The sequence below is a fragment of the Hylobates moloch genome, unplaced genomic scaffold (assembly GCF_009828535.3).
Source record: "Hylobates moloch isolate HMO894 unplaced genomic scaffold, HMol_V3 SCAFFOLD_5, whole genome shotgun sequence".
NCBI classification, from domain to species: Eukaryota; Metazoa; Chordata; class Mammalia; order Primates; family Hylobatidae; genus Hylobates; species Hylobates moloch.
The window spans coordinates 14,469,131-14,613,309 of NW_026652280.1; the positions used below are offsets into that span (position 1 = coordinate 14,469,131).

The following is a 144,179-nucleotide window of genomic DNA, read 5'->3' on the forward strand; positions in this document are numbered from 1 at the left end:
CTCAGAGATGTTTATGCACAATGACGAAAGCCTTACACCTGATATAAGGTGGTCCTTAGATTAAATATCCCTGTGCTAATATAATGATTTAAAGTCATCTACCTAAATTGGAAAGCTGAAACAATTAACAGTACATCATAATATAATACGATATAGTGAATATGTTTAAGTTTGCTCAATATAAATTGTTTCCTATCTCAAAAGCTTCTTAAAGGTAGTAATAATGCATGTAACGTATGTAGCACACCTACTCTCATGTCTGAAACTAGTAGCTCAATAAATGATGAATGAACAAGATCTTCACATCTCACAGACCTGAGATGAACTTCTCAATGGCAGGACATTAAGCATTGTTGAGTGCAGAAAAATTTACAAACAGTATGCTGTGTCTGTGCCTCACTCCAAATGAGTTAAATATTATATGTTAAGTTTATCACATATGGGACACCTCATATTTTTCATTTTGTGACTTTGATTATACTTTTTTCTTTCTGGTTGAAATTATGTATGCCCGTTATCCCACCCATTTTTAGCCAAAACAATTGACTAAGTTTGAAAATCCAGTCTATACCATCTCTTCCAAGAAAAATTTTCTAGTGTTTTTAGATCATTCTCACTGACCTCTGAGGCCAAATTTTACTCTTTTCATTTTAATTATACACTTATCTTAAACTTTTTCTGTGCTAGTTACTTTCGGCACTAAATTATAACTTAAAACGCTCTGGGATTTGGCAGGCTTGGGTTCCAATATTGATCCTCCCCATTAGTAGCTGGCCAAATTAATTTGTCTGACTTCAGTTTTCTCATTCATAACATGCAAGATATGTAGATGTGTACATGAGTGTGTGTGTGTGTGTGTTAAATAAACGCCCATTACAGGCCACTCATTTGTGGGCCTGCGATGTATGAATAGTATGACTCCTGGGCTGCCTCTGCTTAGCAGTTTTACACAGCATGCAGCATGGCACAAACAGCAGGACATTTAATTGAACTTACTGCTTTCCACAGTAGAGACCTAATTATAGCTAAATTCTATCAGAAAAGAAGATGTCCAGTATGCTATATGAAAGTTTTTGAACACAATAATTTTGATCCACTGAAAATTGTTTGTAAGTAGCATGTAAATGGTGTTATAAATGATATGGACATTGTCAGAGCCAGAAGTAATATACACTTTATTTGCAATATTCCAATTTACAAGAGACTTATTTGACATCTCTACTCTAGAGAATGACTTGTGTTAAGGAATACAGCAGGGAAATTAAAGACATCACAAAATATAATGCATGGGGAAATAACGCAGCCTCCACTGGATTATTGAGAAAATGTTAGAAAATGCCAATGGGTAAACAAGAATGCTTTAGATAGAAGCACCTGTGTGTTGTGATACACACAGCTTTGCATTAGACAGTTGGGTTAGTAGCCAGAATTTTACACAACCTTAAAAGAAGTGTTCCTGATGTCAAATTAGAGTATTTGCAGATGCAAAGAGCAAGGAATATCTGAAAATAATAAACTTAATGAAATGTTATCCCATCCCTGAATGGAGTGAGAGAAATGAGGAGATTAAATAAATTGGGCTTACTGGGGGTAGGATAAAAAGGGAAAACACCCACTTGGAAAAGATCAGAACTGGAACACCAAGACGACAAGAATTTGGAGCAGGTCAGATAAGATCATTCTTTTAATTACAGTGTTTTAGAAGTTATCATCAGACGCTCAATAAGAAAAAAAATTGAAATTCTGTTAGACGATTTTATCTAAGAAGTCGATATATATAGAGTTCTGCCTAAATAAACAATATACTTAACTATATTTAACTTTTATTGTAGAATACATACTAAACAATTTGTAACAAATTCTTGTGAATCTTTATAAAGCTCCAAATTGAAGATCTCTTCTGAGGTTCTACATATATGTATGACTATAGACTTGCATATATATATATATATATATATATATACACACACACACATACACTATGTATGAAGTATATATAATACTTCATATTGTTGGATAAAATATGTGCTACCAATACATATATATATATGCAGACAAATTTCCAAACTCTATGCTACACCTATGCTTCAATCCAAATGGGTTAGATATTAAATTATATTATATTATATATTAATATATTAATAGAATAAAATTTTATTAATTTGATATTACTTGTATTAAATTAATTTAAATATTTTTACATTTTATTATATTAAAATACATGTTACCTTATGTATGTATACAATATATATTTTATCCAACAATATGAAATATTTTGGTGTTTAGAATGGGCTGTTTTAAATACTAAATATCACTCAAAAATTTTTTAAATTATAATTCCATGTGAAGATCCCACACTTCATTTTCACACCTTGCCTATATATGGTAAAAGCCTATTGCTAAACAATTATTTTCCAGTTAATGAATAAAAATTATGGCATTCAGGGACAAATAAAAAGATAAGAAATTCTAGTTTTTTTCAACGAGTTTATGAGCTATTCTCAGCTGATAACTATAGTGTTGAAAATCTAGTAGCTTCTCTGTAAGCAATTATTAATTAATTAGTTTCACTCTCTCCCTTGTGCTATCTAAGCTGAAGACATGGCCGAGATTTCAAAGAGTGACAGAAGAGTGACAACACTAGAGATGGCTCATGCCTTCCTTATTTGTTCATTATCTATTGAGAAAATATGTAGGCTGTTCGAATGTATTCGTTTATTTGTTTATTTCTACTCATGCATAGAGTATTTCCTAGGGTCTTGTACAATAAAGGGTAGGCGATGTTGTAAAGATGAAAATACAAGGGGGTTTGGGAAAAGATGATGAAAATTAACACTTTCAATTTAAGAGCTAAGCTATCCAATCAGGAGCTCACAGGTGCTAGAGTGACACCTGCCTCTGTGTGGAGCCAGGCAAAGCGTGACACTGACAAGGACACTTGTGCTTGCTTAGGCTTCTTTTTTGGGAGATTCAATCTGGAAGGCAGAGGTGAGGTAATTTCCGGCAAGGTGAATGTCATATGCAGAGGAATTGATGCATGAGACATTTATGTGAGAAAAAGGTAAATGATTCAGAACTCATAATGTCAGGGAGGGAGGCTGCAATGGACAGAAAAGAATGGCTTGAGGGAGAATATACATAATAAAAAGGAATTACATGTGAGAGGACAGAGACAGGAGCATGTTCTTGCATTAAGTATAAGGTACGTTTACTCAGGGATGGGAGACAATTGACGGAAAGAGGGTGAGGGAGAGAAAAGAGAGTACACATTTGATAAAGCAAAGTGTCAAGAGAAGAGACTGGGCCGACTCTGTTCAGAGACGTTGTCTTTTCTCTGTGGAATAGGAGGTGCTTGAGAGGAGTGATGATGCTGTGGATTATTGGTGTGGGGAATCTCAGGGGAAGTGGACTGCAGGCGACTGCAGGCCAGTCAGAAATTAACAGGTGGGCAGAGACTGGAAGACAGAATAGCCACAAGGATGAAAGGGGGAAAAAGCAGATTTAAAAGGAATCACTGGGGATAAACTGACAGTTTTTGTTACCAATAAGAAGGAGAATAAGCATTAGCGTGGAAGTCTGGGAGTTGCCAAGAACAAAAGAGGAATAAAACTTGAGGAATGAGAGTTTTCCAGTAAAAGTAGTGCTTTATTTTGCATATGTCAGTATACAGGCATTGACTGGTTTAAACCAAAAAATTCATCTGTTTCAGAAATTCAGCCATATTATAATAATTTCATTCAAGTTAAACTGGCTGTCTATATACCTGTAGTGCTGATGTTCTTGGTTACAGAATAGAAACATAACTTAGACCTTAAATAAAAGAGAAAGTAGAGGGGTTTGGGGAAGATGATGAAAATTAACACTTTCAATGTAAGAGCTAAGCTCTCCAATAAAGGAGAAAGAAAGTAGAAACTGCAGATGTAGTTAGCGCCAGTGGTGGAGTCTGTTGAAATAAATCCCAATCCAACAGAAAGAAAAAGAACATTAGAGAAAGATTCAGTGAAATGTGAATAAATTTTGTAGTTTAGCTAAAATAGCATTAGACCAAGGTTTTTTTTTTTAGTTTTAATAATTTTCCATGGTTTTGTTCAGATGTTAACATGTGAAGAAGCTGGCTGAAGGTTGTATGGAAATTTTCTGTACTATTTTTGCAGTTCTTCTGGAAGTCTAAAATTATCTCAAAATAAAATGCTAGAGGGAGAGGGAGGGAGGAACAGAGAGAGAGAGAGGGAGCGATAGATTACATCTAAAAGATAGACTTTAAAAATCATTGAACTCAAACCCATGATATAAAAACCTACATGATATAGCTAACAAGTGTAATGTAAATATAAAAATACAGTAAAATAAGATTTTTATTGAATGTGCAGGTTCTTCCTATTTTGAACATAAGAATTTGTAATTTTTGCCATGGTTTTACTGCTTTATACGGTACTTAAAGTACTAACAGAAGTGATATTTATGATTAAACAGTAAATGGAATCACTTGAAATATAGAATATAATTGAAGACCATGCAGGACTTATATATTCTAATTAAAATCCAATTTAAAAATAAGAGAAAATGATCATTTTCCATTGTTTCAAGAGTCCCAAATGCTTGAAAGTGAAGATGAATAGAATGAAAAATATTGTGCTTTCTGTATGCTTCATGAAGGCTTTTCTTTGTAAGCAATAACAAAAGCATAAAGAAATAAAGTGGAAAGGCCACTGTTAGAATATCAATAGATGAGCGACCATGGTACTAAGCATAGCTATTAATAATCAAAAGCTCTGGAATGTAGTGGTACCATACAGATATTTGAGGAAGTATTATTTAGAGTTCTTTATCATCATGAAGTTAAAATGCAGTTAATTAGTCTGTAATACATTGAACTGTGTCATGGTATGAATAATTTTAATTGTTGTCAAAGTAAAGTATTTCTATTCAAATCTTGCTGTTCACATTGAAATTCAAGTTCAGTAAAAGCTAGAAAGAGAAAGATAAAAATTGATTAAACTACCCAAATGATATTCTCTTTCCCTTTAAAAAGACCATTTATAAATGTCTCAAAATTAATAAACCTAGAGGACAATGTTTAATTGTTTTATACAGTCTACAAAATCAAACTTATTTTGCATAAAATTTATTTTATATATTTTATTGTAAAAATAGTTATTAAGTGTCTATTATATGTCAGAAACTGTTCTTGGCATTTGAGATAAATTAGTGATTATATAAAAGCAGCGTATGTCACAAAGCATATACTCTATTTAATTAGTAATAACTTTTTTGGTTACAATTAACTGAAAATACAACCCAAATTAGCTCAAGCTGAAAAAGTATTTGTTGACTGAAATAATCTCAAAATTCAAGGCATGGGACAAACAACACTTAAGCCTGGACTCCCGTTTCTCTTCATATTTGAGCTCCATGCCTGCCTCTTGGATTTAATCTTAAGCATCAAATAGTATTAAATATGACATACCAAGGCTTTAGTCCCTAAACCATTTCAGATTTACAGTTTATGGATAAAAAGAGAATCTTTTTCCAGAGAACTCAAATTTACAATTGAATTTTGTATTACTAGCTTTGAGGGATCATATGTCAATATTTGAATGATTTATTTTTCTAATAAATGCAAAGCATGAATTAACTTACTTCTGGATTTGGCAGTCCTTGTGATACTGGGAGATGAAGTCGCATTTACAAAAAACACGTGGACTGGATTTTGATGGCCACCAATAGAAAGACACTACAGAAGGAAATTGTAGTACAATTAACATTGTTGTCCCAAAAAACAATGGCTACTATATAATCAATTATTTTCTCCGAAAATAAAATAAGAATTTTATCAAATTCTTCTAGTAATGGAAATGGTTATACAGTATTAGGCAACTATATTGAAATGAAACTTTTGCCCTTTTAGGTAAAGATGAAGAAGAGAGTGAAATATTATAAACTTAAGAATTCATTCATTTACACACATACATACACTTTCTTTCACTTTGGAAATTTAAATTGTTATACAGAAACATTTTCACTACTGAAGATACTTCATAATGTATACAACTCTAGACTTAATGAGTTAAGTTTGGGAATGGGCCCTAAAAGTAAGACTTTTTACAAGGGAATTTGAGAGCACATATTGGCCAGAGACACCACGAGTTTGCTGGTCTCAGAAGTTTCCACTGATTTCAACCATCTTCTGCATACCAGAACAAACTTCAGAAATATTAGATACAGCTGTTGAATTTGTTTTCTTTAAAATTCTGAGCGTCAGTTGCACCCAGCACATCCTTTCGGCTCTGAAGTTATGGAACCCTATCTTTTTCTTTTCTTTCTCTAGCCAAGTTTTAGCTGTTTCTCACCATCTGTCACAGTGATCACTTCCTTCCCTTTCAGCGGTTAATTCTCATATATTTAATTCCCTTTATTAACGCTCATCTATTTGAAAAGCCAAGCAAAGATTCTCTTTGCCTCACTGAACTATAAGTACCACGTAAGAATTATGAATGGAGGAGTTTCTATCGAGAATAATACGTTTTTTAAAAGTTGCAAGAGGATTTCAAGGTAGAGTTATAGGAGATAATCTGAAATAATCATCAACTAAATCAATATAGATCATAAAGTAATATAGAAATGTGACAAAAATAATGTAAAATACAATTATAAGATTGCCTTCTTTCGGGCCAGCTACTTTTTAAAAATCAAATTTAATCTAATTTAATTTAATCAATCCGTTTGTTTATAATTTTTAAAAAGATACTTTTTTCCCCTGAGTGTTTAGTTTTAACTGTTACAGTTTAATACCCTGGAGGGTGTGTAAGTATATGTTTATATTTGTTATCCTTAGGACAGATTCAATTCAATTTTTTTTTTTTTTTTTTTTTTTTTTTTGAGACAGAGTCTTGCTCTGTCCCCCAGGCTGGAGTGTAGTGGTGTGATCTCTGCTCACTGCAACCTCTGCCTCCCGGGTTCAAGTGATTCTGCCTCAGCCTCCTAAGTAGCTGGGATTACAGGGCCGTACCACCAGGCCCAGCTAATTTCTGTATTTTTAGTAAAGCTGGGGTTATACCATGTTGGCCAGGCTGGTCTTGAACTCCTGACCTCAGGTGATGTGTCTGCTTCAGCCTCCTAAAGTGCTGGGATTACAGGTGTCAGCCACCACACCCGGCCAATGAATTTTTTCTGTATATTTTTTTTCTGCATTTAAGGTAAAGGACCACACAGTAAATCAGAAAGATAAAGAACATAAAGAATTTTGATAAATATCTACACATATTTATCATGAAAATTAAGACATATTCAGAAATACTAGGCTTTACCTCATTTAAAACATAAGCTCGAATGTTGAAAAGTTATGATGATACCTTGGAAGTTCCAGAGAAAATTTCAAAGCATAAAAAGTTTAAGTAACATACAGGAGCATGGAAATTCATGCATCCCCTAACATCCTAAGGAAATTACAGTTTTTGTCATCAAATGAAAGAAATGGGATTAATAGGTATTTTATTTATAAAGATTAATAGTCTACCAGATGAAATTGGGGAAAAAATCTTAACGATTAATTTATTTCTTTTTTAGAAACATCTCAACCTTAAACCTTCTTTTGCTTTCACAGGAATTGGAGAAGCCAGTAATTGTAATTTTTAAAAATGAACTGTTTATTATAACCTCTAATACAAGAAATTTTTTTTACTTTGGATCTCTTACCTTAACCTTCATTTACATTCATCCACCTATGTTCTATGTTTATTACATAGAACACTGAAAATAATTTAAGTGCCTTAAAAATCATTTTTTTGCTACAAATATAGAGTGTTGAATTGCATGGATTCTTTCCCCAGAACTAGGGCAATTTGTTTTTAGGTTTGAATTCCTCATGCAAGTTTCCGTACATTTATCATTTTCCCCTTTTAAGTTGAATAAAGAAACACACACACATACACCACACACACACATTTTCTTTTTTTTTAAATTATACTTTAAGTTCTAGGCTACATGTGCACAACGTGCAGGTTTGTTACATATGTATACATGTGCCATGTTGGTGTGCTGCACCCATTAACTCATCATTTACATGTCATTTACATTAGGTATATCTCCTAATGCTTTCCCTCCCCGCTCCTCCCACCCCACGACAGGCCCCGGTGACACACACATTTTCAATTAATTGGAGTTCTCATTAATTATGTTCCATTAATTAAAGTTTTACCATGCTTTAGAATTTGAATGTATATAGTACATTCAAGATAAAAGGAAGAGGTAATTTCCACATGTTTTAACCTAATTGTTAACAAGAAACAATTATCCAGAAAAAAAATGCTCCATCCCTAGAACATACCCTCTCTCACCCAGTCAAAAATACTGAAATAGATTGTGTATTTTTGAGTAGTGAGTGAAATTACTTTAGATAAATACTTGTGTTAATTTTTTATTGCTGCTGTGACAAATTACCACAAGTTTAGTGGCTTGAAAAAACACAAACACACTATCTTACAATTCTGCAGGTCAAAAGTCCAGTAAGAAAAACACTGGGCAAAAACCAAGGCATCAGCAAGGCTGCATTCCCTTCTGGAGATTCTAGGGAAGAACCCATTTTCTTATTTTTTGAGTATTGAGAGCCCACATTTCTTGGCTCATGGCCTCCTTCCTCCAGCCTCAAGCCCTTATCATGTCCCATCACCCTGGCCTCTTCTTCCTCTTGTGAACACCCCTGTGATTGCATTGAGACCGCTCAGAAAATCCAGCATGATCTTTCTATTTGATGGTCATCTGAATTAGTTCCATCTGCAATCTTAATTTCACTTTTCCATATTTACAGGTTCTGGGGATTAAGACGTGGATGTGTCTGAAAGGTCGTTATTCTGATTAGCCACTGTTAATAAAATTGATATTGGCGGAGTGCGGTGGCTCACGCCTGTGATCCCAGCACTTTGGGAGGCCGAGGTGGGTGGATCACGAGGTCAGGAGATCGAGACCATCTTGGCTAACACGGCGAAACCCCATCTCTACTAAAAATACAAAAAAAAAAAAAAAATTAGGTGGGTGTGGTGGCGGGAGCCTGTAGTCCCAGCTACTAGGGAGGCTGAGGCAGGAGAATGGCATGAACCTGGGAGGCGGAGCTTGCAGTAAGCTGAGATAGAGCCACTGCACTCCAGCCTGGGCGACAGAGTGAGACTCCATCTCAAAATAAATAAATAAATAAAATAAAATTGATATCACATACAAAGCACTAGACAGTGCAAACCAATGGAAGTTTTTGAAATGACAGAAGTGTTTTATATCTGTGCGGTCCAATATGAAGTATAAGATTTGTATCTGAGGTTCAAGGGTCCAAAATTATTCTGGTGTCCCTATTTTTCAATTTGTATTCCTCTTCCATTCAAAATTCCTTGACCACGTCATTATTACTCCATTTGCCAACAAGTGTCCTTTATTATCTGATCTGAAATCAGCACCTTAAATGGTTGATGAAAACTTAACTATTACCTGAGGATTTTATTTTAATAGGAATTGTCAAGTCTTAAGGAAACGGCACATTATATAAATTGTAGTATTAACCTTCAGTTTGAAGAGATGTTAGGGGAGGCAGAGGCATAATTCTGCTGATCCTGAAATCACCTCATTTTGGAAACACACTTCATCTATATTTAAAACTAACTCTAGTGTCCTATTCTAATATACTGTTATGGAATTATGTTTATTTACCATATAAACACAAGATAAGAACATTACTATTTATTCACTAAAAAGCCGTTAAATGTAGTAGACAGTCATTGCCAGAAGCAACTATTACAGGGCAATAATATGATAATAAATTACCTAATTTCTAGACTTTACTGTGTGTACATTCATTTAAACACAGACACACACTTATATCACATGCAGACATGTAGTTATTAAACTTTTAAAATTGTATGATACAATCTATACATAAAAAGTCAAAATAAATACATCCATATGGTTGACATTCAACCTAACAGTTATTTAAAAGCCACTTAATGCTAGACCAGAACTGTCCACTGAAAATACAATATAACCTGCATATGCAAATGAAAATGTTTTCATAGACACATGAAAGAGTAAAATAAAATAGGTGAAAAAATTTAAAAATATATTTTATTTGATGCCATATATCAACAATATTATCCTTTCAGTCTATAATCAATAGGAATAAATTGTTTTACCTTTTGCATGCTAAGACTTGAAATTAGGATTTTTATTTTATACTTACAACATCTCTGAATTTAGAGTAGCCATAATTCAAGCACTCAATATAACATGAGGCTCATGGTTATCTTATGAACAGCTCAATGGTAGACAAAGGAAGAATCCAATGGTGGAAGTGAAAATACTATAACTTCAGCTGGTTTGCCTTCTAGTGGAGTAAATTATGTACATATACAACTAAGACACAAAATATAATGTCTTAAGATAAAAATGAGAACCGATATTTTACAAACAAAAGTGATGAAGAAACTAATTCCATAAAGGGGACTATCAATGATTTATAACTTTCTCTTTCATAACATAAAGTTATACTTTTTTTCTACAGGAGACATTTCTTATTTTCTCTAAATATGAAGTCCTCATTGATCATATTCAATTAACAAATAGAGACAGATTGAGAAATGACAGAACTATGGAGTAGTCATAACTGACTCTTTAATCTCAGCTCCTGGAATTACTAGCTGTGTGATTTTGGGTGAATTCCTGAATGTCTCCTTCTCTATATGTCTAGGGTGATTAGATCTACTGCATAGAGTTATTACTGAATTGAATAAAACAATGCACCAGTGTAGTGCCTTTCATATAGTGGGTGTTTGAGAAATGTTAGATGTCTTCTATTCTTTCAAAACATACAGGCATTTTTCAAAAAGTCTATTTTTGTCTTGTTTATTTTATGCCTACACTCAACAAATCTGTGGTTCTAAGTTGGAGCACATTTGTCTTCCAGAGCACTTCTGGTAATATTGGGAGACATCTTTGGCTGTCACCACTGAGGAGAGTCTCCTGGTATTTAGTGGGTAGAGGCCAGGGATATTGCTGAGTACCCCATGGTGCACACAGTAGCATTTCCTACACCCATGCCCCAACGAAGAATTATCTGGAACCAAATGCACATATGACTGAGCTTAAGAAACTCTGCTCTAACTAAACAGCAAATAGAACTTTTTGAGAGTAGCATCTGTGATGGTTAATATTGACTGTCAACTTGATTGGATTGAAGGATGCGGAGTATTGTTCTTGGGTGTGTCTGTGAGGGTGTTGCCAAAGGAGATTAACATTTGAGTCAGTGGACTAGGAAAGGGGGGCCCACCCTCAATCTGAGCAGGCACCATCTACACAGCTGCCAGTGTGACTAGGATAAAAGAAGGCAGGGGAATGTGGAAAGACTAGATTGGCTAAATCTTCTGTCTCCATCTTTCTCCCATACTGGTTGCTACCTGCCCTTGAACATCAGACTCCGAGTTCTACAGCTTTTGGATTCTTGGACTTCCACCAGCGGTTTGCCAGGGACTCTTGGGCCTTCAGCCACAGACTGAAGGTTGCACTATTGGTCACAGACTGAAGGTTGTACTGTCGGCTTCCCTACTTTCGTGGTTTTGGGACTTGGACTGGCTTCCTTGCTCCTCAGCTAGCAGAAGGCCTATTTCGGGACTTCACCTTGTGATTATGTGCATCAATTCTCCTTAATAAACTCCCCTTCACATATACATCTATCTTATTAGTTCTGTCTCTGGAGAACCCTAATACAGCATCTATTATCCATAAACTTGATCATTTTAAAATTATTTTGGAATTAAAAAACCCAGTGCCACACTATTAATTCTATATTTGCAAAAATTTTAATTTTAAACTATTCTGCTTAAATTCTTTTACCAAATACATCTTCACTTGCATTGTCCAATTCTAGATCTCACATTTTATATAGTTTAAATTGATCTCTTCTGGGATTCAGTTCCACATAGGTTTTTTCCATTGTACTCATTTGGATGAGTTACTGATAATGCTTATTATTTTGCTTAAAAATCTCATGCATAAAAAAAAATTTTAACTTTAGCCATAGGATTTTTGTAACTTTTTCTTAAACTTTTCCCAGAGACAAGATGACAAATTCAAAAATGGCAATATTAAGTTCTGAGACATCTCTTATAAGGGAAGATCATATGCAGTAGAGTTTAATGATCCATTACAGTTTTAGCAGCAGCATCACTTACAATCAGTGTTTTAAATATTTCCTTGGATTTTCCTTCTTTTCACCAAGGATCTTCCATTAATAGGAGGCAGAAGAAGATGCCAAGTTGGTGTTTCTAAGGACCTACTCTTCCAACATGATTTAGATTGAGATTGAAATTATCTCTCTATAGATTTATCAAGAAAGTAGGGATAAGTACCGTACACTTATTAAGTCTTAAACACAGTTGAAAGTTTACTTCATTGCTAAATAGCACATTGCTCCTTAAATTAGCTTGCAAGATTAATTTAAAAGCATTATTTGTTGTTGAAATTATGTCAGTTTCTGCCAATTTATTTTTACGGTTGTATAGAGAACACACAGAACAGGACTGGGCTTTCCTTCTGCAAAAACTCAATTTAGTTGTACATTGGTCATGAAGGTAAGCCTGATTATGGCAAAGTGTTCAGAAGCAGAATTCAAACTTTTCTCTGATCACGTCCAAAAAATTACACTAGACAAAGTTAAAGAGGTAAGAAAGACTTTAATCAAAACTAGTGAAATAGGAGGATGAATTCAACTCTGCTGAAACAAAAGGCTGGAAGGATTTTAAGTGCTATGGGGAGTGTAAAAATACTGTAGGGCATAGGGAAGGGAATATGATCAGTGGAATGTGTCACATATACTAAGCTATTCCTGAGATTGCAAACACTTTTCTCTGGGATGAGGCCTTCTGTGTTTGCTAAGTGGAGTTCAAGGCAAGGCTCTTGCCCTCTCACAGAGACTAGGAGAGAGGGGTGTTACCTTCCTTCATGATTGCATTTCAAATGGATGACTCTCTGGTTCTTGTGAAAGATATTCCTGGATTGTAAAACTGTCAAAAGGCTGGGAGAAGATTTACATACATTTCAAAGCAGCAGGGAAAGAGTAAATGCTCTAAGGAAAATGAGGTCAGGGGCCTAAAAGCAGGGAAAAAAGCCTGTCTAAAGTTTAGTAAACTTGAGGGGAACTTTAAGGCCACCTTGGTCACATAGTACATATTCCTTGTGTGAAACTGATTGCAAAAGAATGGCTCTAATTCTTCATCCCTTCATTGATTCATGTCCCCTGTCATGTGATTAGAGCACCTCCCATTGAGAAGTTGAGTCTATTTTCTAACCATTTGAATGTGGGCTAGCCTTGACTTGCTTGGCCAATAGAGTGTCATAAAAGTCCCTGTTTGGTGTCTCAGATTAGGCCTCTGAAGACACTGCTTGATTCTTTTCTCAATCTCTCGCTCTTTCGCTCCACCTTTATGACTGCTTCCACCACAGGAACACAGCCCAGCCAGTCTGCTGGAGGAAAAGAGATAATGTGTACCAGTCCAGGCCCTTCTACCCGTGAGTAGATCTTCCCAACTGATTCCTAGACTTATGAGAAAAATAAAAGTCAATTGTGCAGCAAATGAAGTTTGTAATTGTTATACAAAAATATCTAGGTGATATAGTGTTTGTGTTTCCATCTATTTCTCATCCAAGAGTTTTCAGAATGTATGATGCTCCAACTACTTGATGACACGAAAGCAGAGAAGTCTGTAGTAATCAACATAAACTTTTCAATGCAGGTTAATTCTTCTTGTTTCCATTATTACAGTATTTTTGTTTGCCGTGTAGATAGCAAATACCTATCATGATGGGGCCTTCTGAATTTTTTTTTTCTTCTTCTGCCAAAACAGACTCACATCTAAAACAAACATTCTAGATTGGCTAGTAACTCAAGAATGCCAACAAACCAAAAATTACCTAATCAGAAAACATTTTAGAGAAATGTCATTGCAAACTATTAGATATATAGAGCATATTATATTCATTTTATTACATGGTGTGTAATTATTTATATTTGAAGATGAAGTTGCTTTTATATACACTTAGCTTTCCAAAGCCTCCCGTATCCTTTTACCCAATCTAAATAGTGAAGAAAATAAAATGTTAAGTTATAATCAACAAGTTAATGTGCTCTAATTCTGTTTCTCTTTCTTTCTGAAAAACATACTGAGTGTATAAATAATGAACTAATGTTTTTTAACAAAAAAAACAAAAGGATGTATAATTTCTAATTTTAGAACAAGAATGGCTGAAGTATGTCTTATTTTATAGGCATTAAGAAAAGACTAAACATAAAAGAAAACAGTATGTACTCTTTGAGAATAACAGATCAGTTGATTTTTAATATTCACTTGACAATTACAGGAAATGTCTGGATTACTGTCCAAGCCCTTCCATATATGTGTGACCTTGGGTTATTTCTATTTTCTTTTAAATCATTTTTAATTGCAGATGTTATTTTTCTCTAGGGGCTCAGTATAACAATTTTAACAATTCCATATCCATATCCATTCTTCTTATGGGGTTATTCACTATTCTCTAATCATGTAATTGACTTTTATATGCTGTTAAATGGATGTGAAATAATGGAGTACTAAAACAATTGGTCAAATGCATTTGTCTCTATCTGTAATCTGAATCTCCTGAAAAGCATTTTTTCCATTCTTTAATTACAGACATATAAGACTACCTTCAAGGGTGAAGAATTAGAAAAATGTAAGGACCCTACTGGAACAATGAAAACATGATATCGGAAATGAGAATTTCACTTTAAGCATGGAATTAATTTAAATAAAGGGACATTAAAGTATATCACTGGAACTTAAGTTTTTGATCATTCAGGTGTTTCGCTGTGTAAATCGCCTTCTCTTTACAAGTAAGAGAAGATAGAAGATAAACAAATTTTTATTAAGGTCTTAAAATTCTTGTATATTTTTTCTCCTCCGCCTCCCTTTTCTCCTCCTCTTCTTCTTTTGCTACTTAATTAGATTAAGAACTCTCAAGTGAGACTAAAAACTTGACCCTACACTATCAGACTGGATTTCCTCTATCAAATTTTCTTGTCATTCATTCTAAAAAACAAAACAAAGCACAAATGAATTGTTACTTGCTGATAAGTTATATTGTTACCCATCTAAATGTAAACTTTCATGACTATCAAAAATTGTGAAACTCTATCAGATTAAGACAGATCATCAAGAATGACTGCCATGAGAAATTATGCTGATTAAAGATTGTAATCCTTGTTTATCCCTTCAAATGTATTTACGTTTCACAAGACCACTGAGGTTTTCTGCCTAAAGCTCAGCTTCTGTGTCCCAAATAATAAATAAACAAATAAACACAAATGGTTTATAGATGAACATTACAATTTACTAATTCAATTTTGAGAAAAAAAAATTAAAAATAAGCTTGAAAATAATCAGTTGAAAAAGTATTTCTGACAGTATTAAACTTATTTAAATTGCCTCTCCCAAATATTGATCCCTTTCGTAGTCTCCTATAGGTTCCTAAGGAAATCGTTTTTCCTTTTACCATTACTATTATCAATCAAAGTTAGATATTCACTTCTACTGTTTTCTTGGTATGCTCCAGGAATATATACAGAAGACTTTCCTCTTTTCTAGTGAAGAATACTCACATTTAAAATTCAACATGGGAAGTATTATAATAATGATATACACTGTATGATTCATGTAACAAATGTGTTTAGCATTTAGTATTCAATGTTGAGTACAATTATTTGGATAGATATTTTGCATAAGTCCCATTTAAACATTTCCTTGAGAGCAAGGATTATAATATCTATAGCTATGTGATGTTGAAAGTGTTTTTGATCTGTTTAATTTTTTGAATTTGCAAAATCAGGATGGTAAGGCATCTACATCATTGGGCTGTTGGGTGAATTTAATAATCACTTAGAACACAGACCAGAAAACAGAAGGAGCTGCTAGAGTAATGGTACTATTATTCTGCCTATAAATCCCAGATCATGAGGATGCCTTGTGCCTTACCGATACTGCATGCATTTGGTTAAATGAATAATGATAAATTGTTTCCATTCAAAGAGGCATTACAGCATCCTGTAAAGTGGGCTGAGCTGCACTCAACTGGTTTTGAGCCCAAGCTCCACAAGCCCAAGCTTGCTGTCCCATAAAGAAGTTTTGTTTGCTGTTTTAATGCTCTCAGCTGCAGTGTCTGTATCTGTAAAATGAGGAATATACTAAAACCTGCAGCACCAGATGGTATAAGCTTAGATAATTTTATTAATTTTAAAAAACAGTATAATTATTAATATAAAATACTATACTCATCATATAGAAGTAATTATTATAATGATATTTTTTAGATTTCATAAGTAATTTGGCCCCCTGCTTTTTCGGAATTTGATGCTACATAACATGGAAAAGTAAGATGGCGCTGTTTTTGTTGTTGTTCTTAAATTTCTTATGATGTATTTTTCACTTTCTGTTTTTTAATATGGTAGTAGTAACTGCTGTTGTTTTAAATGTTTAACATTTAACATTTCATAATGTTGTTGTTGCCAAGACAGACAACACTGAAGCTGTATTAGTCCATTTTCACACCACTATAAAGAGTACCTGAGCCTGGGTAATTTATAAAGGGAAGAGGTTTAATTGACTCACAGTTCCGCATGGCTTGGGGGGCCTCAGGAAACTTACAATCGTGGTAGAAGGCAAAGGGGAAGCAAGGCACATCTTCTCATGGCAGCAGGAGAAAAGAGAAAGTGCAGGGGAAACTGCCACTTTTAAAACCATCAGACCTTGTGAGAACTCCCTCACTATCACGTGAACAGCATGGGGGAAACTGCCCCTATAATTCATCACCTCCCACTAGGTTTCTCCCTAGACACACGGGAATTACAATTCAACACGAGATTTGGGTGGGGACACAGAGCCAAACCATATCAAAGGCTTAAACAAAACTGGTATCATAACTAGCCACGACTTGGAAACCAGTAGTGCCTTCCAGAGCCCAGGCAGAATCCTGCTAATTAGACTCTCCTGTCTTCCCATGCTTGCCCCCTTTTTCTTGAAATTTACTGGCTCAGATACCCGAGCACAATTGAGACCTCTGAACATATCTCATCTTTGTTTCTTTCTTTCTATCCCCAACCCATTCCCACAAATTTGTTCTCTCTCCTCAGCCTCCTGCGCATCCCACATAAATATATGAGAGTGCATCTAATTTGCAAATACTATATAGAAAAATATAGAATTTTTTTTTTATTCTTAGAACGCTGAGCACATTTCAACTATGGTCTTAGATGTGGGTTAGGAATGAACTGTACATGGCACTTTACACAACATTTAGAATTTTTAGTATATATATTTTCAATCAATCCCAAAAGGCAGATCTACTGGTCAGAATTTTTATTTATTTTTTTTTATTTTCATAGGTTATTGGGGAACAGGTGGTGTTGGGTTACATGAATCAGTTCTTTAGTGGTGATTTGTGAGATTTTGGTGCACACACCACCCGAACAATATATGCTGTACCCTATTTGTATTCTTTTATCCCTCACCCCCTTCCCACCATTTCCCCTGGAGTCCTCGAAGTCTATTGTGTCATTCTTATGCTTTTGCATCTTCACAGATTAGCTCCCACATACGATCGAGAACATACAATGGTTGGTTTTCCATTCCTGAGTTACTTCATTTGGAATAATAGTCTCCAATCTCATCCAGGTTGCTGCGAATGACATTAATTCATTCCTTTTTATGGTTGACTAGTACTCCATCGGATATATACACCACAGTTTTTTTATCCACTAGTTGATTGATGGGCATTTGGATTGGTTCCACATTTTTGCAATTGAAAATTGTGCTGCTATAAACATGCATGTGCAAGCATCTTTTGTATAATGACTCATTTTTTTCTGGGTGGACACCTGGTAGTGGGATTGCTGGATCAAATGGTGGTTCTTTTACTCCTTTAAGGAATCTCCATACTGTTTTCCACAGCGGTTGTACGGTTGTACTAGTTTACATTCTCATCAGCAGTGTAGAAGTGTTCCCCGCTCATTGTATCCATGCCAACACCGACTTTTTTTTTGATTTTTTGATTATGGCCATACTTGTGGGAGTAAGGTGGTATTGCATTACGGTTTTGATTTGCATTTCCCTGATGATTAGTGATGTTAAGCAGTTTTTCATATGTTTGTTGGCCATTGTGCATCTTCTTTTGAGAATTGTCTATTTATGTCCTTAGCCCACTTTTTGAGAGGATTCTTTGTTTTCTTTCTTGCTGATTTGTTTGAATTCACTATAGATTCTGGATATTAGTCCTTTCTCAAATGTATATATTGTGAAGATTTTCTCCCACACTGTGGTTTGTCTATTTACTCTGCTAACCATTCCTTTTGCCGTGCAAAAGCTTATTTATTTTATTTATTTATTTATTTATTTATTTATTTATTTATTTATTTATTTATTTATTTTAAGAGAGTTTTGCTCTTGTTGCCCAGGCTAGAGTGCAATGGCGTGATCTCGGCTCACTGCAACCTCTGACTCCCAGGTTCAAGTGATTCTCCTGCGTCAGCCTCCGAGTAGCTGGGATTACAGGCATGTGCCACCACGCTCAGGTAAGTTTTATATTTTCAGCAGAGACAGGGTTTCTCCATGTTGGTCAGGCTGGTCTCGAACTCCCAACCTCAGGTGATCCACCCGCCTAGGCCTCCCAAGGTGCTGGGATTACAGGCGTGAGCCATTGCACCCAGCTGCAAAAGTTTTTTAGTTTAATTAAGTCTCAGCTCTTTATCTTTGTTTTTATTTCATTTGTTTTTGGGTTCTTGGTCATAACATTCTTGCCTGAGCCAATGTCTGGAAGGATTTTTCCAATGTTATCTTCTAGAATTTTTATACATTTAGGTCTTAGATTTAAGTCCTTAATCTATCTTGATTTGACTTTTGTATAAGGTGAGAGATGAGGATCAAGTTCATCATATGAATTTTAGAATTTTTTTTTCTCGTTTTGTGAAGAATGATGGTGGTGTTTTGAGAGGAACTGCATTAAACTTGTAGATTTATTTTAGCAGTATGGTCATTTTCACAATATTGATTCTACCCATTCATAAGCAGAGTATGTCTTTCCATTTGTTTGTGTCGTCTATTATTTCTTTCAGCAGTGTTTTTTAGTTTTCCTTGTAGAGTTCTTTCACCTCCTTGGTTAGGTATATTCCTATGTATTTTTTTTGTTTTTTGAAGCTATTGTAAAAATGGTTGAATTCTTGATTTGATTCTCTGCTTGGTTGCTGTTGGAGCTACTGATTTTTGTGCATTAATTTTGTATCTGGAAACTTTGCTGAATTCTTCTATCAGTTCTAAGAGCTTTCTGGAAGAATCTTTAGGGTTTTCTAGGTAAACAATCCTATCATCAGTTAAGCTTGACAAGAGGGATACTAGATCTTCCTGGAGGTGAATATATTTGGTGTTAAAAGCAGGATTTTGTAAAAAAATAAAAAATAAAAACAACAACAACAACTATATTCTATTATCAATAAGTCTGTAATTCATCTATGTAAAAGACAATTTCATTAAGTAAAAAAAAAATTAATTGTATGAGACCCCATGTTTTGTGATGGACACATTTTCTACCAAGAATTCACTTGACTCCTTGTATACTAGTAAAATACATTAGTTGGCTTAAATAAATTGCTTTTCTATCTACAGAATGCCAGGCCAGTGTGATTAATGGAGCACAAAGCTGGGGTAAGTGATAATATTAATGTAAATGCAGTAATCAAATTCATTGATCCCTTCAGCTTCCTACAAATGTAAAATCACAAAATTCTACTCATTCATTACTGTGTCAGTTTCCTTCATTATGAAATTTATCAAGTTTATATTATGGAAAAGCTACAGTTCATCTTCAGCAATACATTATACTACCCATCTCTGTTTGGATAAAAGCTGTGTTTCCCTCCCATGTAACATAAAATAATCAAACACTGTCTCTGTTAAAGGCATTATTTTTCTCTTCTTTATCACCTATAGAATTGGGAAAGTTTTTATATTAACATATTATGAACAGAATCTTTATCATTTGGAATAAAAAGCACAAATCTCCAAAGAAGCTGTGCTATTTAAACAGGATTCTACTGTAACTTGTTAGACTTCCAATATTTGCACTGTCCCCACATTCTTGATGCGATTTACCACAGAAAGTGTATGCCTAGGAAATATTTACATGAGAAAATGTTTATCAGATTTGTTGCAGAGAAGATGGAATCTCATCTCTGTTTTCATTAGCAAAGAGATGTATTGGGAATTAATAGCCTTTAAAATCATAAAATCTTGAAAAATTTGTCCTTCAATTTAAAGTATATTTATAAATTATGATATTATTTTTTTAAACTCATATAAATTATTGGTGCAGTTAAATAGATTTTTCGAAATATTAAGATACTTAGAATTACAAATAAAAGTTGAAAGTTGCTTTAGGTCACCCTCTGCCACCAAGAAGGCTATGAATAACTAATTATTAGATGGAGGGCAAACTATAAACTACAGTTGACCCTTGAACAATGGGGTTGGAGGCACCACTCTGCCATGCAGTAGAAAATCCATATACAGCTTTTGACTCCTCCAAAACTTAAGTGCTAATTGCTTACTTGCATGGTGAAAAAAATTCATTTAACAAATATCAAATTATTGCACATTTTATTGCTTCTGTTGTTTTGTTCTTATACATAATATTTGATGAATATCTTTATAGATAGCTCTTTCAATATATCCATGCCCATTTCTAAGCTGTATTTCTTTTGATATCCACAATTTGCCCTCCAGAAATCTTATCCTAATTTATTCTCAACAGCCTTTTTATCAAAGTACCCATTTTTCCAAATACCTTTGACAATATTCGATATTGAAATTTGTCTGTACATTTTTCCTCCTCTATCTTTTGCAATTTGGAATATCAGGTTAATACTAGAATATATAAATAAATTTGAAACATCATTTTCTGTGCTTCAGATCAGACTAAAAAGGGAAATAATTATCTGTTTCTTTAAGATTTAAAAAGCATTCTGTCATTAAATTAGGAGAGATTGATACAGAAAATAGCATAATATGCAAAACTATTGTTATATTCTGATTTTTATTTGGTAGGTGATCTTTGTTCATTTATATATTCCTAGAAATTTGTTCATTTTTCCAGATTTGAAATTTATTAGTAGAAACTTTGACATCCAAAAGACTTACAACTTTTAACTTTTTCAATATGAGTATATTACTGTTTTAATTTTTCGTAGCATGAAATTCATTTATCTCTTTTTATTGATTTACAATTGACAGAGTTTGGTTTATTTTTATATCAATCTTAAAAAATAGTGCTTGTGTTTCTCTATTAGTCCTTCTGGATTTGCTATTGTTTTTGCAATTAAAATTATAAATTTCCACCAAGTATTACTTTGGTGGGTTTTCCATGTTTTAACACATAGTATTCTAATTAATTTTATCTTTCAAACATTACATAAATTTAGTTTCACAAATATATGAAGGGTGGGCACGGTGGCTCATGCCTGTAATTCCAGCACTTTGAGAGGCCAAGATGGGCAGATCACTGGAGGTGAAGAGTTGGAAACAAGCCTGGCCAACATGGTGAAAACCCATCTCTACCTAAAAATACAAAAATTAGCTGGGCGTAGTAGCACACACCTGTAGTCCCAGCTACACGGGAGGCTGAAACATGAGAATTGCTTGAACCCAGGAGGTGGAGGTGGAGCTGGCAATGAGCTGAGATGGCATCACTGCCCTCCAGCCTGGGTGACAGAGCGAGACTCTGTCTCAAAAAAGAAAAAAAAAAAGTATATAAAAAAATACTGAAAAAACAAATCACCAAGATCCCACAACTCACCAGTACCCTTTAGTAAATACTGTTGAATGAAAATTGAAAGTTTCATCTCAGTTTTGTTCAGAAGCATTTTTCTTAGGCACCGTGTTACTTTTTGGTTTGTTTTCACTTAGTCTCAAGCACAGTAAGACCTATACATATGCAGTATTTGTTTAACAGTGTACCCTAGTAGTTCGGCTACTACAAATAGCTTTCAGTAAATTTGAGGGGGCATTGACAAGCTGCAGTTGTCTTGGCAAAGTAGCCTCCTCTTTTTCCAACATCTTGTTCTGATATAATGCATCTTACTGATTCCTCGAAAAATGTGAATTCTTGTGATGCTCTTACACTGGGGTCCTTTCTGTCTCAGTTCCATATTATACCTTGTACATGGTTTCTATTTTTCCGGAATGCCAATCTACTTACTCTTCTCTTGCATCTGTTTCCTAAGGTTTTCATTCTCTGCATAAATTTAGAAATATTGTTTGTCATGAGATGAGAGATAGAAAGAAGGAGTACATTACTGACGCCTTCACAAAGCAGCCCCTGTGTGGTACTGATACTTAGGTCCTAAACCAAAACATCCTAACTAGTTCTGTGACAGAATAATTCTAAAGATCTAAGTCATCCATTGATATAAGCAGTTACTCTCCTATGTATTCTATACTGTTACTAGCTGTATACTCTTGTTGGTATAATTGAGAAAATAGTCACTCCCATAATTTATTGTATTTAGTGTTTCAAATGAGGAGCATTATTTGAGAAAGGCTGGTGTCAAGAGCATGGAAGTATTCTTAACCTTGTGCTACCAAGGTGGGGAAGCCATGGTTGTAGAGGGACAGCAACACAGAACATAACTTTCTTGGCTTTCTTGTTGCAGAAATCTATCTAGATCTCTGGGTCATAAATCAGACTTTGAGAGAAATGGGAAGTGTCAGCTTATCTTTTTCACTTAAATGTTTATGAAGTAAGTTGGCTTATGTTACAAAGTTGTGCCTATATAGGTTTTCCTCCATTAACTACTTTAAAAACATTTTTAGTGACTATACTATCTGGATTCTGGTTTTAAAATTAATTGTTATTTTTTAAAATTAATTTATTTTTTTGAGAAGGAGTCTCACTCTGTCACCCAGGCTTTATATAGTCTAGTGTTAGAATTTATATATTCTAGTATTAACCTGGCAGCAACGAGTGCAGTGGCGCGATCTCGGCTCACTGCAACCTCCACTTCCCAGGTTCACGCCGTTCTCTTGCCTCAGCCTCCTGAGTAGATGGAACCATAGGCTCCCGCCACCACACCCAGCTAACTTTTTTTTTTTTTTTTTTTTTTTTTGAGATGGAGTCTCGCTCTGTCGCCCAGGCTGGAGTGCAGTGGTGCAATCTCGGCTCACTGCAAGCTCCGCCTCCCAGGTTCACGCCATTCTCCTGCCTCAGCCTCTCTGAGCAGCTGGGACTACAGGCGCCTGCCACCACGCCCGGCTAATTTTTTGTATTTTTAGTAGAGACGGAGTTTCACTGTGGTCTCTATCTCCTGACCTCGTGATCCGCCCGCCTCGGCCTCCCAAAGTGCTGGGATTACAAGCGTGAGCCACCGCGCCCGGCCAACACCTGGCTAACTTGTTGTATTTTAAGTAGAGACTGGGTTTCACCGTGTTAGCCAGGACGGTCTCGATCTCCTGACCTTGTGATCTGCCCACCTTGGTCTCCCAAAGTGCTAGGATTACAGGTGTGAGCCACCGCGCCCAGCCCTAATTGTTATTTTTTCCCAAGCTGTAATTTCCTTCTTTCTTTTTAACCTCTTCTTATATATTTTACATGGAAGTTGGGAAAAACTTAATTCAAAATTACTCTCTATGTATCATTCATTATTGGAACTTATTGCAATTTCTTAAAAGGATGAGAATGCAATACTCTTTTAATTTCTACCATTAATCCATGTTACTCCCAAATGAGAAAAGAGTTTATTACTTGAGATATTTCATTATTTTTAATGTTTCCACTTAATTGACAAAGAAGAAGAAATTATTGTCACCAGTCTGTTGGTAACTTAAGCCTTATCATATTCAGTAGCATATTCTCTTTTCAGAATTGTTAATAAATTATATAATTTATTAACAGTTTTTAACAGAAGCAGCTGTGACCTTTTCATTTTTCCAGATATATTTCTACAAGCAATACATTTTCATATTATAAGTGAGTTTGTTTCCCTTCATATCAAGTTTCATTCCATTTGTTTTTGACCACTTCATCTATATGAAGTCATTTTCAATCTATGTGCAGACAATGTGAGGACACTCTTCTTACATTCTGATGTCAAGATACTAAATTTGGATTAAAGGTCCAGGTCATAACAAGTCAGAAAACATTATGCACTGTAAGTTTCTGGTCTCAGAATCAAATATATTTGCCATAACATCTCTATTCTTGCTACAAATATGTTAAAATACTTTGCACTTTTCTTAATTTAACCTAATCAAGTCACTATTTTGGCACATGTTGTACTCCACGAAAATGTCATGGCATAGCCACTCAGGAATTTCTGAAGTTAAAACAAAAGTGTGATACATGTTCAAAGATAATCCTTTTGCTGTAACTATCTACTTACTAAGAAATAGAGAATCTGTAGTCCTCAAATCATACTGAGTCTTCAAGAACATTTTATTCAGCTGATGGGACAATTATTAAATAGCAATATTATGATTTCTACTTTTGATTTGAAATTAATTTTCAGTTTTAATATTTATCTAAGCAGTCATCTCAATGGCTACAAAATAAGTTTGTGGTCCCATGAAGTATTGTCCATATATTAGTTGTATTTCAATGTGTTTTGTAACTCTCTTTCAATCAAAAAGAACTCTACTAATTTAACACCTGCTATGTGATAATCATCTGGCCTGGTACTGCATGCTGGGAACACAAGATAGAAAAGCTGTTATATTTTTAGTCTCCAATGAGGTCAAGGAGTAATGTGCTAAGTATAATATATGAATGAGTACATCGGCTGTGGAATCAGCTTTAGTTGGTTCCTCACCCAAAGTGAGCACGAGGTTTCATGGGAACTTTAACCCTGCTCATTGATATTAGGGAAGTCTATATAGAATGTTGATACACACACACACACACACGCACACACACATTCTATATATAGAGAACATCTTAACCATTACTAACGAAGTGGACTAGCATTGAGATTTTAAACAAGAAGTGTGGTATTAATTAGCATAGCCCAGTAAAGTATCACTCTCAAGAAATGAGATGAACAGAAAAAGCCAAAAGACACCCAGAGTGGAGTCAGAAGGCAGAGAATAAAAGGCAGCAGTTATCACAAGAAGTGTGAAGGAAGCGAAGCCATTCCACCTGGAGGCTAAGGTTGCACACAGGGCAGGTAGATGTAGGAATATTATAAACAGAGATGGAAGAAGAGATGGCGAAGGACAAGACATCAGTCCTGACAATGAATGTGTCAAATCTGCACGAGTTTCCTATTGCTGCTCTGAGAAATAACCAGAAACATAGTGCCTTAACATGAATCTATTATCTTATAGTTCTGGAGGTCAGAAATCTGCAATGGGTATACAGGGATGCATTCCTTTGGGAGGCACTAGGGGATAGTTTATTTGCTTGCCTTTTCCAACACCTTAAGGTTGCCAACTAGCTGCCGCTGCCATCGTCTTCAAATGCAGCAACATTGGGCCAACCCATCTCATACTGCCAAACCTCTGCTCATACAAAATGTGGTCAAATCAAACTCGAATGTGGCTGAGATGTTTTTGATGGCAATAAAATGCAATAACAGCTACATAAGGTGTATTTACAAGATATGGTGCAGTAAACAAGCATTATTTGCTTTATTTTTTAATATACTCATTTGTTCATTTATTCATTTGACTTCTTACATACCATGCACCATTGCAGATGGCAAAATTAGTTTGCCTTTTTTTTTTTTTTGAGACAGGGCCTTGCGCTGGTCATTCAAGTTGGAGTGCAGTGGTGCAATCACGGATCACTGAAGCCTTGACTCCTGGACTCAAGCAGTCCTGCCACTTCACCCTCCCAAGTAGCTGGGACTACAGGGGCATGCCATCCATTCCTGGATGATTTCTTTTTTTTTTTTTTTTTACGTGGGTGTTTTTGTGTGTCCCTTTGTCTCCCGCGCTGTGTCGCGGTCTCGGCTCACTGCAAGCTCTGCCTCCTGGGTTCACGCCATTCTCCTGCCTCAGCCTCCCGAGTAGCTGGGATTACAGGCGCCCACCACCACGCCCGGCTAATTTTTTGTATTTTTAGTAGAGATGGGGTTTCACCGTGTTAGCCAGGATGGTCTCAATCTCCTGACCTCGTGATCCGCCCGCCTCGGCCTCCCAAAGTGCTGGGATTACAGGCTTGAGCCACCGCGCCCGGCCCATTCCTGGGTGATTTCTACACTTTTTTTTGTGGAGACAGGGTTTCACTATGTTGACCAGACTGGTCTCGAATTCCTGACCTCTGGTGATTCCTCCCACCTCAGCCTCCTAAAATGCTGAGATTATAGGTATGAGCTGCCATGTCTTGCCTTTTATTATTTATTTACTTACTTTGTATGTATGTATGTATGTATGTATTTTTCTTTCTTATGGCTATGTTTTGTTTTTATTTTTTCAGCAAATGATTACTCTAAACCAGGCCATCTGATAGAGATTAGGATAGAGTAATAAACCGATATGTGCTGGTTTTTTTCTATCTTCAGAGTTTTCAACCTATAAAAGAGCCAGACACTGAGATAAACTCTCATAAAAGTGTGAAGAGATGATAAGAGTAGTTAAAATTCATGAAGCCCATAACAAAATGATAATCCAGATTAAGATTAAGGAATAAGAAATGCCTTTTGGGAAAAGTAACATGTAAATTGAAACAGTAAAAATGAGAAGGAGTTATCCAAGCAAATAAATGGAGGAAATAGTATCATAGCACAGGAACCAGAATTCCCATCCAGCCAAGTGTCTCTTTCTCAAGTTAATATATCATCCGTGCTCATGAAGTCAGGGAATCTGACTATCTCTGATTTCTCATGAGTCATTATAATAAGCATCCAATAATATAATTTTAAATCAACAGTATTTTAACAAGATGATGATTTTATCCTTTAAAATAAAAAAATGAAAGAAAATTACATAAGTATATGCTAATCAGCAAACATCATCTTTGCCAAAATGTTCAAAAGAAACCATGAATGCTGTTATTTAACACACACACACACACACACACACACACTCACTCACTATCAGTCTCCACAATGTGAGCATTACTATTTATTTAGTGACTATTAGTTTATTTCCATATGCTTCCCTCATGTGAATAGCCAACTAATTAAATGGAAAAATTTCTGGTTTTTATATATCCTACTTTGAATAGTTTATTTTTTTAAGTATGTAACAAAATGTATTTCTGCCCATATATTTTCAAGTAGGATATTAGAGACATACACCAGGGACATGGCAAGTTCTGTTGCAGGCCACCTCAAAAAAGAAATATTGCAATAAACAAGTAACATGATATTTTTTGTTTCCTAGTGCATATAAATGTTATATTTAAACTATACTGTAGCTTATTATATATGCAAAAGAATATATAAGGCATACACAACATATATACCTTACATTACATTACCTATATACATAAGTTACATACAATGTATGTACCTTATTTCCTGTTTGCCCCGACAAGAATACTCACCCATGGTGCTTGCGACTGCAGCATTTACCCAGAAATAACTTTGCCATGAAATACCTTGCTGTTATTATTATTTTCGCAAAGTTCTAGTATATCGACTTCGGAAACAAAAACATTCTGTTTTTAGTAGTGGCATTTCCATTTACAAAATGTAGTAATTCTTTATCATTAAAAATGTCAAATCCTAGAAAACCAAGCATTTCTATGTGTGATGTTAACAGCATTCTTGAACAATTGCTGGCCGAAGATTAATTTGATGAATCCAATTTTTCTGAAGTAGACGATTCTGATTCAGATAATTCTGACGTTAGTTCTGTGTAGAATTACCTCCCAGAACTGTTTTTATATTTTATTTTCACATTGAAAAAATCAGCCAGATTTGCTTCAGCCTCAAAGAATGTATTTATGTAAAACTAAATGAGCACTGGCAGTGAGCTGTGCTTTTTTCTTTTCTGAATGGAATAAGGGTTAATCAAGAATACTTTATTACTATAATCATGTGAGTCTTCAGTACGTTGTAATTTTTTAGCTGGTGGAGGGCCTTTCCTGATGATGACAGCTGCTGACTAATCAGAGTGGTGGTTGCTAAAGTTTGGAGTGGCTCTGGCAATATTTTAAAACAAGACAACAGTGGAATTTGCTGCATTGATTGTCTCTTTCACGAAAGATTTCTGTGTAGCATGCGATGGTGTTTGATAGCATTTTACCCACAGTGGAGCTTTCAAAATTGGAGACAATCCTCTCAAACCCTACTGATGCTTTATCAACTAAGTTTATGCTATTAATATATACTAAATCCTTTGTTGTCATTTGACTTCCTTCTACATATGAAAGTTCTAGATGGCCTCCTCTTCCAACAGAAGACTGTTTTGTCCGCATTGAAAATCTATTGTTTAGTGTGTCCATCTTCATCAATTATCTTAACTAGATCTTCTGGACAACTTGCTGCTTCCCCTTGCACTTTTATATTATGAAGATGGCTTCTTTCCTCCATCTCATGAACAAACTTCTGCTAGCTTTAAACTTTTTTTCTGCTGCGTCCTAGCCTCTCTGAGTCTTCATAGAATTGAGAGGGCGATGTGCTGGATTAGGCTTTTGCTTAAGAGAATGTTGTGGCTGGTTTGATCTTCTATCCAGACCATTCAAACTTTCTCTGTATCAGAAATGTCTTTATCTCGTTCTTACCTTTGGTGCTTCCACTGAAGTAGCACTTTTAGTTTCCTTGAGACCTTTTCTTTGCATTAACACCTTGGCTAACCAGTGCAAGAGCTCTGGCTTTCATACTACCTCTGCTTTAGACACGTCATTTCCAGCTTTTGATTTAATGTGAAAAGCTTTGAACTCTTCCTTTAATTTGAACTCTCAGAAGCCATTGAAGGTCATTAATTGTCCCAATTTCAATATTATTGTGTCTCAGGGGATAGGAAGGCTCAAGGGGAGGGAGAAACATAAGGGAACAGTCAAATATTGAAGTAATCAGAACACACAACATTAATCAATTAGTTTCACTGTTTTATATGGTCAGTTTATGGGGTCCCAAAACAATGAAAATAACTAACATGAAAAATCACTTATCACAAGTTAACATAATAGATATAATAATAATTAAAAAGTTTGAAACACTATTAGAATTACCAAAATGTGACACAGATACATGAAGTGAACACATACATGAAGTGAACACATACTGTTGGGAAATGGTACAGATAGATGCTCAATGCAGGGTTGCCACAAATCTTCAATTTGTAAAAAACACCGTCTCTGAGAGGTGCAATAAAGCAAAACACAGTAAAACCTGTCCCTTCATTTATTTTGAAAACATTCAACATAGGAGCATATATATGACTTTCAGGTGACATGTTATACGCTATCATTTGGCTACAGAAATTAAAAATTTTACCAGGCAAAATTAGATGTACACTCTAAATTTGAAATCATATTTTTTTTACTAACATGGGTATTTTAATGTGTAATTAAAAGATTTTAAAAATTAAAGATATTTTAAATAATGATTCTAAACAAATATGCTTTATAAATTACAGTTTTCAGAGAGTAAATTATAAATAATTAGTTTTATGAATAATGTGTAACATAACCATTTAACATTAAAAATAAATTTTTGAAGAAATAATACTAACTTTTATGTAAAGAGAAAGCATCAGATGTTTGGTGTTATAAGAAAAATGATACCAATGAGCATTTTGATCTTTTAGTCTCATTCACTGCATGTAAATCAGGAAGAAATAAATTAAGTCTATAATATATAGTGCAATTATGGATCTGACAGAAGGCAGATACATGTTTGGAGTAGCCATTACACCTTTCCAACATTCAGTTTCCCAAAAAGAAGTGAATCCAGTAAACTAAAATTTCCAGAATAGTTACCAAATTAGAGGGATCATGAGTGAAATTTCCTAATAATTTTCAGTTTGCCTTTTCTTCTAAAATACAGAATAATTGAAGAATTAAAATATCTTTAAGACTAAAGGACGATTGTTAGTTGTTTTGGGAATCAAAATCAAGTTATTTGTTTGGAGGTCTCTAGTTTTTCAGCAGACACATTCTAGATTTTATAGATATATAATGTAGTATGTGCATGTGTTTGTAATTATGTAGAGAGAGGACAGAGAGACAGAGAGAAATAGAGAGATTGTTAGAAAAAAACAATAAAAAACAAAAGATAGGTCAACTGATAGAAATCCAAACACTATAATTATTTTCAGCAATTGTGACTAATCTTAAATTACGTTGATTGCATTTGATTGCCCTGATATTTTCTCTAACAAAAATGCCTTGCCATCAATTTTTGTAATATTTGCACATTCAAAGTCTTCTATGAGATTTAAGCCTGTGATTTAGTAGTGCCCTGTTTGTTTTTTTCTGAAATTGCATGAGTGTTTTAGTTCTTATCATAATTGATGAATGGAATTCAGGACAGTTGTATATAACACAATATTTTTCAGTGTCCTGTAGGAACTCCTAATGACCTCTCAACCATTCCTGTATATGAGAAAAAAAATGCTTTATTTAGATGAAATAAACTAGATCTTAATTTTATTCAACAAATAAATACCAAATACTTTTATAGACTTTATTACACATTGGATATTTCCAGAAATTCATTGTGGAGCTGTTCAGAGTTTGGGGAATCAAGGAAGTCAGTAGTAGTTCTGCTTTCTGTATTTGCATCCCAGTTAAAACACACCTGTGTCCACTCAATTGCAATTGTGTATACACCGTGGTTCTACATTTGGAGCAAGCACTTGGCATTTTTTGTTTTTGCTTGTCTAGGAAAGTGTGAGAATTTAATTTTCCTATGGATTTTATTTCTGAATGGGACCACTGAAAAACTGTGTTATAAAAAACACATTTGATCTCTTAGGTCAAGGACCATGGCTATAATTATGTAAATGAAGGGAGAGGAGGTATTACTTTGTATTTAAAAAAATAAGTTTCTTAATATTTATTTTACAATAAGTGAAATTATTCTACAAAATTAAAGACAGTGCTGCTCACATTTTTTGAAAATAAGTGTGTGACCATACAGCTGTTTAATGGCATTTTGTAAATAATTAGTCCTCTGCAATAAAATTAATCCTAACTTACTTTAAAAAAATAAGTGAAAATATCCCTTTGAAATATGATTTAAAAACTCCTTGCCCTTCATAATTCAACATTTTTCTGTTGAAAATTGAAACAAAATATTAAATAATTTTTTATAGTTTTGTGGCAAAAAACTATGTGTTTAACTTAAAGTTTCTTACTTAAGTGATTACTTGATATTCCTAAGCTACTGAAAATGGTTAACAAGAAAATAACTTTAAATGATGACTAGCTGTGTCTAATACCTCAGTTTTCAAGAGTAAATTAGATGAACTATTAGAAACAAAAAAAATGGGTATATGTAAGTGAGATAAATGTTGTAGATAAACTTTTTGTGTAACTTCAGATCTTAAAATTATTTTTGATGCTCATTGAAGATCTGGGTCATGGCCAATAAAGGATTATGATATGGGGAAATAGGTTCTTAAAATTTGTGAAATGTTCTCATCTATAACATGCAAATATCTGATAGTTTGGAATTTCTTGCTTCCTAGGTTTCCAATGAAATTTAAGATTACTAAGAATAAGAATTCTAGTTAATGTATAATTCTATATATAAAATATGCCAAAAAAGATGTATTCTTACTAGGAAAATAAATAATTTTGTCTAATTCAGAAGTTATTTAAAGATTAATTCAAATTATGGACCTGAAAACATTATTTATGAAACAAGACTGAAAGGAATCAGTAAGTACATAAGACAGATCTGAAGAAAGTGATGGATATGAAGATGTATTGGTAAGGAAGATTTTAAAGAAAAAAGAACAATTTTGCATGAGAAAGGACTTGTATAGTGAATTTTTGTCATAAAGTAAAATGATTGGTTATTTGAAGAAGAAGTAGGAGGAGGAGGAGGAAGAAGAAGAAAATAATTTAGGACAAATCAAAGTCTAAGTATGTCATAGGTGGTCTGTGTACATCACATGTAGATCTGTTTATCTTCATGTACATACAGAGAAAATAAAAAGCAGAAAAAATTTAGATAGTAAAATATTCTTTAAAACCTGATAGAAAACTGGAGAAATTTGGCTAATTAACATTACTAAGAATAAGAATTCTAGTTAATATATAATTCTGTATATAAAATATGCCAAAGAAGATATATTCTTATTAAGAAAGAGATTTGTTTAATTAAGGAGTTATTTAAAGTTTAATTCAAATTATGGACTTGAAAATGTTATTTATGAAACAAGAGAGAAAGGAATCAGTTAGTAGGGGAGAGAGAGCTGGAGAAAGTCATGGATATGAGAATGTAATCTAGTAAGGACAGTTATAAAGAAAAGGCAATATTTTTGTATGAGAGAAGATTCATATGGTAGATTTTTGTCCTAAAGTAAAATGACTGGTTATTAAAAAATAAAGAAAATTAAGGACAAAACAAAGTCCAGGCATTTCATAGGTGGTTCGTGTGCATCACACGTAGTTTTTGTTTTTCTGTGCACCTATCCTCATGCACATACAGAGAAAAACAAAGTGGAAAAAGCTTAGATGTAAAATATTATTTAAAACTTGATAGAAAATTGAAAAAATTTGGCTAATTAACGTTGCTCATAGTTAAAGCTCTTAGCCTTGGTGAAGTTAAATTAAGAAATATTGTAAAGAAATTTGTTAGTAGTTTGGCAATTCTTTTTTAATATAGTTCAGCATAAAGCCAGATTTAGCATGAAGGCAAATATCACCTAAATGTTTGCATTGCCTCATACAATATTTGCTATTCTGCATAGTTAGTACTAGCACTAACCTTCTCACTGCTCATGTACCTGAAGTTAATTGTTTAATTGCACAAAATGTATACTAGTATTGGTATTGGTAGATTTAAAAACATTAATTTGTATATCAGGAACAAAATATTTATCATGTGTGTTTTTATTTATTTAATTTATTTAAGGTTCTGGGTAACACTGTAGCCTCCAAAGTAAACTGAGTAGGAGGAAATTTGGAGTTTCGTTTTTTGTTTATTTAATTTTGCTCTTAATTTTCATTCATTTACTCTTTGTTCTACTTTGGGTTTGGCATATACACACACACACACACACACACACAAACACATAAAACCATCGATGCTTTTACATTACTAATGGAAAGCTTTTGTTTGTTTCTATGAATAGTTATTCTATGCATTTCTAGCAATTTATGATTTCCTCTATTTATCTACAGTTCATAAGCTATCTTTGTGAAGCACCCAATAATTGATACAGCACACCAGCCATTAATAATTGGATTGGTTTTGCTTATGTCTGATAATCCAGAGAGCTTTAAGAGATTTAAGATTCCTAGAAAAAATAAATAAAATACTTATTTTAATGAGTTATGAATAGAAATAATGTTTTTATCTTGTTATTTGGAAAAGTAGGTGAGAATAGAAATGTTTAAATCATGCTTGTTTCAAAGGAAATTCAATTCAATGAATACTTTGAAGTGGCTTTAGATCTTTTCCTTTAGGTAATGAAGAAAAACTGATATGAACACAACATTTTAATGTTCAGAAAAGATTGACTTTGTCCTTAAGAAATTATATTGGTTGGTAGTTCTCTAAAATTACTTTAGCTGTATCCACTATTATTAAAATTAAGTGACATTCACTTGGATTATATAGCATTTTTTTAAAAAACTGAGACTGTCTAGTGATTTTTGATCCCAAGCCATTTATTACTGATGGGCCTTCATGCAAGTACTGGAAAACAAAATATGTACAATTTTGAACAGTTTTGAAGATTTTAGTGCTGAAAGTTACCTAATCCGTTGTTAATAGTGTATCTAGCAACCAATCTTGGAAATGTGTGATGATGCTCTTTTAAATAGCTGAAAAAAAAAGTGTTTGTTTTTACTTTGCTCTTTGTTATATAGTATAAAAGGATACTTTTTATTCTCATATTTGATTTCCAAAACTGATATTTACGTTTATCATTTTTGTGAATGATGGAGAGAAAAGTTAATTGTTTTACTTTGATAAGTTTGCCATGAGACCTATTACATCTGTGATAATTTGGTCATATTTCTATCACTAGAAAGCTAGCAACTAGAAATATGTGATGAGTAACCTAATTCCTTCAATACAGGCATGCGAAGTGCTGCAGGCAGTAACTTCTGGACACCAAATCACAATGTTTTAACTTGTGACATGTTAGAGAGAAATTATAGGACTTTCTGCAGTACAAATTTCCTATCAGCTAATCCTTATGCTATTAAGTTAGAGGGCTTTGACTCCTGGGTCTAAAAAAGGCACTAACTTCTGCTAAATCTTGAGCATTGAGACTTGTCAATGCCTCATCTTCAGACCAAGGAGAAGATGACAATCAAAATGAACTGTTTTTGTAAAACACAGGGCCAGAATTTAAATTATTCAATCCCTATAGGCCCAGGGACCTCCACAGAAGAGGCAGACGTGAGATTTTAAGAGCCAATTTTAAGGGATAAAATTAGTAAAATAATAAAAAATTATAAAAGGATATAAAAGGTTTATGGAAATCTTAAATTAGATTTGTTCATAAGGTTTTATTAAAATGAGCTCTAACTTTAATTTGAGATTCTTGAAATTTTGATATGTCTTAGTATATGTTATCAGTAATGATTATGATGTTAAATTATTTTATATCACATAAACAACTACATTTTCTTGTCAACTATGTCTTTCCCTATGGCTGTCCTAAGACTTTTGTCATCCACAATTGTTTTGCTTTCATTCTTCTCAAAAAGCAGCCTATAATCAGCTACAATCCAGGGCTTGCTTCTTCAGGGGAGTTCATGAAATATACTCTCAAATGCAGATTTCTGAAAACCTTGAAGATTATGCCACAGGACTACACAGAAAACTTCCAGGACTCTAGTGGAAAGGCTTACATGTTCATAAAGCTAGATAACCCAATGTGAAGTAGAGCAGGAGTTGATTGCATGAACTATGCCAATGGAGGACAGAAATATATTCATGGCTTTTTTTTTGTTTGACACATTGCTGTTTTTTTATTTTTTTTTCAGAGTCTGGATAACTTTTTTATTTTCTTTTGAGTTATATCTGGCCTTTAACAATTGAGTAGTGAATACTCTTGTAAAAAGAATTTAAGAAATATTCCTCTCCCTCTGCCTAATTTTTCCAGAATTTGTAAATTATTTATGAATATTCTTAATTCATGGCAATGTGATTGTTTGCATAAGTTCAAAAAGAATCTGTCTTCATTTATTATGGGACACAGTTGAACAAAGTGGTCATTTTCCCAGGGCTGTGGCTTAAATGGCCTTGTGAGAGGTTCCAGCCAAGCTAATTTAGGACAGCCTATATGGACAATGATTCTTGCTGTACTTTGTGTGGGTAATCAGGTCAAGTATAGTGGGACTGAAGCTTATTTTACAGATAGGTTGGCCCTACTGTGATTTATCTTTGGTGGAAGTGATGGACTAGAGTAAGATTGTGTTTCAGTACAGAACTATAGTATTAAATTAACTTTTGTTTCCTGGGTGGCCACATCATCACCCATGGTATGCAGCTACCCACAATGCCCCTCCTCAGCATGAAACAGCAAGAGAGATCCATGACCAAATTTCCCAAGATTAAAGAATTGATAAGTAGAAAGTGGGGGACAGAAACTGACCCAGTTGTCCCATAGATCTGATGTTTATAGTTTCTTTTGAATAAACATTGAAGTTGACCCACCCAGTCTTAACATTTAATAAAGTTATATTTATCTTATCTAAGTTCCTTTCTCTGGAAGCCTACCATCAGTTCTCCCAGATAAGAGCAAAGAGCTGAAACTCACCAGATCCTCTCATCAGGACAATTAGATGCTAGATCTCTCACCCATGAAAACAGCCTAAGCAACCACCTGCTTCCTAGTGACCAACTCCTCTTCCTTACCCTTCCCTAATTCTTGCTTTCCTGCATGTAGCGCCATTTCTTCCTTGCTATATAAACCTCTAATTTTAGTTGGTCAGGGTGAAGGATATGAGATTAATCTCCCATTTCCTTGTCTGCAGCACCCAGTTAAAGCATTCCCTGGCAGTACTTGTCTCAGTGATTGACTTTCTCTGTGGTGAGCATCAGGACTTAGTCTGAACCCCCTGTGTTTGGGTAACAAAATTATCAATGATTTCTAAAACATTTATAGGAAACCCAAATAAAGCAGCAAATTATCAATGGATAATTCATTTTAAGAAGGGATGAGGAAATGTTGAATATGAAGCCTGCAGCCACAGACCATCCACAATTTCTGAGGAAAGAAATAATTTTGTTGGTGCTCTAGTTGAAGATCAATAACAGCAGAAACAATACCCAACGCCATAGACATCTCAGCTGTTTCAGATTACACAATTCTGACTAGAAGATTAAAAGTGAGTGAACTTTGCACTCATGGGTGCCAACATGGTTGCATGCACATTAGCTGCAAACAAGAGCAGAGCTTTCAATGGAAAATTAAAACAAGTGGGATCAAGATTCTGAAGCATTTCTTTGAAGAATTGTAACTGGAGATGAAGCAGGGCTTTACCAGTTTGATCTTGAATACAAAGCGCAATCAAAGCAATGGCTACCAAGAGGCATTTTGCTGGTTAACTTTCTGGAGGACAAAAGAACAATATTGAGAGCATGTTGAGAAAGTTAGCCAAAGCTTTAGTGGAAAAATGCCTGAGAAAACTCACAGAGCCTTTCTCCACCACACCAATGCTCCTGCTCATTCCTTTCATCAAACAAGGGTAATTGTGTGAGAGTTCAGATGGGATGTTATTAGTTATCCACCTTAAAGTCCTGATTTGGCACATTCTGACTTCTGTTTGTTTCCTAATCTTAAAAATAATGTAATAGGAACCAATTTTTCTTCAGGGAATAATATATAAAAGTCTGCATTGACATGGTTGCATTAGAAGGTGGACTAAATAGTTTGTCTCATTGCTTACAAAATTGTTTGGAACATAATGGAGCTTAGTTTGATAAATACATTTTATATACCTTTATTTTTATCTTTTAATCTCATTTTCTCCCACAAACTCTTGGAAGTCCATTTGAATTTTCATAGCACTTTGTGGAATGTCAAAAAATGTTGTGTTATGAAATACATAGAGTAGGGAAAGAGGCAAATAAATAATGAAGAAGAAGGGATGAAGCGTAATGTGAAATAAAAATAAAATATGTATACAGAGATTTGAAGGAAATGAAGGTGTGAAGCAAGCAGATATGTGGGAGAAGGGTGTCCTAGGTTGAGAAAAGTGTTAAGTTGAAAGCCTTTAGTCTGGCATACGTCTGGTGTCTGGGCAACCAAGATGTGGCCAGTGCAGCTGGATGGAGGAAGTTGGAGAATAATGCATGGGGTTAAGGGAAATTAGATCCGATGATCCAGGATCTTGTATGCCATAGTGGAGATTTAAGTTTTACTCTATGATAATGGCTAGGCGCTGGTGACTTTGGAGCAAAGTAGTGATGTGCTCACTCATGTTTTTCACTGAAACCTTCTGTCTGCTTTCTTTAGAATAGGCTATGTAAACAAGAGTGATTTTAGACAGTTCTATTAGGTAACACGGGATGAGTGTGGCTTGGAACAACATGAAGGTTGGGAGAAGTGGGGATAGTTATACGTTTTGTACCTATTTATATTACGATTATATTTATTTAACTATTTTTGTCTATTGTACCAGGGGAATTTAAAAGTCTGTTTTCATTCGTCTTTTCAATCACATTCTGTACTGGGACATCTGATTCAATATATGTGACCAATTAATTGTTATTAAATTAAAGTGATTATTTCTAAATAAACACTGATATAGAAGCTGCATAATTATTCAAATTATATGTCCAGTTGTGAAGCATTTTTTGTTTATTTATTATGCACTTAAGTACATGGCTATATAGTAGGATACTAAAAAAAGAAGATTTTGAATCTGTGAAGACTGGAAATTTGTCTTAAATAGTGAAGCACCTGCTTTGTTAAAAATTTCTTATAAAACTTGCTAAAATATAAGGAACATATATGATGTTTATAGTTTCTTTTGAATAAATACTGAAATTGACTCTCAGTCTTAGCACTATTTTAACTTTAATTTATAAAATTATATTTCTTTTTGAGTAGAAAACAGTTATACAGATAATATGGTCCCTTTTACTGAAGCAAACAAGTGGGATCTGTTATGCATCATAAATCATTTTGGGTCTCACAAGTAGTAAGTTGCAGTTTTAGGTGCAGAACCTGGGGCCCTGTATTACTCAGGGTTCTCTTAGAGGGACAGAACTAATAGGAGATATATATATATATACATATCTCTCTCCTACATCTATCTATTCAGATTACACAATTCTGACTAGAAGATTAAAGGTGAGTGAACTTTGCACTCATGAGTGCCAAAATGGTTGCATGCACATTAGCTACAAACAAAAGCAGAGCTTTCAATGAAAATTTAAAATAAGTAGGATCATGATCTATCTATCTATCATCTATCTATCTATCTATCTATCTATCTATCTATCTATCTATCTATCTATATCTATCTATCTATCTATCCATCTATCCATCTATATATATATATATATATTACACACATATAAAGGGGAGTTTATTAAGTATTAACTTACACAATCATAATGTCTCACAATAGGCTGTCTGCAAGCTGAGGAGCAAGGAGAGCCAGTCCGAGTCCCAAAACGGAAGAACCTGGAGTCCAATGTTTGAGGGCAGGAAGCATCCAGTATGAGAGACAGATGTAGGCTGGGAGGCTAGGCCTACCTCGCCTCTTCATGTTTTTCTGCCTGCTTTATATTCTAGCTCCACTGGCAGCTGACTAGATTGTGCCCACAAGATTAAGGATGGGTATGCCTTTCCCACCCCACTTACTCAAATGTCGATCTCTTTTGGCAACACTCTCAGAGACACACCCAGGATCACTAGTTTGTATCTTTCAATCCAATCAAGTTGACACTCACTATTAACCATCACAGACCCCCATCTCATTTCTTTCTGGAACATCTTTCCCTATGAACTTCCTTATCCACTTTTTGTAAAATCGGCTGTGTTGTAAAATAATGAACCTTAAAAGAAAGAACCATTATTCTGTGCATTTAAAAAATGTTTCTCATAGGTACAAAATTTCTATAAGATTGATATCAGATAGACTAATGTTAAACTGTACAAACATTTACTAAGCATTGTTTACTAAATTCCTACTTGAATTATTTTCCTTGATGGAAAAATAAAACTAGTAAAATTAAAACATAGAAAATGACAAGGTATTCCATGTGATGAATATAAAACCATAACAAACTTACACAAATATATTCATGGACAACTATACGTATACAGAAAATAAGCTTACCAAATCCCAATGAATTTAAAAATCATTTAAGCATTATAAATGATGCTTCAATTTAGTACTTTATTTTTTCAGAATATTTTTACATGGGATAACTCATTTAAATCTAAGAATAACCTTGTGATATGAAAATGCATTAATACCTCATAACACAAATAATAAAATTGAGTGTAGGCCCTGAGATATTTTTACCAATACTTGATTTTTAAAACTTTTTTTTGAAAAAACAGCAACTAATAAATTCTAATAAAATTATTTTACAATGCATTTTTCATAATTAAGTGGGTATCTCAAAAAACATAAAAAATAAGTTCAGGGTTAGTTGCATAAACTATGTTTTCTGGTATGATCTTGATTCTGCCTAAAGAAAAGACCACCTCCTAAGAGACAGAGAAAACAAAAAAACCTAAAGAAGCCGCCATACTTGGAGGTTGGTTTGTCTGTAGTCTACAAATTCGTTTTTATATTTTTTAGTACATAAACAAAAGTTTAGTCTATATATATATAGATGAGTGCGCACATATACACGTAGAGAGAGATAATAAATATAAATATATCTATCTCTCTGTCTACCTAATTTCCACAACACTTTATATAATATTTCTGCATTCTAGGTAGAGTAGGTGAAAATGAGCAAATAAGAGCACTTGGGCAGGAAAAAAATATAGTATTTTGTAACATACTGAAATAACATTTTAAAACGTATTCTTCTAATTTTTATATATATGGGATTTTGGAGTGGTTAGGAAACATTAAAAAAACTAGCAGTAAAAGTACTCAAAACAAGTTAGAGCAATCATTTACTCACTAGAATGTGCTAATTAGAGATTTATTATCATGTAAAAAGATTTCACAAATTAAAAGGTTATCACAGAAAAAAAAACACTATGATACTGTTAAATTTCAGAATTGTAATTACCTTTAAATATTCCTTGGCAGAAATACAACTTAATAATACTGTTGTAACTAAAATATACTATAGAAAATACAGATGCTTTCTGATTCAATCCTGTTTTCTTGTTAGTTTATAAATAACATTCATTTATTGCATTTATTTAAATGTGTCTTTAAAAAATAATCCAGGATGTTATTCCTTCTTTACAGAATAAAACAAAAATAAAATCTGTGTTATATCTAAATTTCAGAAATAATATATCAAATTGATAATGATTAAAAATTATGTTGAAAAATCACCAGGTGTTCTTTTGTAATCTGAACAATGATACAGTTGAGAGCAAATTTGATACTATCTTATTTCTGTAAAAAGGCGTTTCTTTGTGACTTTAAAACTGCTACTTCTCTGCTGATGACAGATCTACACAAATCACAGAAGTTGGTACTACATAGTTGGGATAAAACCTTGACAGGGCCCCAGTGAGAAAGCACATCATCAGGCTCCTAATGATGCTAATGTAAACTGCCAAAAGCTGTCACTCTAACAGTTATGACAGGCCCAAAGCAGAGAGCGGGGAATAACGACACATTCTGAAAGCTGACAAAGGAAAACAAATGCCTTATGTATATGGATATAAGAAAGCAAACAGTTGAATCTTCAAAGGGAGATGCCTTTATACCTTGCTATCAAGTAGGCTTGTCTGTGACACTTTGAAGCTAATATGGACAAGATCTATGTTATCTGCAGATCCAGCCTACCTTAGCATGACCATTCAATAAAACCTGAAATGATCGCTGCATGCATTTAGCAAAACACACTCCATCAAACTCAAATGTGAAGTGACAGATCCTGAGAGAATGGAACTTGGATTCCCCTCAGTATAAGATTTTTTAATGCTTCTCCACAGTTTCCTGGATCAATGTAATTCTATATGGAATTTGAAGGAAATGACAGAAGTAATGGTTGCTTTTCGTGAAACAAGAGCTCTCATTTTTCTCCCCTGCTAATGCTGTAGTGTGCATGAGCATATGTTGTACTTGAGGGATTTCATTTGCAGAACTTTCTTTTACATACTTGGGGGAATAATCAGTTAAAGAAAATGTTACTTAAATGAGTCTTTCAAAAATGTGTGTGTGTGTATTCTTGCAGGTGTATAATTATTGACAAAGATATTATGGGTAACTCCAGAATTTTGCTTCAACATCTGCTCCACATGAGTGAAACTAGAGCAGAAAGATTAATTGATTCATTCAGGAGCACACCTGAACCTTGAGTTTAACCTCAGGAGACTAAGTCTCTGATCTATTGCCCAGTCAGTTGAGCCATTCAGAGAACCAAAATAATATATCTTCTGTTGGTATTAGGACAAAAATTATACAATGTCGTAATTCAGGCATCACATGATTATATTTAAATTTGTGACCACTGTATAAGAATCAATGATGCAGTCCTTGTCTAGAAAGGATTTGCATTTGCTAAGTGCATTTTATTTTCAGAAAATGTGCAGGAATAGCATTAACAGAAATCAATCTCCCATGTTTCCTTATAGATAAAAGCACAGGTTATGGAAGTGAAATTTTTTGTACATTTAATTGTTAGTGTGGCTACACCCTGACCAATAGAAATTACTTGTGGGTATAAAAGGATTATTTATTCTTGACACAGTCTTTTCATTTTCTCTTGAGGCTTGTGGCATTGGTGAAAAAGACAACTATGCTTTCAGAGCTCAGCCAAAGCATTCCTTCATTCCACAGAACCCAGTACATGTTAGTGGAAAGTAAAGACTTCCATCATCCTAGTGCGAGCTAGATTTATGCAAGTGACTTTGAAATTAATGAAAATCTCCTAGGCTATCTAGTCCCCTGGGAGGATATGAGAGGAGAGCAGTAGATGGCAATTGGACATTTATCAAGCTTATCTTCCTATTTGCTACTGAATTTCTGTGAGACCTTGGGAACACAAATTACAGGATTCATTTTAGTGATGTTTTTCACTCATTGGGACAGAAGGGTGACAATGTAATATTATAACATGATAAATAATAAAAATTATTTGATGTTAATGCCATAAAGGATATTGGAAGCAGATTCTTAACATACAAAATAAAAAAATGCATGTTATAGAGCATCATATTAATGCAGCAAGAACATCACAACTTTATTCAAAGATGCAAACACTATTCATAATCTACTATTATTATATATAAGTTGCTGTGGCAAATTGAGTTAGTGTGATCAGTTCAACAGCTTTAAAAATATGATATGCACTTGCAGCCATCCAGACTTAATTATTCCCTTTCAAATGACGTTTTCCTGGAGTTCATTTACAAATAATGTTAGGTGTTAGACAGCAGAAGCACACTATATTATTATAATAATACATCTTGACATCTTATTTAGTATATTAAAAAGGTATAAAATATTACAAAATTATTAAAGAGCAGCAGTGAGGAAATGTTATCTGGAAATATAGTAATAATTGAAAGTCAGTGACTTAAATTTCACTTATTTAAAGAATAAAACCTACGTGTAACACTATAATATGCTTATTATAAATAGGCACAAAATTAAAAGAATTATCGGAAGAGAAAATGATCACATATTCTAACTCTCCAGTGATTTCCAAAGTTATTTTTTGGTATAAATCTACTCAGACATTATTTTTTACATGTACCTGTTGAGTTTTTTTCAGTTTCAATCATAAGATGTATAACTTTGTCTATTTTGCCTTCATTAAAATCATACTTTTCAGAAGTAACAAATGACATCTCATATGTTATTTTGAGTATGAGGCATGAACTATATAGAAACAATTTAGGACATGTCATTAATAAATTATTCACCTTAAAAATGAGAACCTACATTTACTTCAAAAACAAAGCTCTAAGCATTTGCAAAATTTGGCTTAGGCAATTACCTCAACCTCTCCTCTCCCAAACTCTACTGATATTACAAGTAGCATGTATGGATTATCTCTCTCTTTCCTTCAGAGGAATCACTGGCAGCTGGTGTATACAATTCCAGCAGACATGCCAGTTTCCTCCTGAAAGAGTAAAGTTTCCTGAACGTGGATCTTTGTCCTGAAACACCCACACAAATACATCCTGAGTTGGTTGGGAGTTTGAAGTATTTTGGACATCATTTAGATATTTTCACTTCTGCTTCTTCCTTCTCTATGAAGTTTTAACACTAGAGATTTATCAAAAGCAATTAAATGCACCATGTTTTTTCTTAGAGGTGTCTTGTCTTCCACATTGCACAGAGATAGATCATGATCTTTTGTCAGCCCAGAGATGTGTCTTTTCCAGGAGTGGTCTAAAAAGAGAGAGAACTCTGTGGTGGTGTACTTTCTCGGGGGATACTATTTATTGGGTGGAGGAGGGGGTGAATTACAAATCTGAGAAACATGATATTCACCATGGCTTTATGCTTCTATCAAACTGCCCCCATTACCTTCATCAGCACCCATCCCCCAACACCACTATCACTCTGGGCACATTCCTCCTTTATTTTTTCGCATTCCTGCCTTCCTTCCACTGCTACCTGTCCTACTGAGCCAACCCTAAACATTTTGTCCTCACAGTTGTTCCTCATCTTTCCCATACAGGGTTCTGTATGACAGAAGGGCTGTTCTGCTTTTTTTGTCAACTGTCTTTTGTAAGCATTTGGATAACAACAGGTATCAAAGAGAGATAAGATGAAGGAAGGAAGGAAGAAGCTAAGCTACTTTTCTTTCTCCCTTGTCTTGCGTGGTGTGTCCAACAATGGACATGTATTTTTCTTGCCTCAAACACCCACAAACAGGCTTCCTGCTTTCAGCTTCTTCCTGGTGACCCTTTGACCAGGCTCTTTGGCTCCAATGCCATTGCCTCTTTGCTTTGTGTTATTATTTTTTTTCTAGGCTATGTATAGTGGTGATAACCTGCTGTTACTAATCTATGTATTTCTCACTAATCTCCAATCATCTTCTTTGCATCTTTTATTGTTTGTTACCTGTTTCCTGTATTAATTTACTTTGATCTCAAGTATTCACAGAGGTGTATGTATGCTGGTATGACACTTACTCTTTTTTTTTTTTTTTTTTTTTGAGACGTTGTCTTGCTCTGTTGCCCAGGCTGGAGTGCAGTGGCACTATCTCGGCTCACTGCAAGCTCCGCCTCTCGGGCTCACGCCATTCTCCTGCCTCAGCCTCCCAAGTAACTGGGACTACAGGCGCCTGCCACCATGCCAGTCTAATTTTTTGTATTCTTAGTAGAGACGGGGTTTCACCGTGTTAGCCAAGATGGTCTCGATCTCCTGATCTTGTGATCCACCCGTCTCGGCCTCCCAAAGTGCTGGGATTACAGGTGTGAGCCACCGCGCCCAGCCGACCCTTACTCTTATGTGTAGAACTTTATCTCAGCAGTGGTTGAAGAAAAATACCTCTCATGATGTGGTTCCAGGAGTGAGCTTATCACCTGTTTGCATATGAACACAATCATGAAGACCCTGCAGTTGGAAAATGGAAGAACTGTAATCTGTGTCATGCAATGACATCAATTTAACCTAAATAATTTTCTATAGATACTTGAAATGAAGGGCTGGTCAAAGTCAAAGGTTTGGAAAATCAAGCTGTTGTTATATTCAACTCTTATGGAAATAAGGATAATTACAGGAAAAAAAGGGGCATGCTGCCCACTTCTGAAGGTAAAGAAGGGCTGACAAAAAAGAGGTTCACTTATGTCTATAAACTTTCAGTTAAAAGCAGGCTTAGGGTATATAACTTTAAAAGAGTTTATTATGTTCCATAGCTTCAGGGCAGATGTGGCTAAGGATCAGAACAAAAATTTAAATCTTCAGAAGCATAAATTACAAGTTGACTGTACAGCAGTATCAGCTAAGCATTACATTAATGCCTTTGTTTAGGGTATGAGTGAAGAAGTACCACAACTCTGAGATTTGACATTTGTGTGCACTTGAGCAGAGCTAACCACCAGAGTTCACCCATTTTTCATAATATTGGCACAAACTCCAACTTCATTGTTAGAAAGGTAGACTTCCCTCAAACAGATATTATTTTATTATGCCACCTGATTCAGTTTGTGCATTCCTAGTCTTTTCAAACCTGCTCCACAATCTCCATCTGCCTTCAAGGTGATAACAGTACTTATTTCCCAATGTGCTCCCAATAGAGAATTAATTCTAGGAGGATACAGTATATATGCCAAAGGAATCAAAAAATGGAATTTATTTTTATCTGTACATATCTGGAAAACAATAATGGTACTAGATTCACAGAGTCATCCAAAAAGAACAAAATTTAATTTTGGATGAAGTCGAATTTACTATAATGTTTAACTAAACTTCATTCTGGATTTAAGTGCTAGAGAAGTTGAAATTTGATCTGTTTGCTAATTTGGCTGTTGAAGCCTAGATTCAAAGCTTGTATTCATGAGGTAAAAAATGCCAGCCCTTCCTCTGTATAATGTAGTGGAAGACATTTGGATTCTAGAGGGAAAGTAATCCTGCAGTAGATCTGGTAAGTGCAATTCTCTCATTTTCCCTCATCAGTGTATCTCCAGAGTGCCCAGAAGACAGTACCTTTACAAAGGAATTGAAAAATGTACGGTGAGAATACCAGTATTTTAAAAGCTCTGTGGCAGCTGTCATCTCTGTGCTCAGGATAATAATGAAATTGAGTTATCGTAAAATTGAGGTCCTTTTTAATAATGGGATTCTGAAGAGTGGGAAACTGGGGTTTAAGTGTGTGAGATAGTCTAACTTCAATTACCATAATAGGTAATCATATTGGAGTGGTCATCAGAATGCTTTGGCACCCAAGGTTTTGTGGTGTTAGTTAAAAGAACTCAAAGTCATAGATGTGCAGCCTACTGATGTATTCATAAATCAGCCTACTTATGTATTAATCAATATAATATGAAAAGATTTGTTTGGTGTTTGGTGTTTGGTGAACAGAAACCCCACTTGTGTCACCACAAGAGGAGTAACAATTTTTCTCCCAGTTCTCAAACACCAAAGTCAATTCATAGACTGGGTTTCTAACTGTCTTAAGTCTTGGCTTTAGCACTGTTAATCCCATATCTTGTGAAACCTTCCAGTCCTAGGCAAATTAGACCATTGGTCACTCCATCACAGATCTGAAGTCCCTTGATTAAAATTCAGCCTGAGTCCCTTGAGGAAGGACACTGCAATTAGAATATATTGAAATCTTTCTTTAGTTTTCCTCCCAAAGAAACTTGTCTTCCGACAAGCAGGCAATGGGAGAAAAGTAACACTCACTCAAAAATTTAAAAATGTTATGCTGACTTTGATTTTATGTGATTTCTAGCAACCTGCAATTCTGCTTTTACTCAAACATCCGAGTAAAGAATTAAAGAGCTCAAGTAATAAATGCAGATTTGCTGCAAAGTCATTCAAGATAAAACCAGTTGGAGTATTCCTAGTCAGCAACCAGCAGACTCTCTGCCCAGAATAGCTCTCTCACCTATGGTGCGAAGTCCAGAAAAATAGGAAAGACCAAGTGAAACCCCATGGAAATAAATGTCTTTATCATTTTATTTAAAAAATGTCGCACTTCTTAGAGAATCATGGTTTTTAAATCTGCCATCAAGATTTGAAAATAGATTTCATTCCTATTACACACACTTTTAATTCACCTGTTTGGTTGTCATAAAAAATCATGTACATGTTGAAAATGATATGGATCATTGAAAATGTAATTAGTGACTCCAACTGCAGCTGCTGCAACAGATATGGTGTTAAACACATGTTTTGCCTTGAATTAAACACATGTCTTGCCTTGAAATACCCCTATTGGCCTGGAAACATATTTTTCCCCATGCCAGTCACCAAGGATGATCTAAGCAGTTTGCCTTCACGTGGGAGAGTTAGTAAATACAATTTCACTATCTTCTCTCAGGGCTAGGTCAACTCTTCTCTTAGTATTAAAGTTAGGTCTCTAGGACTTTGGTCCTGTAGGCATCCCACCGATCATAATTTGCTCAGCCTAACAGTATTCAGATTTTCCCTGGTGAGCAGGTCAGGGAAAGCACCCCAGATGTGCTGGTTAGATGTATATTTGACAAAGGAAGAAAAATATTGCAAAATTCAGGGACTTTCCATTTTAATAAATATGTTGGGGAGAAGATGGTCTGGGGGAATAACAGTATCTCACCACTAAAATGAGAAAAGTTGTCTTATTTTGAACCTATGCTGACAAAACATACAACACTTATGGCTTCTTAGATTGCAGAGGCAACCTATACCATAAAACTTGTGCATCGTCACCATATTATTTTACCAAATAAACTTGGAGGCTTCTGCTAGTTTTGAGTGGAATCTAAAGAGAAGAAAAGGTTCTGCATCAAGTCTAGGATGTTATCAAAAGCCATATTGTATGTTAAGCCTTGGACACACCAGATTTGATGAAGCTCAGAATGTACATGAGTTAATGCAGATCTTGTATCAAACTTCTGAAAAGACACAATGGAAGTTACACAATCATGTTTTACTTTTCAATCAGTTCAAAATTTATTTTCTGATTTGCATATACACATTTGTGTTTAATTCATGGATTATTTGGAAGTATATTAATTAATTTACAAACATATGAGAGTTTTCCAGTTATATTTTTCTTATTGATTTATAACCTAATGCCAGTGGGGGTCAGGGAATATTTTATGCATAATTTTAATAGTTTTCATTTTCTTGATATGTTTTTATGATCCAGCATATTATCTAAACTTGTAAATATTAAATGTGTATTTGAGGAAAATGTGTATTTTGCAATTATTGAGTGCGATTTTTCTGTACAAGTCTTTTAGTGTTAAGTCTGTAAATCTTGTTGCAAATCTTTCAAATCTTATTTTTTATCATTGTAATATGTCTTTATTTCTAGTAATAATTTTTTCTTTGAAATCTACTTACTCCAAAATTAAGTAATTTTGCATAGTTTTGCATAATTAACTACTTATTTATTATAAAACTTTAAAAAATATTATTGTTTTTTGTCCTTGCGATAGTTTACTGAGAATGATGTTTTCCAGTTTCATCCATGTCCCTACAAAGGACATGAACTCATCATTTTTTATGGCTGCATAGTATTCCATGGTATATATGTGCCACATTTTCTTGGGAAATTGAACAATGAGAACTCATGGACACAGGAAGGGGAGCATCACACTCCAGGGACTGTTGTGGGGGGGGGGGAAGGGGGAGGGACAGCATTAGGAGATATACCTAATGCTAAATGATGAGTTAATGGGTGCAGCAAAACAACATGGCACATGGATACATATGTAACAAACCTGCACATTGTGCACATGTACCCTAAAACCTAAAGTATAATAATAAAAAAAAATACTATTGTTTGCATAGTGTATCTTTTTACATTATTTTCTGACAACTTTTCTATATCTTTATATTTAAGGATTTATATCTACTTTTAGATAGCCTTTTTCTTTTTCAATCTGGCAACCTTTTCTTTTTAACAGTAAGATTTAGTCTAATTATGGTTAATATAATTACTGATCTATTTGGGTTTAAACATATTATCTTACTCTGTTTTCTTTTTCTTCACTTCTGCCTCATTCTTTCTTGTATCCATTTTTAACCTTTGGAATTTTTTTTAGGTTATTCTATTTCTTTTTTTTAATGGAGAACTGTCAGTAACTTTATTTATTTTTATTTTATTTATTTTTTATTTATTTTTTTGAGACGGAGTCTCGCTCCGTCACCCAGGCTGGAGTGCAGTGGCGCAATCTCGGCTCACTGCAAGCTCCACCTCCTGGGTTCCCACCATTCTCCTGCCTCAGCCTCTCCGAGTAGCTGGGACTACAGGCGCCCGCCACCACGCCCGGCTAACATTTTTGTATTTTTAGTAGAGACAGGGTTTCACCGTGGCCTCGATCTGCTGACCTCGTGATCCGCCTGCCTCGGCCTCCCAAAGTGCTGGGATTACAAGCGTGAGCCACCACGCCTGGCCAACAGTAACTTTAATATATGTAAATATCTCAATTGGATAATTCAGGCACAAAAATATATTGTAGCTTGGTGCTTATTAAATTTATGTTTTACGCATTTCCATTGCAGGAGTTAATATGTTTCTTGGTTTCTTTTTTTTTATATTATTATACTTTAAGTTTTAGGGTACATGTGCACTATGTGCAGGTTAGTTACATATGTATACATGTGCCGTGTTGGTATGCTGCACCCATTAACTCATCATTTAACGTTAGGTATATTTCCTAATGCTATCCCTCCCCCCTACCCCCACCCCACAACAAGCCCGGGTGTGTGATGTTCCCCTTTCTGTGTCCATGTGTTCTCATTGTTCAATTCCCACCTATGAGTGAGAACATGCGGTGTTTGGTTTTTTGTCCTTGTGATAATTTGCTGAGAATGATGGTTTCCGGCTTCATCCATGTCCCTAAAAACAACATGAACTCATCATTTTTTATGGCTGCATAGTATTCCATGGTGTATATGTGCCACATTTTCTTAATCCAGTCTATCATTGTTGGACATTTGGATTGGTTCCAAGTCTTTGCTATTGTGAATAGTGCCGCAATAAACATACCTGTGCATGTGTCTTTATAGTAGCATGATTTATAATCCTTTGGGTATATACCCAGTAATGGGATTGCTGGGTCAAATGGTATTTCTAGTTCTAGATCCCTGAGGAATCGCCACACTGACTTCCACAATGGTTGAACTAGTTTACAGTCCCACCAACAGTGTAAAAGTGTTCCTATTTCTCCACATCCTCTCCAGCACCTGTTGTTTCCTGACTTTTTAATGATCGCCATTCTAACTGGTGTGAGATGGTATCTCATTGTGGTTTTGATTTGCATTTCTCTGATGGCCAGTGATGATGAGCATTTTTTCATGTGTCTTTTGGCTACATAAATGTCTTCTTTTGAGAAGTGTCTGTTCATATCCTTCACCCACTTTTTGATGGGGTTGTTTGTTTTTTTCTTGTAAATTTTTTGGAGTTCATTGTAGATTCTGGATATTAGCCCTTTGTCAGATGAGTAGGTTGCAAAAATTTTCTCCCATTCTGTAGGTTGCCTATTCACTCTGATGGTAGTTTCTTTTGCTGTGCAGAAGCTCTTTAGTTTAATTAGATCCCATTTGTCAATTTTGGCTTTTGTTGCCATTGCTTTTGGTGTTTTAGACATGAAGTGCTTGCCCATGCCTATGTCCTTAGAGACCTACAAAGAGACTTAGACTCCCACACAATAATAATAGGAGACTTTAACACCCCAGATTATTCTGTTTCTTATCCTCTAATAGCTTGTCAGTAAACACTGTTTTATTTTTTTTTTCAGTGTTACATTAGGGTTTGCAACATAAACTTTTTACTTACTAAAAATCTAATAAGTCATACTTTTATTCTTCTTTAGATAATATAAAATCTTAAAATATTTTTAATCCACCTATTCCTCCTACTTGTTTTGTGATTGTAATCATACGTATTAACTCTATAATACTAAATACATATTTTAAGGTTTGGAAGAAATTAAACAACAGTATTAATTTAGATTTTGCCAGATATTTACCTGTTATTTGGCTTTTTATCTCTTACTGCACCTCTGTGTTTCAATCTGGGACTCCAATTGCACGTGTATTCAAACTGTTAACTCAGCCCCACAGATCTTTCAGGCTGTTTGTCAACATTTTTATCTATGTATCAAATGTGCTACTTTTTCTGATCTTCAAGCTCAATAATCTTTTCTTGTGTGGTATCTAAAATATTTTCGAACTTACCTACTTTCACCTAAACTTCATTATATCTTTCTTCAATTCTGAAATTCTCATTTAATTATCTTATTATAGTTTTCATTATACATTTCTTCAGTTTTTAGTCTAATCTTTTAAATATATCTATATATCTAATTTAAAAGCTCTTTCTCTGTGATGTTTAGCTTACTGAGCTAAGTTGTTCTCAGATTGGTTGCAAAACATTATTTCTGGGTGTAACCACGAGAATGTTTCCAGAATAGATTAACATTTGAGCCAATACACCAGGTAGGAATGATGACCCTCAACAATGTTGGTGGGCGTCCTCCAATCTGTGGCCCATATAGAACAAAAGATACAGGAAGAGAGAATTTGCTTTCTTTGCTTGAGTCTGGACATTAATCTTCTCCTGCCCTCAGACACTGGGCTCCCTGGTTCTTTTGACTGGGACTGGGACTGTATACCACTGGCTTCCTCAGTTCTCAGCCTTTCCATTACAACTAGAGCTATAGGAGCAGATTTCTTGGGCCTCTAGCTTGCAGATGGCAGACTGTGGGACTCTTCAGTCTTTATAGCTAAGTGAGCCAATACCTTGTAGTAAGTATCTATCCATCTGTCTTTGATGTATCTATGTATCTATCTATGTATCTATATGTCTATGTATGTATGTATGTATCTATCTATATCTATGTATCTATCTATTATCTATCTATCTATCATCTGTCTATCTATCATCTATATCCTTTTGGTATTATTTCTCTGGAGAATCCTGAATAACATAGTCTGCTAACTTTTATCTGTATCTCCTATGTGTATGCTTCTTCCTCTTCCTGTCTCTCTCACTCCTCTGTCCTCATTTAATCTTCTTTCCTGGCATATTGGTAATTTTGATTGGATTCTGGACATTGTAGATTAAATATTTTAGAAATACTTCAAAGCTATGGATTTTATTATTCTTCTCCAGATACTTTTCGAAATGCTGATTTTGGAAGGCAATCAAATTGGTGCCAGTTTACCTAATTCAAACAGAGATTGCACTATTTTGGTGTAGTGCTTCAGTCTTTATTAGGACTGAATTATTTTATTTTGTTTTTCCTGCTATTCCAAGGGTATAACTCTTTGGAAGAACCGATTGGTAAATTGAGAAATTTCCTGTGGTATTTAATGGTTCGTGGAGCTTTGGCCCCTCTAGCCTCATAAGACTGCTGGAAGCTCTTCTTGACTGCTGGAAGTTCTTCTCACTACTCAGCCTCTCCACTGTCTTGAGAATTACGAAATTCAGTGACAATTATCATGTTCAGTTCTTTGTACTTCTCTTTTATCTGGGGTCTAGGAGCCTGTAGTCTGTACTGCCCTAGTAATTCTCCAATGTCTTCAAGCAAATACTTTTAATATTTTGTCTAGTTTTTATGGTTGATTTTGTAAGATGTTTAGAACTCAAAAAGTATTTTGCTATTTACCATAAGTAAAATTTATGATTATTCAGATTGAGTCTCTCCTCCTTGTAAAAGAGGTGTAAGTGATTTAACTGTTAAAGGCAGGAAGTTATTTCAGATTAGGTGGGACCATAAAAGTTTGCATGGTAAATTAAAATTGGTAGATGAGTGAGAATGTTGCTGACTAGCAAAACAGATAGATAGTGCCTATTTGGTGACCCTGTTTGCTGTCTCCCTTTTCTTCTCCTTTACTCTGTTTCTTCTAAAGGGAAAGACAAACTTTTCAGCCTGCATTTACTAGACTTCTATGTCTCTTTCATTTGTTTTGGGCGACAAGAGAAATTGAAAAAAGACAGCGAGCTGCAGGAAAGGAGAGTGAGAATGAGAGCATTTCACACCTTCCCTCTTGTTGGTGAGGGGCAACTTCATCAGGGCCAGATCTCTTCCCTGTCATTTTCTGCTGTGCTCTGGGACAGGTGACTCCTCTCTCACTCCTGATAGCCCAGGATGCCAGTGCTTCCTGTGCTTCCTTAATTTCTGGCTTGCCTTTCTATGCACTGGCTATTTTTTCACTTTTTCCATATATCCGACCAGTTCATTGTATTAAAATCCCTTTGTCTTAACTAGAAAAAAATAATAAAGTCAAAAATGGAAGCATTTGAAGTAATTCTGTTGTGCAAAAGAAGGAGTATCCAATTCTTATGAATTTTGACATGGGTTTTCTATGAAAGACTTGCTGCAAGAAGGGAAACACATTTGTAGAAAAATAACTCTGTGTTTTCACGAACTTTCAAAAACATGCTTGCTCTTCTTAAGAAAACAAAGCAACATGCCATGAAGAAGGACAACCTGATTTTGTAAAGATTTAAAAGGATTCAACAAGAGATGAAAAATAAGATCTCTGTATTAAAATCTATGATGGATATAGCAACTATTAGATTAAGTTTTGAAGGAATTTAGAATGATGAGCCAGTATATAAATGAAAGTTTCATTTAGGAAAATAACTTCTTAAAATGGCTCACAGATTGGATTAAAAAATAAATATTAAGTGACTTCAGGTTGATGAGATATTTTTTAAAAATTGACCCATCAAGCATAAATGTAAAATGAAGGTGAAAATTACGTTAGACAAGCATAAATGAAAGAAAACAGTGATTGCAATGTTGATACTGAAGCACAATCAAATAAATTATTAAATAGGGAATTCATTTCATATAGATAATATAAACACTAGGCAAATGTCATAGCACCAAAATACATAAAACATATGATATTATTAGGAAAATAAGATAGATCATAAAGAGTGAGAACAAGATAGTAAGACAGCAAAAAAATGAGAAAGCGAATGAAGAGAACAAGAGGCCAAAAAGTGGTCATATGGTATTTGGTTTGCTACAAAACTTTGAACTAGCTTTCTACAGTTTGAAAATTCATTACATTGTGAAACCTGCTTTTTAAAGAGTTAATGGGTGCAGCACACCAACATGTCACATGGATACATATGTAACAAACCTGCACATTGTGCACATGTACCCTAAAACTTAAAGTATAATAGAAAAGAAGTTGAATATGAAAAAATTTATCCCAGGCTCAACTGCAGATGGTTAAAAAACATATACATGAGACTGATTCAGAAGTAAGCTATGTAAGCTACATAAACAAATTGACTCTTTTTTTTTTTTTGAGGTGAAATCTCACTCTGTCACCCAGGCTTGAGTGCAGTGGCACAATCTAAGCTCACTGCAACCTCTGCCTCTCAGGTTCATGCAATTCTCCTGCCTCAGCCTCCTGAGTAGCTGAGATTACAGGTGAGCACCATCACGCCCCGCTAATTTTTGTATTTTTTGTAGAGATGGGGTTTTGCCATGTTGGCCAGGCTGGTCTCAAACTCCTGACCTCAAGGGATCCACCTGCCTCAGCCTCCCAAAGTGCAGGGATTACAGGCATGAGCCACCATGCCTGGCCAAAAAATGGATTCTTTATGGGACATTCATTTTGTTGATTTAAATTGTGGTAGAAACAGCATGGTTTCAAGGTCAAGGTCTTCTTTATCATGACAGTTCTGTGTGTGGTTCAGGATACTAATTCTGAAAGCTCAGCCTAGAGTCTTTCCTCCTGGACATTCAATGATTTTATGGGTCATGTAATATCCACTCTCACTAGAGTGACTTCTATAATCTTACCAAATAATGCTGACAAATGCAGTATTTTTGATGAGGATTTTCAGACAATCAAAAAGAAAACGGAAACATAAGAATTTGGCTTTCAAGTATTTTTTTAATGTGATAATAATCTGTGCGGTATTACAGAATCGAGCACTGATCATTTTTCAGATATTGATAACTCTATTAATGCAGTTATTGAATCATCACTGGTGGTCACCTGGAATAAAATTTATATTTAGAACAAGACTTTTACAGTTCAATGAATGCCACTATTTCCCATAATAAAAGGCAGAAAGAATATATTTTTTCAGGTGGAAATGTTTTTTTCTAGCTCTGCCTGAGAATTTAAAAATAAAAAAGGCAAGTAGAAATACAACTCGAGGCATTGTCAAAGAACCAGACAGAAACTATGACTACTAAAATATAATATTCTGTGTATTGAAGCCAAAACATTGATGTAGCAGAGGTATTGTAAAAAGATAAATCCTTCAGATATTTGAATTATTACATATAAATTCACAATGTTCCTAGCTCTCATATATAAAATTAGGACAAGAAATGGGTGGCTATAATATTCAAAATTGGAAGAGGGTAGTGAGGAGGGTTAGTTTTTTTCAAGAAGCATAAACCTGTTTATTCCACTGAATGTCCTGTATGGTAAAATCCAATGAGCCAGGTTCAAGACTCTAATGATTTCATCTAAGGTAGGTTACTTTTGCTCTTTGTTTTTGTTTCTGGAAGAAAATACCAAACTTGATTGTGTCTAGCTCCTATTACTTTACTTTGACCCTAGGCTTCTTACTAAACTCCAATTCAGCATAGCCAGATAGTTAAAGCCTGGAGGAGAAGATGTAACATAAAATGCATTTATAAATTAATATTGGTGCAAGTGTGGGGAATATGTGTGACATAGATTGGAAGATGTTATACACTGAAATTCCTGTGATACAGATTTTGAAGTTTTTATACAAGGAAAATAGATTGGTATGGTTTTATCACTATGAAAAATTTATCACAATTTTGAATTCTATAGGATACATAGAATGACTAAAATAAATTCTGTATCTTTACCCGGTTGACTTACTTGATTTTAGGTCCATGTTAAGCTATAATAGATAAAGTTGAAAAACCTGCCTTGGTGTGGTGGCTCATGCCTATAATCCCAGCACTTTGGGAGGCCGAGGCAGGTGGATCACCTGGGGTCAGGAGTTCAAGTCTAGCCTGTCCAACATGATGAAATCCTGTCTCTACAAAAATACAAAAATTAGCCGGGCATGATGGTGGGTGCATGTAATCCCAGCTTCTCGGGAGGCTGAGGTGGGAGAATTGCTTTAACCCGGGAGGCGGAGGTTGCAGTGAGCCAAGATTGCACCACTTCACTTCAGCCTGGGTGACACAGCGAGACTCCATCTAAAAAAAAGAAAAAGAAAACAACAACAACAAAAACAACAGTCTATTGGTATAATCTAGGACAGGAGTCAGAACCTTTTTCTGAAAAGGTAAATGGTAAATATTTTAGGTTTTATAGGCCTTATTACATATTTGATGCACATTCTTCATATTTTTCCTTTAAAAAAACAACTTTTAAAATATAAAATCCATTTTTACTTGGAGTTCAAACAAAAATAGGCTGTAGACTGTGTCATAGTTTTCTAACCTCTTATATACAACAAATAGTAAAACAGTGGAATGAGAATGCTGTAGTGTTTTATTAATCATATGAGTTTACTTACTCACCAAAAGAGTATGTCTCTTGAGCAAGAACAGAAGATAATTAATTCATCAATGAATTAATTTAAAATGTTGGCTAGTGATCATGAGCATCCTCAAAATTTTTAAGTCCCTGTAGCCTCTGTAGTAGGTATGGTAGCCAGCCTCAAAAATAATTCTTAACTCCTGCGATTCACTACACCCTATAAGCTTCTCACAAACTAAATAAAGCTGATCTTTCTAACCAATCAGATATTTCAGAAATGATGATATGTGACTTCTGATGATGAGTTATAAATGACATTGTGACTTTTCCATTGTGATTCTAGAACACTACTTCTGGTAGAGGCCAGCTGCCATGCCATAAAGACATTCAGGCAGCCGATGGAGATACTGACTTGATGTTGAGCTATGGCTTCCTACCATTAACAAGCATTAACCTGACAAGGATGTGAGTGAGCCACCTTGGAAGTCCATCCTCCAGTCCCAGTCAAGTCTTTAGATGACTACAGCCTCAGCTCAGAATCTGAGCATAATATCATGAGAGTCTCAAAGTTAGAACTACTCAGCCAAGCTGCTTCTGAATTCCTAACTCACAAAAACTGTAAGAGATAATACATGTTTGTTCTTTTAAGCCACTATATTTTAAGCTAAGTTTAATCAACAAAATACCAAATTGTTATACAGCAATAGATAACTAACATAGCAGAAGAAAAATTTAGTAATGTATTTAGGATTTTACTGAAGATGTGATTCTAGAGTGTCAGAGAATAGTAGAGACCCTTAGTTTGCAGAGACAAGTAATAGTGACATTGGGGACAAGAAGGTTCAGAGTTAATCAAAATAGATTGTCCCACAAGGATGCTAACGTTGCTGGTTGACCATGAGGAGACTAGAAGTGAAGTACATGGGCAGTGGGAAAAATCACTACAATTTTACACAACTATAACACTGATTCATGATGTTACTGTTGGCTATAGTAAAATAATTTGAATCTAAATATTCTTCTGGAACCCTCGGGCTAAAGAAGTAGACCTCTGCTTCTTTTTAAATGTTAGTGCTATCCCACAGCCCACATCTGACTTCTAAGACATAATTGCCTTTGTAAAATCCTCTACCTTCCTCTAGTGTCCATACAAATAACTAAATTAAGTCACATAATTAAAAACAAGGGAAGATGGGTATGTTAATTTATTTGATTGTAGTAATAATTACACAGTGTATATGTATATCACGCTATTACATTGTATGTCTTGATTATTTTCAAACTTTGTCAATTAAATATTTTAAAATAAAAATAACAAAGACATCAAACCAATTACCTAACCTTTCAATTTATGACAGTGAAAAAGAACAAACAAAACTGAAAACAAGTGGGAGGAAGCAAATGATAAAAATTAGAGTGAAAGTTAATAAAATGTGTAGAAAAACAGTACAGAAAATAAACAAAATCTTGTGTTTTTTTTCAAAGTTTTACAAAATTGACAGAGCTTTAACTAGACTAAGAAATGAAAGACTGAGACAACTAAAATAAGTTATGAAAGAATTTCTATCACTACTAAACTTACAGTGATAAGAAAATTAGATAAAAATACCATGAACAAGTATATATAAACAAACTAACCCGAATGAAAGGTACAAATCCCTAGAAAGACATAAATTGCCAGAACTGACTCAAGAAGAAATAGAAAATTTGCATATACCTATAACAAATAGATTGTTTTAATTCATAATGAAAGCCAAAAAAAAAAAGGTCAGGTCTAAAGAGGTTTTGTTGGTGATTTTAGTAAACATTGAAAGAAGAATTAACACAAACTCTCACAAATTCTTTCAAAATTAGAAGAGAAGGAAACCCTTTCCAACTCATTTAATGCAGCCAGCATTATTTTGTTACTTAAACTAGACAATTATATGACAAGAAAATCAAACTGAAGACTAATATTCTATGTGAATATAGATACAGAAAATCAACAAATACTGTCAAACAAAATCCAGTAACATAAAAAAGGTCTGTACCTAAAGTAAGTTTTGTCCTTAGAATGCAAGTTTAGTTTAACATATAAAAATAAATTTAATATACCATATTAACAAAATAAAAGAGAAAACCCAGAATCATCTAAATACAAATGAAGAAAGCATTTAACAAATCTGCTACCTTTTCATGATCAAAGAAAGTACTCAATAAAGTAGGAATAGAAGAGAACTTCCTCAACCTGATAAAGAGCATCTACTAAAACTTGACAGCTAACAGCATGCTTATTGGTGGAAGAATGGGTACTTTCTCCTTAAGATTAAGAACAAGTCAAGGATGTCTAAGATCAACATTTCTGTTCAACATTGTATTAGACATTCTAGCCACAGCACTAAGGGATAAAAATAAATAAAAGGCATCACAAATGGAAAGAAATAATTAAAATCTTCTCTATTTGAAGATGACATGCTTTTGTATGCAGGTATATAGATAATTCTGAGAAATTCACATATATAAGAATGTTATTAAAACTAATAAATATATTCAACAAGATCAATATAGACAGACCTTCAAGATTAAAAATTGTATTTTTATACACTAATAATCAATAATCTCAAAATTAATCAAGCAATGCCATTTACAGCAACATCCAAAAGAATAAAATATTTAGTCATAAATTTAATAAGAGAAGTTCAAGACTTGTCTACTGAAAGCCACAAAATATTGTCAAAAGAAATTAAAGAGATAAGTAAATCAAAAGATATAATAGTTCATGAATTAAAAGGCTTAACATTATTAAGATGAAAATACTCCCCCCAAAAGATCTACAGAGTCAACAGAATCCCCGTAAAAATCCCCAAATGCCACTTCTACATAAATTTTTGAGGTTGGTCTAGAGCTCATATTAAAATGCAAGGGACCCAGAATTGCTAAAAACAATTTTGAAAGTGTAGATCAAAGTCGGAGGCCTCCCACTTTCCAAAGTAAGACTTACTAAAGAGTACCAAGCAATTAAGAGAGCATGTTTATACATACACATCAATAGAATAGAATTTAGAGTCCACAAATTAACAGTTGTGTTTTTGGTTAATTTGTTTTTGATAAATAGGCTAAATAAATTCAATTGGAAAAATTGATATTTTTAATAAACATTGTCAACTGGATACCTACATGCAAAAGAATGATGTTGAACCTGCAACCCACGCTATATGCAAGTTAACCAGAAATGGATCAAAAATTTAAATATAAGAAAAAAGGAATAAACTTCTTAGAGGAAAATATAGAAATAACTCTTTGTGATGTTGCTTTAGGCAATTGTTTCCTAGATATCACACCATAACACAAGTGACAAAAGAGAAAAACTGATTAATTGGACTTCATGAAAATTTTAACCAGTTTTGTGCTTTAAAATTTACCAACAAAAGTATGAACAGACAATCCACAAATGGAAAAAAAATTCAATTTATATTACTTATAAGGGACTTATATCCAGAATATATAATTTATTCTTACAATTTAATAATAAAAAGACAAATAATCTAATTTTAAAATGGACAAAATATATGAAGACACATTTTTAAAACGATATACAGAGAGACAAGAACATGTGAAAAAACGCTCTCGTGATTCATCATTAATGAAATTAATATTCAACCCCAATGAGAGACAACTTCACACAAACAAGAATGGCTAAAATAAAGACAGAGACAATAGTATGTGTTGGTGAGGATGTGGAGAAATTGGAACATTCATACACTGCTCGTAAAGTGCTAAAATGGCATAGTCATTTTGAAAAACAGGCTATTCCTAAATATGTTAAATATAGAGTTATCAAGCAATCCAGCAATTCCACTTATGTATACACTTGAAAAAATTGAAAATATGTTTACACAAAAACTTGCTATATACTATATATGTTTAGAGACACGTTATTTGTTGCTAGTAACAAAGTAGACAGCTCAAATGCCTATCTAATTAATGAATGAGCAAAATATGATATATCCATACAGTGGAATGTTATTTAACCATAAAAATAACATGTACTAAAGTATGGGTGAACTTTGAAGAAACTATAGTAAATGGAAGAAGCTAGAAAGAAAAGGTCACATATTTCATGATTCTATGTATGTGTCATGTCTAGGATAGGCACATTGATAGAGACAGAAAGCAAAATAGTAGCTACCAGTGGCTGGAGAGAGGAGAAACAGGGAATGGCTGCTAATGGGCACAGGTTTTATTTGTGGGGGTTATAAAAATGCTCTAAAATTAAATAGTAGTTGCACAATGCTGTAAAAGTACCAAAAAAAAAATCACTGAATTGCATATTTTAAAAGAGTGAATTTTATGGTATGTAATTTATACATCAATAAAGCTGTTTTTAAATGACTATAAAAATAGTGTCACAATCTCTTGCCAAGTTTCCATATCTGAATCAGCTTTATGTTGCAATCTGTATATAGATGGAGAGGTCAGATCTTCAGGAAGAAACACTCTTACAATATTTTGCCAAGTGTTTATAAAAAAATAGTTCTCATTTCTTCCAAAGGAATAATTGCTATTTATTTGAGAACTATACAGTCAAGAAAGTGTAAAGCCTAATTATTTTGAGAATTGTTGGGCATATTGTTCAAGTTTACATTAATCTCCGGTGTTCCAAACCTCATCGTGACTCCATATTTGAGTGGGGACATATATAGACATAATAGGAAACAAATGAAATCCTGGCTGCGATGTAGCTCACAGTGAGTCCACTGGACCCATGGAACCACCGCTATTTATTCTTCCAGTTCCTGAAATTACAGTTGAAATGGGATACTAGGTCATTGATAGAATCCCCCAATTAATTAGTTTCTTTACCTATGGGGTAAGAGCTATTGTAATAGAGAAGGGTAAGTGGAAGTCCATGAATTAGGATCTAATACTTAGATGAGTTGGAGGTAATACACAGTCATCTTTCAGGATCCATTTGGCTTTTGTAGGGTCACACTGGTAAATTAAAATGATACATAATGAGAACCACTGGCTCTTTATCTTTTTGTTGTAGGACTAGCACTAATCTGCAATATATTTTTATTTGTTTTTCTGCTGAAAAGAGAGTGAGCATATCTGTTTTAAAGACACTATAGCTAGAATGATGAACACAGCCTTGGTTCATTGCATGTAGCCACTGGTATGGCAAATGCATTCTTTTCCATCTCTGTCAGAATGGAGAATCAAAAAATGTTACCTTCAATGGAAAAAGACATAGAATACATTTTTGGTCTCTTTTCAAAAGTTTGTTCATTCTGCTGCCCCTTGTTATAGTCACAGGGACCTAGACAATGTATTTTGTGGAATATCACTTTGATCCACCATATTGATGACACTATATTAATCAGATTTGTTGAGCAAGTTGGCAGGTGTATGAGGAAACTTCATGAGACAAAGGGTCACCATGCAATGAAAGATAAACCCTATGAAAATTCAGGACATTGTCACAAAATACATTTTTGGAAAAATACTCAGATACTTCAATTGCAAGACTTTTGCAAATTGCAAATACAATTGCAATCACTTACAGCTTCCCCCAGTAAGACAGAAGTACAATGTCTGGTAGGTCTTTTTGGATTACACATACAGCATCCTCCCTTAAGTGTCCTAAAACCTACATGATGACAGCTTACCTACATGGGTTGTTTCCACATTTTGTGAAGCAGAATTAGTAGTAATTTCATCTTTACTGTATAATTTTACTGAACTTGATTCATTTTGGAGTACAAATATGCCTTGGTTAGTTGCAAAATATGCCTCAGGAAGCACTATTATCTAAAGATTGGTAAACATATTTGATCAAGCAATACATTATCACACATAATATTGCACCTGATCAAGGTTTTTTGGTTTTGTTTTGTTTTTATAGCAAAAGAGATGTAACATTAGGCAGGTGACAAGGAGATCCACTGGGGTTGTCACATGCTCAACAACCAGCAGCTGCCAGCCTAGTAATGAAACATGTTCTAATACACAATTGAAGTCCTCACTTGGAGTTCAGTCTGCAATAGTTGTTACAATGTTCATTCTAAACCAATGACTATTATAGAATTCTGTGTCCATAATGAGTAATAAATACATGTGTCTTGGGACACAGTTAAGAAATTTTGCTTTTTATTGTTACAACTTTGGGCTCTGCAGATTTAAAGATTATGGCCCCAGAGGGAAAATACTTTCACTAGGGGACGTAGAACAATTCTCAATAACTACACCTACCACTTACCCACTTCAATATTCTTGTGCTAAGAGATGATTAGACAAATAAGCCAACATCTCGCAATGCTACTTGATCTTGATAATTAGAAGGGGGAAGGTCTGTTGTTATGCAATGAACAGGAAAGAATATTTTGTAGGTTGGTGATATAATTTGATATTTCTTTGTAATATCTCATTTACTTTATTTTAAATGGACAGGACCACTAGCTCCAGCTTGATAAGGGCATGGTGACTTGACTGGTGGATCAGATGCCTTAAAGATGAGGGTCTAAGTTTAAGTAAACTTTATTCCCAGGGATACTAGCCAAGGGTGGGTAGAGTCTAGAATGAGCATCAGAAGATGGGGATAATGAATATTAGTTTCATCTGAAGAGAAAGATACAACATCCCATTAACCTTTCCCTTTAAAGATTCACCAGGAAAAATGCTCACCAGAATCACAGAGGAGCCTGTTCCTGAACTAAGAAGAATAGTTTAGACTATGGTGGATGCTATGTTGTGCCAGTCAGAACCTTCTCCACTTTCCGGACTGACACATTCATTCCTCTATTTTCTGTTAATGTTGTTGGCTGAGAGCTTTTGGCTAAATTTCTCTTTAAGAATTTGTTCATCTGAAAAGTGCTGTAATTCTCAATATCACACCTCTTTCCTTATACAACCCACAACCAATGACTAGTGATGCAGAGTAACGATGGCCCAGTTTCTTTGCTTTGATTTATGACAATATGAAGAATTATTTCAATTCCAGAACTCTCCACAATGTTTGCTGAGGTCCTTTGGCAATTTCTCCTTTTATGCAATGCTGCTTCCTTTAGTGCCAGGTGATCATCCTGTGAGAATTCTCATTAACATTCTTTCATCTCAGAGGCTTGTTCTAAGAGAAACCAATCTTGACAGAGAAAGAAGAGGCTTTTTATCTTAGTCTGATGGTTATACAAGCAACTTTGATGCTTGGCTTCTGTGAGCCAATAAATAAAGTTCATTCATATCAACTGTGGCAGACCAAGACAGACATAACCACCGGCAGGCATTCAGAGGAGAACCTCAGTCACAGCCCTTGGGATTTTAAGGGAAATTGAAAGTAAAAGTAAAAGTAAAATTGTTCTTTTAACAAATAGCTCTTTCAATGCTACGGGGCCGCGGTAGGGACTAAATGCATGTTGACTGCTTATTTGTTTACCACGTGACCTGAACTGCTCATCATAAACTAAATGTGGTTTGATCTGTCTGCCTACAAAATCAAGTGCAAATATTTATAAACTTGATGAGGGGAAAAAAAGGGTTTGGAGAAGTTATCTATAGATGGACTCCTTGGGGTGTGTTCAGAGTGTCAGAATATATATATTTTTTCTATTAGAAGAGACTCATTTTAAGGATTAATTGGAAAAGGTGACCTTTCCATTCAGTGTTCTTTCCCAGTCAGCTCAGCACCTTTTCAGTGGGCTTATATAAAAATAGCCATGAAGGCAGTGATGGATTGTATATATGAGTTTAGCAACTTAAATATGTCTTCACTAAAGCTGATCAGTTTAATATCCAGCTTGATAGCCACTGCTACCTATCTTGAGCACCAACCGACATGAAAGAGTCAATGTTGTTACCCAGGCATTAGATAGCAGACTGGTTTCCCCACAACATGAGTTCACATTAAGTGGGTTTAGTGATGAATTAACAGAAAACATAGCCCATCTTTCACTGCCTTTGAGACATAAATATTAAAGACCAAAAGGGAAACGTCAATAAATTCCAAATTAAAAAAAATTAACAATAATGCAAAATTAGAATATAAAAACATTCTATGCAACATGTGTAAAATGAATAAGAAAACTTTACACAATAAAACAAACAATTTAGTAATTAAAGTTCTTTTCATAATTAAAAAGGACATGCAATATGGAACATATAATATTTATAAAATCACAACAATGAGTAATTTATACACGTAAACTTGTGGAAGAATATAAGACTGAGCTTTGTTACTCCCCCTCCTTCACTATTTATAGCCATGACTGCTTGCAATTTTCCTTTCTCACTGGACTCTGGAATTTATGAAAATTTTCACCTTCTGAATAACAAGTAATTGATAATAAATGGTTTATAAGTTAAGTTTATGTGATGTCTCAAAATGAAATGTAAATTTTTAGTGTTAATTGAATGAATTATTTTAAAACAAAACATAAAGAAAGCCTTCAGCATTCAATTTGAGAAATAAGAGACAGGATGAAAAACTATATATAAGAAAATCAGGATAAATAAAATCATGAATAAATATTTTAAAATCAGTTTATAAAATGTGGAAAATATTTAAATTGATCATTAAATCTAAAAATATAAATATTAAACTAGATGAACTTCTTGCAAGTGAATATAGTTTAGCTTGATGCACTGTATTACTCCATTCTAACACTGCTATGAAGATATATTCAAGATTGAGTAATTTATAAAGAAAAAAGGTTTAATTGACTCATAGTTCCACATGGCTGGGGAGGCCTCAGGAAACTTACAATCATAGCAGAAGGCACCCCTTCACAGGGCAGCAGGAGAGAAAATGAGCGCCAGCAGTGGAAATGCCAGAAGCTTATAAAACCATCAGATCTCATGAGACATCACTCACTATCCTGAGAACAGCATGGGGTAAACCACTCTCATGGTCCAATCACTTCCCACTGAGTCCCTCCTGGGACCTGGAGATTATTGGAACCACAATTCAGGATTATACTTGGGTGGGGACACAGTCAACCCTATCATTCTGCCCCTGGCCACTCCTAAATCTCATGTACTCACTTTTTGAAATACAATCATGCCTTTCCAACAGTCCCTCAAAGTCTTAGCTTATTCCAGCATTAACACAAAAGTCCAAGTCCAAAGTCTCATTTGAGATGAGGAATGTCCCTTCTGCCTATGAGCCTGTAAAATCAAAAGCAAGTTAGTCACTTCCTAGATACAATGGGGGTACAGGCATTGGGTAAATACACTTATCCCAAATGGGATAAATTGGCCAAAATGAAGGGGCTACAGTCCCTATGCAAGTCTGAAATCCAGCGAGGGAATCAAATCATAAAGCTCCAAAATGATCTCCTTTGACTCCATGACTCTGATTCAGGTTAAGCTGATACAAGAAGTGGGCCTTGGGCAGCTCCACCCCTGTGGCTTTGCGGTGTACAGCCCCTCTCCTGGCTGCTTTCCTGGGCTGGTGTTGAGTGTCTATGGCTTTTCCAGGAAGACAGTGCAAGCTGTCTGTGGATTTAAAATTCTGTAGTCTGGAGGACAGCGGCCCTCTTCTCACAGCACCATGTGCCCCAGTGGGGACTCTGTGTGGGGGCTCCCACCCCAAATTTCCCTTCTGCACTGCCCTAGCAGAAGTTCTCCACGAGGGCTCCACCCCTGCAGCAAACTTCTGCCTGGACATCCAGGTGTTTCCATACATCTTCTGAAAATCTAGGCAGAGGTCCCAAATCTCGATTCTTGACTTTTGTGAACCCACATGCTCAACATGACATGGAAGTCACCAAACATTAGGGCTTCCACCCTCTGAAACAATGGCCCAAGCCATGCCTTGGCTCTATTTACCCATGGCTGGAATTGAAGCAGTTGGAACACAGAACACCATGCCCTGAGGCTGCACAGAGAAACAGGGCCCTGGACCCAGTCCACAAAGCCATTTCTTCCTTCTAAGCCTCCAGGCCTGTAATGGAAGGTGCTGCCACGAATGTTTCTGACTTGACTTTGAGACATTTTCCCCATTGTCTTGGTGATTAACATTCATCTCCTCATTACTTATGCAAATTTCTGCAGCTGGCTTGATTTTCTCCCAGAAATTTTTTTCTGTCACATCATCAGGCGTTTCTGTCACATCATCAGACATTTTCCAAACTATTATGCTCTACTTCCTCCTGAACCCTTTGCCACTTAGAATTTTCTTCTGCCAGATATGTAAATCATCTCTCTCAAGTTCAAAGTTCTACAGATCTCTAGGGCAGAGATAAAATGCCACCAGTCTCTTTATTAAAGCATAGCAAGAGTGAACTTTGGTCCAGTTCCCAACAGGTTCCTCATCTCCATCTGAGAGCATCTCAGCCTGGACTTTATTGTCCATATCACTGTCAGCATTTTGCTCAATGCCACTCAACTAGTCTCTAGGAAGTTTCAAATTTTCTGACATTTTTCTGTCTTCTTCTGAGCTCTCCAAATTTTTCAACATCTGCCTGTTACCCAGTTCCAAAGTTGCTTTCACATTTTTTAGATATCCTTACAGCAGTGCCCCAATCTCAGTATCAATGTACTGTATTACTCTGTTCTCATGCTGCTATGAAGAAACAACCAAGACTGGGTAATTTATAAAGAAAATAGGTTAAATTGATTCACGGTTCTGCATGGCTGGGATGGCCTTAGGAAACTCACAATCGTGATGGAATGCACCTCTTCAAAGAGCAGCAGGAGAATGAATGCCAGAAGGGAAAATGTCAAATGTTTTTAAAACCATCAGATCTCATGAGAATTCACTATTGCAAGAAAAGCATGAGAGAAACACCCCCATGATCCAATCACTTCCCACTGGGTACCTCCTATGACACTTGGGGATTATGGGAACTACAATTCAAGATGAGATTTCAGTGGGGACACAGTCAAACCATATCAGGCATCATTAGGTAAAAGAGTTCCACCAATGTCTTTAAGACTAATTTTCTAGAACTTCATCTTGTGCCTGCTTATCTCTATGCCGACTCAGGCATGTGAAATCTCACCAAGTATATATGGGAAATAGATTATTCATACTCAGATTATATTTCCTTCTGGGAATGTAATGTTGAGGATTCACTTCACTCAAACTGCATGGACCAAGACTAACACAAATGTTTCCCATAATGAAAATAAAATGGTAGATATTTCAATTTTCATCAGTTGGTAACATCTGTTCATTCACTTCACCATTTCCACTTTTCCACAAATTCAGTTTCACAAATGTCATTTCATTACTTACTGCAACAACGTTAACATTTGTTAAAAATACATTCAACTCCATTTTGCAAAAAGAAAGATACTTGAACACAGCTATACATCTACTTTGGACTGGAAAAAAAACATGAGTTAAATCTTTCTTATTTCTGAATAGAGTTTAGAACTCAGAAAACATTAAAAATGCAATAGGTTAAAAGCATATGAGTAAAGACATTTTCAAAATGAGCAATGCAAATAGTTTGCCAACATTTCAAAAATGCTCTCCTCTGTAAGCAAAAAAAGAAAAAAGCTTATTCCATCATAATAAACAATCAATGTTCTACACTTAAATAGACAAGGATGAAAAAAGAAAGTAAGCAAAATAAGGATTTTGCTCAAAGTGCCTGAGAGTGTCATCCTAAAGACACTCTAAAATAAAAGGAAACAAGTGTGATACAGGCACACTGTTTGGAGATATACCATTTTAATATGTCTGAAGAATCATGAAAATTGTAAGATGCATTGAACCAGTAATTCTATGGCTAAAATCTATTTTAGATAAAATACTGTATAATAATTTTCATATAAATTCTCATCTGGAGAAATTTACCTAAATGAATTTAAATATAAAATGATCATAAATATTATTTGTAAAATAAAAACATTCAGTCTGTACTCAATAAATTATACTTTATCATGTAGAATAAAAAAACTTTAAATGATATTTTAAATAATCTTTAATAATATATGAAAAGGAACATGAATATAATATGAAAATATGTATATATTTTGTTTCATCGATTTATTGTGCCTATAATTCAAAGAAAAAAATCAACATAAACAGTAGCAAAAAGAAGAGTTAAAAAAACCTTTGACACAAAGATTTGCAGCAATTTTGGAATGATAGGTTTATATAATTTTACTCCCTATATACATTTCTACATTTCCATGTTATCCTCATTAGGCTAGTATTATTTTATAATATATTTATACGTATTTATGTGTGTTCATGTCTATATATGTGTGTTTGTATGTACATATGTTTTATGTCTTAGTTTATTTTTTATAGGCTGCTAACTCTTCATTGTTTATAGGAATAAAGGAATAAAAAAATCCAAAATTTATTTTTTGTTTAAAAATACATGCAGTCACAGAAATGCATTCGTATTTGGAAATCTGAAATTTTTGTTCAGTGCTAATTCCCTCAGGCTCAGCCTACCTTGTCCATGTTTGGATGTATCTAGTGATGTTTTCTTTAGAATATAGTCCTCATTATATTAAAAAAAATCAACAGGGGCTAGGTCTGGATGTTTAAGTACATGTAATGCTTTTCTTTTCAACTAGAGTCATGCGTGGGCTTGTTTTGTTTTGTTTTATGTATAGCAGAGAAATAATGCACACAGTGGAAACAACTGAGAAGATAAATAGCAAGTCAAGTGCAATAACCATTAAGAATTGGTGATTATCATTTATTATAAGGGTTCCTCTCTTAAAAGTGTGCCCTAGAGCATCTGAAAATCACAAATGGCTAAAACTTTGAAATTGATGTCCAATGTAGAGAGAAGTATTGTATTCTTTTTTCTAATACCATGCTCAGATCTTATTCCAGCACTAATCCTTAGGGGTTAATGTCATATACTGACCCTAGAAATCAAGTTATGGTCATGTGGCAGTATTGCTTGGAGGTCTCTAAATTAGTAACAGGTCCTGTATGACAACTTTTTTTCAGTGAAAGTGATTTTGAACACAAGCTGCCATGGCTACAGGCAACTTTTAATTATCCACCAAGGGGGAAAAAAGAGAAAGTATTACAACAAAATATTAATCCTTCCCTAAATTCATAAAAAAAGATACAGGAAATAAACTGCACGAGGGCCAAAAAAAGGAAATGGTGAAAAACTATTGGTTAACTTTGAGCGAAGAGTTTCAGTTTACAATTTACTTATGCGATGCTCCTTTTTCTGATGTCCCTATATGGTACACAATTATTTTTATGAATATATATTTCCATTTTTAATTTTTATGGATACATAATAGTTGCACATATTTATAAGGTACATGAGTCATTTTGATACAGGCATACAGTGCGTAATGATGAAACCTAGATAACTGGTACATCTATCACCTCATTAATCATTTATTTGTGCTGGGAATATTCCAAATATACTCTTCTGGTATTTTGAAATATACAGTAAATTATTGTTAACTGTAGTCTTCTTATTGTGCTACTGAACACTAGAACTTATTCTTCTTTGTAACTTTATTGTTCTACTCATTTACCAACCCCTTTTATCCTCCACTCCCCACTACCCTTTGCAGCCTCTGGTAACCACATTCTACTCCCTACCTCCAACCCCGTGTAACATATGTAAGTGTTTTTGTCCATTCAAACATGGACAAGGTAGGCTGAGCTTACAGAAATTAGCGCTGAACACAAATTTCAAATTTTCAAATATGAATGCATTCCTGTGATTGCATTTACTTTTAAACAAAAAAAATGTATTTTCCATTTATTTATTCCTATAATAGTTAGCAGCCTATAAAAATAAATTAAAACAAAATATATGCACATACAGACATATACAGACATGAACACACACAAATATGTATAAATATATATTATAAAATAATAATAGTCTAATGAAGATAATATGGAAGTGTAGAAATGTATAGAGATAGTTATATGTACTAGAAATTAATACATCCTCGAAATATGTATAATGTTCTTTTGTTGCAATGCTTAACTCTGAAAATGGAATAGTAAACCAAAAGGGACATATGAAGCATAAGGAGACACTAACAGAAAGAAAGACAAAATACTCAGGGGGAAATAGGCTTTTGAGAGGAAAATTTTTGGGGATCTCATATATTACATTGTTTTTTGTTTGTTTGTTTTCTGTTTGTTTGTTTTTGCCTAGAATATGTGATGGAGATTTAGGATGTGGAAGGAAGTTGAAGTGACTATTCAGATAGCTAAGATCAAAGGCTTATTCACTTATGAAGATGTTGTCTTTTGAATAAAATCTCTGAAAATTCATTAAAAAAATTTCAGGGGGTAGAACTCCTTAATATGACTTGTGTTTTAGGCAAAACATTTGTACTGAGTTGTGAAGAATGAATTGAAGCATTCCAGGACAGAGACAAGGTGACAATTAGGAATTTTTCCAATAGTCTCAGTGAAAAATTTGAGAATCAGAACAAAGGAAGTGGCAGCGAGAATATGTAAGGAAGAGAGATAAAATGAAGTAAAATCAAGAGTAAGTGACATTTTACAAGGTATATAATGATAATGAAAATCTTTCTGCCTTAAGTAGTAATAGGATTGATGATAGTATTCCTTTGCCTGTTAATCAAGGTGTTGGGCCTGATCACCCCAACATTCTGGGAAAGCAACCAATTTGGTGGGGAGGTAGTCACTTTAATTTCGGATATGTTGAATTTGAGGTGATTGTAGGACATAGAGATGGAAGTGACCATTGGTACATTAAATATAAAGCTTAGAGTTTAGGGGAAGAGTTAGTGTTTAGGGAAGGGTTAGAGAAATGTAAATACTAGCTTATAGCCAATATCTTCATTTATTCTAGATTTTTCTAACTATGTCAGAAAATATGACCTAGAAAAATATATTAGAAAATAAATAATATAATAGAACACATGGCAGTATTTTAAATAAAGTAATTTTTAGCCATGGGATAGCCATAGAATTTTGGATTTAAGTAAACGAATTTGAGTATCTAAAAGAGGAGCACACTTGTCAAATTCTCACCGTTTCCTGTTGATCTACTGTAAAAGATAGCTGAGTGTTCAGTAACTTTGAATTTTCATTGCAACCTGAGACCTACATAGGATGCAATCTGTGCCCAACTTTGGGAGTTTTTAGTTATATCAAAACACTGACTTGACCGTTGCCGAGTCCTGGATGTTTGACGTTAAACAATGCCTTATTCACTCGAAATTTTCTCTCAGAAATGACTGGATTATGTGATCATTCAGATTCTTTTTAGATCTGACATTTAATCTGTTCTTTTTTTTTCTGGAAACTTATATAACATGAAAGATAAAACTATCATTTCCACTAATTAAAACATTTAGAGTGGTGATATTAAAGTTGTTTGATATTTGGGGAACAAAATGAGAAATAAAATATGCTAATCTATATTACCGGTAATTAAAACTGTGAACAATCAAACTGAGCACTGTTGGCCTCCTGGTATAAATTAACCAAATTGCAGTGTATAAGCAAGGTGGAAATAAGCACTCTCAGGCATATGTCTTCTGATAGCCCTACATGTGCTTAATGGATTTTCTGGATCATTCCATTCAAATAATCTCTGTAAAAGAAACTGAATTCCACACTTTCAAGTGGCAGAAAAGCCAGTGAATATGTGTAAAGGCTGGGAAGGTGAAAACAATATGTTTTCTCTATATAGTAAATAAAATGTAAGTAATACATGGTATCTAGGTGTTTTACTTGAGATACCAACGAGCCTAGTTAGGCTTTTTTGAAACACCAATGGGATCAAGGCCAGTCTACATACACACATATGACTATTATATATTCCAAAAATTTAAGACCTCTGTGGCCACCAAAATGTGCCTTTCTTTTCAGAGCGTCTGGTGAGTGTATAGGTAACAAACACAAACTTACAGGATATAGAAGTTAAAAAAGAGCGAAGGAAGTCATTTCACCACACTAGCAATAAACATGACACCTGCAAGAGAGTAGATTCTAGAATAATGTTAACAGCTAGATGGCTTCTGAATGACTTAGAAAAGAAATTCATGCTCACTACAAGTTCAAGTGGAGTTATTGGCAGACCTTATGATCAGCAGATAATCGTATTACCATATATGGAATGTTTAAGCTTAGGCAAAGTATTTGTTATCGTTCCTAATGATGTAGATTTAGGCAACACAAAGAAATATCAAGCACATATTGTAATAAGTAAGTGGATTAGTGATTGAGTATATTTCTTAATGCTCTTAACAATATTTGAAGTGAACTAATACATTTATGTGAACCAGGAATTGTCTTTTTTAGAAATATGTGGCAAATGTATTTCTATGACATTTTTAGAAATATGTGTTTCTATATTTTAATAATATTTGCTCTAATGTATGTTCATAACCTGATTTATCAACTAAATGAATGATTGGAATGAAAAATGGAAAACATGCGTGTAATTTTTGTGACTATTATTATTCGATACTAACAGCAAGTATTTTATGTGACAAGATTAATATGTGTGTGTAGAATGTGTGTAATCATACCACATTATTTGTTATATGTGCCGGAACATTGATTCAAAACACAATATGAATTAAATGGTGATTAATGTTAGTTCATAATTTTGGATTTTAATGTCTAACCACAAAACAAGGAAGAAATGCATTTTGGATAGGAGAAATGTGTGAGGTTTAAGGGTACATTGGCCGGGCGTGGTGGCTCACGCTTGTAATCCCAGCACTTTGGGAGGCCGAGGTGGGCGGATCACGAGGTCAGGAGATCGAGACCACGGTGAAACCCCGTCTCTACTAAAAATACAAAAAATTAGCCGGGTGTGTTGGCAGGCGCCTGTAGTCCCAGCTACTCGGGAGGCTGAGGCAGGAGAATGGCGTGAACTCGGGAGGCGGAGCTTGCAGTGAGCCGAGATCGCGCCACCGCACTCCAGCCTGGGGCACAGAGCAAGACTCCGTCTCAAAAAAAAAAAAAAAAAAAAATTCGATGATCAAAAATAATCTAGTTGTTTATTTTCAAGGTTCTGGTTCATGATTTGACACTTGTAAATGCCTTAAGCCCTCCTATTTAGCTGTCTTTAAGTTCTTCCATTTTCCCTGTGTCATCAACAAAATCAAGAAATTAAGCTATACATATTTGAGAAATGAATACATGAATGAAATGATGACTAGAAAACACAACGATCACATGTCTAAGTTTTAGATTGACATTGTTCAAATAATTTTCTTATTGTAATAGAAAAATGATGTTTTGAGAAAAATGTACAAGAAACATGTAAAAGGACACACTGTTCCTAAAATAAAATAAAAAGCCTACATAGTTTTCTCTACTATCAAAGACATTGGTTGATCATATCAAATGAACTCAGAGGATCTTTCCCATAGTATGTTCCATGGAACAGAGGATGGGTGGAGCAAATGATAATGTAAATGCTACATTCAGATGCTCCACGTGCTGAATTCTGCTTATTGGAAACAGCTATGGCATTTGTCTCATCACAATAACATGCTCCATCCTCTTCCAGACATGCTGATCTGTTAATCCTCCCAAAAGGAGAGAAGAGATGTTAGTACGTAAATAAAGTCCCCTAGTTTTCTTTCCCTTGCATGAAATAACTGAAATAACTCTGAGACATGTTCAGCACTCTCTATTCAAGTCCAGCAGTAAAATTGAGCTACCATTGTCCACAGCAGTAATTTGCTTGACAATGCAGCTTTCTGAAATATCTTTCTTTCCCTGTGTTACTGCCTTCCCTCCCCTACTGATGTAGGATTAACTCTTAAATACAATGCATGCATTTGTATCCTTCTTCAGAGTCTTCTTAGGGAACCTCAACCAAGATGGAGTATTAAAAATCATTCATTCATATTTTTGAAGGAAAAAGAAAAAATATTTTGTGTTTTAAAGAGTTTGTACAAAGTTAAGGAAAGATTTTTTTTTTAAGTTTCTTTACTGTATCACCTGATGAGGCTGGTGATAGGTAAGTTATGTGATGTGAGCCATTCTGCATTGTGTAATAATGTTTCACAAACTTACTTGACCATAGATTTATTTTCATTTTTGGTAAGTACATTTTTAGGGCCATTCCATGGTACAATCTTTAGAACAAGTTGCTTTTGAAGAAGAGTGACGTTTTTGTCTCTCCTTAATGCTGTTGGTGTCTCTGTCTTTCAAACTTCAAGACCCTGGACACCCAAATGTACCTTTGCTGCCTTTTCCTGAGTCTGTCTCCACTATTAAAGTCACTAGCCAATCCTAAATAAAATTAAGAAACATTTCTGTCACTTACTCTCCACTTTATTACTATTGTTTTTGGTGTGTTTTTAGGTTGACCCATTCATGTCGGACTTAGTTCTGATGTGTTCCTCAACGCACTGGCTCTTCATAATCATGGCATCATTTCAAAATTTTCTAGGATGTCTAAAAGTGCTTTTATTCATATTAGCCCAAATGAGAAAGGAAGTTGGAGAGATTTTATTCTGGTATAAAACAGGAGATTTGCCTCCCAAATTCACGCATCACCTCTATCCCCTCATGTATGCATTTCTCTCCTATCAGAGTTTAAGTTATTCTTGAGGACGAGTAATGACCAATATATTTTTATTTTACTCAGGTTGGTACTACAAAAAGAATAATATGTGAAAGCATTGCAAGGGTAAAATGTCCTTTCCTCCTTCTCCTTCTCCTTTTTCTTCTTTGATAATAAAGAATATTGCATTGGCAAATAATTCAAAGTTCCAGAACCTGTGAGCAATACTGATGTTTGACCTCTTTGTATGCTATAAAAGCAGGCAGCTTGAATAAACACAAAATATGATTTGAATAATAGCAAAGAATTGATAACCGGATAGTTACATTTCCATTAAGTATTTCCTTGCTATATTCAATATCAACTACCTCTGAGATATCCTAATAGTCATTTAAATGGTGGGCTTTAAAACAGTTTTATGCCGGCCATGGTGGCTCCTTCCTTTAATCCCAGCACTTTGGGAGGCCGAGGCAGTCGGATCATGAGCTCAGGAGTTTGAGACGAGGCAGTCGTATCATGAGCTCAGGAGTTTGAGACCAGCCTCGTCAATATGGTGAAACCCCATCTCTACTAAAAGTAGAAAAATTAGCTGGGCGTGGTGGCAGATGCCTGTAGTCCCAGCTACTTGGGAAGCTGAGGCAGAAGAATCGCTTGAACCCAGGACACGGAGGTTGCAGTGAGCTGAGATCGCACCACTGCACTCCAGCCTGGGCAACAAAGTGAGACTTTGTCTCAAAAAAAAAAGAAAGAAAAAAACAACAACAAAAAAACGGTTTTATAAGATTGTTATTTGACAAACAATTTGGGAATACATCATTTGAGAATTTAGTTCCAATTTCACAAATAAAAAGTAATACTTATATTTTATGTACAAATGAATAATTTGCAAAAGTTTGCACTATTTTAGTGCATGTATCTCCAACATTATATGCCCCAGAATTTCTTAATAAATTTGGATTTCTTCTAAATTACTTATTTTCCTCCAAAATAAGTACATATATCCACCTTCTTTCTTTAGCTGAGCAGAGCTACCAGATTCCTAAATATCACTTTATTAATAAATGATAAATTATTCATTGAATAAATATGTATTATATTTCACATTTGTGTCTGAAATGTGTTAATGTTATAAGCAGTTGAATAGAATCTAGGTTAATTTCCCAAGAATAAAGGAAACATATGAAAGACATTAAATCTCATAAAAAAAACAGAATATGTTAGAAAACAAATACTATAACTTAAAGGTACATAGATTTATAACTTGCATTATATAGATGACATAAAATGGTCTGGAATTGAGATTTTGAGAAAATTCACAAATGATTATTTTGGAGACTCTTGGACCCTCAAGATTGACAGAGTGCCTCTCCTCAGTCCCACATATACAAAGAAATGCTTCCAGGAGGTGAATTTAATACAAGAAAAGGAAGAGACATTGTTGGAGAAAGCAGTATGGTGATCCCCATTCCATCTACTGGAGAAGGAGGAGAGAAGGAGCTACCACCTCATGCCAAGAGAAAGCAAATGTAATAAAATCAGTGGAGAGGTTCACTTGAGTCACCTACAGTGATGTACGATTCACTGCTAGTTAGCCTGTACTCAAGGTATAAAAGGCTATGGGAAGTGGTCTATGACAAAAAAAAAATTGGAAAGTAGCTTTCTTTCCAGAATTTGTTGAGATAAATAACACATATGTGTTTCACAGGAGCCAAGTCAGGCCATGTGGAAGGAAGAGCCAGTCTGTATGTCTTAGGCTGTGTCCAAAAACACTGCATGGAGAGCTGAGGTAATTATCAGAGGGATGGATGATGGTAGAGGGCCAAAATTGCCTAAATCTAGTGGGATGTTTTATACCAAATGTTGGGTACAAGCCCCCCGAAATCTGGCCATAAACTGGCCCCAAAACTGGCCATAAAATCTCTGCAGCACTGTGACATGTTCTTGATGGCCATAAATCCCATGCTGGAAAGTTGTGGGTTTACCAGAATGAGGGCAAGGAACACCTGGCCGGCCCAGGGTGGAAAACTGCTAAAAGGCATTCTTAAGCTGCAAACAATAGCATGAACGATCTGTGCCTTAAGGACATGCTCCTGCTGCAGTTAACTAGCCCAATCTATCCCTTTAATTTGGCCCATCCCTTTGTTTCCCATAAGGGATACTTTTAGTTAATTTAATATCTATAGAAACAATGCCAATGACTGGCTTGCTGTTAATAAATACATGGGTAAATCTCTGTTCAGAGCTCTCAGCTCTGAAGGCTGTGAGACCCCTGATTTCCCATTTCACACCTCTATATTTCTGTGTGTGTGTCTTTAATTCTTCTGGGTTTGGTGCCACTGGGTTTGGGTCTCCCCGACTGAACTGGTCTCAGCAACAAATCCCAACTAGAGAAGAGTTGGATTTGCCTCTTGGAAAGGACAGGGAAGAGATTCCCAGCAATGGAATGAACTGCAAACCACCCATTAACATGCCCCAAAGAGAAAGTTTCCACTTCAAATATCTGCTAAGTTAATTGATGATAACTTTTCACAGCAGTTCTTTTAAAGAGAAGACCTTCCTGTTCTTCCTTGAACTTGTTCCAAGCCCTGGAAATTTTGGCTAGTGAGATATAGGTAGAAAAGTAGAGGCCCAGAGAAAGAAGAGAATGTGCTGACCACACCTCATTTTTGTCAAAGCATTTCTAGAGATAGGTACAATCTGAAGGATGGTTAACACCTCAAATCGAAAATGGCTTTAAAATATCTGTTATATTGGGCATTAAAGTTGCTAAACTAAAACTGTCTTCTGTGACATTAAATTCTTGTAGTATGTCTAATTATAAAAGATTGACCAATTGTCGTATTGAACCTGCCTAAGTTTTTATTTAAGTACAGGCGAAGAAGAAAGTCCACTGAATATTTTTAAGAGACAAGAGAGACATGAATAGAGCTCCTTCCTGTTCTCTCCTACATGTCATACCCTTATTTTTCTGTGACTATTTTGCTAAGCACTGAGGATCTGGCGATATACTCTTGTACTTGATACTGCTCTGCTCTGTAGCAGCTCACAGACTTACTTAAATTAACATATTTAAAGATGTTTAGACTATTGTGTGTAACAAATGTAAGTAATACTTGCTGTAATTATAGTAATTAGAAAGGGTACACAAAATACCTACTAAATGGTATCTAATTGGATGAAGGATAGGTGTTCAAGGAACGTCCCAATATTATGGTTACATTAGAACAAGATTTTACAGGATTAATAAAAGAACTTTGGATGCACTTGAATGAGCAGGTAATCCAAATGTCATGTGCAAAGATATTAAACACAAAAAAGGAGGGCGCATTTTCAGACATTTTATAAGATTTTGCCTTGTTTGTATTCTGCTCTTTCTTAATAGATTAAATAATACCCCAGAGTAGATGCCTTACTTAAAGTAATAATTTGTAACCAGAATAATATTTTAATGGGAAGAACAAGATGCTTATCTGTTAGCCCTGAATTTTTCTACCAGCTAACTTTTGACTTTGAGCAATTTATGAAATATCACAAGGCCTTCATCTCCTCATCTTCAAAGCAGAACAGTTGCCCAGAGTGTTTTTCGACTCTCATTATTCACAATTGTATCATTTTATCATTTGGTGGTAAGATAGGTTGTTAGGAATATTTAAAACTATCACTATGGGATTAGTGATACATAACTTATAAAAATACAAAGGGCTATCTGATGTTTAAGGGGAAAATGTATCATTTAAACCTTTAATATCATCATAATTAATCTAATAATCAGTTTCAAGAATAATCAAAGTGATCCATGTAAATAAATGGATTATCTCCTTGGTTTCTGCCAATGAAGGTTACCAAAATCCATGATATTTCAGACCTTGAGAATGCAATAAAATGCCATAAAGAAATTGATCATGAAGCTAAATTAGCTGAACTCCCCCTTGAACTCTGTTTTTCTTTTGATAAGAAAAACAAATCGGGGGACTCTCCTTGAACTACAACAAGAATAGAAATTAAATCTGGACACCTTTTTTTTAAAAAAAATACAACCCTGCCTGGTTCGAGACAATGAGATCATCTCAAATGCAGCAATATTCAGTTTTGTAGAAATTGCCAAATATGTTGAAATCTGTGGTACCAGTGATACATGATTTTTTAAGAGCTAACTTAATAAGAATTAATACAGTGTCTATCACCAAAGTAAGAATAAATTCAAACCTGCTGTTTAGGACTAAGCAATTTTTTTCAAATGTTTGCCATTTATTTAAGCATTTATTCATTTGACAATACTTTTTTGAGCAACCCTGTATGACCAGCCTTATGCTAGGTATTGGGAATGTAGTTGTGATCAAGACTAAAAGTATCCTTACCCTTATATAAGGATCTTGCATTATATCATGGAAAAACTAAACAAGTAATTATTTTATTTTAAGTTCCAGCATACATGTGCAGGATGTGCAGGTTAGTTACATAGGTAAACGTGTGCCATGGTGGTTTACTCCACCCATCAACCCATCACCCAAGTATTAAGCCCAGCATGCATTAGCTATTTTTCCTGATACTCTCCTCTGTACCCACCGTACAGGCCCCAGTGTGTGTTGTTCCCCTCCCTTTGTCTCTGTGTTCACATTGTTTAGTTCCCAGTCATTAGTGAGAACATGCAGTGTTTGGTTTTCTGTTCCTGTGTTAGTTTAGTTTGCTGAGGATAATGGCTTCCAGCTCCATCCATGTCCCTGCAAAGGATATGATCTCATTCCTTCTTATGGCTGCATAGTATTCCATGGTGTATATGTACCACATTTTCTTTATACAGTCTGTCACTGATGGGAATTTGGGTTGATTCCATGTCTTAAAACTAAACAAGTAATTATTTAAGTAAAAAGTTATGATAAATGCCATAAAAAGAATAAACAATTTAGTATACCTTAGGGCACCTGATTTGCAGAAGGATGTCTTAAAAAGGGCTTCAGGGACACCTCCTTGAGGAAATATAATCTGAACTGAGAAGGAAAAGTAAGGATGAGCCAATTCTGAGAAGACGCGAGTCAACCCAAAGTAACAAAAGATAAACACAACATAGAAATAGATCCAAATATAGATTAAGTCATAGGGTAGTCTATCATCAGCAGAGTCTGTAACTTAATATTCTCTGTCACCTTGAAATTGGCCACAGTAAATTATTAAAATTACAGATAAAAATACCATCTCTTTAGTACCCCATTCTATCCTGAACAACCCCAGCCAAGGCAATTCTGTCAAAATCTGGATGGTGTAAGCTTTTGTTTATTGTTGGTCCACAATCATCGTTAAAACCAATGATCACGGAGATAAAGAATATCAACATATTAGACATCCACTGCAAACAAACCATGGTATATGGAAGAAAAATAGGAAAACCTTTGGGTGAGTTTTGTCTCCAACAGGTAAAGCTACTGAACATATTTTCCTTTCTCAGCCCAGCATTCAGCTCTCCCATGCTATTGAATTTGCCAGTTTGGTTGCAATTGTTCCTAAACAACCTTCAGTGGTATCATCTATGTTGTGAATGACTTAATATAGCAGAGAAACATTTACACTGGATCCAGGGAAATCCTGACTTGAATAAAGGACTGCATTATTACCAGCTACAATGAATCCAGGGTGTAATTATATACAAGAGTGGCAAACATATTTTTGCAGTGTTCTGACAGTAATAACCCGAGGTACTGTATATATGCTTGTAATTCTTGTCCTAGTCAAGCTGGAATTCATAGTTGATCATTTGGTATTTAGATTACAGGCCAATTATGAAAATATAAGCTGGGTATGGGAAAAGTCACACACACAATACATAACGCAGGTAGTCAAAGAGATATCCAGATCAGCTATCTACTAAGTTTTTATTCTGTCATTAAAAAAAAATATATATGAAACATCATCTTTTAAATGGTTTAAATGTATGAACAGGCACAAGATTTGGCCCAAATTAGGTAGTGGATAAAGGTGTGTGTTTTGTTGCTGTTTTTAAGACTATTTCTGTGGAATGTATCTACACAGCACACAAAATTTACCACTTTACAGTTTTCTGTTTTTCAGCGTACTTCAGGGATCAAATAACTTTTAAGATTTGTTTGAAATAAAATGCATGACTTCCATTATTTTGTTATTTATTTGATTTTTAGTCAAGAAAATATTTTTGAAAAAATATTGTATTTTAGGCCTCCTAATTAACAATGTTAAAATTTTGATAATAGGATTATAAACATTAACAATCAAATTAAAGCAGTATTTTGTGATCTTCCTAATCCCTATAAAATAAGCCTATGATACTAATTTGGATAATATGCATATGAAGAAAATATTTTCAAATTCAGTATAACTATGATTTGATATTCAAAGATTATAAACAATAGCATAACAACAATATAAATAAAAAAGAGTAACTAGACTCTGTGAGTGTACTCTCTTGGGAAGCATTTATTCCTACAGGTATTCCTAGGAAAGGATTTTTTCAGAACTATTATATGTCTTTCTCAGAAGAAAAATAACAAAGGAAAAGTCATTCCACATATAAAAAGCACTAGAGGATATGCAAATATACTGAAAATGCAGTCATGTTTCTTTCTATTCTCCCAAGGGTTTGTTACCCTTTGAGCACAACTGTCATCTCAAATTCTTGCCAATGTAGACATAACATATAACTCAATTTTATTATCAATATATTGCCCAATAAAATAGATTGAAATTCTTGATGGGAAGGAAAACAACATTTTATGAAACACTTGCTTATAATTACTGTCATCATTATTGACCATTTATGGGAAGATATTTTGACTTTTGAGTTATCATATTATACGTTATATTCCTATATAATCTTTTTTTTCCCCCAGAGTGCAACTAAATGTATGTATTGAAACCTGGATCTAATGAGATCATGAAGATATCATTTTACCAATCTTTTATTTATGTCCCATACTTGGTAGGGCACACTTCGGAGAAAGCAATAAACATTATCTGTTAATTATTGAGTTGCCAGCATTTTTCATTTTTAGGAATGTAAGATTTGTAGACATCCTAAAGAAAAATAAATTAATAAAACTTTTCCAAATTAGCCAGATGACACATTAAAACTGAGAATAAAAAGCAAAGCCAAAAGTTGATGTTTGTTTGGTTACATTCTGATCACAGACACTTGAAACCTTTGCTCTATGTAAAACATTGAAAATAAGTGAAAAGATAGCTACATGTTTTTATTAAGCTATCTGCACACCCCTCCCCACCTACGAGAATTTCCTAGTATTATACAAGTGTGAAGATTCACACTTAGCCCAGGATAGGAAAGAGAATGATTGTGATTATGTGTCATTGTTAAAGCTTTCAGTGTTCAATTACAATGAAATATATGTATGGAATCCTACTGAGTAACTCTAAGACACTGTTAGATCTGTAAAATGTTACCCATTCAAATGGGTTATTTTCACAATGTAGTAATGAGCACATGGAAGACATACTCACTTGTTGAAGGGATGTTGGGCTATGTGATCTACCGCAGTCATAGTACATTTACATTTCGACTCAAATTGTTTTATCACTTGGCATTTTTTCTTCCTTTTTTAAAATAAGTTTCCAATATGCTATGTAGGAAGCTGATATCTTAAGCTATTATAAGCTCACAATTACTACTAAGATATTTTGAAATACTTTATCAGAATTTGGAGGAAGGTCACAAAAGACAAGTAAAAGGTATGCCAAATGGAAAATATTCTCCTGAAGCCAGAAAAATAAATAGTGTTTGCTATCTGAAAACTGGAGAGGCATACCAAAAAAGTCTGTCTAGTTCACAATTTCTCTAAAGTTAGAACCTATTTTTGAGTATCTCATCCTTGAGTATGTGAGTCATTCAATAGGGTTTCTTCAGTTAACTAAAATTACACATAATTATATTCTAATTTAAACATTCATTCACAGTTAAAATTAAGTATTCTATGTATACATTATGAATAAGAAGAAATTAAAGAGTAAATTTAGAAATAACTTTATGACCTATATTTATTCACCCAATCAACAATTATTTCTTAAACCCCCATTGTGTTCTGGGTCAGTGTTTGGCTTCAAGGACATAGAGAGGTTAGAGTATTGCACAGGTGAGACCTTGACCTCCTGCTTATGATTGGATCTCAGATCCTCACAGATTCATCTATATCCTGTGATACTTCTATACAGTTTTTCAAAGACTCAGATAGACATACGTTATGGACTGAATGGTTGTGTCCTCCCAAAATGAATATATCCAAATCTTAACCTCCTGTCTGATAGTATTGGGAGGTGTGGCGTTTGGGAGGGAATTAGGTCATGTGGGTGGAGCGCTCATGAAGTGGAATTAGTGCCCTTACAAGAGGAGACAGGAGAATTTTTTCCCTCTGCTCTCTCTCACTTGCTTTCTCTCTCTCTTTCTCTCTCTCTCTTTCTCTCTCCCCCTCCTCTCTCTGCTATATGAGGACATAGTGAAAAGACAGCCATCTGCAAGCCAGAAAGAGAGTCCTCACCAGACACTGAATCTGCTGACACCTTGAGCTTGGATTTCCCAGCCTCCAGAGATGTGAGAAATAAATGTTTGTTGTTTAAGCCACCCAGTCTAGGGTAATTTGTTATAAACCTTAACTGCCTAAAATCAAGATAGTAATCAGACTGAGAGAATATCCTTCTGGAGAAAGAACATGTAATAGAAGAGTTTGAGCTCTGACCTTAAGCAGAAAATATATTGTGAAGGTATCTGCTACTAAAATAGGAAGAACCAGTTATGATGAATCAGCAGTCTCTGTAGTTGTCTATTATATAATAAACTCACTACTCTATATTTGCTGACTCTAATTTCCACTTGTGAATTCTTACGCCTTTTTTTCCCTGAAAGATCCAGTGAGTGTCTTTTGTGCATAAGAAACCTTGTCTACTGATCATGAGCTATTTAATAGTGTCTACTTCTGCCTCAAGCCACATCCTCCCACCCTCAAATGATGAGTACTAATAATTCTCTTTTCAAAAGCTTCAAACTGTCCACTTTAACTGTCATTCCAGCTGATCCACTTCCCACTAAAAACTCCATTGTCACTGTTTAATACCACTATCTTGTTTGTATTTTACTGAGTTCAAAATCTTGTATTCTATCCAAAAGAGTCAAAGAAGTTCTCTCATCTTTCCTTAGTATTTTAGTAAACAGCTACTAAAGCATATATGTTTGGCTTGGAAAGCTTACAGGAATTTTAGTCAAAGTCGATTCCATTTTTACTTGTTTCAACCTGTCTCCACAGGACTCAGCCAGGTGTCTGTGAGAGGGCTGGCTCCAAGACAAATTTGAAAAGCAAAAACTGTTTCTGTATGTACAGCATAATTTTTCTCCCCAAAATATTGTTTGATCTGATATAGAGTGTGTTTTTTAAAATGCAAAATGCCTCATAAGCGATTGGGTAAATGGTGAATGATGTCCAAATAATGGGAGAGGCATCCTGTTGGTTCAAAACTGATTTTTTCCAGAATATTCTTTTGAAACAAACAAGAAAAAGTCTTTTCACCTTAAATAGCAAGCATTAGAAATAAATGAAGACCTTAACAGAAACCTGAGTAACTCAAAAGTCCAAGTAGTAACTAGTTGAGTATTTGAGTATCTTCAACAAATTCTGCATTACGTTAACTTATCTAGGGGAAACTATGACTGAAGATAAAGAAGCTGTAACAAACACATTTTCTCTCTCTTATACATACTGAAAAATTAAACAAGTAAGGAAGATTGGAGGTCCATATATCAATCTATTTATTAACAAATGTTAAGTAGAACTATGTAACCTAGTATAAACTCCTCTAGGATGTGAGATCTCAATTCCAGACCTAGGCAGACTTATATAACTAGTCATGGTCAAAACAGACTGAAAAACAGACTCGGTTTGCTTTCCCGTGTGTGTGTGTGTGTGTGTGTGTGTGTGTGTGTGTATGAGTATAGGGGGCTTCAGAGATGAATGTGCAAAATACTAGTATGTTGAAAAGCAGAGCAGAACTCTCATTAGGTTATTTTCTTGAGAGAAGGGACAGAACTTAGACAAGCGCACCCAAGTTATTCTTCCCACATTTATGAGAAATGCAGTGTAGGCCTTATCAATGGAGTCATATTCTGTAAAATTTGCAGAAACAATGATTTTACCTGCTTTACACAAAACAAAGGTCTCTTTTCACACTGACTTCCCTCAATTACATTTACCCTTGTGCTGGGTAAGGTTGCCATAGGTATAGATTTGGTTTTGGATTCATCAATGGGAAATTGAGTTGAGGATACATTTACTTTGAGTTTATTGGAATTTAAGTATGTGGTTCACCTTCATGTATAGTTAGGTTAGTGGTAGGCATTCAGAAAGAGGAATGTAACTGTGCTGAATACCCTGGCATCTTGATATATTGCAAAAATCAGAGGTCATATCACATGCCATGACATCCAAAGTTGGACCGATGAGGGTAGCTGGAGGAGAAAGAGTTTGAAGTGTAGAGCCAGAAGTTAGCTCAGAGAAAGTTATGTTAAATCTTACACTATTGGGCCAGGTGCCATGGCTCACACCTGTAATCCCAACACTTTGGGAGGCTGAGGTGGGTGGATAACTTGAGGTCAAGAGTTCGAGACCAGCCTGGCCAAAATGAGTAGAACTTATCTCTACTAAAAATACAAAAATTAGCCGAGCCTGGTGGTGTGCACCTGTAATCTCAGCTACTCAGGAGGTTTAGGCAAGAGAATCGCTTGAACCTGGGAGGTGGAGGTTGCAGTGAGCTGAGATCATGCTACTGCACTCCATGGTGGGCAATGGAGCGAGACTCTGTCAAACAAACAAAAAAACTTACACTGCTGTTATGAAGGAAACATAAACAGAGACTTTCTCCTATTTAACAATGATTTTAAAAGTTTATATGGCATCATACTATAAGTTGTAAAGTTGAAACACATAATTCTCAGCTATCAACATAAAGTAAATTGTATCTGTTTCATAAATAAATATGCTAGAAGAATGACAAAATTTTCTTTCTATTATATCTATTAGAATGATATCACACACTGTTGGTTATAAAAGGGGATGATCAAAGAGTGTGAAGCCAAAAAAATGGAGTGGGGTTATTATAGAGGTATGGGGCCATTATTTGACAAAAATATTATGCCTTTTTTCATTTTTTTTATATTTAAGGTAACTATCAGCCTTTTAAGATGTGAAGTTTGTTGTAATCCGTTTTCTCAAGGTGAATATATTCATTTCTGTACAGCCTTTTGTATTTGTACACTTGAATTTGGTAAGAGGACCTGTAGAATTGAACAGGCTTCAGGTTTATCAAAATCTGAGCCAAGGCCTGCAAAGAAGTGACTGCACCTGCTCTTCCTCCTCTCTCTACCCCACAGAGCAAGCAAGAGTGCTCAAGAAGCACTCTGGCCAGCTGGGAGGCAGGAAAATCCTCTTCCTCTGAGGAAGTATCAGGATTGAAAAGAAACATTTTCTTTTTGGAATCTTTTGGCTCTTCTTCTCCTAACCCACTCATTTTATTCATTTGTCCAGAAAAAAAAGAAGAATGAGTTCCCCCAGGAATGGAAATCAGGGTAATTCTGTGCCTACGTCCTTGGCACTTCTGGTAGCTAGTTCACTCACTGATGGGCTCTGAAAGAATCTATAACAATGCATACATCAAGTCCGCTTTCAGTCAATATCAAGGCTAGAAAAGAAGGCTGTAGGACATTTTCCACCCAAATTATGTACAGCTGCATTCTGTGCTGTAGTACTGCTCTACACTGCAAATGTCAAAATACCAATGTTCCCTGGCCTTATTAAAATCTCCTAATTGTGGTTTAAGCTCTAATTTTTACTTCCTGTCTTATTTTCCAATTTTCCTGGGCCGTTCTCTAAATATCAGTGCTGGAAAACGACACACTTTTCTCCACTTGAGCTCTGACCAAATTAAAAAATAAAATGCAATCAGGATTATAAAAGCCAAATAAGTAATAATGATAATGACAATGATGATAACAGTATCTTATATTCATAAGGAAAAGTTTTCTGGGTCAAGCACTCCTCCAAGCCCATTATATGCATTGACTAATTTAATTTTCACAACACACTGATATTAGGGACTGTTATTCTTTAGGTCACATGGATGAGAATACTTACAGACGCATGTTTAAGTACCTTACTGAAAGCCACCCAAGAAAAACTGTTAGAGCCAAGATTTAAAACAGGCCATTGACCACCAGAATATGACCTTTTCAACAAATGGACTTTATTATAGACCAGACCTATGACCCAGGGCGGGGCATTGTGACTATTCTTTGGAGGAAAGGGGAGAAATAATGGTTTGGAGAGGCTTAGGTACTTGGGACAATATTTCAAAGTGGAGGCTTTGCTATTGTTTCATATAGGTAGCTGACTATTCTGAACCCCAAACACGTATGGTACTATGTAATAAATACAATGAACAAACAAATAAAATAACACTTAGGTTTGGGAAGATTAGAAATGTTATGGCTGTTTAAAATTCAGAAATTGTTTTTGTAGAAACCTAAATGTTCTTTTATGTTTCTACATTTCTCTGCTATGGTCACAAGTTTTCAGATGTCTGTGCTAATTTCTTCTTGAATAGAACATCTACACCCTCCAGCAGATATTGATGTTCAGCTTTAGATGGTAAAAGCATCAATGCAATACTGTTCCCAACTGCTAAGCTTATTCGAGAAACATTTTCTCTGTCTTAGTACAGTTCGTAATATCTCCTGTTTGTAAAATTGCTTTTTCCACCATTTACTCCTTCATTTGAACTATGTAGAAAAAAAATAAAAACCGAAATGTTTAGTAGTATTTTATTTCAACAAGTGAACATAAACATATATATGTATGTGTGTGTATATATATATATATATATATAGTAGAGCTGAATTTATATATATGGTATATATAACTATAGTGATAGTATATGTAACTATATAGTAAATAACTATATATGGTAACTATATATATGGTAAAATAACTATATATATATATATATATACATACATATATGGTTAAATAACTATGAGCAGACGTGAAAATTTAAAAAAAAAACTCTAATATATATGTAAGTACAGCTGCATTCTATGCCATGGTACTGCTTAGGTTAGGAAATTAGCATAGAAAATCTAACTTAAATTTAGTATACTGATTACACATATACATTGATAAAGCTTTCTTTAGTGCATAAGATGTGAGAAGCCCTCTTCCAAGCACAACGAAAAGCAACCAAACACAAAAGATAATATGAAAAAGAACAGAAGAAAAAACATATCATGTTACCCCTACATTATAAAATCATTCATTCTCTCCCATATTGCAGTTATTCTTTGGCCAATTTCTCTGTTTTATTGTTTTAATAATTGTCAGTAGCTGAATATCACTAATCAAATTTATTTCATTTATGTGCTTACTTGGCTATTTGTTTTCTGTTTCTCCATATAATGTAAAACAACATGATGTCACAGTCCTATTTATTTATGGCTATATCCTCAACAATTAGAACAGTGCTGAGATAACTAATAAATATTTGTGAGTGAAGTGTACTTGGGAGATGAGTTTCAGTAAGGACAAAAGGAGTCAGGCGATAAAACCGGGTCATGAGAGGAGAGAAGAAGTCTCGAAAGGACAGAAGAATTGGACATCAAGATTTCTGTAAGCTGATACATAGAGGAAGACAAATACTGATACAGGTACTGTCTACATCTAAATAGACACTCCCAAAGTCTTATATAAGTTGTGTTTTATTTTTCATTTCTACATTCAGAACCTGGCTCTCTTTAAATGCTGAGTTTCTCAAAAAATAATCTAGGCTCAGCAAACTTCAAACAAGTTGAAGTTTATTAGTTAGCTCTAACTATTATCCAATTTGTTTTATACCTGAAAGTGCTTAAGTTAAATGCTATCAGATAAAATTCAAGTGTTCAGCTATGGGGTTAGGCACTTCAGCTTCAGAAATACTCCATTACGGTCTTCTAGAACTGTAGTATTATGGTGTGGCTTTGAATCTAGGAGATATATTCACATATTTTCTGTTCTGAAACATCCTGGCCATTTCCTGACCATATGACCTCTATAAAAACACAGGGAAATTAATGGTCTTGTGACCTGAGTTTGAACTCCTGGAATACTTCATATATCCCAAAGTGTATATTTAAATATCAGCAAAAGATGTACTGACTTAGAACCATCATAATGAGCTTTTAAGTTTCCAAGTTAACTACTGTGGTTAATATTGCACAACTTACTTGTGAAGTTTAAAGTGTTTGCACATCTTTTTAATGATCAGATTTACATCCATCTCAGTCTTAGCATACCTCAGAAGGTGATTTCAATGTCATGTATATCTACTACACTGGGACTGGTATCCTAGATGGGATGATGGCCACTCCAGGTCACAAAAAGAGATCTACTGCTTAACAATTTTAGCCCTTGGAAAACAGAAAAGGAGAACAAGGGAAGTCCATTTTTAAGGTCTAAATGCTCAATTTCAAAACATAACCAACAAATTTATGAATTTTGAAATTATTTAGCCTTTTAGAAAACTGATCAAGGGTAGATACAGCTAATTGTCACTTTTCATTTGTTTAATGTGAAAACTACATGCTTCTATGAAAGTCAAGTTGTTATGTAATGCCATGTGTAAAAAGTCATAATGATTGCAGGACTTTCTTTGAAATATCTCATTCAGACAATACCTACAGAGTAAATCCTCCTATAGAAATGATTAAATGTTTTGAATAGCAAAAGCAACAGGACAGAAATGCCTAATGTCCTAAACATATGTATCACCCGTTCACTGAACAGTTTGCCTTCAAAGGTAAAGAAGACTTGTAATAACTAGCGCTATATCCACCAAAACTAGTCATTTGCACTCATCACTTGCATCTCTGGTGCTTCTTTCTTACAACTGAAAAGTATGTTGAGGATGACTGCACCACCTAGGAAAGCCCAAGATTACTCTTCAATGGAATGGAAACGTGTCAAGGTCATGGGTGGTAAGAATCAGACTTCCACATGGTAATGCTATCAGGTAAGGAGATCAATATGGATTTTGTCTGTATTTGATTATTCCTTTTTAAAAAAATGTTTTGTTTTGCTGTCTACACAACTTCTTTCTTCTGTAACCAAGAAGATACATTTTAGAATGCATCTAAGTGCATCTGCTAACAATACTATCTTACTATTTATGAGTAATGGAACAAAGTCAAACATCTATGACATGCCAAGTCACCTTTGTTGAATGGTTTAGATGATTACAATAAAAATTTATTTTCAGCTACTTCAAAACTTTATTGTTTATGTGTCATATAACTTAGGACATGGCTTGTAATATTAAAATATATCAGCACAAATTTGTCCAGGAATAGTTGCAAGAAATGGAAGCTGGTTCCCAAAATATAACTACACTTTCATCATGCCTTGCCTTGAGACTTATAAGAACAATTGAAATAAATGATAATTTTCAATCAAATGCACATTTTGACATAGGATATCTTATTGTTTATCTTAATATTTCACTGTGACTGATGTATATTATGCTGTGAATAAGTGATTGTTGTTAAATTTTGGATGGATTTTGAAATAATGCTTTTAAAGGGAATGATTTTTTTTTTCTTTTCTTCTGACAGCTTTGTCCATTGATGAACAAATAGCCTTAAATTTCATTCTCTTGACTGTGGCTAGAATGAGTTGAAAAAGTAAATGTGCATCTGATTATTTTGGTCCTCTGATTTACTTCCTAAAACAGGTCAGCATCGCCTTCGGGATAAATTTCAACTCCATGACAGGCTTACAAGTCCTCTCCACTTTGGGTCTCATCTCCCAGGTGTAAGGTGATACTCAATTCCTATATTATAGTCACATATACATGTTTATTCAGTTATTTATTTATTTATTTATTTATTGAGATGGAGTCTCGCTCCGTCTCCCAGGCTGGAGAGCAGTGGTGTAATATTGTCTCATTGCAACATCTGCCTCCCAAGTTCAAGCAATTCTCCTGCTCCAGCCTCCCGAGTCTCTGGGATTACAGGCGTCCAACATACCCAACTAATTTTTGTGTTTTTAGTAGAGACAGGGTTTCGCCATGTTGGCCATTCTGGTCTCGAACTCCTGACCTCAGGTGATCTGCCTGCTTCGGCCTCCCAAAGTGCTGGAACTACAGGCAGGAGCAATTTAATATGCTCCCCAAACTATCATTATTTTAATTAGCATTTCTATAGCAATCACCTTCTATGCCTTTAACCTCTTCTGTTCATTTGTGGCCAGGTAAATTAACCCCCAACAAATTAAATTAACCCCTACCAAAAAGTTTTAGTTGTATATTTCTTATCAAATCAAATAAATACATTAAAGAATTTTTTCAAGCAAAAATGTCAAATGACTGCTTATTGCACTATTGTGTAATTAGTACAATTTCTGATTGATAAATGGTCACTGCACATACACACAGAATTTGTGTTGATATCAATTAAATGCCATTTAATCAACCAGTTACTCAAAGGTAATCAAATTTATAAATAAATGGAAAATATTAAAGAGTTAGTTTGAATGCATGGCTTATAATGCTTGCCACAGCAAGTAACAGAACACCCAACTCAGAAAAACGGGCTTTATTGTCTCTTGAAACTGAAATATTGAGAGGTATATCAGGCTTCAGGTACAGTTTCATCAGGATGTATTAGTCTGTTCTCATGCTGCTAATAAAGACATATCCGAGACTGGGTAATTTATAAAGGAAAGAGGTTTAATTGACTCACATTTCCACATGACTGAGGAAGCCTCACAATCATGGCAGAAAACGAGGAGGAGCAAAGCCACTTCTTACGTGGCACAGGCCAGAGGGCATGTTGAGGAGAACTCCCCTTTATAAAACCATCAGATCTTGTGAGGCTTATTCACTGTCACAAGAACAGCAAGGGAAAACCCTGCCCCCATGATTCAGTTACCTCCCACCTAGTCCCTCGCACAACACATGCGTATTATGGGAGTTACAATTCAAGAGGAGATTTGGGTGGGGACACAATCAAACCATATCACAGGGTTTTTGCTGTGTGTCTCTAATTTCATTGCTGTTTATTTCTGCTTCTTTTTGGGCTAGCTTGCGTTGTGTTCTCCAGATTATATAATAAAAAAATTCGTTTTCTATTATGTTATTACATTTTATTCTTTTAAGACTTGAATAAGTTCATGAAATTCATCTTTCGTACTTATCATACGAAGGTGAAGTTTCCAAGATACTCCTTATAGGCACAAATCTCTTTGGGAAGATGAATGGCATTACTGATCTTGGTCTTGCATTGGAACAGAAATTAAAAGACTTTCAAGGAGTTTACTTAGAGGAAGTTTCAGTGTACACTATTTCCATACCAGTGTGTGCAATTCTTATTACTAAAGCCATTTCAAATTATTAAGAGGGAGTTTGCATTAATGCAGACAGGAAAACAATAATTTAGGAAAAATATAATGAGAACAACTCTAGATTTTAGTCAGAGTCCAAGGGTGTTTTATTCCAATATGATTTTTGTTAACATTATTATGAAGGTGGATCCAAAATCTCTATAGCTCCTAAGAGAATAAAATTAATGTAGTAGGAGATAAGAAAAAAGGATGTTGAACAATTTGGTTGAAAAGGCATTTTGCTTAAAGTATCAATAAAATGTAAACAAATATTATTAAAGTACATTGCATTCAATTAGATTATTAGATTTGTTTTTATAAGCAGAATTATAGGATGAACTAAAATGTTTTCATTATATATTTCTCATGGTTTATGGAAAGCTCTGTTAACTTGTGCCTGTGTTAATTTGTAATTCCTTTATTTTGCCTCTCATTACTCCTGAAATATGCAGTATAGTCAGGTTTTCAAAGACTGGGGGCAATACCTAAGAGTTAGGGTTGATGGTACTGAATTACGATTTTGAGATGTTCAAAATTTGGGCAAATTCCCTTGGAATTGGTTTTACCTTTTTTTCACTGTCAGTTCATGACTTTTTTGTTTTATAATTAAGTTCTTAAGCTTGTTATATTACAGATTATGAAGAAGATCAAAGTATATCAAACACACTCTGTCTTTATCAGTAAAGATTCACAGTTCTATATATAATGTTATGGTTTCTGGCATAATCATAGCTACCAAAAGAAGAAAAGGAACTTAAGCATACACGTTAGAATGGAAATCTTTGAGGTATCAATTGAAATTAGGGCCTATTAACCACACTTTTTCAGGCAACTTTGTCCCCTAGAGAGATAGATTAAATACTAAGATTGTATTAGTAATAAATTGTCTTTCTCTAGAGCTCCTACTTGCTGAAATGGAGGTACATCTAGCTCCATTTAAATATCACCTGAATATTTTTAGAAATCCCTAAGGGATGTCTCCTGTGTTCATTCCTTCACTGGGATTCCCTGTTTCTTCTGTTTTTGTTGATTGTTTCTTTTTGTCTTAGTTTACCTATTCAGAGAACACTGATTCTAGGTAATCACTGTGGCCTCCCTGGTAAAGAGACTCTACCTTCCCTTTAAAAATCTGAAAACAATGTTTATAATCAGATACTTTCAAAACAAATTTCTGGTGTAAATCTTAGTTCTAGGTAAGTAAATTTTATTGCTTGCAGAATAACCTTGTCATAGACACAAGGCAACAAAATGAATATTATAGCATTAAAGCATTCATTCACTCATTCATTCAAATTACTAATTGGTTCTGCAAGAAACGCTTCTGAGAAATTTAATAGATGACAGTTTTATAGAAACGCTGATAAAGCAAACTGCGAGGCTGATCAGTGAAGATGCTTTTATTCTTGCAAAGAACTTTCTACATTCTGAACAATTATCCATGATTGAATCAATGCAGGAAAACTTGCCTTCTTACACTGCACCATTCAAAGATAGTTCATGGTTACATACTTTTAAAAACTGTCTTGGGAAGAGTAGAAAACACATTTGAAGAAAGACAAGGCAACAGGCATTTCCCTAAAAAGATCTAGGTTTCAATTTCCTAAGCGGGTTGTTACAAATTGCTTTTCTCTTGGCTTTAGATTCCTATTTTCTTGGATTTCCCCTGTATTACCAACATTTCTGTCCTCCTCTTCATCCGTAGGGATTTTTTTCCAGTACATTTCAGCCAGAAGGCAGGAGAGCAGCTGTCGCCACTGGAGAAACCAATTATTTGCCAAATGGATGGGCTTCCGCCTGGATTCACTGACTGTTTTTCCCAGCATCTCAGGGTACCACGTAGTCAGTTCAGTATAACCAAAGTCTTGTTCAGCTCTGATGCACAGTCATGGGTTTACTCTGCAGCTGATGAAGGTTACAAAGACCAAAAATTATATAAACTACATCAACACAAAATCTGGATCTATACTTGCAAATGCAAATTCAAATTCTTATCATTTCAGTAGAATATAACATCTTTGTAATCATTTACTACTGAAGCTTGATTTTTTTTGTCTGTTGATTTGATACTTGAGAGACTCTGAATTGTGAAAGTCAGAATAATACTCATATAATACAACTAAATAATTCAGATTTTAAACATACAATATTGAATGAGTTATCTCAACACGGGAAAGAAACATTTTTCTCAATGGATTGCTGTGTAAATTTAATATAATTATGGATATAAAAGTAGTCTTTCACTATGCTTAACACAAAGTATACATTTAATAAATTCGTGGGTAGTTTACTAAATTTGTCTTGCTGGTAGACTATATATATATAGACTCTGGACTATTTTTCAGTTTTTTTATCTTATGTTTCACCAATTGATAAATAATATAAACCATATTTAATAGAAAACATCTTTTAGTTTTTCTAAAGTGAGTCCTATTTATAGGCATGTATTTAATACCTCAGTAGTTTTTTATAAATAGGTCCATGTCACACTAAACAACAAGTACCTTTGGTTGAAAAACACAGGATGAGATATCCTGTCATTAAATAATTTCCTTCCCTTCTGGCACAGATTTTTAGGATAAATTTATGTTTAGAACACAACGTCTATAAAATTGAGACTATTGTTAAAAAATGTATTTTAAAAAATATTTCCAGAGGTTGATGGCAGCTGTCATCAGTGGAATGGGTTAGTTTCTTTGTTAAAATGAAAATTGTCACTTATTATATAAGCAGAAAGTTTAGTTTACTTAAGTTTAAAATAAAGGAAATACATATTCCATATTTTTAACATTTCTAAGAAAATCAAGGACTTATTTTTTAATATATTTATGTAAGACTCAGAGGGAAATGACCTGGGCAGATGTATACGCAACAAAGCGTGCATTTTTAGGGAACTCGTGAAAAATTTGATTAGATGAGAAAAAATTTCACATATTCTCAGATGCAACATAATTGCTCAGAATGGAAAATTTTTAGGCATTGTTTTAAAATATACAAGGAGTTACACTGAAATTGACACTTGGAAGAATCTGAAAACCCTGACAATAGTTCTGTAAGGGGATGGTAATTTGGCTATATAATTAAATTGGAATGTGTTCAGTAAGCAGATGTGTGCAAATAAAGAAGAATCTAAGCTTCGGGTTTGCACTTCTTGATCTTTCTTTTGTTTGCTTTTTTATGAGGACACCCCATGGCTTTTTGTTGTTGCTTCGTTGTTGTTGCTGTTTTTCTCCTAACTAAATTAGCTTCCAGCCTAATACACTTCTTAGGGTTTACTCAAAAGCTTTTCAGCCTGCAGAATTCCGTGTTGTCAACAGATGGCGTAAGATGTGATTCATCATGCTCAATGACTTCAAAGAAGCAATTTGCTACTGCTGTCCCAAAGTTGGTTTGAAATTATTTCCATGCTACACTTGAATGGAAACAAACTTCATCAGATTTTAAATGTCATTGAAATGTGTGACATTATTTGGGAATAAAATAAGAACAAATGTCTTTTATTTGATTTGTTTTTTCATTTTTATTTTACTTTTTTTCATTTAAAATAGCGGCTTAAAGAGAGGAAACATGAATACATATTTTTTCTGCCGACCACAATGGACTATCAACTACTCTTTCCACTACTTATATTCCACAATGGAGGGCTCAAATTGCCAACAAAATGTGGATAGCATTTTGTATACAGACAATTCTCAGCAAATTTGTGGTGTCTGTTATTTTGCTTGTATAAACTGATATAGTTTGGCATTTTAGTGCCAAAATAACATATGGAATTTAATTCTAATATACATTTGGACATACACATAAATGATAAAAACTTCAAAATACAGTAACCGAAAAGAAAGATAATAGGTTTGAAGAATTTAAGGCTATCAATTAGTTTAGACACCTGTGAGTTTAAACTGCCATTTATTGATGAGTTAATTGGAAACAGGAAGTATAACTTGACTTGTCCAAATTATTCAAGAGTACCTCGATTTTCAGTGCTCTTGTGAATCACATCTTAATAATAGGGATCTATTAAAACTTTCATAGGACAGCTGGTCCTGCCTCAGTCTTTTCTGGTGATCCCGAGAGAGGAGAAATAATACTAAGAAAAACAAAGACACTTTGTATTAATACCTGGACATCTGACACCAACTCTGTTTACTAGATAAACACTTAACTTGCATAACTGGGCTAGAAATCCTAGAACCGAGGGACTAATTTTACATGGACTAACAGGTTTAGAGGCCTCCTCATTTGAATATTTAACATATGGATGGTACTGTGTTGGTGATACTGTTATTAAGAATGGGAGGTACTTTTCAGGGTCAAGCAAGATGAGCTAGAAAAAGAGAAGAGAGAGACGAGGTGGGGAGGGGAAGAGAAGGGAAAGGAGAGAAGAGGAGGAGGAGTGGGGAAGGAGAAGGGAGGGAAAGGCAGGGAAGCCATATGCTGTGATTTTGTGAGGTGACTCTATAAAACACCATTCTCCCTCCAAAACTCATTTGAGTATCCCTTTATTCATCTCTGAGGTATCTATATAGAGTTCGAACTAAAACTAGTATTTATTTTACTAACTTACTTGACTTTTCAATCCTATGAAAAATGTTTATATTACTTTGCAATTTTTTAAAAGTTGCAAAAATTAAATTTATTTGAAAGCGTAAAGAATATAGGAATTTAGAAATTCTCAACAATGTCAACAGAAGACAGTTCGTAATATTTCAAGCAATTTTGTGTTATCTTGTATTATACACTACTATATTGCAATATACAATTTGCATAATAATGTTGAACATTTACGAATAACTTACCAAATTCGTATTCACTGTCCTCCCTAATGACAACATTATTAGCTCAACTTTTTAATACTGAAGCACAGCGTGAGGCTTTCGAAATATTAAGCCTAGAAAGAGAAATGTAAAATTTGATAAGCAAATCAAATACTTATTTTCCTGCATACAGGGTTGGAATACCTTGGCCTATCTGCCCCTTTTTATTTGGGTTGATTTTCATTCTTCTCATAAGCACGTCTATTCAACGTCTGTTATATTGACCTTCGAATCAAATGCATTCGATAAATAATCAAAAAACAAGAACTAGCTGTTTAAATATTAAATAATATATACTTTTTTGTTGTTTTCAGGAAATAATGCATCATTTTGTAAGAAGATCCTAAAATGTTAGATAAGGACAACTGATCAGGAAGTTGTGAGATTAACTTCAAGAATGCACTGCTGCATATGCTAAAATCAATCTTGCACATAACACGTTGAAAATAAACACTAAGATGTAAAATGTAGCTTCCTAAAATTAAGCTGGTTATTTATACTGTTATGAATGAATTGTGAAAAAAAATAGATCACATAATGAATACCATGAAGGGATGAATGGACACTGAAATTGTTGTGGACAGTAATGACTCGACTCATTCTGTGATATTAGGAATGCACCATTTAAGCCCAAATGTGTGACAAATCTCTCTCTTCTAAGCATGGGATAGAAAAGAGTCTAGCAATTTCTAGGTTGTTGGTTAGGAGTTGGAAACATTTGTATAATTGGGAGCATTTATTGAAAAAATGAATTATAAACCCCTGCAATGGCATTTTGTTAAATATAGAAAAATAAAAGTTAATATATGGAATAAAATCAAAGTATAAGGATCTTGAAATGAGTTGCATCCTGATTATTAGTGGTTTCTCTGCAGGATTTAGGTATGATTTTTAAGAGCAAAGCTACTCCTACTCTCAAAATATACAAGCAAAATCAACTTCAAAGCTCATGAAAGAGCAGCCCTCCAATTCCCCTTCGCTCTCGTTCTCATAGTCATGTAGGAAATCCCACAAATCAAGATCATCTTTGTCCAAGTGTCTTATACAGGCAGTAAATTAACTTGATAAAACTTATACTAGTGACAAATTGATGCAAAAATTATATATAATAGCCCGGTTATGAATATTTTCATTATTTCTTAAATTTGTAGATTTAGAAATAAAAATATTTTCAATAAAATTTTATTAAAAGTTCTTACATAAGGCTAAGCACTGCTTAAAATCTACTAGGTAATCAACAGATCCTTATTAATTTTCTTTTTTTTGAGTTTCATTTTATTTTTCTTTTTTTATATATACATATATTTTTATTATACTTTAAGTTCTAGGGTACATGTGCACAATGTGCAGGTTAGTTACATATGTATACATGTGCCATGTTGGTGTGCTGCACCCATTAACTCGTCATTTACATTAGGTATATCTCCTAATGCTATCTGTCCCCCCCACCCCCACAACAGGCCCCAGTGTGTTATGTTCCCCTTTCTGTGTCCATGTGTTCTCATTGTTCAATTCCCAACTATGAGTGAGAACATGCGGTGTTTGGTTTTTTGTCCTTGCGATAGTTTGCTGAGAATGATGGTTTCCAGCTTCATCCATGTCCCTACAGAGGACATGAACTCATCATTTTTTATGGCTGCATAGAATTCCATGGTGTATATGTGCCACATTTTCTTAATCCAGTCTATCATTGTTGGACATTTGGCTTGGTTCCAAGTCCTTGCTATTGTGAGTAGTGTGCATGTGTAAACATACGTGTGCATGTGTCTTTATAGCAGCATGATTTATATTCCTTTGGGTATATACCCAGTAATGGGATTGCTGGGTCAAATGGTATTTCTAGTTCTAGATGCTTGAGGAATCACCATACTGACTTCCACAGTGGTTGAACTAGTTTACAGTCCCACCAACAGTGTAAAAGTGTTCCTATTTCTCCACATCCTCTCCAGCACCTGTTGTTTCCTGACTTTTTAATGATTGCCATTCTAACTGGTGTGAGATGATATCTCATTGTGGTTTTGATTTGCATTTCTCTGATGGCCAGTGATGATGAGCATTTTTTCTGTGTTTTTTGGCTGCATAAATGTCTTCTTTTGAGAAGTGTCTGTTAAATTTAGACCTAAAACCATAAAAACCCTAGAAGAAAACCTAGGCAATACCATTCAGGACATAGGCATGGGCAAGGACTTCGTACCTAAAACACCAAAAGCAATGGCAACAAAAGCCAAAGTTGACAAATGGGATCTAATTAAACTAAAGAGCTTCTGCACAGCAAAAGAAACTACCATCAGAGTGAACAGGCAACCTACAGAATGGGAGAAAATTATTGCAATCTACTCATCTGACAAAGGGCTAATATCCAGAATCTACAAAGAACTCAAACAAATTTACAAGAAAAAAACAAACAACCCCATCAAAAAAATATATACTACCTTTCTTTCCAAAATGAAACTGGATTCATCCACGTAGAGAACAATGGGATAGCTCAAACTTTAGTGTTTTAACTTGATTTAAACACCTTAAATTCATGTTTCTCTGATTTAGTTTTAATGTTTTTCTGTTTGTTCCAGGTTCTCCTGAAGTAGCACAGTCAATATTTTTCCTGTATTTTTAAAAATTATTATTATTATTATTTTATTTTTAGGACACAGAATTGCAATAGGAAGAAACTGATGTTTCTACCACTGGGGAGTGAGTAAGTATAAACTGCATTTTCCGTGTTGGTCCCATGAATTGTTCATAAAAATATTATAATACAAGTTAATGCAACTTCATATGATTGTAAAAATTTCATGTAAATTCCTCATAATTAAGAAAGAAATATACTTTTATGTCATATTTTACTGTTTTTATTTAAAAAAATGTTACTGGAGGCCAGGCGCAGGCTCACACATGTAAGCCCAGCACTTGGGTAAGCCAAGGCGGGCAGATCACCTGAGGTTGGGAGTTCAAAACCAGCCTGGCCAACATGGCAAAACCCTGTCTCTACTGAAAATACAAAAATTAGCCGGGTGTGGTGGTGGTGCCTGTAATCCCAGCTACTCAGGAGGCTGAGGCAGGAGAATCACTTGAACATTGGAGGCAAGGGTTGCAGTTAGCCGAGATCATACTATTGCACTACAGCCTCGGTGACAGTGAGACTCTGTCTAAAGAAAAAAAAGATTACTGGAAAAAAAGGCCAAAAAGATACTTAATAATTTAATAAGGTAAATTGCTTCCAATTTTCCTTGTTGAAAACAAAATCTTTCCTAATTTTTTATCATTCATATTCTTGTTCTCCATTTACATATAAAAGCATGTTGTGTACAGTGATTATGTTTGCCTGTCCAAAATCAATTTCTTCTTTCTTCTGGTAACAGAACAAATATATTCTATGGTTTTCTCCATAAAAACCGATTTCAGATGGTCTCAATGGATTGACCCTTCCCCAGTGACTTTATCCAGACATTGTCATCAGATCATCCATTATTAAACCAACCTGACTGCTTCAGTAAAGGCCTCATTATTCAAGTTCGTCCAATTCAAGAATTACTTGAGATTTTTCTACATGAATTATAAATTAAGACTTTATTTCAAAATGGCTCGATTCAAGTAGTAAATTATGTGACTGAGTCTTCAAGATAACATTATGCCCTGTATGGATAGAGGATGCCTGAGCATAAAGCTAAATAGAGGTTATTAAAGCCTAGAAATGGAAAAAAGAAAAGGCTCTACGATTGAATGAACAACTTATTTCACCTTTGCCCAAACTACATCTTGGATTTGTCTAATAAATAATTTCCCTTTTATATTTATGATTGTTGTTATTGTTTTAAATTTGTGTAAGCTACTTTTAGTTGGAACCCAGCAAAGTCAAAAGAAGATACATTATTAAAATAACCTGAAATTACAAAATAATGATAATAAAATAAGATGAACAACATGTGAGAAAATTCTCACATCCAGAGATAGATAAGTTCAAGTGCTAAAAAGATAAGTTCAAGTTCAAGTTCAAGAACTGAGATTGTGAAGGGATAGAATCATCAACCTACAAAACACCTTATTATCAGAATTCATAAATCTTGCCAACTGGAAGACCTAGTAGGATCTAAAATGCAAGCAAACTGGGAGATGGGCACCCTTTAGGAACTTAGATGATTATCAGGCTTTCTCTCAACTAAAATTGTAGTAATAGATGATTCGGGGTAAATTATTAATTCTTATAAACCTCTGTTTATTTGTTTATAAAGTAGCAGTAATAACAGCATCTTAGGATTGTTTTCAAGATTGGATGAGCTAATAAACACAAAAACAAAACTGTTGGCACAATTCCTGGAAGCATTCAAATAAAAATAAAACCACTGTTTTTCCCCTAAGGAGTCAGTGTTCTATAGTCAAATGAAGTAGAGCACAGAACGATTTCAGCTCCAACAGAGAAATTGGAGAACTCTGAATAAACAAGGCAGGAGCCTCATAAGGACTGGCTCTGCACAGCAGGGTTGAGGAGAGACAGTCTAACTGGAACCCAGGTCAGAGCCTTCATGGGCAACCAGACAGAAATGTGAGGGCAATGAGGCAAAATCGGGATGCCCCTGCTGGTGAACGATGATTTATTAATATATCATCTGCTTGGCTGAGGAAAACCCATGCCATCTATTGGGCTAGAAGAAGCAAGGATGTGACTGCAAAATGACTTCTTAGCTATAGGGATTAAAAGAGACTAGAATAGTTGATCAAAATGATTCCATAGGGATTAGGAGAGACTAGAATCATTGATCAAAAACATGCCTCACTCCACAAGCACATACAAAAAGCTTACACTCTTTCCTAAGAAAGTGGACCTATTGATTAGTGTATTGTATGAAGTAAAGATTACCAATTATTCCTTCCCGTATTCTCCTGCCTCTACTTACAGGTTAACATTTACCTCCCAGAAATAATGTGTCTCAAGACACAAATAACAGTTCATATCTCTGACTAGTCACTGACTCCTATGCCTGGAAACAAAAAGAGAAAATGAGGTTGGGCCTCATAGTATCTTCTAGAAAGGATGAAAATTACACCAGTGAAACTCTCCTTACTGATCACCTGGACTCAAACCATTTAGAATGCCTGCTCCTAATTCTCCTTTCCATGAGAGTGTGGCTTTCCTCAGACTAGTTGATCCACCTTCACAGCTGTCATACCAGAAGCTAAAAATTATATTCCACTGGCTTTTTCTTTTTTTATATTTGCTTAAAGTGTGTTTTATCATTATTAAATTAACAAATTCATATTGATTATAAAATCATAATTCGACCCAAATTAGGAAAAAAAAAGTTGTTGTTGTTTGTTTTTGCTTTTTTTAATTGACTGGTGCAAGGCTGAATCTAATTAATATACTGAAAATAATATATGTTAAACCCAAACATTCAAAATTATTCATACTTTTTTCCCTTCATAAATATGATAATTAAATTCACAATTATATGAATCCCTAAACACAAGCTATATTTTGCTCACCGTCCAAGGTTGAGGTCCTCATTGAGGGAGTAACATGGAAGCATGCTTCTCAGCACTTTAAAATACAAGATGTTACAAGCCTAAGTTGTCCCTCAGGGAACACAAACTAACCAGGCTTGAAATCCTCATGATAAGTACAAGAATAAGACTCTCCCAAGACTTATTCTTTGCACTTTCTATCTGAATGAAAATGGTTCTTAGGTGGGGGAAGTTCCAATTATTTTACTAGAAAACGCTTTTAGATATGACCATTTTAGCCACAATTCCAAATCTCATGTGAAGGACACTTAATGTTATTTTCTCTATATAGATGACCTTTATATCTGAGAAGAAATGCCCCTATAACATATAACCTCAATAAAAAAATGCCTATAATAAAAAGAAAGCATGATTGATTTCTAAAATTGATATGAAATATAAGAACACATTGAAATTGTCTTAAAATGGAAATGTCAGAGACAATTGAAAAGCCATCCCAATTTTCCCTGAATCCAGGATGAACTGCCTTTATTTCACCATCAGTGGCCAAGGTGAAATGGCCAGTTGTCTCAGCTTGAGGGGCCAATCCTTGCTTCTTAATAGGCTGGCTCTAGTTCCACAGCATTTTGTCAGACTGCAGTACATTCTGAGGCTATTTCTCATCAGTTGCCTCTCTTAGTGTCTCTGCCTGCTTCCCGGATCCTGACCCTCTATCCCTCTAAGCTGCACATTTATATAGTTTCATCAAATTCCCATCAACTCTAGGGCAGCCCAATCTGGCACCTGAAGAATATGTTCAAATGATGAGCCCTGAAGGTTGAAAACCTTTTGTTTAGTGCCAAGGCTCTTATTAAGCCAACCACCTGGTTCCAAAACATATCTACCCAGGGCACAGAAAGCTCGTTATGGGGAGTCCACATGACGTTTTTCTATATGACACTAAATTTTCTACAGTTCTGTTTTGTCTTGGATAATCAATTCTATTTCATGTGCCTACAATTGTTTATCTTCCAATTACAGATTTTGCTTTGTTACCAAATGGAAATATTTGTATGGACAAATAACAGAGGTGGACATAAATGAGAGAGGACAGTAAATGGTTTTGCAATCACTTAAATGAAAAAGAGTTTCCAAAAGGAAGTGTTTCCTTGAATATAAAATAAGGGTGGTATTTCAGGTTTAAAAGAAAGTATTCAGGTTTGAAATAATTTTATTTTGACATTATATCTTTTTGGAGAATTCCCATAAATAGGAAAAAAGTATCAATAACCACCATCTGCCATATATGTAAAACTTTGGTTGATACCCTGGGTGATATAACATGTGTGTGAAATAGACACTCTGTAATAGCTTGCAGTCTTTGTTAAAAAAAAAAAAGTGCCAAAAATTTAGAACACAAAAATGATACTACCATCAATATCTAATTTTACATAATACAAACTATGAGTACTGCATTTGCTTAGAGGAGACCAGAGAGAACTCAAGAAGCCCCAAAAACTTCATGACAGTACTTAAAAGGATCCTGAGATATTAATAAAATTTGAAAAGGTAAAAGAGAGAGGGAAGAGTATCCAAAATGCTATTGGCCTTAAGAGACCCTAAGTGGAAAACCCAACTGAGCACAGATATCTGACCTCAGAATTTTGAGATAATAAACAGATGCTGTTTCCAGCTGCTAGGTTTGTGTCCATGTGTTACAGAGCAATAGAAAACGAATACACAAATCACTGTGTCATCCTGAGTGTAACAGACACATGCAATATTACCTAGAAATCATAATTTCTTCATTTTTATTAACACATGCAGTATTATTTCAGGAAATATAAGAATCGTTAATGTCATACTTGAAAATTGGTAAGATGCTCTTTGTTTTCCTACTCTAAGAGTTGCCTTGTGACACACATACAAGTCCCATCTCATTTTCTGCCCAGACTTTGTCTCTAAGCAAGGGATAAACACATTTGGAACTGAGTCGTCACAAAGTTGGCCTTCTTACAATCTATCACATTAGTTACAAATTCCCTTTGACTTTCGACTTCTTCATATAATTTCAATGAATTTTTCTCTATTAAATTATGTTGTTTTCTGTTGCTTGCACCAGATAAACCATACTACTATTGTGAGCTTCCATAAACCATACTACTATTGTGAAATGAATACTTTAAAATCTAATCCTACTCATTTAAAACACATAAAATAAGGTACCATCGCAGTCATCTCTCTCAGTCCCGGTAATGTATGATTTGGAGGTCATTAAAATAGGTCAGTAGGGATGGAAATAAAACTACACTTTAGACGGTGAAAAATATAATTTGCTGCATATTTTGGGCAGGTGCCAGTAGCTGCAGCGGCTGGTACAGGACTCTCTCAGTCTTTTAAATGAGTTAGAGTTTATGCCTTCCATGTTGCCTTTGCCGCAATTTCTAGCTACCTACCTAATTCATGACGAGTGTTTTCATTTCAAAAGAAGGAACTGAAGTTGGGTAAATTGGAATTCTCTTCTTTTGATTTCTAGGCAAATATTAGCATGGTTTAAGATAAAATTGTAATTCAACAATAAAAAATATTGGAGAAGGGCCTTTTCTTCCTTGGGTCCTACTTAGTCATGGAAATTGTTTTGTCCAGCTGAATTTCTGTCATTCTCAATTCATACTGATAAATTTCAGTTCTCTACTATGAAATAAAGTAGATTATGAGTTTCTAACCTTTGATGTATGTTTGCCAGATATGAGCATTCAGGGTCAAAAATCTCTTTAATCATTGAGGATGTGCAACAACACTCACTAGAAATGTCCCTCTCTCTCACAGAACAAGCCTACAGGGGCTAATTAAGTAGTTAGTACAAATTAACATTAGAAACCTGTGCAGATTTACTTATCTAGGGAATCTACATACTCAATGCCTACATAATTTCTTTTTCCTGATAGTTCTTAAAAGAAGAGTTAATATTACTCTTCTAACTTCTGGCAGCATTATCTCCCGTGCTTACTCGTTATGCAGTATAAATATTTTCACATGAACTGTAAACTAATTTAATTTTATATTCACCAAGTTTATTATACCAGCAGGTTTCTGCATACTGTCTCCTGAACATGAATAATTAGCCATTGCAATCTTTAAATGAAAGTGAAAAACGCTTCGATGTCTTATTCCTCTAAAATGTTTCATGAAACCACAGGCATTCCACTTTTCCAATACTTATGAAGAATGGAGTCATGAAGAAGATGTGAATTTTTGCGGAGTTTAGCTGTTTTTGCTTTTCCGGGTCATTCAGTCTGAGCTGAACAGGTAATCTAAAGGATTTTCATGGTCAAACGCCCCTCTTAAATGAAAATTAAAGTGGTAGACATTTTTAAAAGAATCTCTTTTTTTTTTTTTTTTTGTACCCAAGGATAATAAATTTCTCACTTTCTGGTATAATGGGAAGTTTGTAGAATTTATAATCAGAAAATCCTGAGTTTGAATTCCTACTTGCTCATTTAACTGTGTGATCTTGTAATAAGTTCTTAAATTTTCTGAATCTTAGTTTCCCAGTGCACAAACGTGACTACTAATAATTTATGCATTTTTTAAATAAAAATTACTGAGCTGAATTTGCTTCAAACTTTGAAGACAAGACTCATTCCCTCAGCTGTTGCCTCAATGGGGAAATATGCTCGGATCCCTATTCCTCTGGTGTTATCCATGCTGTTGAAGAGAAGAGCACTTGCCTTGCAATGATGAAGGTATAAAAGTATGATGTAATAATTTTAGAAAAATATTAATTGAATTACTGTAGAAGAAGTCACTATTAAAGTAATAACAATTGAATCTGGAATCTCATTGCTCAAGTATCTGATTGGTTCCTTAGAAGCTGAATGTTCTAGGCTTAGTTATTAATCTTTCTGGAATTCATCTTCTTTAGTTTAAAGGAGACAAAATGTGGTGATGAATGTAAATCTCTTTGAATAGCAAAGGCCTAATATAAATTAAAGACATTAATTTTAGGTGTTGACGTTATTATATTATTATTATTATTATTACTATTTGCAGTTGATCTATCACATACAAATTATTGTAGGTTTTATTAATCTTGGTCATTAGTAAAATGTTGTCTAATATTCTTGTCTTTCAAAAATTCGCTGCTATTTCCATTAGAGAATAGTGAGCAGAGCCAGGCGCAGTGGCTCACCGCTGTAATCCCAACAGTTTGGGAGGCTGAGGCGGGTGGATCACCTGAGGTCGGGAGTTCAAGACCAGCCTGACCAACATGGAGAAAGAAACCCAGTCTGTACTAAAAACACAAAATTAGCCAGGCATGGTGGCGCATGCCTGTAATCCCAGCTACTTGGGAGGCTGAGGCAGGAGAATCGCTTGAACCTGGGAGGTGGAGGTTGCCATGAGCTGAGATCGCGCCATTGCACTCCAGCCTGGCAATAAGAGTAAAACTCCATCTTAAAAAAATAAAATAAAATAAAAATAAAAGAATAGTGGGTGGGATGTAGTTGCCCAAAGAGTGGTTATACCACCTAGCATAGCTCCCTTGCATTTGAGTGGGTCTGTGTACATAGATCCTATACATGCAATGTGAGCAGAAGTGAGTACTTGGTTTCAGCCAAGAAAGTTAAGGACTTTCTTAATGAATAATATAGTCAGTTAAAAATATGTATTATCTGCTTTAAACAACAACGAAACAGCCCAAATAATAGTAGTTTAACTATTCATGTGGCAAGGTCTGAGAAGAAAACTGTCCTACGTGTTAGGCCACAGAGGAACTTCTCCCAAAAGAGGGCCATGAAATCTTTGCTAATGAAGGATGAATAAGAGTTGTACAGGGAAGAGACAAATAGGGCTCAAAATAGTGTGGACTGATGACAAAAAATATTTGAAAAAAATACCATCTCAAAGACACAAAGGAGATTGCTGAGACTGATTAAGAAAAAGCCAATACGCTTGGAACAGAGAGTGAGACAACGTACTCTTAATAAATAACTAGATTGCTTAATTATTGTTATTTTTTAACTTTTAGTTTTAAAAGGTAAAGGTAAATGCATTACTATAAGTGCTCATTTCTTTTGTCGCAAAAAAATTAAAAGAAAAAAGAAATCTGGTAGAAATAAATGTTTGTATAAATGTACATATATACATACACATATATATGTGTGTGAATCTTGAAATTTAACTAGTATGATTCTGAATTGAAAGATATCACTTTACCAAAAAGCTCGCAGTAAATGTTAAATTTTATCATGATAGAGAATCACAGAGGCAATAATTGACAGAGTTCATAATTTTCTCCAAGTAATTATAAAAATGCATTTGTCTTTTTATTATAAACAAAAAAATTTAGAAAATAATAACTGGACATTTTTCATAGAAATCTTTGAAATAATTTTAAAACAATAGTGACAGTTTTAGTTTTCAAGTTAACAGTCATTTTATTTCAAGTTCCCTTTGTTCCCATTTTTAAATGCCAGATGAAACGGACACATTTCTATCTCCCAGCTTAGTCACATAGAAAAATGTTCAAACAAAACCTGTTCAATCTTTGATCTGCTGAACCAATGTTGAGATTGTTATAAACACAAATGAAACACATTTTTTATACAATGAGAGAAGTATCTATTCTTTCTAGTGGTAGAATAATCCTAATGGGGATTGCTCTTTTACCTCGGAGTATCCAAGTCTCTCCACTCACTTTTGAAGAGGCCAAATTAAAGTGTTTTTGTCCTGTTTATTCACACATTATTATTTGTTCTTTAGTTCAGCCAGAGAAGTTCACATTCAATATAGATTTTATTATCCCAAGTAATTATTGAAAAGTAGGGGTTCGTTCTTATTATAGAAATAAAGCAATCAATGCTCAGGGGATCCAAAGTCACACAACTCTTTAAGTGTCAAGGCAGGGATAACAACTACGACAAGAATAATAACAGTTTGGGTTAAACAATGCTAGACACTGTAAAAATGCTTAAGTGGGTTGGCTCATTTCATCTTTATAACAACCCTATGACATGTGTCCTGTCATCCCATTTAGCAAAAATAAACTGAGGCACACAGAGACGAAGTAACTTGTCCAAGGTCAAACCTCATTTTGACCATTTGGTCTGGTGCTAGAGGCTATGAGTGACTCCCCTACACTTTCACTCATGAAACAGAGGCTTCTCCTTTTGCAGAACAATGAATATGGGTAGAAGAGAGCTGGGTTTCATTGCAAAGGATATCAAATTCTTCAATATCATTATCCTCTGCAACAAGAAATAGAAGCATAGGCACCAAAGTCCTGGCCTGTTTTTAAATCTGAAAAGGCAGATCTTATTTTTAATACACTGACCTAATTGCATGTGGTGATCCAAGGTCAACATAAAACTCCAGAGAGAGTCCGAAGTATCAAGTAAGTTTACGTTGGGCAGAGGGAAAGCAGAATGATCTCAAGGCAGCATTTCTTGATTTTACCTTTAATTGCTCACCCAGAGCCATCACACTCTGTTAGATTAAGCTGACAATCTCTGGTAAAGGGTGGAAGAGGATTGGGATGCTGAAGGGAGAAGAAAAAGACTAGGTTAGTATAAAAATATATTTCTCAACTTTTCAGAAGGATGCTGGCTTTATAGTTAACATTCCACAATAGCAGCATCAGAAATCTCACTAGCAGTATTCTGTATTATTTCTAGAGCTTTAAAAAAGTGAAAATAACAGGTAATTTTGATTATGTCAGTGAGGCCAATCTGTACTAGATATCAAAAATAAAAGATATTCCTGTAGAAGTCGGGAGCAAAAATGGATATTCTGTAATACCAGTATTTTGTAGCTTTTTTTTCTGAAAAGATTTTATTCTAATAAAAGAGACTTAAATAAATAAATGTAATAGATGAAGAAACTAATAAAAATAATTTGTGATGATGTTTATGTAACAACCTATGTTAACTAGTATGAAAGTTCATTACAATGTCAGGTTCAACATTATTACACACACACACACACACACACACACACACACACACACAAACAGCTTTCTTATGTACCAGCTGTAAACTAATAAAAACAAAAAAAATTTAAAAATTATTTCCTAAGTGTCTTTGCATATCTGTGTGTTATATCTCATTTTATTCTAAACTTATGACTCCTATATGCAAATCTCTACTTAATATGTATTCTTATATATCTCATGTTCCAAATTCAAAGTTGAATTCTAAACTTTTTTTAATGGTCTCATTAACTTTGGTGAAAATTTTTTCACTGGTTTGTTAGTCTAGGTTTTAAAAACTGTCAATACCTTTACCACTTCCTTAATACTTCAAGCAAATTCATCATGAGGACTTAATGATCCTTTCTCCTGCATTTCTATCTCTCTATTTACGTGCAAGACACATGGTAAATATCTCTCTTGTTCTGCTGTAAGCTTCTACCTAATCTCCCTGCCTGCCTTTCTCCTGTATCATTATCATATAGCAACTGAGTGATCTTTTCCAAATATAAATCACAAAATATACTTTGCTGCCTACAACTTTGTAATGGTTTCTCTTGGACTTAATAAGATATAAATTCCTCCTCATGGCTTATGATGGCTCCCATAATCTTGTCCATAATCTTTGATGACATTTTGTACGATACCCTCATCCCCCACACATTGCTTTCTCCACTGAAGACACATTAATTTTATTTCAGTTTTTACTATATTGCCAAAATTTCCTCCTATATAATTGTCACAGATTCAATATCTTCTGTCTTAAATGTTTTTCTCCCTACCCTTCCATTAAGCCTTTTCGAATTCTCATTTTTCCATTAGGTCTGAGATTGAATGTCACCTCCTTGGAGTGACATTAAAATCTCCAATGTAAATTATATAGTCCATGTGATTAAAACAGGTTCTTTCTAGTCATCACTGTGTATGTGTATGAAAAAATTGCAAACACTTCTCAATATGCTATGATAGTTCATCACATTTTTCAGTAAATATTAGATACATTAATTTATTTCCATCACAGGAAACTCTAGAGGAATTAAGTATAAAATAAAATGATAAAAATATTATCATTAATTTTTATCAAAAATGCCATAAGCAAATCCAGTAGCACATGCTTAACTAGAGGGAAATACTTATAACAAATCAGTATACTGAAACACTGAATTTTAAAATAATGCGTTGATAATCCTATTCTATTAAGTGCTCTTACAAATAATTTAGAAACAGATTAACACATCAAAATAAAAATAGGAAAACAGAAAAACTTACCTGCATATAACAAAGAATAAAAATTGTAATGGCCATTAAATATTCATTTGTAAATTAAACAGCAATGTGAATTTATTTAATGCCTAATATTTTCCTTAAAATAAAATACTGACTGTCAATGTTTGCAAAGATTCAGGGAAAATACTACTTTCACAGATTTCTAGTGTATGATATAATTGTTAAAACAATACCAGAGAGTAGTATGGTAATATCTCAAAGTGTAAACAGATATTAATATTCTTATCGAGGGATTCCACTTAGAAAAGTCTACCCTTCAAAATAGATACATGTGATTAAACTACATATGTGAGTTATCATTATACTTAAAATGCAGTTTTTATAAACTTAATAACTCCTGCCCACCCAATGCTACCTTTTTAAATTCTTTCTTTTAAAAAAAATTATAGATGCCAAAGCTACTTTGATAAAATAGAAGCATTTGAAATATTTCAGAATAATTTTGTGGGCATATTTCTATTATAATTTTCTATTATAAAAACATTTTCATCAAGTAAATGGAAGCTATTAAAAATATTTTTGCCATGTCTTAAAGGCTGTGCTAAGAAACTAATCTTTATTATAAGAATAACAGAAAGACTTCAATAATATAAACTGGAAAGGGTTATTATCAAGTTTAATGTTTTTAATGGACAAGAGTATGGAAACTGTTTTAAAGAAGGCAAGAGGGGAATTGTGGGAGACTGAATATATAGTTATAGCTTTGCCATAACCTAAACCAGATATGAAGATAGGTTGAACTAAAGTAATGAGTAATGACAGAGAACCGAGAGAAGTATTTTATTCGACTGATATTCAGCAGGTATAAATCAATATTTTTTTAAGTGATTGATTGAGTTTGAGGCTGAGAGTTAGTCAGCAATCGCGGACATGACTCTGACATCTATGGCTGAGGGGTGATAATTCCTTTTGCCTAGATAAAAAAAAAAAAGAGAGAGAGAGAGAGAGAAATACCAGTTGTGAAGATTGACATAAGTTGAATGGGAAGTGGGATAAGATACTGAATTATGCTTGAACCTGTTGGTTTTTAAGTGCCTTTGAGGAACATCAAGAAGTGTGTGCTGGACAACAAATATAAATTTGAAGGGCATTGGGATATAAATTATATTTGATCTATATGTAGAAGACACAAAATCACTAAGGGAGATAGTAGGAAATAGAAAGAAAAGAAAGTCCAACATTTTGCTTCAAACTATAACACTTTAAGATTGTGTAGATCTCTGAAGAAATGTTTTTGTGTGTTTACCTAAAACATTTTTCATCTTGTGAGTGGATATTATCATAGCAGCTATACTGAAATCAATAATTTGAAGCACAACATCATATTTTTTATTATGACCACTAATATACACGGTGTTTGAGGTCCCAGGACGTATCCATTAAAAGACTATTTAACCACAAAATACAATTTGAACAGAGAGTACTAGATAAAAACAAAAGTAACAGGTGTTTGACAACACAATCCAGAAGCATGAAAGGGGAGTTTTAGGGTGTCTACATAGGAAACAGTTGTTAAAGCAAGGTTTGCATCATACCTAAAGGCTAAACAACAAGATGAATAAAAAGAAAGCCTAGAATTCATACAATATATAGAGACATGCAGACAAGATAGACCCATGAAAAGTATGTACAAAGTAAAAGTGAATATATATATATTTTTTTCACAAACAAAGGGTAACATTGAGACAACATTCAATTCTAACATGAATTGCTATGAAGACATATATAAGCATGTTAACCTGATTTAATTGTTTTAGTCAAAATGTGTGATCTCCAATTTACAACCCATGAGACTTAGAAGTAATCTACTCTTGCTTTCAGTATCTAATTAGATTTTGTAAGAAAATTTTTAAGATTAGAAAATGTTGTCATATTCCAAGACTACCGCAGAGTTTTCTGTATGTGAGACAAAATGACGTATCACAGAAAAACAAAATATTACATTGGATAACCTTGGGAATTAAAAAAATTAGATTAGCAGCAGGTGCTCAGAATGGAATATCACAGTTCCACCAGCCACATAGAAGTACAAAAATAAATACTGAACAGGAGGAAATTCTTCCCTAGATAGACTTCTAAGGAAGATCTTTCAAGGAGAAAATTGCTACTACCCAGTTGGTAGCATTTCAGGAAATCTGATTCTACAGAACTACAGGCTTTATACAGACCTGGATTCTTGGGAAATCCACTTATGACTCATTTTGCATACTAACTACACTATTTATAAGCTGCGTGACATTAGGTAAGTTTTTTTACCCTCACAAATGTGTGTTTCCGTTTTCTCATCTAAAGAGCCTATTTCATAAGATCATCATGAGGATGTAATGAGACAGAATATGTAAATTCTTATGTACTTAGGACCAAATCTTATGACTGTCTTTGTAAATAATGTTTTATTGGAACACTATCATGCTAATTCATTAATGTCTGCTCTGTGGCAGAGTTGGGTGGTTATGACAGAACAGAATGTTCTACATACAAAATGTGTAAACTTCAAGAACAATGCCTGACACAGATATTTTGCCATATTTTGAAATATAATTTATATTTTTGTCTCAGTAAGTACTCACAATGTACTTATGAGATAAATTACTTACATTAGGACATTGAAGCACTTGTATTTTAAAAGACATCGGATCTAAGTTACATACTCATTATATATTTCTGAGGATTTTCTTAGGTTCTAAAATTAGATTTATTACAGAAACATACCACTTTATACTTAAGAGTATAATATGGGAAATTTTGCCTCTTTTATTATACTATTCAAATAACACTACAGCACTTGGCTGACCACGGTGAGTATAATTCTCTTAGAAATGCACTGGGCGCTACTTCTTGGGCTAAGAGAAGCACATCTCCATGTAAAAATGGAATCCAGATATATTCATGTTCATTTGCTTTGTCATGTTATTGTTTGTTCTGTGATGTGGATTGGAAGCAAATACAGGAAGAATACATACGAAAGTGACCCAATAGTCCCGTAAATAGTGTTTTGATAAACATAGAAATTGTCCCTTCTAGTCTTCAAGCATGAAACTTCAATGTGTTTTATGTGAGTTCCTTCCTCAGGAAAGGACTTTGAGGCCTCTTAAAAAAGTATCAAATAACTGAAACTCACCAGATCACCACATCCCAACAATGAGATGCCAGACACCCCACTCATCATGATTGCTTCATTGCCCATCCTAGTTCCTGTTTTCTTACACACCGTTACACTGCTCCCTGCTATATAAACCCCTAGTTTTAGTCAGGGAGATGGATTTGAAACTGAACTCTCGTCTCCTTACTGCAGCACCCTATTAAAGCCTTTTTCCTTGATTGGCTTTCTGTGTGGTGAGCAGCAGGATCTAGACCAAACCGCTGGTGTTTTGTTAACACATATAGTGATAAGTTATGGAAAGAAGTCATATTTATCTACATTTCATATATAACAACAACAGCAGCTACAAATGTCTCTTGAGTATATTGAAGCATTAGCAATGGATGTCATTCTGAAGTGAGAATTTCAAAAGAACTTCTGGAGGGAGCACTGAAATGTGGTTTAAAGCAGGAGATAGCAAACATTTTCTGTAAATTGCTACACAGTAAATATTTACGTTCTGGGGCATATGGTGGTAACTAGTCAGCTGTGGCATAGACAATACATAAATGAATGGAAATGGCTGTGCTCCAACACAGCATTATTTACATAAACAGGGAGCAGGCTGCACTTGGCCCTCAGGACATAGAATACTAACCAGTGGTGGTTTAGAGCATGAAGACTGGCTTGATGAGACCAAGGATGAAGCCACAGGGAAGTCAATGAAAGAGGGAGTTTCAGGGACAGATCCCATTCTGGGATTAAGTTAGAAACTGGGTTGTGTGTTAGCCACACCACAAGCTGACTGAGAGGAATAGTCTAAACAATGTATAAACCAGCCAAATGGGATGGCAATTTCGATGATACAGGCAAGTAATGAAAGCAAGTGCGAGTCTGCTTATATAACTATATATAGCATACAGCTATGAGCTATTATAGTTGAATTTTGTATTCGGGTAATTAAGGCTAATTCCCCAATGAGAAAACTGGAGAAATTGTTCCTCCAACACCTCTGATGGTGACTATTTATGCTCTTTGTGAATTATGCTCGCAGATATTATTTCATAAGATACCACTTTCTATCCATTTAAAACTCCAACTATTGGTAATTTATCAGTTGAGCTAAAACTTATCTCCATCTAATCAACATATAACTGACTGTATATAACAGTCCTTCAGCTGTTTAAAGGTCATTGTCATGCACATTGTCTCTGACTTAATGACCTTGGGCAAACAATAGAATGGATTGGAGTACATATCCATGGTTTCAAGGCATCTACAACATTGTATACATAAACAGTCCTGCAAGAATACAAACCCCTGTGGGCAGAAATATGTCTATTTTTTATAATAGTTAATATAAAACAATGCATGATACGAATCAATAAATTCTCTATATAAATTACTAATATTCATTCCTTCTGCAAAGTATCTTGGCCTGTTTCTCAGCCAAATAAGATACTTTGTGTGAAAAAGGGAATGGATAGGCAAGCATAGTATTTGGCAGACAAAGCAGTCTGTATTTAGAGGTGTGTGTGAGAGTATAGAAGAAAAAGAGAAAAGATGACTGATAGAGATGTCAGATGAATATATATTTTCATTTAAAATAAATAGCTGCTGGTATGATGTGTTGTATATGGCAGATACTCAGGACACAATTCTAGGAATTAACTACACTATGGAAAACAGTATGAAGATTCCTTAAATAACTAAAAGTAGAAGTACCATTTGATCCAGCAATCCCACTACTGGGTATCAACCCAAAAGAAAAGAAGTCATTATATGAAAAAGACACTTGCACACCCATGTTTATAACAGCAAAATTTGCAATTGCAAAAATACAGAACCAACCTAAATGCCCATCAACTAACTAGTGAATAAAGAAAATGTTGTATATATACACCATAGAATACTACTCAGCCATAAAGAGGAATCAAATAATGGCATTTGCAGCAACCTGGATGGAGTTGGATAGCATTATTCTAAGTGAAGTAACTCAGGAATGGAAAACCAAATATTGCATGTTCTTACTTATAAGTGAGAGCTAAACTATGAGGACGCAAAGGCATGAGACGATATAATAGACTTTGGGGACTCAGGGAGAAGGGTGGGAGTGGGGTGAAGGATAAAAGACGACACACTGGGTACAGTGTGCACTGCTCAGGTGATGGATGCACCAAAATCTCAGAAATCACCACTAAAGAACTTATCCACGTAACCAAAACCCACGTGTTTCCCAAAAACTATTGAAATAAAAAAGAATTAACTAATACTAGTAAATGTATTGACATTAACATAATAGAACTCTCAACTAATTAACATGCTCCAAAGAAGTCATGTATACATGCCAGAACATCGCTCATCAAGATGAATATTGGCTAAAACTATTTGATGGAAGGAAGAAATGTATTTGACTGCAAGTTATCTTAAGCACGGTTCATATTAGCTGTAAAGGACACAAACATTTTAAAAAATAGTTCAAAATAATTATATTCACACAAATTTTCACCTCAGCTTTGTTTACCTCTCTGGGTAGACCACTGTATTTTCTCATGTGTTGGTAAGAGACACCCTTCCCACAGTCCCTAGCAGCACTGACATCTCATTTACTTTTCAAATCTTGATGCTATTTGACTTCCCCCTTAAGGCCTTATTTGATTCCGTTGATCAGAATTAATTGTTCCTTCCTCAGCACTGCCATGGCAAAACTCGTATTTTGCAAATTAGTTTTCTTATGGTTTATTTAGTTATTTATATGCTTATGTGTCCCATAAGAGCTTAAGTTGTCAGTAGCAGTGACTATTTCTAACGCATCCTTGAATACTTACTGGGCCTGGTTCAGGACCTTGCACAGAGTTAGGTGCCCAAACCACATTAACAAAGTCGAATTGCATCTCAGAGATAAGGTTTTAGCATTGTAGCATTCTATGTTTGATTAGGTGGCACTTTGGCCATGAAAAATGTTGTATGAGATGTATTTTTCAAAATTGAGGCTAATTAAAATTAATTTTCTTCCGAGAGTCATTGTAGAATTTTACAAGAGCCTGTGTGATAATTAGAGACACCCAAGAGTGTCACCAAACCTGTAGTGGGAGTCACTGTTCTATCAAACATGACCCACTGAAGTAGCTCCCATGTGGCTATTAATATCACCAACTGCAAAATATGTCAAGGTTTATTAAGTGAAAATCTCATAAAGGTTCACAAATAAAGTACTGCCTATGCAATATGGATATCATGTGGTTCAGCTCCCTTAAGAAAAAGAGAATTAATAAACAAACTAAAGCGCTCCTATTTATTCTCAGGAGTGTCCTCCAAGGATGTTGATGAGAAGTACAGAGCACTTAATTCTTGCATTTAAAAGAAATACAGCATGAAGAGTATTTGAGGAATAGAGTCAATGAAATCTTTTCTATTTGTAATGAAGTAAAAAGGATGGATGTGTGTTCACACATACATTACACAGCAATCAATATTTTAATTTTAGCTCTATTGCAATATAAATTTTTTCTATTATTCTTAATTTTTAATGCAGTCTGAGGGTTACACTCAAGCCAATTGGAGCATAAAAAAGGGAATATCCCAAGGGCAGAAGTCCTCTGCCTGAATCAAGGAGCTCTTGGAGTTAGGCACTTGTGTCAAGAGGTCTTGAATTATCTGGGCTGTAGCTTTTATGGTGTGGGAAATGGAGGAAGGTGAAGGGTAACACTTCATTAAAGCAAAAAGGTGAAAAGCTGTGGATTGAATTGAATTAGATGACAGCATACATAGAGTCAGAAAGCTTTCCCACAGAATCAGTGCTCTCTGGAGGAAGACAGTTTGATTCTTACAGTCATCAGGCTGAGGGCATGTGTATCCTTAGTTAATTTTATTTCTCTCAGGAGGGAAAACTCTCTGGGTAGAGATGGACATACGGTTTAGTGAAAGGAAACTGGTGGCTGTCTGAGATGCCTATGCAGCTAGCAAAGAGGCTGCCCTGGCACCAGCTCACAAGAACAAACTTTCTACAAAAAGCCTGAAATAGTCTGGAGAATGCACTAAACTAATAAGGCATTATTACCATATTATTTTTGTTTAAACATTTTGATCCATCAGTCTTGTCATAATATGGTCCATGAATTGGCAACAGTAGTAGTTGCCACCTCAGAGAGGTTGAACATGGAAGATTTTACTGCCCAGTTAGTTTAAGGATTGCTTTCAGGAGTCAGAGATAGTACACATGCAAGAACAAAGGGGAAATTATACTTAGTTTATACCATGGGGCTTATCAAAAAACTTTTTTAATATCTGGAGCTTAGGTTTAGATAGAAATGTAGCCAAGAGTAGAGCTGCAAAAACAACTCTAAGAAATGAGAATTATTTAAGCCAAGTCAAGGATTCAATACCATTTCAAGAGCTATTAAATTATTCATTATTACCGTATCTCTAAAAGCAAAAGCAAAACACAAAACAAAGCAAATCTTCTCATGATAAATGGAGTTCTATTATTTGACCAAACATTTTCCAATTTGATAGCATATTTCCAAAGTTCAAGTATGTACCACACAATATTTAGAACTATCTCAACGGTATTCAAGTTCCAGCATGCTAAGAACTCCCAATGTATTTTAAACCAATTAATTTGTTCTAAATGAAATAAAAAGGATGCATCAAGCAAGTGTAAAAGGTATTAGTTAATTTCCACTATGTTTACAGAGAAGAAAGTAGGGATTTTGAAATAAACTTATTTATGCAAGTCAGAGATTTATCACATCACCTTAGACTGGATAGAATCACAAACAGAAGAAAGATGAGAAATTAATAATTTCATAAAATTATGGAACTGTATGCATTCATTGCATTCATAAGTGTTTTGTTCATTATGTTACTGAATCCTTTGATAAGTGTAATTAAAAGAAAGAAGAGTTAAATTTGTTAACATCACAAAGATAGGGAGAATTTTTCAATTAATCAATAGCAACAACAATAATAATAAAGCTAATAATAATAATGATCATGATAATGAAGTATCAGTTCTCATTCCTTGATAATTATAAAATATCTTTCCTATATGTAATGTTGTATCAATATATATGCACATTAAATGTATATATAAGCAAACATTTAAGAAAAATGAGGATATTAAAAATATTAAATCATTTTATTGCATGCAATAATGATTAAAATTATATCTATAACATTATCTTAAACTAAGTATAATTTCAACTCATGGTTTGCAAACCTATGAAAATGTCCATTTAGCAGATATTCAGAAGTTTAGATAAGGGTGTCTTCATAGTTTTGATGTGTTCTAAGTCAAAAGAGACACACTTTGCAATATAATCCTCAGTGCATCTCTGGCTATTCATAAAATATTTTCAGAGCAAAAGAAACTACCATCAGAGTGAATAGGCAACCTACAAAATAGGAGAAAATTTTCGCAACCTACTCATCTGACAAAGGGCTAATATCCAGAATCTACAATGAACTCAAACAAATTTGCAGGAAAAAAACAAACAACCCCATTAAAAAGTGGGCGAAGGATGTGAACAGACACTTCTCAAAAGAAGACATTTATGCAGCCAAAAGACACATGAAAAAATGCTCATCATCACTGGCCATCAGAGAAATGCAAATCAAAACCACGATGAGATACCATCTCACACCAGTTAGAATGGCCATCATTAAAAAGTCAGGAAACAACAGGTGCTGGAGAGGATGTGGAGAAATAGGAACACTTTTACACTGTTGGTGGGACAGTAAACTAGTTCAATCATTATGGAAGTCAGTGTGGTGATTCCTCAAGCATCTAGAACTAGAAATACCATTTGACCCAGCCATCCCATTACTGGGTATACACCCAAAGGATTATAAATCATGCTGCTATAAAGACACATGCACATGTATGTTTATTGTGGCACTATTCACAATAGCAAAGACTTGGAACCAACCCAAATGTCCAACAACGATAGACTGGATTAAGAAAATGTGGCACATACACACCATGGAATACTATGCAGCCATAAAAAATGATGAGTTCATGTCCTTTGTAGGGACATGGATGAAACTGGAAACCATCATTCTCAGCAAACTATCCCAAGGACAAAAAACCAAACACCACATGTTCTCACTAGGTGGGAATTGAAAAATGAGAACACAGGGACACAGGGAGGGGAACATCACACTGCAGGGCCTGTTGTGGGGTTGGGGGAGGGGGGGAGGGATAGCATTAGGAGATATACCTAATGCTAAATGACGAGTTAATGGGTGCAGCACACCAACATGGCACATATATACATATGTAACAAACTTTCACATTGTGCACATGTGCCCTAAAACTTAAAGTATAAAAATAATAAAATAAAATAAATAAAAAATAAAAAATAAACACAATTAAAATTTTTTTCAGTCATTTTCCACTTAATGCAAAATATTAAAATATTCCAAATAATTTTATAGTCTTGCTTTCATAATTGACATGGTTTTATGTCGTGTCCCCTCCAATTCTCATGTCGAAATGTGATTCCCAGTGTCAGAGGCAGGGCCTGCTGGGAGGTGGTTGGATCATGGGAGTGGATCCCCCATAAATGGTTTAAGTTCTTACTCAGTTAGTTCACATGAGATCTGGTTTTGTGAAAGTCTGAGACCTTCCCCTGTCTCTCTTGCTCCCACTCTTGCCATGTGATGCACCTGCTCTGACTTTGCCCTGTGCCATGATTAGAAGCTACCGGAGGCCCTCACCAGAAGCAGATGCCGATGCCATGCATTCTGTACAGCATGCAGAATGGTAAGCCGATCAAACTCTCTTTCCTTTATAAATTACCCAACCTAGATATTCCTTTATAGTAACACATGAACAGCCTAATGCAATAATATAATCACTTTGATTATATCTTGCAGAGATTTGTTCACAATAGATTTCAGCTTTGATTTATTTGCCACAATACCAAGTTTACAAATAATACTTCACAGTTGAATTTTAGGAGTGACATTATCTTTGTAAGTTTACCCAGAACTAGAATGCCTATTCTACCCAAAGTAACCTTTCCATTAGGAGATTCTATTTTCACAATTTTTCTATATGTCACATTTTTATGCAAGAAGTTATTTTGTGTTAATACTTTTTTTTCCGATTCACATTTCTTACAGTGGTTCTCAAGGAGTCATTCTTGCTATAGGTCACAGCAAAAAAACAAAACACAACCAAACAAAACCCCTAAGAACAGCAACAAAACCCCAAACACTAACAAATTCTACAAGAAAAGACGAGTTAAAAATTTTAAACAACTGCATTCTAATTGCTTATATCTTATTTTTTCCTAATATTCTTCAAACTTTCAGGAGTGTTTTCTATTTGTCTGTGAATATTTTCTGCTGACAACAAAAGTGTTTTAATATTTCAAACTTATTTCAGCATGTTATTTAAGTTTGACTAAAGCAGGAAGAACAATTGTTCTGAACGTTGTGGATCTTTCTGTTATAAGGCATTTAGTAAAAATAACTTAAGGCGCCTCAATATATAATAAGATAAAATTGTAAAGTCTTGGATTGAATATTTCATAATCGAATGTCACTAAAAATGTTGAGTTTGTTTCACACTCACAGTCTGCTTGTGATGTCATGTTATAATTAGGTAAAATCACAAGCCATCCTTATAAAATTTAAGTAATAGTAGATGTAAATTCATAGGCAAATAACTATCTCAGGTTTTTTGGCAAATTATTATTATTAGTTTTTTTTTTTTGTTTTTTTTTTAAGACGGAGTCTCGCTCTGTCGCCCAGGCTGGAGTGCAGTGGCACAATCTCGGCTCACTGCAAGCTCCGCCTCCTGGGTTCACGCCATTCTCCTGCCTCAGCCTCCTGAGTAGCTGGGATTACAGGCACCCGCCACCACGCCTGGCTAATTTTTTGTATTTTTAGTAGAGATGGGGTTTCACCGTGTTAGCCAGGATGGTCTCGATCTCCTGACCTGGTGATCCGACCGTCTCAGCCTCCCGAAATTGCTGGGATTACAGGCGTGAGCTATCACACCCAGCCAAATTATTTTCAAATCTGATGAAAGAAGTACATATTTCATAACACTGTAATGTAGCCAACACTGGGAGAATACTAGTATAGAAATGGCCAGCAATCTTTTTCCTAGATCTGCTTGTGTTTTTAAACTGTTTGTTTGTTGGTTTTGTTTGTTTCAGGACTTTTTTTTTATTGAAGTAAAATTTACACCAAATGAGATTTTCTCTTGGTACTTTTGTTCTATTTTTTTTTTCTTAACTTCTGCTGTTATTTGCATTATAACCTTTCTTTCACTTGCTTAGAGTTTGTTTTGCTCTTTATTTTCAGCCAAATACCCTGATAAATATTACTAGATAATCTATTTCCAAATATTCTTATGTTTTCATACTTGTATTTACACCCATAAATTCATCTTTGTGTAATTATTTACATTCTATATGATTTTATATATTTAATTTTCTATACCATAAATTTGATATATTTTCAAATTCACTTTGTGATTTCATCTTTTACTTAGAAATGATTTTGAAGTCTCTGGTTCAATTTCCAAATATGTTGTGATTTTCTATACAATGTTATCAATTTCTAATTAATTGTATTGTAGTCAGAAATGTACTTCATAATATATTATCTATCCAAGTGAATGGTCCATATGCATTTATAAATATTATAAATCTATAGTTGCTGTTTTATAAACGTAAAGTCGTATATATTTATAATGAATTTTGTCTAGTTGTTTTACCATTTATAGAAGGAAAACTTTCAAAATTTCCAAACATGAGTGTTTATATATGTTTCTCCCTTTGGATTTACTAGTTGTTTGGCATTATATATTTTAAAACATTTTATTAAGTATAGTCATATATATGACTGCTATATCTTCTTGATGAATTGCCTATTTTATTTTTAGGAATTGTCTCCTTACTCTGGTAAAACTCCTACCTTGAAAGCAAACAGGAGCTTTTTTTACATCTTTTTTTTTCTGATTTGGATCACTTTTAATTATTTTTCTTTCATAATTGCCTTGGCTATGACTTCGATTACTGTGTTAAACAAAAATGTTGTGAATTAACATCCTTGGATTGTTTGTAATCTTAGAGGAAATGTATACAGTTTTTCACCACAGAGTATGATGTTATCTCTGGGCTTTTCATAAATGGGCAGTACTATGTTGGGGTACTATGTTGGGGTACTGTGTTGGGGTATTATGTTTCCTAGTTTGTTGAGAGTTTTTATCATGAAAAGGTTTTGAATGCTTTTTCTGCATCTATTGAGAAAATCATGTAAATTCTTTCTTTTACCATTTTGATGTAGTATATCACAGTAGTTGATTTGTATATGTTCATTCATCCTTTCAAATCAGAGATACATTTCACTTGTTCATAGTATATAATCCTTTTAATATGTTTGCTTTGCTAGCACTTTGTTGAAGTATTTTGCATGTGTATTTATAAGTATTGGCCTGCAGTTTTATTTTCTTGTAGTGTCTTTAACTGGCTTTGATATCAGGGTAATGCTGACCTTATAAAATAAGTTCAGAAATAGTGTCTCCTCTTTCTTCTTTGGAAAAGTTTGAGAATGTTTGGCTTTAATTCTTTCTCGAGTGTTTGGTAGAATTCAGAAGTAAAGCCATCTGGTTTGGGTTTCTTTTTATTGGGAGATTTATGACTAGAGATTCTATCTCTTTACTAGTTATAGGTTTCTTCAAAATTTCTTCATGATGAGACTAGATAGGCCATAAGTTTCTAGCAATTTATCTCTTTCTTCTAGATCGTTTAATTAATTTATTTATTTACTTATTTATTTGTTTGGTTGATTTTTTTTTTTTTTTTTTGAGACAGAGTCCGCTCTGTTGCCCAAGCTGGAGTGCAGTGGCATGATCTCGGCTCACTGCAACCTCCGCCTCCCAGGTTCAAGCGATTCTCCAGCCTCAGCCTCCCAAGTAGCTGAGATTACAGGCGCATGCCGCCACGCCAAGCAAATTTTTGTATTGTTTAGTAGAGATGGGGTTTCACCATGTTGGCCAGGCTGGTCTCGAACTCCTGACATCAGGTGATCTGCCAATCTTTGCCTCCCAGAGTGCTGGAATTACAGGCATGAGCCATTGCACCCAGCCTATCCAGGTTATTAGTCATAATTGGTTCATAATCAGCTCTTATGTTCCTTTTTTTTTGAGACGGAGTCTTGCTCTGTCACCCAGGCTGGAGTGCAGTGGTGCAATTTCGGCTCACTGCAATCTCCGCCTCCTGGGTTCACGCCATTCTCCTGCCTCAGCCTCTCCGAGTAGCTGGGACTACAGGCGCCCGCCACCACGCCCGGCTAATTTTTTTGTATTTTTTAGTAGAGATGGGGTTTCACCGTGGTCTCGATCTCCTGACCTCGTGATCCGCCCGCCTCGGCCTCCCAAAGTGCTGGGATTACAAGCGTGAGCCACCGCACCCGGCCTATGTTCCTTTTTTATTTCCATGATATCAGTCTCCTGTTTCATGTCTGATTTTACATAATTTAATCTTTTCTCTTTTCTCTTTTTTCTTAGTCTAGCTGAAGGTTTGCCAACTTTGCATCTTTTTTTAAATCAACTCAGTTTTATAGATTTTTAAAATTCTTTTCTACCTTCTATTTAATTTAGCTGGCCTGTATTATTTATTATTTCCTTCCTTTTGCCAATTCTCAGTTTGTTATTTTTCCTGCTTCTTAAGGTATAAAGTTAGCATATTTATTTGAGATCTTTCTATTTTTTTAATGTAGAAATTTGTCACTATAAATTCCATCTTGGTGCTACTTTTGCTGCCTTCAGTAAGTTTTGGTATATTTTGCTTTTTTGTCAACTGACCTTCCACAGTGTGACACAAATACACAATAGGAAGAAGATGATCTATTTAACAAATATTGTTGGAAAAACTGTTTATCAACATGTAAATACATGAAACTGGACTTTTATGTTACACGATATACAAAACTTAACTCAAAATGGAGTAAAAAACCTTAAACTTAAGACCTGAAACTGTAAAATTTCAGGAAGAAAACGTAAAAGAAAAGCTTGATGACATCGATCTTGGAAATAATTTTATAAATATGACATTAAAAGCACAGGCAACAAAAGCAAGTAAGAAAAATAAGAGGATATGAGAACCTATCAAACTAAAAATTCTGCAAGGGAAAGAAATAATTAACAGAATAAAAGCCACCTGTAGAATGGGAGAAACTATGTATAAGCCACCCAGATGATAAGAGGTTAATTTCTGCAATGTATTAGAAAATTCTGTAACACAATAGCAAAAACAAAACAAAACTAAGCTAATAACCAGATTAAATTAATGGGCTAAGGACATGAATAGACGTGTCTCTAAAAAAGACACACAAATGGCCAAAAAATTTGAATCTTCTCAATGTCACTAATCAGAGAAATGCAAATCAAAACCGCAATGAGATACCACCTCACACCTGTCAATATGGCTACTATGAAAAAAAGAAAAAAAAAAAAGACTTCAAGTCCAGGAAAGAATGTGAAAAAATTGGAACCCTTGTCCACTGTTTGTGGAAATGCAATATGGTGCAGCCAGCATGAAAAATAGTATGATGGTTTCTCAAAAAATTAAGACCAGAACTACCATATGATTCAGCAATCCCCCTTCTGGGTATTTATCAAAAATAATTTAAATTGGGGTTTCAGAGATATTAGCATTCTCATATTCGTTGCAGCAATATTCATTATAGCCAAGATGTGGAAACAATTTAAACATTCAAGGAAGGATGAATGGATGGATAAAATACAGTATATACATACAAGAAAATATTACTCAGCCTTTAAGAAGAAGAAAATTCTGGGATATGTGACAACATGATTGAATCTTAAGGACATTGTGCTGACTGAAATAGACTAGTACCAGAAAATCAAATACTGCATTATTTTTCTTTTATGAGATGTATGAAATAATCAAATTCATAGAGTTAATAGAATGGTGTTGCCAGGAGCTGAAGAGAGGATAAAATGACAAGCTGCTAGTCAATGGGCATAAGATTTCTGTTAAGCAAGATGAATAAAAGCTAGAGATCTACTGTATAACATTGAGCCTACAGTTAACAACACTGTATTTTACACTCAAAATTTATTAAAAGGGTAGGTCTCATGTTACATGTTCTTGCTGTAAATAATCTACACTTTAGAGAAGGTAAAACATAGCTATTAATAGTTGATTATTATAATAAAATACAAATAAAGCTTAATTGCTTAAGAATACGTATTTCATAATTATAGAAGGCAATGATTCTTTTCTAATTTTAATGAGAAAAAACTGGAAACAAAAATGTGTCATTCTTTTTTACACTCATATAACTTATTTTCATAAATATAGTGAAATTCAGGGAATTTTAATGATGTTTTTAAATAGAAACATTACAGAAATATGTCTATTTTATCAACTATATCAATACTTACATAACGTGCTTTATCTCTTCATGTCATAAAGAATGCACATTTACCTTCCCTATTTTAAAATCTGGTTTATAATAGAATAGTTGAAAAATGAGTAAGTTATGCGTATTCATATTTTCCAAATTAGAATATAATATTTTGTACTAATTATAAGGGATAGATAAGCAACTCTATGATGTTGCTGTGAAGAATTCTCAAAGAATTTTTATATTAAGCACTGATTATATTTTCTCTAAAGAAATTCAGAGTAAAAATTATATTAAAACTAGGGATTTTTTGCACACTTTCAACAAGTTAACAGAGGTAAAGTGTTAACATTTACCTTAGGAAGTAAAATATATGCCATATAAATGACAAATGTTGTACTCTCCACCTCTTTTATGCTGGTCTTTTTTCCCTTCTACATTCCTGCTATCTAAAGCACTAATTCAAATAGTTCTTTTCAGAATTATTAGAATATGATATACGTAATATGAGACATAAAAATGCAAACCTTCAACTGTTACTCATTTTTTTCTTAAAATAGTTGGTAACCAGTTTCTATAGAAAATATATTTGAAATAATTATATTGAGTCATAAAAACAAGAAGTTCAGAGTTTTAATTAGAAGCCGATATGTATTAAGCATATATACCAAGGAGCTTGTTTTATAACCCTAAGCTAATTACAGCATCTTTCTGACTCATTATATTTAAATAAGACATTCCAAATAAAAATGTTCCTACTTATATATTATTGGAAGACAGCAAAAGTAACTACTTATAAACATGATTAAATAAAGTTTCAGAGAACTGACATTTTTGCAGATACTAGCTTAGCATTCAGACATTTCTTCATTCATGTATTTATTCTTAATGTGAGGCATTTCTTTATTCATTTATTTCTCACTCTTACTTATTCATTTATTTATATGTTTAAATGATATATATTAATTGTTTAATCACTAGGATGCTTCAGAACCTACACTGCGGACTATAGCAGTAAAACAGGCAGATGTGTTCTCTAACTTCAAAGACATTTAGCTGGGAAAGAGTGATCAACATTAAATTAATGCTTACGCAGATAACTCTTCTGGACAACAATAAGGAAAAAGTACAAAAACTATGTGAACTCATAGTTAAGAGGTATCTAAATTCTTTTTGGGGACAGAGGCCTAAATGTTTCACATACATTATAAGTTAAATTAAGAGAATAAAATGGGAAGTTGTTTCCAACAAAGGAAATCACATTTGGGGCAGCCTGAGATGGGACACAATTTTGTACGTTGATGAAACTTCAGAAATCTGGCATTACCTGAGGCCAGTGAAAGAAGGAGGGTGGAGCAATGCGCTGGAGTGGTGAACAGAAGCCCACAGTGCAGGCCACATTCTGGACTTTGTGGTTATGCTATGTGGTTATTCTGGACTCTGTGGTTATGCTAAGAGAGATTGCAAACTATTGAAATATTTTAAGACGGGGTGTGAAAAGCCAATATTTTATTTTAAAGAATTGACTAGCGTAGATTGGTAAAAGAGATACAGCAATGATCTCTAAATGGCTTGGGTGAGTTAATAATAATTGCCCCATCTCACCGAACACTAAATTTTTATGTGCCAAGCAGTGTGTGAAAGGTATTTTTAGGTATTATTTTCATGCACAAACATAAAAATAAAAAAGAAGAAGCTCAGAGAGACTAACAATTGCTTACAATTGGAAAGCAGATAAATGGATGAACTGGGAGAGGACAATAAGTAGTCTGTCTCTGAAATTTTTACTCTCAATTAGATATATGTAGAACAGGATTTGGGTAGAGAAATAATGTGAAGTAGATAATTTGAGACAATTGCAAGTTAAATTAATTGATCTATTGAATATATGAGGTTAAGTGAAGTTTCAACTTTCAGAAATTGGGTGCATGGCAATAACACAGACATAAGATACACAAGTGTATGCATATAATTAAGAGGGAATTATGATTTATAAATTATGAATTGAGTGGTCAGTGAGATATCAAAGAAAGATGTGAACGAGACCATTAGCTACAGTATTCTGCTGCTCAGAAGAGATGTTTTTCTTCAAGGTAATGACTTGGAGTAATCAATGTATAGATGGTCTTTGTTTCTTTAGGTACAGCTGAAAGCAGAGAGTGTAGAGAGACAATTGGCAAAGACCTGGTTGTCAGAGGAGAAAGAACAGCCAAAGGCCGAGCATGGTGGCTCATGCTTGTAATCCCAGCACTTTGGGAGGCCTAGGCGGGCAGATCATGAGGTCAAGAGATCGAGAGCACCCTGGCCAAATGGTGAAGCCCCGTCTTCACTAAAAATACAAAAATTAGCTGGGCATGGTGGCATGTGCCTGTAATCCCAGCTACTCCACTCGGGAGGCTGAGGAAGGAGAATCACTTGAACCTGGGAGGTGGAGGTTGTAGTGAACGGAGATGGCGCCACTGCACTCCAGCCTGGCAACAGAGCAAGACTCAAAAAAAGAAAGAAAGAAAGAAAGAAAGAAAGAAAGAAAGAAAGAAAAGAAAGGAAAGAAAGAAAGAAAGAAAGAAAGACAGAAAGAAAGAAAGAAAGAAAGCAAGCAATAAAGAAAAAGAAAAAGAAAAGAACAGCCAAAATGCTCTATTGACAGGCAACTGGTTAGATCAAAACCATCAAGGTACTTGTCACCCATGCCACAGTAAGAGACTGTGTTTCAAGAAAGAATGTGTAGTCAGCTTTGTCAGGATTCCCAGCAACATGACTGAAATAGCAACGCAGGCCTTTTAGAGTATGTGATCAAGAGGAATTTTCTCAGGGGGTTGCAAGGGCAGAAAAAGGAGTAAATAAGTAGGGAGGATCTGCTATCAAAAAACGTGAACCATCAGTTTAAGAAATGTACTGTGAAGGGGGAGAAAAAATAGAAAGATAGGAGAATTACTCTTTTGCTTTACTTTAAAGCAATACATAATTAAGCATGTTATACTTCCCACATTAGCACATTCAGGAGAGAAGAGGAGTTTAAGGATATGGGAGACAAATGGCATAAGAGAGGAAAAAGGTTTTTGAAATCCTGGCGGGGAGGCAGGGAAGAAGAAGTAGTGATGGAAATCTCAGGCATGATGGAAAAAACTACCTATAATATTGGATTTTTAAAATATATAAATTAATAGGTTTTCATTTTAATGCCTGAATTTGCAAGACAAACTGTACAATATTTGTTGATGCTCCATTTGGTATTTATCAATAGCTTAGCAAAGTTTGCGCAAAGGGTTCCTTATCTAATCATCTGTCATTTATTTCTAAAATCAATAAAATTTTGGATCTACCTTTTTTGGGTTTGCCACCAAAGGAGTTCAGAGGAGTTGACATTTTACCAATGAGTTAAAGCATAAAGGCTGAACATCATTGGGAAGAGCAAGCTACAATCTAACAAATGCATCCTATGTGTTCTTACTAGCCTTTTCTGATTTAATTTGTAGACCCTGACACCAACCAACATTCCATCATGTCTGAAATAATCTTCTCTGCTAACTTCTATGATGAATCTATTTTGAGTTTTTCTTTTTTTTTTTTTGAGACGGAGTCTCGCTCTTTCGCCCAGGCGGGACTGCGGTGGCGCTATCTCGGGTCACTGCAAGCCCCGCCTCCCGGGTTCACGCCATTCTCCTGCCTCAGCCTCCCGAGTAGCTGGGACTACAGGCGCCCACCACCGCGACCGGCTAATTTGTTGTATTTTTAGTAGAGACGGGGTTTCACCGTGTTAGCCAGGATGCTCTCGATCTCCTGACCTCGTGATCCACCCGACCTCCCAAAGTGCTGGGATTACAGGCGTGAGCCACTGTGCCCTTCTGAGTTTTTCTTCTTTTTGTGACATTTTATTCTCAAAAATTAAATGAAAAAAATCACTTCTCACATGACTTATGTTAGAATTGCCTATGCCTCCCACTATGTTAACTTCAAAGACGTTCATGCTAATGTACCCCGATTGGTAATCTCCTTCAGGAGCACAAATTGTGCCCACAATTCCAAACTCCAAAAGCTCAGACGACCAAGTCTTTAAAAAAAAAAAAAATTACTAATTGTGTGGAAAAACATCGACTTACCTGAAATAATTTGGTGGCAAATCCAAACTGGCATGTAGTTATTTCTAATTAATGACAATATGTATACATTTCATATTTGGTTACAAGGAGCTTCTCCAGACCCCTCTGGGGTTACTTTTTGATATGTGCACCTTTCCACAATCCAGAAGCTTCTACAACCTAAAAGTTAATTCCAAAACACGTCTGGCTCTAGGAATTTTGGACAAGGGATTAATTACAGACTTATCACATAGTTATGTCACTCAGGGCAAATAAGTCTTCATTTCATTCTCCTAGCCTCTAAAAGTTGACACTTTTATTTTTTTCTACATAAAATCTACTTAAGGATCATATCTACTCCCAATCTATTGTCACCTTACTGTGATTAGATATGTCACACTAAGTATATATACAGGTCTAACATGATTCTCAACAAGAACATTAGGATATTAAATATTTCATTGTCAAAAATACGTAAAGAATCTGAGAAATTTGAGCAATATTTGAACCCTTTCTAATGTATTTGGTGATATGCCCACAGTCAATGTAATAACTGAAAGAAAAGGGCTTCATAAGAAAGAAATCACATTTATGTTGCCTGTTGTAACATGCAAAAAAAAAAAAAAAAGAAAGCTGAGCATGGTGGCTCACGACTGTAATCTCAACACTTTGGGAGGCTGAGGTGGGCGATTGCCTGAGGTCAGGAGTTCAAGAACAGCTTGGCCAACATGGTGAAACCCCGTCTCTACTAAAAATATAAAAATTAGCTGGGTGTGGTGGCAGGCAGCTGTAATCCCAAGTACTCGGAAGGCTGAGGCAGGAGAATCACTTGAACCCAGGAGGCGGAAGTTGTAGTGAGCTGAGATCGTGCCATTGCACACCAGCCTGGGTGACAAGAGTGAGACATTGTCTCAAAAAATAAATACATAAAGTAAAATAAAAACCAAAACCTAATAATATGCTACTTGAATTCACATACTTTGCTACTTATAGCTATGGTTCATTCATTTTTATAAACATGTTATCTATATTGTTATGTATTTTTTATTAATATATTTTTAGAAAAATTTTTGATTTTAGAGAAAAATTGAGCAGATGTTTGTACATGGGTTTCCAATACCCTATCCCCTCTCCTTTGCACATAGTTTCTCTATTATTGACATCTTTCATTAGTCTGGCACAGCAGTAATAATTGATTTGCCAATATTGATACATTATTATGAACTAAAATTTATAGTTTATTTGGATATCTATAGTTTGTACCTATGTCTTCTTTTTCTGTCACAGTATCGAATTCATGATACCACATTATTTATCATGTCTTCTTAAGCTCTTCTTGACTGATAATTTTAGGGACTTGACAGTTTTGATGAGTACTAGTCACATATATTGTAGGATGCCATTCTGTGGAATTTTTTTGGTGTTTTCCTCATGATTAGACAAAGATTATAGGCTTTTGAAAGATGATCAAATTGCCTTTTCAATACATCATATCAAGGATACATATTATCAACATGATTTATGACTTTTGATATTGAGCTTGGTCCATTGGCTAAAGTAGTGCTGTCACATTTTTCTACTGTAAAGTTACATCTTTTTACTCCTTTTTCATACTTTACCCGTTGGAGAGAAGTCACTATACATAGCCCACACTTAAGGAAAGGGAGTTACAGTAACCCTTCTTTAGGTGAGTGTATCTATGAAATGTATTTGAAATTTTTTTGCCTAAGAGATTTGTCCTTTTTCTTCTTTTATTAAAGTGTATCCATATATCTGTATGCACTCATGGATAATTCATAATTTGTGTTATAATCTCATACCACTTTATCTGTTATGTTCAAATTATTCTAAGGTTGAACATCAGGACATCTTTTAGTTAACGCCTGTGCCCCTTTGACATACCTCCATAAGTGAAACCTTTTTTGTTTATTTATTTTTTTTTTTTGGTAGCATTTCCTTACTTTCTGGCACTACAGTATGCTGCAGGTCCATCTTGCACACTTTATCCCCAAGCCCTAGAATCAGACGTTACTCCACAGAACCCTGATTCCTTCTACTGAAGAATGAGATTAAAAATCAAAATCTAGGTATTAGGTTTTTTCATTGCTGCTGAGATGCCATTTCTTTTAGGTCTTATCAGCTGACAGAGTAAATAAGTAGATGTGTCTATAATAATCCATATACATATACACACATATCTATAAATATTTCTATATGTAGCCACCTATATCTATATTAAGATAAACATGAGTTCTTCAACTGGTATTTTTTAATCTACACTTTAGAGAAGATAACACACAGTTATTAATAGTTAAATAATTGACTCAAGAACAAATGCACAGTGAAAGCAAAAGTAGACTAGAAAGCAGTAACTGTCTAACTTCAAAATCTATGCTCATAATGACTCCTATCAGTTTCCTGGAATTTTTCAAATAAAATATACATTTCTTTTTTGGTTTCAATATGTAGTATATGATACCAACCAAGCTGCAGAAATAAGTGCCTGAAGGAGATATAATTATACTTCTTGCTAACTTCACAGACAAAAGACATGCAGTCGGAGTACTCTAGGGTGGCAGAGCAACTTTGCTGTCTGTGGTTATTTAGAGACCAAGTCTCTATTCTACGTCTCTGCTTCATCATTCTCTAGGGTTTGCCTCTGTCATTAAATGTAATGTCATATATTCCAGCGGCCTCACCACTCCACCCACATTCTAGACTGTGGAAAGGAGAAACAGGAAATCTGTGATTAATGGGTACATCACAAAGAAGTTCCAGAAGTTGCAATTATCACTTCCACACACATAGTAGTCTAAACTTAATTATATGAACTGCACTCATCTAGATAAGAGAGAAGGGAATGTGGTTTGTCACTGGGAAGCCATATCACCATCTATGACTGGAAACCCGTTGATTGTTAAAGGTAAAGAGGAGAATGGGTACCAGGAGTAATTAGTTGTCTTTGCCACACCCTGATTAACTTCCAGTTAAAGAAAAATTCTCATTATTTATTAAAATTAATCAGATATTGATGTTCTATGACATCGGAAGATCAGCACAGTAAATCCCATATGTTTCCATTTATAAATAGAAACATAAATACATACTATACACTTAGACATAGAAAGCAAAGTTGAGCAGAGTGAAGATAAAAATATGAGACAGGTAAAAAAGAAATGAAAAGTCTATAGAGAGAAAAGAGAAAAAAGTTCAGTGAAAAGGAAAATAAAAATTAGTAGAACTAGATTGATATATATGTATTAATATAAGGTATCAATAAAAGTTATTATTTAATGTGAATTAAGTGTTGATATTTTACAATACACAGATACTATAAATGCTTGTCAGTTGATTTTCCCACAAAATTATTCCTAGTGGGAAATACATATTCAAATTCTAACAAAGTACATATTATCATTAATTTCTCTCAAAGTCTTTATTTTGAAAGATAAGCATATTGGAAAATCTACATCGGTATGAAGCAATGTTATTTGATGCCTGTTTTTATAGAGTCAACTGTAAAATGTATTAAACAGGCAGCAAACACATTTTGAAGAGTTTAAATATTTATTCTTGGGATGTGGCTGCACAATAGCGACTGTTGAATGTCACTGTGAAGAAACCTTGTTAACAATCACTTAAAATGCAATGCATTATGCAGTTATCACTGTTGTGATCACACATGCCCATCTACAAAATGCTTAGGAGAGAGAAACTAATTCATCTTGACTTTGTGCAATTGGATACTAGTGATTTGAGAAAACATTTCCAGGAACAGGAAAATAGCCATCTTCAAAAATGTATCTCAAACAGTTTAAATGCAAGTAAAGCCAATATGGAAAACTTTGTAAGATGACTTAAAAAGTAGGCTTAGTAATTTTTAAAAAACAATTATGTTGAAGATGCTTATATGTAATTTTTTAAAACATAAATGGGAAAATGCAATATTTCAAATTGATTTTTATTTTATATCAGTGTGTTCACATAAGTCAGTAAATTTCCAGATTAATTAATGTGATACATATTTATTGAACACTATTTGTGTGGTAGGCACTATTCTAGAAGCTGTGGAAAGATTGGCAAACCACAAAGATAACTCTCTTGTGCTTTCATTTTAGAGATCTAAAATTAATTACTATAGTAAATGTTGTATTAGGCCTGTGACTGTTTCACCTAAGACCTGAACATTTAAAAAATTGCCCTCAAATTTATCTTTTGAATATTGCATACAATTTCCAATTGTGAGCATTAAAAATACATCTTGTATTTTGTGACACATGACATATATGATACTTACACAAACAAAGTGCTAACTCAGTCTTAGTTCTGCATTTGAACTAAGTTCAATGCAGTTCTTCCATCTACATCTCTTTTCCCTCTTATTGCATAAAGGGAATCGATTGAAACACAGAGAACCTGTAAATACTACAGCATCACATTTTTTTTTCCTTTAAATTTTTGAAACACATGGTTTAAGACTACCTCTGCTTTTTCTTTAGTTTCCAGATACCAAAACTCCAGTATATAATAGAAAATATGTTAAGTCACTGAAGGGAATTTTAAAACATTATAGTCTACTAGGGCTGCCATCAGGAAATACCACAGACAAAAATGCCTTAAAAAACATACATTTATAGTCCCACCAACAGTGTAAAAGTGTTCCTATTTCTCCATATCCTCTCCAGCACCTGTTGTACCTGACTTTTTAATGATCACCATTCTAACTGGTGTGAGATGGTATCTCATTGTGATTTTGATTTGCATTTCTCTGATGGCCAGTGATGATGAGCATTTTTTCAGTGTCTGTTGGCTGCATAAATGTCTTCTTTTGAGAAGTGTCTGTTCATATCCTTTGCCCACTTTTTGATGGGGTTGTTTGACTTTTTTTCTTATAAATTTGTTTAAGTTCTTTGTAGATTCTTGATATTAGCCCTTTGTCAGATGGGTAGATTGTAAAAATTTTCTCCCATTCTGTAGGTTGCCTATTCACTCTGACGGTAGTTTCTTTTGCTGTGCAGAAGCTCGCTAGTTCAACCATTGTGGAAGACAGTGTGGTGGTCCCTCAAGGATCTAGAACTAGAAATACCATTTAAACCAGCCATCCCATTACTGGGTATATACCCAAAGGATTATAAATCATGCTGCTATAAAGACACGTGCACACGTATGTTTATTGCGGCACTACTCACAATAGCAAAGACTTGGAACCAACCCAAATGTCCATCAGTGATAGACTGGATTAAGAAAATGTGACACATATACACTGTGGAATACTATGCAGCCATAAAAAGGGATGAGTTCATGTCCTTTGTAGGGACATGGATGAAACTGGAAACCATCATTCTCAGCAAACTATCGCAAGGACAGAAAACCAAACACCACATCTTCTCATTCATACATGGGAACTGAACAATGAGAACACTTGGACACAGAATGGGGAACATCACACACCGGGGCCTGTCGTGGGGTGGCAGGAGGAGGGAGGGATAGCATTAGAAGATATGCCTAATGGAAAATGACGAGTTGATGGGTGCAGCACACCAACATGGCACATATATACATATGTAACAAACCTGCACGTTGTGCACAGGTACCCTTGAACTTAAAGTATTAAAAAACAAACAAACAAACAAAAACATACATTTATTTTCTCAAGGTTTGTTGTCTGGTGAGGCCTCTCTCTTAGGGTTGTGGATGGCCACTTTCTCACAGTGCCATCACATAGTCTTACCCCTCCACTCTCCTGGACAGAGGGATATCTCTCGAGTCAGTTCCTCTTCCTACAAGGACCCCAGCCCTACAAGATCAGGGACTCACTCTTATGACCTCATTTAATCTTTGTTATCTTCCTGAAGCCCCTAATCTTCAAATACAGTCACACATTTTGGGTTAGGATGTCAACATATGAATCAGGCAGAGTGGAGTATGTTAGGGCACAATTCAGTCCATAGCAATTAGTAATCAATGCCGGGTGATTTTACTAGTAGGTAAAATATCTTGATAATTTTATTTCCAGTGAAATTTGAAAAGAATATGTGCCTAGACACGTGTGTGTGTGTGGGGGTGTGTGTGTGTGTGTGTGTGATACAATTTCTGTTAGTGGGAAGATTGTAAATAATCAACTATAATTTTCAGTTTGCAGTATTTTAAAAAACCATAAAGAAAACATCTGTATATTTTAGAAGAATAGCTACTGGCACTAATTTCTAAGGACAAAAATAGATGAGAAAACCAATGCAGTATACAAAGAAAAAAAATCTCAGAAGTAAATGCAAGAAGGAAGCTGGGAACCAAGAAATCTAATTTAATAAGTTACTGAACTTAAGCATTTTAATTATAAAGAAGGTAAAACATGTTAGAGTTGTTTAAAATCAACAGCAATAAGTCAAATGAATTATGAACTATATTTACAGCTAATAGAAAACCAAATGCAACTAATGACACATGTTCCAGAAAAGTCTATAGTTTGAAGTGGGAAAAGATAAATATTTCTTCAAAGAGTTTGACGTATCTACTGTAGTCCACATTCCAAGTATTTGTTTTATTGCCAGAAATTATCAGCACTTCAGAATTCATAAGGGTATGGCTTATTTATTTTTTTCAAAAGAATGATTTAGTTATTATTTATTTCCACAGCAAGTGAAATAATCTTGTTAATTGCATTGATGAACTTTGATTTTTATCATCGAACACTCATTTTTGTTTATTTGCTTTGCAATTACTTCTTGCTTTTTTGTTTCCATTGGAACTAGTTGTAGCTTAACAACTTTGAGAAGGGTCATAGCATCTCTTTGGAGAGCTAGGAGGAAACTCTTGACATTATATTAGCTGTCAAGACTCTGGTGGATGACAAAGATGCAACCTACTCTCTCTATTTTAGAAACTTCAAGAACATCATTTCTGCAGAGCCGCGGGTCACTGTCAGTCTCTGGTATTAAAAGTGAAGTCCGTTAGCTAAACGTGGTTCCCTCTTTCAGCACATTTTATTCCCTGTGGAGGCCAGGAATAGTAATAGAGAAAATAGTTCAACCAAATGTAACTAAAACATACACAAATGAGACTATTTTTTCACAATCAATGCAGGTATAACTACCTACAAAAACACAATGATATTTTCATTCTGCCTTTGGTGAAGTGAGACTAATGGAATTAATTATAATGGCTTCAATCTAAGCTCAGTTTATCCTCTTTCATTTTCTTTTATCCTTTCTTCTTTCCCCTCCTTTTCTCTCCTTTCTTCTTCTTTTTTTTTTTTTCATTTTCTTGGTTTATCCAATCTTTATTACTCTGATCCATGATAAAGTTGTCACAAACTGCACAGTACTAGGACTGTCAGCTCCCTTCACTTTGTTGTTTGCTCTTTCACTCATTCATTCATTTATTCATTTTTTGGTCAGGTTTCTTTTTAGTGATTTCAGAGAATTCCGTGTCTCTGCATTTGTAACACAGATTCTTAACTTACTATGTTTATTTACAGGAAAGCTTTCTTCACAGATGCCTTCTTATAGGGTTACTATGGTTTCTTTCACTGTCAGTGGAAAAAGCAGAGGTGAGTGGGGTTGGGGTAATTTAATCATTTTATTCCCGCTCTTCCACAGACATCATATGCATCTCACAGCATAACAGGAGGAGGAAACGAGAAGTTTGCTAAACTAACAAGGACAAAAAAAAATGTAACAATGACATTCATTTTATTTCTGTTACAAAAACAGAACATACTGTCTGTCTAAAAATATTAGAAACTAAAAGAATTTATAGTTAGTAAAAGTCCCAGTAAATACACATGTCTCAGAAAGCTACTGGAAATATTGACTTGTATTTTCAAGTTTGTGTTTTCAAGATTGTGTATATTCAAGCCTGTCTTGTGTCTGTGTGTGCGTACGTGTGCAATTTCTGGAATTATGTCACAAATATACAAATGTTTATACTATACATACTGATATGTGGTTTCTATACGAACAGAGCATTCTGGTATGTTTTCGCATGAATACTTACAGATGTATTATACATTTAAGAGCTTCATTAGTGTCCAGCTTTTGGAGTGACTGAAAGATGTAGTTATACTTGCACTTAATTGTGCCTACTTCCTTTATATTTAAGACATTTCTAATTTTGTATTATTGTAAAAAATATTTCAAGAAACATTGCAATGTGTATTATGTTTGGGAAGTTTATGTGTCCTAGGAGTAGAGTTCTAAAAATCAACTGATGGAAGAGATGTACGTTTACAATTTTGACCAGTTAAATTTTAAAATATTTTATTACTTACATATCCAGGAACGGTGTGTGAAAATGTCCATTTCCTAATATGGATTGAGTCATATATGATGAATTGAGAAATATGCATTTTGTAATATAGAATACAGTTGAGTTGCATATTCAAACTATGGCTACCCAAATCCTTTGAAGAAAGCTGATAATTAATGGTAGTAATGTCTGGGCAAGATTAATTCTTTTTTCACATTTATTTACCATGTAGATAATTTCCCCCTGTGCTTTGGCCACTCACATCCCTTTCTTATTTGCCTTATGGATTTGAAAAAGATTTTCACAGAACGGCAACGTTAACTTTTTATGTATTATAAACCTCACGATTTTTTTTTTATTTTTTGTTCTTGGGATCTTATTTGTTCTTTCAACGGAAGTTTTTAATTTTTATACAATCAAGCTTGAGTACTTTCTATCTATAAATAAGAGTTTTTACCCAAACTTCCTAAACTTAGCTTCATTCTTTTAATATTTCTTGTTTTGCATTTTAAATATGAAGCAAATCGATATATTTAGGATTTGAGAATGTGTGGGCAAAGTATGATGGTGGTTAGGGAGTTGGATAAGAATCTGTAGTAGTTCAGGGAGCACTTTTAAACTGTAATTGTCAAAAAAGAAGTAGGTTACAGCCATACCTTGGAGGTTGGTGGTAGAATATCATTAAAAGTATAGACATGAGACTATTTGAGATGCTTTTCTTGACTGTGACTTAATGAATTTTACCTGACTTGAGGATTGATGAAGGAGAATAATGGAGCAAAGACTGTCTTCCAGGAACATTACAGTAGGTGTTTGGAACTATGGAATTGTGTTGTTTGTTTGTGTTTTTTTGTTTTTTACCAATGATTAACATAATAGAGGCAACATTTTAGAAATAATTTAACATAGAAAAATCTGTCCAAAGTCAAGTAAATCAGATTTATATGACTCACAGAAATAAGATCAAGCTTTATTATTTCTAAGAGTATAAATTGTCAACACTTCAGGAAAAGCAAGTGCAAGTCCAGAGGATTGAGGAGAGCTTCCTATGTCCTTCCTTCCAGCATGAAACATCTATTCCTTGACCTAGAGTAGATGAGGTCTCAGAATGAGGTAAGTGCGTTATCACCACATACCAGAGAACATTTTAGTCTAGGAAATATTTCCATTTCATACACCAGCTTATACGATGTTTTCCAGGGAACCATGTCTCTTAAATTGATAGAGTCTGGATTTACAGTAATACAAGCAATTTTTGGCTAGAGACATCTTATTAAGAACATTGCACAGATAAGGACACTAAGAAACATGATGAGTTTATTTTCATGAAGGTTCATTTATCGTGTTGGTCAGGAAGTCAGACTTGTTTCCTGATTCTTCTCCTCCCCCAGAGACATCGTCTGGTAAAAGATGTGAATGGATCACAAGACAGTCACTTCAACTCCTTCTGCCCCAAGAATGATGAACATGACTTAGATATAGAAGAGTTCATACCCACCAAATTGTGTCAGGATGGGAGATCAACCAATTTGATGGGGGTAGCTGTAGAGAGCAGAGGCAAATAAGTGTGTTATTTCATTTAAAAGGTGTTTTATAATCCTTTTAAAAACAACAAAACAAACTGAAAACTTTCTAAAACTGCACTTCCATGTAATAAATAAGCATTGGCAATTAAATTCAATCACCATCCTCTTTATATAGCTTTATATATTTTCCCTAATAAATTTTCAAGAAAAATAAGTATGCACATGAATTTATGTTAGTTTATACAACCATTAGTTTATACAAAATGTCAATAAAATCATGATATAAAATAATTATCAAGTACCTAAAAGTTGGCATTGACAATTTTTCACCAATCCTGAGGTACTCATCAACAAATTAATTTGGCTCAGATATATTTATTTGACTGTGACAAGATATACAGCTTCCTTCTTTCTAAATGTTGGGTTGAAAGCTGAGTTAAGATATTAATAAGGGATTGGGAAATAGGGAAAAATTGTAAATAGCTGTTTTATTTGAAAAAAAAAAAAAATTGTCTCCAAGAAGAAAAGTTCATTCTACCTGTTGCTAACAGCAGTCAAGCAGACATGTTTAAAATTTTTTAAAAAAGTATTTTTTTTCCAACTGGAGTTTAATAGCCTCATTTTGGCTTTTGCTATTACTGCTGCAGGTGCTTTGATTTTTTTTCCTCTGCATTATAATTACCACTAAAGGAAATGGGAGGTAGTAAAGCACTATTCTGTCTAATTTCCTTTGATTTTCTTCTTCAGAACTTATTTTTTCCTTTAAACCTTTGCTCCACATATTTTATTTGTGTTACTGCACAAGCTGTGGGACATAATAAGTGGCATTTCAGCACCATTCTGTTCTTTACTCATGGTGGATAAATCACAGCAGAGTCGCTAACAGCTTGTGACTGACAATCTTCCTTGATAGACAATCTGTGATCCTTTCAGCCTTTTACTAATAAGCTCATTAGGCGAGAATGGCTAGAAATCCTTTCTGGGATATAGCAATGAACTGCAGCAAATTCAGTGCATGTCTGACCACTCAAACTTTAGAGAATCAATCTTTCCTCAATCAAAACTTTGTCAAGTCCTGGTGAATGTCTGCTGAAGGTTACTGATTTTTTTTTAATAAAACTTTGTCAGAAAAATCAAGAAAGCTTTCTAGTCTATTAAAAGTCAATGGGAGTTTTTTTCTAAACCATGTTGTTGTTGTTGTTTTAAATTTTGGTGAATCAGCATCTGAAAATGTTTATCAAATGTTCAAAGTTGCCATAATTTTTAAATTGAAAGTGAAAGATAGTTTACTGCTCAGCAATTCGGTGAGCAAAAAAGATCAGAAGTGGAGCTGAATTGAGATATTCTGATTTTTACCATTGGTTAGATTCATGTGTATCTCATAATGAATAATGAAAGTTTAGCTGACAATTATAATAAATGATAAGAAGAATTACATATACTTTGTGCATATTAGTTAATGATAAATTACTATTGTCTTACTGGGACTAAAACAATGTAAAATTCACTCATATGTGTATCTAAAACAATTATATTCCAGGTTTTTTTTAAAACTAAATCTTGCTCTCACATTTACAGGACAAAATAAACATTTAAACATTTGAAAAACTCTAGAGATAGTAAGTCTTATATTTCTACTGTTTACAAAAGCAATCAGGTGAAGCCTATATTTGAAATTCTAATCCTTTTCTTATCAGTCATGCATGCAGAAATACGTCCAGCAGAAGAGAGTCAACAAATAGGACTTATCAATCAGAAGAAAGAATTTCTAATCGCAGAAGTACATTGCCGAGGTGACCTGATTTTACCAGATAGACTCTACAGTGCCAGCCTCCTCCATTTAATATCCAACTTGGCCTATATCAGCAAGCTTGGACATGATATTTAAACATCCCCATAATTGCTTGGTTTCAACAAGAATCTCCATCTGCAAATAAATAGAAACACAATATTAATTTGTAATCTTACCAAACTCAAGTAAATTATTGGGTTACAAATCACTAAAGAGATCGCTCATTTCTCTTTATTTCTATTTTCCTCTGAGGACCACACAGAGGAGTTAATTACTAAGTCACTATTATTTACAGTGATGTCAAGACATTTTATGGCATAACAAATATAGCCTAAAATTCCATTTAGAGGAACATTTTACTTCCAAATACATAATTTTTAAAAAATTATTTCATTATAATTCTAATTAACTAAACACCACCTAAAATTTAGGTAATTGGATATATGAAGTATAAACTTGGAGTTATAAAGCCCTTGGAGTTTACATAAAACCAATCTTATGAAAATTGATCAAAGCTGACAAATTACAAACAGAAGAAATAAACTTAATTCACTCAACAAACTAGGAATAAAGATGAAAGAAAAATCAACAAAATTATATTTTTTATGATATTGCTGTATAGAGTCATTTCAAGCCTATCACTAGATATGAAATGAACATATTGTGGCCCATAAAAATAATATGCTACTTACTTTTAGAGTCAAAGTCTTTGCATTTCTTCTGGTAGTAGCCTGAAACCTAGAAAAAGCAGAGAAAATACATAATAGAGAGAATTTGATCGGCACCTTGCCATGTATGAATTAAATTCATACGATGAAAGAGATAATTGGATCTCTCTCCTTTTCTTTCTCTTTCTGTCTCTCTCCCCCTTCTTGTCTCTCTCTCTCTTTCATCAAGAGTTAATTTGTATAAATTTAATTTGTACATGGCAAGGTGCCTATCAACATCTCTTCTGTGTACTTTCTCTACTTTTTCTACGTTTGAGGCTACTGTCAGAAGAAATGTGAAGACTTTGACTCTAAAAGTAATGGCATATTATTTTTATAGGTCGCAAAGTAATTTATATCCAGTCATAGATTTAAAATGACTCTACACAGCAATGTAATAAAAATATAATTCTGTTGATTTTTCTTTCATCTTTATTCCTAGTTTGTTGAGAAAATTAAGTTTATTTCATCTGCTTGTAATTTGTCAGATTTTAATCAATTTTTATAAGGTGGATTTTATGTAAACTCCAAGGGCTTTATAATTTTTTGGAGGGGAAGATTAAAAGGGGGATTTTCAACTGTACCCCCTCAATACTTCAAAAATCCTACTAATAAAAATAAAAAGTTAAAATTTCATTATTTCTTTTTTCAACAAATAATCTCAATTTGCAATGTGGTTGTATCCCAATAAATGCATAATAAGTCAAAAATATCATGTCAACAATGCATTTAATATCTCCATAAACTCATCATAAAGTAGAAAACGTAATGTCAAACCATCTTTTGCTATCAACAATTTCACAGCATGTTAACCAGGAGTAGACTGTATCTCAATAAACCACTTTTTTCTCATCCAAAAGAAGCAACTCCTCATTCTTTAAAGTTTGATCATGAGATTGCAGCACTTCAGTCACATCTACAGGCTCCAGTTTCCATTCTAGCTCTCTTGCTTTTGCTGCCACATGTGCAGTTATTTCTTCCATTAAGCCCTGGACCTCTCAAAACCTTACAAATTGTACTTTTTAAATAATAAGACTTGAAAACAGAAATAACTGTTTGATCCTTGGGCTGCTGAATGGATGCTCTGTTAGCAGGAATGAAAACAACATTAAGGTTCCTGTACATTTCCCTCAGATGTCTTGGGTGACTGAGTACATTGACAATGAGAAGTAATATTTTGAAAGGAATCTTTTTTTGTGAGTAGGTCTCAACAGCAAACTTAAAATATTTAGTAAATCATGCTGTAAAAGATGTGCTGTCATCAGGTTTTGTTGTTCCATTTATATAGCACAGGTGGAGCACATTTGGCATGGTTCTCAAAGGCCCTCGGGTTTTCAGAATGGAAAATGAGCATTGGCTTCAACTGAAAGTCACCAACTGCATTAGCCCCTAACAAGAGAGTCGCCCTGTCCTTTGAACCTTACAATCCAGGCATTGACTTCTCCTCTCTAGCTGTGAAAGTCCTAGATGATGTCTTCATTAAATGGAAGGCTGGTTTTGTCTCTATTGAAAATCTATTGTCTAGTGTAGCTACGTTTCATAAATTGTCTTAGGTAGATCTGGCTAACTTCTGCGGCCTCTAC

At 34.5% G+C, this 144,179-nt stretch overlaps 2 long non-coding RNA genes across 2 annotated transcripts; one reads left to right on the forward strand and one right to left on the reverse strand.

Annotated features, from left to right (window-relative positions):
* Positions 1-54,802: 54,802 nt before the first annotated feature.
* LOC131383419 (uncharacterized) lies at positions 54,803-56,542 on the reverse strand. Its single transcript, XR_009213425.1, has 3 exons — positions 56,445-56,542; positions 55,792-56,117; positions 54,803-54,924 (listed from the first exon to the last, which is right to left on the reverse strand). It is a non-coding gene; the product is annotated as an uncharacterized LOC131383419 (long non-coding RNA).
* A 253-nt stretch (positions 56,543-56,795) lies between these two features.
* Positions 56,796-105,802, forward strand: LOC131383632 (uncharacterized). Its single transcript, XR_009213795.1, has 3 exons — positions 56,796-57,021; positions 99,722-99,772; positions 105,716-105,802. It is a non-coding gene; the product is annotated as an uncharacterized LOC131383632 (long non-coding RNA).
* The last annotated feature ends 38,377 nt before the right edge of the window (positions 105,803-144,179 follow it).